The sequence below is a fragment of the Camelus bactrianus genome, chromosome 13, assembly GCF_048773025.1.
Source record: "Camelus bactrianus isolate YW-2024 breed Bactrian camel chromosome 13, ASM4877302v1, whole genome shotgun sequence".
Taxonomy (NCBI): domain Eukaryota; kingdom Metazoa; phylum Chordata; class Mammalia; order Artiodactyla; family Camelidae; genus Camelus; species Camelus bactrianus.
The window spans coordinates 44,757,639-44,879,534 of NC_133551.1; the positions used below are offsets into that span (position 1 = coordinate 44,757,639).

At 35.7% G+C, this 121,896-nt stretch overlaps 1 protein-coding gene and 1 pseudogene across 7 annotated transcripts; one reads left to right on the forward strand and one right to left on the reverse strand.

Moving 5' to 3' along the window:
* Positions 1–12,926: 12,926 nt before the first annotated feature.
* On the forward strand, positions 12,927–120,238 carry SPATA6 (spermatogenesis associated 6). Of its 7 annotated transcripts, none has more exons than XM_010951149.3 (13): positions 12,927–13,207; positions 29,104–29,241; positions 30,408–30,456; positions 40,096–40,137; positions 41,196–41,320; positions 49,033–49,113; positions 53,358–53,651; positions 58,031–58,118; positions 65,878–65,918; positions 78,556–78,740; positions 82,549–82,600; positions 99,380–99,471; positions 110,381–120,238. In XM_010951149.3, exons 1-13 carry the CDS (start codon positions 13,157–13,159, stop codon positions 110,559–110,561), a joined length of 1,419 nt encoding a protein of 472 aa, XP_010949451.2. In that variant the 5' UTR covers positions 12,927–13,156; the 3' UTR covers positions 110,562–120,238. The 7 variants fall into 7 exon arrangements, with proteins under 7 accessions (XP_010949451.2, XP_045369776.2, XP_045369780.2 ...); XM_010951141.3 differs by having other exon boundaries at positions 12,928–13,207; positions 82,549–82,648; XM_074376519.1 differs by lacking the exon at positions 12,927–13,207 and adding an exon at positions 39,639–39,667 and having other exon boundaries at positions 29,156–29,241; positions 41,180–41,320; positions 82,549–82,648.
* LOC123615710 (large ribosomal subunit protein eL33 pseudogene) lies at positions 65,320–65,629 on the reverse strand (annotated as a pseudogene).
* Positions 120,239–121,896: the final 1,658 nt, after the last annotated feature.

Here is a 121,896-nt window from a genome sequence, read left to right on the forward strand (position 1 = left end):
CTGGGCGATGCAAAGGCTTTGTCTTGTTCTCTGTATCCATGATGCTGGGGGCGGGGTTTCAATAAATATTTGGTGAGGGGAGGAGAGAGAGGGACTGAGGGTCATACTGGCACTGAGATGGCTTCGTTTTATAACAGCAGTCCTTCCTTTGTCTTCATTTCAAAGAAGTCTTCCGCTTTCCTACGTACACATTCTTTTTCCTTCCTTCGCGCTCCAAGGAACATGTGTTAATCTACCTGTTCAGAGCCAATCCCTCCACCTGTGCCCTTGACCTCAGACTCTCCTGAGTACTCCAGACATAGCTCCATAATCATCTTCCTGCTTCCCAGTCTCAGCCTTCTCTCACTCTCTACCACCTCTTTTTGCTCAGCCTATAATCACACTCAGACTTCTCCCTTCCTTAAGCACATACACACACACCCTGACCTCCACCCTCTGGACTGTATCCCCCCTGTCATTGGGTGTATGAACTCTCCATCCTTCCACACTTGCTGTTTCTACTGCCTTATTTGGCAAATAAGTTTCCATTAACTGAAACTTATCCAGTGAAGGTCACAAATAATCCATTTCCAAATCCATTCAGCACTTTCATTACTCGCCTTACCAAACTCTTAACAGCACAGGGCACTGACAGTCATCACCCTGTTAGGCAGTTAGATGGAGGTGAGCACTGGGCAGGGGGAGACGAAGGGGAAAGGAACAACCCAGAACCCAAGGAACCTGAGCTGTCAATCAACCAGAGCACAGGGAACCTGAGTTGTCAATTAATCAATCACGAAACCAGGATATAAAAACAGAAAAAACAAAGGAGCAGCGCCATTTTTCCTGTCTTGCATTGGCCCACTCCCAATTCTTGGGAGTGTACTATCTTGCACTAATTTTTTTTTACTTCACTAATAAAAATCTTGTTTATATCACACTTTTTGTCTCTCGTCAAAAATTCTTTTTTTTCCTGGTGACTAAGAATCAAGGTAATTCTTATTTCCCTTTTCCTGGTAACAACCCCATCCCTGAAACTCTTTCCTCAACTGGCTTCCATGACACTAAACTGCTGCTTGTTCTTGTGCCTGCCCAAGTCTTACCTCTTTTATGGCTGGCAGCAAGGTGATTTCTGTGAATGAGGCTTTGATTTTCCACATCCTCTTTCTCCCCTTCAAGGGCAATAAGGTCACGCCATCTCTGGGCAGACTCTCCCTATTACAATGGTCAGGACAAGATGCGGCAGCTTCAGAGGACCACTGACCACCCAACAGTGCATCCAAAGAAGAACGAGGGGGACTGATGGGGGGGAATCCATGTTACGCCATGTTAAGGCAGGGGGAGGAACCAAGGCTGAGAAGCCTGGAGGAGAAGAGATGCCATGGAGATGGGAGAGGAGGAAGCCGATGTGTTCTAAGCAGCTCCAAGCCATTAAGTGGATCATCAAGTGGAATCTTCAAGGAGGTCGATTTTGCCTTGTTGTCAAAGAGAACTTAACAATGGTCACATCGAGTAGCAGTGGGAAGGGTGGCCTCATAACACCAGGGTGCCTGTAACCTATATGGCATCTTCACATGAATTAGAAAAAGATGCATCCTTCTGTAGCAGGTTGAAGCTTGACACAATGGCACTCAGCACCTACTCACGACTTCAGGCAGGTGCCCTGGTGGAGAGCGCGACTCATACTGTCTTATATAATAACTCTGTGGAAGGCAGTGAGCCTTCCGTCACTGGAAGTATTCTGCCAATAGCTGGATGATCTGCAGATTCCATAGAGAATATTTCCTATAATCCTGTTTACAATTATCTATGAAGATGTGCTAGAGGAAGAGGTAGATGAAGGGGAGAAGCAATGGAGTGGCAGCAGGGGAGATGGAAAGAGAGGAAGATGGAGGGGGTGAGAAGTGAAAAGGGAGGGAGAGACTGATAGATCATTTTAATCTGTAGTATCCAAATATGCTCAAGTCCAGCTTCATCCTCCCTGTTTTATGAGCAAATAATTGCTAGTTGTGTCTCCCACAGGATGTTAATTCCTGTCTATTATTTGTCCTGTCTTGCCTGCTTGCTATTTGAGTCCCAATTTTGTTCCAGGTGGTACCATGAGATGAATGATAAATGGTCTATACCAGTGGTTTTTCAACCTGGCTGTAAGGTAGAATCATCTGTAGAATTAAAAATCATATATATATTTATATAAAATTATATATTTATAATTTTTATATCATTATTTATATTATATATTAATATATTGTAATATAATTTATATTATTTTATAAGTGTTAATATAGCTATATATTTATAAACATTGTATTTTATATTAAATATTTATATAAACGTCTATTTATTTTTAAGATTTATATTTATGCATAATTTAATATACTTATATATGTATTATATATAATCAGACACTTTGGGAATGAAGCCCAAGTGTGTATAGTTAAAAGAATTCCCTCAAGTGATTCCAGTCAGGAAAGAGACCCACTGGGTCTCGGTCACTAACATCCTTTTCCCACCTGCGATCCGTTCCACTCTAGCCTCCCCTATGGCTCAGGAGGCCACGTGATACTTAATGGAGGTCTGCTGGGGATGCTCCTGGAAACGCTTTTACTTTCCTACACAAAGGGACAGGCATGACATTCTGCCTCGTTGGTGCTGCCCTTTCTCCTTTTTCCTGGAGTGAATATGGACAACCTGCCTGAAGACAGCCAGCACAAAGACCAAAAAAGTTTTAAACAGCAACAACAATATTAACAAAAAGGTACTAAAGGCAGTGGAAGGGGAAGCTAGAAAGGCATGAGTTTTCGAACCAGGTGGGCTTCCACAGCATCCCTTTCCTGCCCTCCTCTGGACTTCTCGTTGTTTGAAATAATCGTCTTTATTTTGTAAGCCAACGATAATTGCGTTTTCTGTTACTTGCAAGTAAAAGTAATTTACCTGAGTATTTGGTGTTTTCTTAGGATGAAGGCTATCATGATTGAGAAAAGAGAAGTACAGCCCGTGCTGATGTTCAGAGCTCAGAAAACGAGGGCTCCTAGGGTGAAAATGTACGATGGCTTTGAGAACTTTTTTTTTTTTTTAACTGGTTGTCTTAGCTAGCTGGGTCTGTTGTAACAAAGTTCCACAGACTGAGAGGCTTAAACAGAAGTTGATTTCCCCATCTTTCTGGAGGCTAGAAGTTCAGGATCAGGGTGTTGGCAGGACTGGTTCCTTCCGAGGTTCTCTCTTCGGCTTGGAGATAACCAACTTTCTCTGTGTCTTCACACAGCCTTTCCTCTCTGTGTGTCTGGGTCCTAATCTCCTCCTCTTATCAAGATATCATTGGATCAGGGCCCACCCCAACAACCTCATTTAACCTTAATTACCTCTTTAAAGACTCTGTCTTCAAATGCAGTCACATTTTGAGGTACTGGGGGTTAAGACTTCAACAAATGAATCTTAGGGGACACAATTCAGCCCATAATACTGGTGACTAAAACTGGGCCAGGAATAAGATATTCGTGATTGGCTGTGATTCCAATCCTCACTATAATCACCTGGAGAAATTTTTAAAGCATAGATGCCTGGGCCTTGCTCCCAAAGGTGCTGATTTAATTAGTCTGGGTGGGACCAGATATATAATTTTGGGTATTATCAGCCATTATTTCTCTAAGTGGGAGTTGGTTAAACCAACTTTATTTATTTAAAAAAAAACCCCAGAACTTTGAGGGACAGGTGAGAAGCCAACCTTGATCTGATGGGTAGACACTGAGGGAGGAGCAATATACAAAGGGGTCTTCAGTGTAGGGGTCAGGCTGCATTTCAGAAAAGGGGGAGAGACCCAACTCATCTCCACTTTTCTTCCCTCTGAGAACAAGGGGAAACGAAGATGCCCAAAGGCACTGGCAACCACATCCATCTGAGAAAGAATATCCAGAACGGAACACCCAGCGGTGCACGGGGTGGGAGGGCAGTCACCTGGTGTCAAGATGGCCTCATGTCTTTTGTCCATACTCAATTAATGGGTCTGATTTACTTTCAAGGATGATATTAGAATTAGATTTTGTTGAAACTCGCAGGTGGCCTAGGAAGGACTGGAAGGGGCTGCTTATCACTTGGTGTGCTAGGAAACCATCCCCAACAGACACTGCCCAGGAGTTAGTCCTTTCCTGAGAGCATGACTTCAAAGGTCCTCTGGGGTCACTATTTGTGTCATGATTTTTAAATCTGTAATTTCTGTTGCAAAATTAATTCTAGGTTAGTTTAAGAAATTTACAGTCAGCCTGTTTAACTTTTAACCCACCTGCAATTTGACCAAATCAAGTACTGTATTATTTTCCTACTGTGGCTGTAACAAATTACCACGAGCTTAATGGCTTAATACAGATTTATTATCTTACAGTTCAGAGGTCATAAGTCTGAAATGAGTCTTTCAGGGATAAAATCAAGGTGTTGACAGGGCTGGTTCCTCTGGCGTCTCTAGAGGAGAATGCATTCCTCGCCTTTTCCAGTTTCTAAAGGCTGCCCTCATTTCTTAGCTCACAGCCCCATATCACATCACCTTTTCTCCTTCTGCTTTCATGATCACATTGCCCTCTGTCTGGCACTGGCTTCTCCTGGTTCCCTTGTGATTATGTAAGGCTGCCCTGGATAATGCAGGCTAATCTCCTCATCTCAAAGTCATTAACTTGATCACATCTACAAAGTCCTTTGCCATAGAAAGAAACATTTGCAGGTTCCACGGATTAGTATGTAGACATCTTTTAGAGGCTGTTATTCAGTTTACCACAAGTACTTAGTACTCCAGGAGCTTACAGCTTGGTAGTTGTGGACAAAAACAAACAGTGTCTACATCAGAATCTCCCTCTTCTCCCAATGACCACCTGACTCCAGCACAAGAGGACCCTTCTTCATTGAGAAATTCTTTCCTAAGGTAGATGCGGCTTACAGTCAAAGTGATGCTACTAGCCATTTGGGGACCCTTGTACACATACCCAGGTCCTCATCTTTCCTAAAGGGGAGACAGTACGGTTGAGTCTCAGGAGGCTGCCTACCAAGTTGGAAGTCATGCCCAATTCTAGCAGACCCAGTTTGTAGCTAGGGCTCAGAATTTTGCAGTGTGTTCCACTCCCATCTCTCGCTTTTCAAAAGCAAGCTGGCATGTTACACGTCCATTGTCTTTAAGGCTGTTATACGAAAAATTGGAAATGATTCCTCATTGGCATATTACTTTCTAAAACTCAGAGGAAAGGCGATCTAATTATCATTGGCTGAGCTAGCATACCTTACATAGAAAGAGAAGATAATAAAACAAAATATTTTTTTGGTAAGTATTATTACAGCTGCATAATACATTTTAAGTTCAAATGTATTTTTTCAAGGGGTACAATTCACACTGTTCTATATAAGAAAATTCTTACTACAGAGTGATCCTGCTTTATCTTTTCATTTCAAACTATATCAGAAACTTTGTCTTGTTTCTTATAAACCTTCCATACCATTCTAAGTGATAAATAAGCCCACAGTCTAGTGTTAGAGGTTTAGAAATAGTTCTACTTGAAAATATACAGGCTCAGGGGTGGAGGGCATAGCTCAGTGGTAGAGTGCATGCCTAGCATGCATGAGGTCCTGGGTTCAATCCCCAGTACCTCCATTGAATAAATAAACCTAATTACCTCCCCCAACAACAAAAAAACTTTTTTAATTAATGGAAAAAAGAAAATATACAGACTCATTCTGAGAATCAATTTAAGTGACAGAAATGCACTTTCAGAAACATAAATTTATATTGAAATGCAAGATCATAGTAACATACATAACATATTCTATTAATATAACAATTGTCATCCTGATCATCTGGTTGTATTGCATCTTAAACTAATTGGCACGTTTGCTATTGATAATAATAAACGAATAAATAATGAGAGGCCACATTTTATAGCAGAAAGAAGGCTGCCTTTGGAACAGGGCAGAGTAAGGTTCACATTACCACTGTGTCAGGCACTGTCTGTGTGAGCATGGGCCAGTTAATTCACTCTTAGAGTTTGTTTCTTCATTCATAAGATGAGGATTCAAATACTTACCTTGTAGAGATGTGTGAGGTATATAATTATGTATATAAAATACCTTGTACAATGCTGGTATATAGTGCACCATCACTGAATGGTTACTGTGGCTGTTCTTATGGTTACTTGTCTTATAACTAATGAAGACACTGATTTTATTGGAAATCAATTCCCTTATGGATACTGAACATGAATGAAAGGTAATAGAAGCCTTTAAAAATGTCTCTGACCTTCTGACACTTTGGCCAGGGAGTCTAAATTACCATCTTCACTTCATAAATGCAAAGTAGACTAAAAAGAAAAAAATGCTCTAATTTATTCCCTCCATGTATTTATCAAATGAGGTAGGATCTCTGGGAAAGATTAAGAGCTCACATTTTTTATTGGACTTATTTCCCATAAAATTTCAGAGAGGATGAAAGGAGAGGAAGTACAGAAGCAGTGCTATTTCTGTTTTATCTGCTACCTGCAGTTATAAATCTTCTTGAGATATCATTAATTATAGTGGTGCCATTCACAACGCTGCTATTCAAGCCTGTTAGAGTTTTCACCCAAAATTCTATGCCTGGGGCTTGGCAGCTGAGTTTTTATATGAGGCTGAAATTCGGAGGCCATGACAGAGGCAACACCTTCAAACTAGCCACTATAGACTAAATGTCTGTGTCCCCTCCCCAGTTCATATGCTGAAATCCTAACCTGCAACGTGATGGTATTTGTGGTTGGGGCCTCTGAGATGTAAGTAAATCATGTGAATGGAGTCTGCATTAATGTGATTAGTGATCTTATAAAAGAGACTCCAGAGGGCTCTCCCATCCTCTCTACCGTGTGAGGATATGAGAAAACAGCCACCTGTAGCCCCGAAGAAGACTTTCACCAGAACCCAGCTGTGTTGGCACCTTGATCTTGACTTATAGCCTTGAGAATGGTGGGAAATAAATTTCTGTGGTCTATAAACCATCCGGTCTATCGCGTTCTGTTCTAGCAGCCCAAACTGACTAAGACAGGAGCTGTGCAGAGAAAGCCCAAAAACCTTTGAGGGGTTTCCCCAAAACTTCAAGGCTGAGGGATGAGCTCTGTGTGCACAGGTGAGGACACATGAGGCTTCCCAATTAGCAGCTGCTACAGGGTTGGGAGCAGAAGAGAGACACTTGAGATCAAGCAGTGTCGGGGGACACTAGAGCTTTGAACCTTCCATTGTGGAGAGTTCTTTTTAACACTCTAATCCTCCAGGAATCCAGCTGATCCACCAGATAGACTGCACTGTAGCAGAAAGGATCATTCCCTATAGAAAGAACCACACTAGACTTGCCTTAACAAAGCCTACAACCAAGCTTGACAAAACCCATGAGAGACAGAGTTTGGAAGTTGACCCCTACTAAGTCAGAGGGGCTATGAAAGTATTTCGAGATGTCCACATATTTGCACTAACAAAGTATATTGCTAAGTCTACCCAAGTCTAAGGCGATCAGCCAGTAATTAAACTACCTGCTAAAACAAGAGTCAACACTCTTCAGAGAAAAGATAATAGAATCCAAGTCTTACAATGTATTATTCAGAACATCCAGTATTCAATTAAAAAATCACTAGATGTACATAGAAACAGGAAAATGTGATTCATAGTCTTGAAAACATGCAAACATGTAGTTAATAGAAACAGAACTTGACATTCTACAGCTATTGGACATACCATACTGAGACTAAGTACTGTAAATATGTACAAAGAACTAAGGGAAAATATGTTCAAAGAGTAAAGGAAAATATGGTCCTAATGAGTGAACAAAAGAGGAATCTCAGCAGACATGTGGAAACTAAAAAAGGAAAAAAGTTTAAATGGAAATTTTAACACCAAATAATACATTAACTGAAATGAAAAATTTACTGGATGGGCTTAACATCAGATTAGGGGTGGCAGAAGAAAGAGTCAGTTACCTTGAAGACAGATCAGTAGAAATCACACAATGAAGAATCTGGAAAAAAAAAAAAGATTGAAGAAAAATAAAGAAAACATCAGAGACTTGTGGACAAGAGCAAGCATACAGACTAGTATATGCTCTTAGTTTATAATCTAGATGTCAAAACCACGAAAGGACAACAAAGAAAATTTTAGGTCCAATTTTCTTATGAACATAGATGCAAAAACCTAAACAAAATATTAGCTGACATAATACAAAATAGCCAAGTATGGAAAAACAGGGTAGGTGCAACATCAGGAAGAAGTCCATCAGTGTCATTCACTTCACACGTAGGCTGAAGTTGACAGCTCATATGACTACCACTCAGTATAGGAAGAGCATTTGAAGCTGTTCAACACCTATTTACTTTGGTATGAATTAATATAGAACTAAATATATACAAAAGACATAAAAATAGTATAATAAACTCCAACATACCTGCCGTCAACAACTACATGGCTAATTTGTTTTATCCATACCCTCGTCCACTTTCCTTAACTAACAACTCCCACTTTCACTGGAGGTTTTTGAAGCAAATCCCAGACATCATATTTCACCCATAAATACTTCAGTGTGTACGACTTTATAAAAGATAAGTGCTCTTTTTTTTTTTAATAACCAGACTCCAGTACCATCATAAGTTCTAAAAAATTATCAAAAATTCTTTAAGATCATCACATGTCCAATCAGCATTCAGATTTCCTCTCTTGTCTCACACTTTATATTAGGTTGTATCTCTTTAGTCTCTTTTAATACACAGCATCCACAAGGTCTCCCTTTTTGTTTTTATTTTTGTTTTCCCTTTGCAATATATTTGTCCAAAAAATCACATTGCCATCATTTTGCTGCTTGCATCCTTGTGGTTCTGTTTAACAAGTTAGTTACTTTAAAGATTGTATTTCTAGTACATTGGTGATGTATTTGGATGCTACGTCAGATTCAAGTTTGATTTTTTGGCATGAAAGGTGGTGTTTTGTACTCATATTGCATTGCCCTGGAAGGAACATAATGTCTGATTATCTTTTTTTTGTGATGTTAAGATTGACTGGTGTGTTTGAGTGTTGTCAGACTGAACTGCCTATGATAAGAATCCTCATCAGTTTTTCATTAATGGTTTTAGTAGTCGTGAATATTCTAATTCTTCACTTCTGTTCATTTATAGCTGAGAGTTTTCTAGAAAGAAAACTTTGGTCACCCTGAGGTATAGTTCAAACAAGAAATTCAGTATGAATGCTTAATTTCTTCCTTCTCACTTATGAGATTTCTGAATGAGTTGGTTCTTAAATTACCCCAAGCTGACTCATGTATTTTTTCCCCTTTGAGTAACATTACCAACTCATGGATTTTTAACATATCTGATGTGTTTATTTTTTATTTTATTTTATTTTATTTTTCTGATGTGTTTAAAAGTAATTCAATTATCATTCCTTTTGATGCTTGTGGTAGACAGAATAATGATCAAAGATGTCCATATCCTAATCGCAGGAATCTGTGAATATGTTATTTTAAGTGGCAAAGGGAGGATTAAGGTTATATATGGAATTAGAATTGTTAATCACACGACCTTGAGAAAAGGCAGTTATCTGGGTGTGCTCATGTAATCATAAGCATCCTTAAAAAAGGAAAAAGGGAGTTAGAAGAGTAGGTCTGAGTTCTGTAATATGAGAAGGATTTGACTTTTCATTGGCTGGTTTCGAAGATGGAGGAAGGGGACCATAAGCCAAGGAATGCTGGCAGCCCTGGAAGGTGAAAAGGAAACAGATTGTCCTCTAGAGCCTCTAGAAAGGAGCCTAGCTGATGCTTTGATTTTAGCCCAGCGAGACCTGTGTCAGACCTCTGACCTACAGAACAGTAGGATAATAAATTTGGGTTGTTTTAAGTTTCCAAGTTTGTAGCAATTTGTTATGGCAGCAATAGAAACCCAATATAGTGCTCACCATCTTTGTAAGAAAAATATCAGTAATAACAATGGAACAAACAAAGAAACTATTCCAATCAGTAAGAGTTTAACAGATTTGATAGATAAACTTATAAAAATAAAATTTTCTCTACAGTTGTAATAACTAGCAAATATAATGAAAAATAAGAAACTATTCTCAATAGAATAAAGAAAAAACCATAATTAAACACCTAGGAATTAAGTAGGACATTTATGCAGAAAACTCAAACTCTACTAAAGAACATAGAAGATGAACTGATAAATGGAGAAACATTTATGTTCTTGTACAGGATGATGCAATATTACAAAAATGTCAGTTCCCCAAATTAGTCTATAAATTTAATGTAGCACAGTAAAAACTCCAGTTGGACTATTTGAGAATCCTGATAAAGTTATTCTAAAATAAAAATAAGAATAAAGGATCACAAATAGCTAAATCAATCTCATAAGAAAAAGAGAGAGAGAGACTTGCCAAACAGTCTAGTCATAAAGCAGTGTGATACTGTTGCAAGAAAGACAAATAAAACACTGGAACAGAATAGGTAGCTTTAAGACAGAACTTTAGGTAGTTAATATTTGATACAGGTGGTACCACAAATCAGTGAAAGAAAGTGTAGAATGTATGCTGAGGAGGTATTGTTGGGAAATCTAGCTTACTCTCTACAAGAAAAAACAAAACAAACCAAAACCTGGACTCTGGATTCCTATCTAATATGAACTGATATCATATACAAAAATTGAGCCTTGATGGATTAAACATCAAAATGTGAAAAGTAAAACTACGAAGTTGATAGAAGAAAATATTGGACAAATTTCTGTCACCTGGGAATGAAGGGAGACTTTTACTTAAAATGTCAGAAACACAAACACAAAATATAAAGCAAAAATGATTGATTGTTTTACACCGAAGTTAGGTATTTCTATTAACTGAAGTATACCCTTGACAAAGTCTATAAACCAATGAAAAAGGGAAAAGATATTTGCATGTCTAAAACTGACAAGAGATAAATAACTAGACAGAAGAGTTCCTCCAAGGAAGACAAAAACTCCAATAGAAAAATGGGCAAAGAATATGCAGAATGAGCAATTTATTGTAAAGAAAGGAGAAAATCTTAGAAGCATATAAAGATATGCTCAGACTCATCAAGAAATCCAATAATGAGATGGTACTTTACATCTGTTATACTGAAGGAAACAAGAAAGCTTGATAATGCCAAGGTTGGGAAGAATGTGGGGGCATAGTAACACTCAAGCACTGGTCGTGGGAGTACAGGCTGGTGTGGCATTTGGGACAGCAACTTGGAATTACTTGGTCAAACTAAGAATACTCATACTCCATTACTTAATTTATCTTCTGTTCATAACACAATATATAGAAAATAAAAAGACCAAGCGCAAACCGGCAAGATATATGCAACATATCATAGACAAAAATTAGCATCTAGAATACATGAAGAACTAATATAAATCAGGAGAGACAGAGGGACAGAGGGAGATAAAGAGAAGCTAACAGAAAAATAGGCAAGAGAACTACGAGGCGGTTCACAAAGAGAAAATGGAGAGACTTATAAAATCATGAAAAGTAACAAGAAATGCAAAATAAATTCACAATGAGATACCTAGACTACACAAACCCAAAGGTACAAAAATTAAACATTCAATACCAATACCAAATGTTGGTAAGGCTGTGGAAAAGTAAGAACACTTACACACTCCCAGCAGGAACTCTAATTGGTACAACTACTATGGAAAATGGTGTGGCATTTTCTATTAAAATCCCACGTGTGCAAAACTTCATATCCAGTCGATCCACTCCTACTCTAGCATATGTGCACTACTAGAATGCCCATAACAGCATTGCTGATGACAGTTTAAATGGAAACAATATAAATGACCATCAATAGTAGAAAGCATAAGTAAATCAATGTATAGTCATATATTATGTTGGACATATTCCACTGTCCAACAATGGAAAAAACTACCTGTTACACAGCATCAACACAGAGAATCCTACAACATAAGAATGAGAGAAGAAAGTCATAAGAGAATACATATAACATCAATAACAGGTAAAAGTTAAACAACATCTTGCTTAGAAATGCATTTATGCCTAGCAACAGTATTTAGAAAAGCAAGGGAATTATTGTAAAAGTCAGGATAGTGGTTACTTTCAGAGCAAGGAAGTCAATGCAATAGTTGGGGTATTTCTAAGGTGCTAGTAATGTTCTACTTCTTAAACTGGGTATTAGTTGCACAGATACTTGCTTTATTGTCATTGTTTAAGATGAACATGTTTTATACACTTCTGTATGTAAAATGTATTTCGCACTAAAAATGATTTTTAAAACAACTGGATTGGGCAATCCCTTAGATTCTTTTAATCTTTGGTGATCTATGGCCCAGGCCCTTTGCAACTGGATTTATTGTTGGCCCATCATTGACAGTTCAGTTTAAACAATATACACTGAGAGGCGTACACTGGTAAATTAGACAGGAAACCTTGAAGGGAGAGGAGGACGAAAGAGCAAAGAATCCCGGAATAGGAGACTAGGAAGAGGAAGGTGACTTGATTGAAGCTTGTCTTCTCAGGGAGGCAACTGGAGTTTTACTTGAGATCTCCTGAGGTCCAGTCCTGGTTCTGTGTTTGAATTGGCAAGTCTCTTCTCCAATCCTCAGTTTTCTCATGCTGACTTTGAAAACCATATGGTGAAATTCAAATAAAATGATTAATCATTATTATTTTGTACAGTCGGGGAAACTGAGGCCGCAGAGGAATGCCACTAGCTCAAGTTGCCACTGCTACGTTGGCACTCAGGGCTCTTGAGTTCAACTCCTTGACCTGCGCATTGTCCTATTAAACAGCTTATTCTTTCCTTCCTCTGGCTTTGGGCCTGTGGTTTGATGTCACAGATGAACTGCCCCGCCCCACCCCTTCGGAATCCCCGCCTCCTCGCTTCTCCCAGCCCCGCCCCCATCCGTTCGCCCTCTCTCGGAGTCTCTGGCGCTTCCCCGCCCAGCCTCTCTTCCGGCCCCGCCCCTCCTGGCTGCCATGACAACGAGTCCGCGCCCAGCGCACAGCTGCTGCTCGGGCGGGACCCAGGCTGGACCGCGGGCCCCGGCCTGGGGGCCACAGCTGCCACCGCCGCCGCCACCTCGTCTCCTCCCTGTCCCCGCCCCGCCCTGCGTCTCCTCGCCTCCCTCGGGCCCGCGGTCGGGGTCCCTCCCCGCCGCCCCACCCTGCGCGGATGCCGAAGGTGAAGGCGCTGCAATGCGCCCTGGCGCTGGAGATCCGCTCTGTGAGTACTGGTCGCGCCTCCATCGCTGTCTCCTGGGTGTCGTTAGCCCCCGGAGTTTACTTGGGATGCCGCCTCAGCTCACTTCCGAGAACTCCGGGTCACTTCGAAACCTCCTCCACCCTCCGAATCATCCCTAAGGAGCTTGACTCCGTGTCCCCTCGGTCTTCCCCCATCTGAAAATCACGGACTCCTTCCCACTACAGCCACACAGAGGCCTGACCCCACCCCCACTCTCCACTTCAGCTCCCTTCGTTTCCTCCCAACTTCCAGTTCGGGTTCCTTCAGATCCTTTACAAACCACTTGAGAAAGTCCTCCTCTCCTGCCCTTCACTTTCCAGTGAATTGGGGTGACGGGGGCTTCTTTTTAAATTCCTCTTCTCTGCTCCTCTTCTTTTAGTGAGAAATTATTACTGGCCGGTCGGGCTTCTCCCCAGTCTTCGGGAGCGAGGTGGAGTGTATTTCCTTCCAAATCACTGCTGGCGGATTCTTTCAGACAAATTTCCAAGCTTCTGAGCAGTGAAGGGGCCTTTCCTCTCAAGTCTTCAAAGTAGCACCCCCACATCCCACAACGGAAGCGTGTCATCACTGCACACAGCGCCTAGCCCTCTCCCCCCAGGGCCAACCTCTCAGAAACCATTTCAGGTCCCTCCAGTCCCCAGACTCACCCGACATTGAGCGGGATCCCTTATTCTTCCCTTCACTCCAAGAAAGGCGCCAACTTTTAGAGGGAAACTGCTCATTCTCTAAATTTGCTGGAGAGGACTTGCAAACTCCCCACCCCACCGCAGCCACCTCCCAGACACGCTGAAGAGGATCCTGTTCCCCAGCCTGCTGTGGAAATCCAGCTGAGGCTGAGAACCCCCATGTCCTTCCTCAAGTGAAAGGCCTTGGAGCTCTCCATGCTATAAGCAAACGCCATCCCTCTGAATCATCTCGGAATACCCTTCCAAGGGGTGCAGGACTCCTTCCCCCTCATTCTTTACAGAACCCTCTCATTCTCTTCGGATGAAAGCTCCAGCTTCTCTCTTCTAGAGGACCCCCCCCCCAAAGTCTTTCCATACCTCCATTTTAGACCTGCAAGAAATTTGGACACAAAATTCCTCCTTCAGACCTTTTCCTCTCTTTTCACTTCTCTAAGTCCTTTTATTTCTCAACTCTTTCATCTCCCAGCAAAACTGTGTGTGTGTGTGTGTGTACGTGTACATAAATATCCAACAGTACTCCCCTGGGTGTACAGCAGGTAGCCCTCGCCACTTTCTTCCTGCACACCCTGCAGGCGAGTCTTCGGTCTCTGGCACCCCACCACCCGCTTCCCTGGCTTAACTGGCTGTCCTTCCTCACTTTACAATGAAGCCGCTGCAGCACAGTCCACGAACCCCCCAGGGAAGTCACCAGACCAATTTAGGACTTTTGAAAGGTCTTAAAGAAAGGCAGGCTGGGTAGGGCAAAGTGTGAGGCAGGGGTGAAGAAAGTTCCTGCTACTCTCGCTGTATCTATAAGGCTGCAGAGATTTTACTCGTTGCTGTGTCAGAAACTCTATAGTTTTGGATTCAGATGTTTTTTCCTTCCCACAGCTGCCAAAGTTTGGCAGCCTTTTTGTGAAGGAGGATTCATTTAGCAAAAGAATACACGAAGCTTCCTAAACTGCTGGGCTTGGGGTGGGGTGGGGTGGGTGGCAGTGAGTAAAACTGCGGAGTTCAGCCTGCCTAGACTCTGCTGCTGGCTGCGGCTTCCTCCTCTGCTAACCAATGGGCGCAGGCGCCTGGGGAGAGCGGCCGCCTGGCGGGCGGGCTGTGGCTTCCCTGCTTCGGCCAATCCCGACCTTCTAAGAGGAAGTACTTCTTGGTAACTGACTGCTGTCTGAAGGGGTCGGAGAAAGAAGTTATTTCACTTCTCTTCCTCCCTAGTATCAGTCTTAAGGCGGAAAGGGAATGACTGGATAATGGAGCTTTGTTGTTCATCGCGGCTTAAGAAATTATGAGGGTCGAAACATTACTGTTTCCTTTTTTTTTTTCAACACACGTTTGAGTCACATTTGACAGTTCTCAGAAATCTTAGCTATCATTGAATTTACTTTCTTTTCACAGGTAAGAAAATTGAGGCTTAGCATGGCCAGTGTTTTCTAGGTTTGCACAACTATTTAGGGGCAAATCCGCAACAAGATGCTAAGCTTTCTGACCACAAAAACCCTGTTAAGTGGCTCTGATGCTCAGAAGGAACAAACAAGACTGTTAATAATCATAGAAATTAAATACTTTTCATTAATTTGGCTTTGAATAGAGGAATTAAATGAGCATAGATATTTTAACATCTTTTCAATTTCAGTTTTTTCTTTTTAACTTAATGTTTTACATCTATAGGGTATACAAGTCAAAACTATGTAAGATGATACACTTAGAGAAATCTCACTTCCCAGCCCTATTCAAACCTATTTTCCATCTATTTTTGTCTTGTTATAGGTAACCATTGTTACTGGTGTCATTTGTGCTTCAAATGTTTCCTTTTGCAATATAATCAGATAGATACCAGCATTCACTCACACACCCACACGTTGTACATTCTCCCCTTCCTATATATGTTTTTACTTTCCTTTCTTACACAATAGGTAGCATCTTATATAAACTAGTCTGCACTTTGCTTTTTATTCTTTCCTTAGTCTATCTAGAAGATCACTCTAACTCTAAAAAATTTCACATATTCTTTTCCCTCAATTTTTTATTGACATTTTTCAAACATTCAGAGTAGTTGGAAGAATAGTATAATGAATAATATATCCCATGACCTATATAGATTAACTTGATATATTTGTATACATATTTATGTTTATATATAAAATAAAATTTTTTGCTAAAAATATGAAAATAAATTGTTGCTGTGAGACTCATAAATACTTCAGCTCCTAAATCTTCTAAAAATACATTGTTCTGCATAATTACAATACTGTTATTATACCTGAGACAATTATTAATGATTTCTTAGTATCTAGTCCATACTCAGTTTTTCCTGTGTCTAATCCATATTCAAGTTTTCCTAGTTGTCACAAAAATGACTTGTATAGTTAACTTTTTCAAACCAGGATCCAATCAAAGTTTACGTGCTGCATTTTGTTGTTAGGTCTTTTTGGTCCATTTTAATATAGAGCAATTCTGTTTTTTCATTCCCACAATGTATTTTCCCCCCGTGGGTTTAGATAAATTTATACACTCGTGTAAGCGTTATTCAGATCAAGACTGAGAACACGCCCATCACTCCAGTGAATGCCTTTGATTCCCTTTCAAGCCCCATGCGGAGGGAACTCCCATTTCTGATTTCTATCACAGAAGATTAGTTTGCCAGTACTTGAACTTCATAGTAAATGGGGCTATATAGTGTATAATATTTTGTGTTGGCTTCTTTGCTCATCATATTTTGAGACTCTTCTGTGTTGCTGTGCGTATCTGTGGTTTGTTCCTTTATATTGTGGAGTAGTGTTCTATCATATGATTCCTGTTTTATTCTTTCACTCACCACAGCAGGTTTATCCATTCTGTTTAGTGTTGATTATTTGGGTTGTTACCAGGTTGTGGTTGTCAGGGATAGAGCTACTATGAACATTCATTCCCGTAAAAGTCTTTAAATGCACGTTACCTTTTGGAGACCAGGCTCAAATACAGAATGTTATATTGTCTGAATTTCTTCCCCTTGTGGTGACATTTAATTTGTTTCCCATTCTTCTAAACTGGAAATTAGATATTTTATTTCTCCCTGCCTATTGAAAGTGTGGCACTTCATTATCTCCTCTCTCCATGTTTATTTTGATGTAGTTTTGTGTTCATGATCCTCTCATGCTTAATACTGTGCATATGAGCAAAAACATAGTAAACATGAAAGGTTTTGGTGGATAACAGTATTTTCCTCAACAAAGCCATGACTTCAGAGAAAATACGTTGCTGGGAAGAAAGTGTGACTTTTCACAATGAATATCTGGAAAATTATATAATGTGCCAAGTAACTTGTTTTAAAGAGCAGCAAAAATTGTATTTCCCATCACTTACACTTTTAATATTTGAAGCATTTTATCTCTCATATGAAAAAACATAGTTACTGCTTCTTCTCTCCACTTTCTTCTTGTTCAGTAGTGCAATTTTCATGAGATTATTTAGGAATACATAAGGAAGAAATTGGAGGTGCAGGAGTAAAGCCTAAGGCCTCAGTTATGAAACCAGCCCACTTGCTTTACCTGAATAGTGTCAGTTTGGGGCTAGTTTATATTATATAATTCCCCATTTTTCTTCTCCATACTCATCTCACTAGCTACATTACTCAAATTACTGGTAGCATCGGGGCAAACAGACCCAGGTCCTTTCAGTCACTGCTCATCTGAACCTCTGTGGTCCTTATCCGGCTTTTCTTAACTCTGTTATGCTACAGTTGGTAATTTCCCTGGAATAGAGACTTTTTAAAACTTTAAAGTACTTTAAACTTACAGAAAAAAACCCTAAGTACTGTGATCTCCTCTCACTCTGATTTAACAAATGCTTATTTTACATGTTTCCTGCAGATTTTTGTTTTTAAGAAATAAAATGTTACAGATCTAGTTAAGGTCACATCACACCTCTTCCTGAGCCCAGTATCCCTCCCTCCATCCCTCCCTAGAGGTTAGGTAATCAGTTTCATGAAACTGGAGTGTGTTCCCTTCGTTCGCATTTTTGTACTTCGGCTATGTATTTGTGCATGCCTGTGTACTATGTTTACTATTGTTTTGTTCTAAAACTTTACACAAATTGTATCATATTGTCTGTGTCCTTCTTGCAAACCTGTTTTTTCTGCTTTGCTGTTTTTGAAATTTGTCAGCATTGATTCTTGCAGATTTAGTTCCTCTCCTTAATTACTGTAGAATGCTTTATATTCATATGACAGTGATTTAATTCTTATTTTCCTACTGATGGACATTTAAATACCAGTTTTCCTCTTTTTTAATATTACCAACCATGTTGCAACGAGAATATTTGTACATGTCTTCTGGTGTCCATGAGTCATTTGTTTTCAAGGGCAGGTATTGTGCTCTAGGGAGCATTCTAGAAATTTTTTGGGTTACCTTTGTTTACCATAGTGCTTGGAGGAGGGGTTCTTATTGGTGTTAATTGCCTAATATTCTGCATGATTTGAATGTCCCATTGAATGTGCAGTTGAAAACCTATTTGTAATTATTAGAGATTAAGAACCTAACTCTGTGTTAAGTATAAACCCAAAGTCTTTTAAAGTTTTTAAATGCAGTGAATTTTCAAGGAATGCAATTACTGTATAAATTGAGGAAAGAGTATGCTTTATTTTGTTTGGAACTCTGCTAAGAGTGTACTTTTTCATAAAATCATGGCATCAGTGGCAGTCCTTCTTGTGTTTGAGTGGCTAACATGTGACACCTCTCATTCTGCTTTTGAAACTGCTCATTTCATGTAGATTCTGTGAATAGGTGCAAATATTGTATCTTCTAGCTTAGTCCTGCCTGAATGTTTATGTGTAGAAATATAAAATTTATTATAAATTTTTTCAGTTAAGGCATTGGTTTATTTATTAGTTACTCGTATAGATAAATTACAAAATATTTATTGTAAAAGGAGGGTTTTGAATATTAAAGAGACCCAGTGCTCTAGGGAATAGATTTAGAAATGAAACTACTAAGTCTTTGAGAATTGTATATTTCCTAGGGATGCTGTAACAAATTACCTCAAATGTGGTATATTCAAACAGACAAATTTATCCTCTCATACTTCTGGAGGACAGAAGTTCAAAACTGAGGTATTGACAGGGCCAATCAGAAGGCTCTAGGGGAAGATCCTTCCTTGTTCTTCTAGCTTCTGGTGCCTCCGAGCATTTCTCAGACTGTGGCTGCATAACTGTGAATCTCCAGTCTTAGCAATTTCCTTTTCTGTGAACAGCCAGTTTTTTTTTTGTTAAACATATTTTGGACACCTACCTCTGTTGGTTATAGGTGATGTAAATTTCAAATGTCTTCTAGATGAAGCTTTTTTTTTTACTTTGTTTTTGCTCTTTTTAGTAATGCTTCCCCCCCCCCCCTTTTCTGTTTTGTTGTTGCTGGTAAACAAAGAATAATACTGAGTTTTTAAGTCAACTTTTTATGGAACTTAAGCATAAATTCAGAAAGTGCACAAATACAAAGTGTGTAATCACCACCCAGATGGATAATTAGAATATCATCAGCACCCCAGCTTTCTTCCTGTGCTCCATCCCTTCCAGCCACTCCACCTGCCCCGCTTCCCCTCCCAGAGGTAACCACTATCTTGACTTCTATCGCAGCATATTTTAAACTTCTGATGTCAGTCTCTCTGTCTCTTTCTCCCTCTCTTCCTCCTTCCCCTCCTTCCTTCCTTCCATGGTATGAACTTTCTTATGTATAACTTCTTTGTAAGAATTCATTCATGTTGTCATGTGAGGCAGTAATTCTTTATCCCTTTTATTGTTTTCCCCTTAGCTTTATTGAAATATATTGACACATAGCATTGTATAAGTTTAAATTGTACGATACGTTGATTTGACATGTTTATAAATTGCAAAATGATTACCACTATAGAAATAGCTACCACCTCCATCCTCATGTAGTTACCATTTCTTTTTTCATGGTAAGAACAGTTAAGGTTTACTCTCTTAGGGTCATTCAAGTATATAACACAATACTACTAGTTATAATCACCATGCTGTAGCTTAGATCGCCAGACTTGTTAATCCTATACTGGAAGTTTATACCTTTTGACCAATGTCTCTTCATTCCCACCCACCGCCCCCAACCCTTGGTAACCACCGCTCTACTCTCTGTTTCTCTGAGTTTGTGATATCCTATGTCTTTGTCTGACTTGTTTCACTTAACATAATGCCCTGAAGGTCCACCCAAGTTGTCACAAATGGCAGGTTTTCCTTTTTTCTCATGGCTGAATAATATTACTATATGTATCACATGTTCTTTATCCATTCATCCATTATCCATTGACAGACACTTAGGTTGTTTCCATACCTTGGCTACTGTGAGTAAAGCTGCAGTGAACATGGGAGTGCAGATATCTCTATGAGATCTCGATTTCAGTTCTTTGGGTATACATCCAGAAGTGGGGTTGCTGGATCATGTGGTTGTTCCATTTTAAATTTTCTGAGGAGCCTCCATCCTGTTTTCCATAGTGGCCGCACTCAATTTGCAGTCCCACCAGCAGTGCCCTAGGGCTCCTTTTTCTCCATATCATCACTAACACTTACTATCTCTTTTTAATGATAACCATTCTGACAGGTGCGAGGTGTCATCTCACTGTGGTTTTGATTTGTGTTTCCCTGACGATTAGTGATGTTGAGCACCTTTTCATGTACCTGTTGGCCATTTGCATGTCTTACTTGGAAGACTGTTCAGTTCCTCTGTATCCATCTTATTGTTGGTGCCGTTTTCATTTTTTCCAGTTTTGGGATGTGACAAAGTGTGCTCCTGTGAACATTATTGTACATGTCTTTGTTGCATATTTTATATTCAGCAACATTGCTGAAATCTCATACTAGTTATTTAGATTTTTCTATGTGGAAAATCATGTTTGCGTATAAAGACAGTTTTGATTTCTCCTGTACAGTCTTTTTTTATTTCTTTCCGTTTTCTTTCCTGAGTACTTGACTAGAATCCCAGTATAGTGTTAAATAGTGGGAATAATAGTAGATGTACTTGTCTTTTTATTTTAATTTTAAGTTACGCTTCTGAAGTTTCATCAATATTAGATTGTATCTTATAAAATTTCTGATAATGGCCCATTTTTTGACTTTTTTAAAAAATGACAATTTCATATATTTCAACCTAATATAATATTAGCTGTAGGATTTTCACTTATTGAGTTGAGAAAGTTCCCTTCTATTCCTAATTTTTAAAATATCCTGAGTTTTGAATTATATTGAATACTCTTTCCTCAATTAATGAGATTATTATGTAACATTGCTCCCATGTTCTGTAGAAAGGAAACATTTTGTGATGTTGCACCCTTTCCATTTCTATGATAGACTTTTTTTTTTGGTCAGGATGTATTATGTTTACTATATTTTTGCTGGATTTGATTGGCAATTTTTTTTTTCTTTAGGATCTTTCATTTGTGTCCATAGATGAGATTTTAGCTTTGTAAGTCAAATAGTTACTTAGTTTTATGTTGTTTATTCTTAAAACATTTATTTTGAAATATTTCATATGTACAAAAAGTTATAAAGAGCAACGTAATGAATACCCATATTACTGCCCATCAGCTTTAAGCAGTAACACGTTACAGATAAAGGTGAAGTCTCCTTATCTCTCTCTCTGATGGGATCCCTCCTCCCCTCTTCCTTTGGCTGATCATTACTCTGAATTTTGTGTTATCATTCTCCTTATTTCTCAATACTTTTCTCATTTTAATATCTGTCTTTAAGGCATTTAATTTATCTGCATGTGCTACTTATACTGTTTTAAAATTGTTGGTTTAAAACTGTTGGTTCAAAATATTTTATAATTTTTATAAAATTTATTTTATACTTTTTACTTTAGCTTATGAACTATTTAAGAGTTTCTTTCTATTTCAGGATGTATAGGATTTATATGTATGTATACACTCTCATTCCCTGCCCTTTTCCCCTCCAATACACACATACACATTCTAATTTTTATTATGGTATTTTAATTTAATTACATTGGGGGCAGAGAATGAAGTCTGTATAATACTGAATATTTTTGTTGAGATTTTCTATGTGTTATTATCCAATTATTATATATATATATATACTATATATTATGAATATTATCCAATTATTGTGAATGACTTTATTTACTTGAAAATAATATATAACTTTATTTGTTGAATGTAAGACTCTATCTACTACTATCAGATCAAATTGATTTTCTCTGAAAAATCCTCAAATCCATATGAAACTTTTTGTCTGCATGTCTGCATGTAACCTCTACCAGACTGTAATGGTGATATATTAAAATCTTCACTATGATAATGTATTTTCACTTTATCCAGATGTATTATAGTACAGTATGATGTATAGAACTATGGATTCATTTCTTTTTATTCTGTTTTGCACTGGCTATGTACTTTCCATCTGAGAAATTATGGGTTTCTACGGTTCTAGGAAATTCCTAGTCTTTAATATCTTTGAATATTGTTTTTCTGCTGTTTTCTCTTTTTTTCTGACAGTAGTATTAGACATATATTAGAACTTTTATCTCCATTCTTAACTGCTTTTTTGGTGTAATATTTATCTTTATATCTTCTTGTTCTGGGAGAATTTTTCTGTATTATATTCTTATTTACTTAATTAAGTTAATTTTTAAAATCTCCTCTACTGAGATTTTTAACTTCATTGACTGCATATTCCATGATTTCTCATTTAGCATCTCTTTTTAAACATTAGTGCTTGGGATTGCACTGAAATTATGGACCAATTTCTTGAGAATTGATTTCTTAATATTGAATCTTTCAATCCATTAACCTGTTGTATTTGTTGTCTATTTAGGTCTTCAGTTTCGTTCAGTGATGTTTGTAGTTTTCAGTATACATGCCTTACACATACTTTCTTAAACTTATACCTAAGTAGTATATGCCAACATTTTTAAAGCTATTGTAAATGGTATTAAATTTTTTTTAAATGTTGTTGCTAATATAGGGAAATAAAGTTGATTTTTTGCATAGTGAACATACTTCCTTTTATGTTTCCTGAATCTTGTTTTATGACTCATATCATCTATCATTTTAAATTTTTTATTTTTTATTGAAATGTAGTTAACAATGTTAATTTCAAGTGTACAGCAAAGTGAGTCAGTTATACATATACAAACATATTTTTTCAAGTTCTTTTTCATTATAGCTTATTACAAGAAATTGAAATAATTCCCTGTGCTATACAATAGGTCCTTGTTGTTTATCTGTTTATATATAGTAATGTGTATCTTTTAATCCCAGACTCCTAAGTTATCCCTTTCCACTTTGATAACCATAGTTTGTTTTCTATGGCCAAGAGTCTATTTCTGGTTTGTAAATAAAATTTGTATCTTTTTCCTTTTAGATTCCACATACAAGTGCTATCATATAATATTTGTCTTTCTTTGCTGACTTACTTCACTTAGTATGATAATCTCTATGTCTAACCATGTTGCTGCAAATGGCATTATTTCATACTTTTTATGGCTGAGTAATTTTCCATTTTTACCTATATATACATCTTCTTTATCCTGTTATCTGTTGATGGACATTTAGGTTGTTTCCATGTCTTGGCTATTGTAAATAGTGCTGCTATGAACATTGGGGTGCATGTGTCTTTTCGAATTATAATTTTCTCTGGATATATGCCTAGGAGTGGGATTGCTGGATCATATGGTAAGTCTATCTTTAGCTTTTTAAGGAACCTCCATACTGTCCTCCATAGTGGCTGCACCAATTGACATTCCCACCAACAGTGTAGGAGGGTTCCCTCTTCTCCACTCTCTCCAGCATTTCTTGTTTGTAGACTTTTTAATGATGACCATTCTGACTGGTGTTATGTGAAAAGTCATTGTAGTTTTGATTTTCATTTCTCTAATAATTAGTGATATTGAGCATCTTTTCATGTACCTGTGGGCCATCTGATATCTTCTTTGGAGAAATGTATATTTAGGTCTTCTGCCCATTTTGTGATTGGGTTGCTTGTTGGTTTTTTGTTTTTGTTTTTGTTGTTGATATTAACTTGTATGAATTGTTTGTATATTTTGGAAATTAGTCCTTTGTTGATCACGTCATTTGCAAATATTTTCTCCCATTCTGTAGGTTGTCTTTTCGTTTTGTTTATGGTTTCCTTTGCTGTGTAAAAGCTTTAATTATGTCCCATTTATTTATTTTTGCTTCTATCTTCGTTACTCTAGAAGCTGGTTCAAAAAATATTGCTGTGATTTATGTCAAGCAATGGTCCACCTATGTTTTGTTCTAGGAATTTTATAGTATCTGGTTTTACATTTAGGTCTTTAATCCATTTTGAGTTTATTTTTGTATATGGTGTTAGAGAATGTTCTAATTTCATTCTTTTACATGTAGCTGTCCAGTTTTCTCAGAACCACTTATTGAAGAGACTGTCTTCTCCATTGTATAGTCTTGCCTCCTTTGTTGTAGATTAATTGACCACAAGTGCATGGGTTTATTACTGGACTTTCTATCCTGTTCCATTGATCTATGTGTCTGTTTTTGCACTGGTACCATACTGTTTTGATTACTGTAGCTTTGTAGTATAGTATGAAGTCAGGGACTGTGTTCCTCCAGCTTTGTTCTTCTTTTTCAAGATTGTTTGGGCTATTTGAGATCTTTTGTGTTTCCATACAAATTAAAAATTTTTTTTGTTTCAGTTCTGTGAAAAATGTCATTGGTAATTTGATAGGGATTGCATTGATGCTGTATACTGCCTTGGGTAAAATGCCTATGGCCATTTTAAGAATATTGATTCTTCCAGTCCAAGAGCATAGTACATCTTTCCATCTGTTTGTGTCATCTTCAACTTCTTTCATCAGTGTCTTACAGTTTTCAGAGTACAGGTCCTTTACCTCCTTAGGTAGGTTTATTCCTAGGTTTTTTATTTGTTTTGATCAAATGGTAAATGGGATTGTTTCCTTAATTTCTTTTTTTGCTATTTTGTTGTTAGTGTATAAAAATGCAACTGATTTCTGTGTACTAATTTTGTATCCTGCAACATTATCAGATTCATTGATGAGCTCTAGTAGTTTTCTGGGAGCATCTTTAGGATTTTCTATGTATAGCAGTATCATGTCATCTGCAGACAGTGACAGTTTTCTTTCTTTTCCAATTTGGATTCCTTTTATTTCTTTTTTTCCCCTCTGATTGCTGTGGCTAGGACTTCCAAAACTATGTTGAATAAAAGTGGCAAGAGTGGGTATCCTTGTCTTGTTCCTGATCTTAGAGGAAATGTTTTCAGCTTTTCACCATTGAGTATGTGTTAGCTGTGGGTTTGTCATATATGACCTTTATTATGTTGAGGTATGTTCCCTCTATGCCCACTTTCTGGAGAGTTTTATTTTAATCATTAATGGGTGCTGAATTTTATCAAAAGCTTTTTCTGCATCTATTGAGATGATTATATGGTTTTTATTCTTCAGTTTGTTAATGTGTATCACACTGATTGATTTGTGGATATTGAAAAATCCTTGCATCCCTGGGATAAATTCCACTTGATCATGGTGTATGATTCTTTTACTGTATTGTTGGAGTTCATTTGCTAGTATTTTGTTGAGGATTTTTGCACCTATATTCATAAGTGATATTGGCTGTAATGTTCTTTTTTGTGATTTTTTTTTCCTGTCTTGGTATCAGGATGATGGTGGCCTCATAGAATGTGTTTGGAAGTGTTCCTTCCTCTGCAGTTTTTTGGAGTAGTTTCAGAAGAACTGGTGTTAACTCTTCTCTGAATGTGTGGTAGAATTCCCCTGTGAAGCCGTATGGTCCTGGACTCTTATTTCTTGGGATTTTTCTAATTACTGATTCAATTTCAGTGCTGGTAATTGGTTTCTCTTCATATTTTCTATGTCTTCCTGGTTCAGTCTTGGCAAATTGATTCAGTCTTGGCAAATTGTACCTTTTTAAGAAATTGTCCATTTCTTCTAGGCTGTCCATTTTGTTGGTGTATAGTTGCTCATAGTAGATGCTTATGATCCTTTGTATTTCTGTAGTGTTGGTTGTAACTTCTCCTTTTTCATTTCTGATTTTATTAATTTGGGCCCTCTTCCTTTTTGTCTTGATGAGTCTGGCTAAAGGTTTATCAATTTTGTTTATCTTTTCAAGGAACCAGCTCTTAGTTTCACTGATTTTTTAAAAAAAATTTTTAGTCTTTATTTCATTTATTTTCTGCTTTAATCTTTATGATTTCTTCCCTTCTACTAACTTTGGGTTTTGTTTGTTCTTCTTTCTCTAATTGCTTTTGATGTTAGCTTAGGTTGTTTATTTGAAATTGTTCTTGTTTCCTGAAGTGAGCTTGTATCACTGTAAACTTCCCTCCTAGAAGTGATTTTGCTGTGTCCCAGAGGTTTTGGATCTTCATATTTTCATTTTCATTTGGCTCTAAGTGTTTTTTTTTGATTTCCTCTTTGATTTCTTCAGTGATCCATTGGTTGTTTAGTAGCATATTGTTTAGCTTCCATGTGTTGTGGTTTTTGCAGTTTTTTCCTTGTAGTTGATTTCTAATCTCATAGTGTTGTAATTGGAAAAGAAGCTTGATATGTGATTTCAGTTTTCTTAAGTTTACTGAGGCTTGCTTTGTAGGCCAGCATGTGATCTGTCCTGGAGACTGTTCTGTGTGCAGTTGAGAAGAATGTATATTCTGCTTTCAGATGGCGTGCTCTATAAATAACAGTTGAGCCCATCTGGTCCACTTAAGGCCTGTATTTCCTTATTGATTTTCTGTCTGGATAATCTGTCCATTGGTGTAAGTGGGGTATTCAGTTTCCACACTATTATTGTGGTATTGTTGATTTCTCCTTTTAGGTCTGTTAACAGTTGCCTTATATATTGAGGTGCTCCTATGTTGGGTGCATATATATTTATAATTGTTACATCTTCTCTTGGATTGATCCCTTGATCATTATATAACGTCCTTCTTTGTCTCTTGTAGCAATCTTTAAAGTCTATTTTGTATAATATAATTATTGCCACCGGGTTTTAATCTTTAAAGTTGGTTTTTTTGCAGACAAGCATGCTATATCTTGCTTTTTTATCCAGTCTGATAATTTCTGCCTCTTAGTAACAACACTTAGGATATTTACATTCATGTAATTATCCGTATGGCTCGTTTAAGTCAGCACCTTGCTATTTCTGTTTGTTTTCATCTGATTTTCTTAACCCCCTCTTCTTGCCTTCTTTTTGGAAAGCTCCATGGTATTCCTTTAAAGGGTGGCAGAATTTGTAAAATTGTGGATGAGGGAAAAATACCATGTCTTCTTACAGATATTACAAGTTAGAAAGAGACTCAGTATTTTCTTGTGAGGACAGTTAGAGCTGTGCTGTCCAGTAGAAATATAATATGAGTGAAAACTTGAGCCAAGTATGTAATTTAATTTTTTTTACTAGCTGCATTAAAAAATTAAAAGTGATAAAATTTTTACCATAATTTTATTTATGTCAGTATAGTCAAAGTATTATCCTTTCAACATGCAATTAATATGAAAGTTGTTAATGAGATATTTTACACTGTTTATTTGTAATAAGTCTTCAAAATGTTTGAACAAGTCTTCAAAAATCTTCAAAATCCTCTCTTTTGCACTTACTGTCCGTCTCAGTTTGGACCAGCCACATCTATAGGCATAACACAGATTTAGAGGGGCTCTAACAGGTTTGGTTTTAATGAGACAGAGTAGAAAATGAAACTGATAGAATGCGATTTACTGAGGACCTTGATTTTAATAATCAGTAGTGAATACATTAGGTCAGAAGTAGAAAACAGAGTAAGATGTAGATGGAGTGAAAATAGCTAGCATGGAAAATAATCTTACCTTCTATGTACAAAGGGACATGAAGTCTTAGTCATTTTTCAGTGCAGTCGTCTATATTAAGATAGCGAATGATAGTGGCTTTCAGGCTAACAATAATTATAGCTAGTATTTCTTGAATGCTCTGTCAGGCAGTATTCTAAGTACTCTGAATGACTCATTTATTGTGTGACTTTAAGTAAGTAAATCATCTTCACTTTATTGGGGCTCTATTGTTTTCCTATATAAAAAATCCAAAGGTGTATTGGATTTCTAAGCTGCTCCTTAATACTGAAAGTCTGTGTTTTTGGATTCACTGATGAGAAAATTAAAATTTCTGTTTTCAGGGAATTTATAATGAAAAAGAGGTGAGATGTACCCACTTAATTAAAATTCATGGGCCTTAAGAGAACTACAAAATGCTATGAGACTCTAAAACATATTTACTTGAATATAATAAATTCACTATAAATGTTTGAATTAAATTGAATTGAATAATGGTAGCTGGTGAATCAGGAGAAGTTTTGTATATGGAATGGCAGTTAATGTAAACCTTGGGAGGTGGTAGAAGTAAATGAAGAGGGCATAGAATGGAGTAGTAATGAGTAGTAATCCAGATAATGGAAGAATGTAAAGCAAGAAAGTTATGGCTGTGTTCAGAAAACAATAAAAAGATATACTTTGTATTTTTAGGAAGTGTTGAGTAATATTGCTATGTAATAGGTTGGATTCAAATCTTAGAGAATCTTTAATGGTGTGGCTGACCATTGACAATGAAAAATAGCAGGAACTGGAGAGGCTGTGCTATGTATTTTTTAGAAACCTCATATTTTATGCCTATACTTTGTGTCAATCAAGAGAATAGTTAAGTGCAATTTTATGTTTAAAAATATTTCATTGGCTGGAAATTTACAATTCACTTGCTTTGAAACTTTGTCATATTTCCTTTGATGAGGGTGTGTATGGGCTGATATTTAGGGTGATATAGGTCAGATTTGTGCTTTTTATTTTTATTTTTTGTCCTCTAATATAGTGCTTTATTTCTGCTGAGTCTATCCTTTGTGGTTAAATGATGCTGAATAAGTTTATGTCAGCATTCTACATAAAGTGGGAGCCTAAGGCTGACTGTTTAAAACTATTAGTGTCTGTCCCAAGAGCCATTACATAGAGCTTCAAATGTGGCACAAATTACCAACTGGAAAAATCATAGATTTCTCAGAGGAATGGAAGTTATAAAGGCATTTCATTTAACTCCGTAAACACTAGAATCGCTCTCTATTTTTTACTTGTGCATATTTTTATTAGCTTAGCAGACTAGTGTTTTTATGCAATGTTTGATAAGTTATTTTGGTAGGATAGTCCAGGGAATTCATGAAGCAGTCACATCCATCTGTCTAATTTCTTTCAGGTAACTTGCCCAGGAGTGGTGCTGAAAGACAAGGAGGACATCTATCTTAGCATCTGTGTGTTTGGCCAATACAAGAAGACACAATGTGTCCCAGCCAATTTCCCACTGGTCTTCAATGCCAGAATGGTGTTTGAAAAGGTGAGTTCAAATAGCCAATCAAATGTTAATAAACAAAATCAAAGTGGCTCCAAATTTTGAATAACACATATTATTATTGTTGACCATGCACTTTGATTTAAATTCAAAAGGAGATTTGTAACTGAAATTTGGAAGCTTGAAAATAAATATACATTTTATTATATAACAAGTCATTTGCCTCTTTTTCATGATGGGTCAGTTTACTTCTAAAATTGTCTTGTGGGCTTTATATAACATGTAACATCTTGAATTCTAAGTAATCATTTTTATAAACGAGAGAGAGAGGGGAGATATTCATAGGTAAGAATAGCTCATATTTTACTTATGGGTGTCTTGTGGTACTTCTTTCTATATGTCTCTTTTCTTTTTTCCCCCCCTAAACCTGATGCTTTTGGTTAATTATTACCAATTGTATTTCTCACTTTTTTCTTTCCTCCTTTCCTTGTCTACTTCCCTCCTTCCTTCCTTTCTTCCCTTCTTCCCTTCCTCCTTCCTTCTTTCCTTTTTTTTTTTTCTTCCTTTTCTCCACAAGTAATTACTGAGTGCCTGCTCAGTTCTCTGCACTGTTCTAGGCACTGGGTAAACAAGACAAACGGTCTCCCCGCTTGGAGCTTACATTGCAATGGGAGAAACAGACAATAATCAAGTAAATGCAAGTAATTTTAGATAGTAAGTATCATGATGAAAGTAAAGGGAGAGTAAGGGGACAGAGGGGTGAGGGGGATTGTCTCTTTTAAAGGAAGGTCAGAGAAGGCAGTAACAGTGAAGCTGAGCCTGAATTATGAGACAGTATCAGTTATTTGAAGGTCTCGGGGAAAAGCATTCTAAGCAGAGGAACAGCAGATATAAAGGTGTCTTGGGAACAAGCTTGATGAACTGGAGGAACACCAAGAAGGCCAGTATAGTCATGGTGACAAAAGAGAGAAGAGTTCTAGCAGATGAAATTGGAGAGGGAGGCAGAACCAGTTTAATGTTTGTTTGTTTGTAAAATCTTCCATAGTGATCATGGGAAGCAGAGAGGAAGTGACTGTTCTCAATAATGTATAAAGTTTCTTTGGTTGGGAGAGGAATCTTTTGGGAAGGGGAAGGAAAACACAAAGACTTTCATATGTACCCTTTTGCTTCCTCTTCTCTGCCCTGCTTCCCTCTGCCTTCTCTCGCTGTAGGTGTTCCCTGAAGCAGTAGACCCTGGAGATGTGGTTGCACAGCTTGAATGTAAGTTTTTAACTTTTAATTCTTGATTCTAAGAGATTGTAGATTTATGCTCTTTAATCCTGAGTTAGATAAAAGTCAAAAAAGTTCTAATAAGAATTTCAGTAACCTCGCGGTGAGACTTTTTTTTTTATACTTTTTAGAATTTTGGAATATACCTGGAAATAAAAAATACATGTGCCACAGAGAGACAAGGAACTTTTCTTTTTTCTATGTTTGATCTGTGAACTACAAAAAGACTTATTTGAACATTTTATTGATTAAGATAATATGGACTATTAATGATGTAAGGATTGAGATTCATGTTAGATGGGACTTTGCCCTGCGAACAAAAGTGTGCCTTTAACCTCATTGTGTTACAAATCAAGACAGTAAGTAATAGAAGATTGAAGTAATAGTAGCTTAAAATATATATACTTTTGCATTTTGCATTATATTCAAATATGTTAATAAATCATTTGAAAGTGACATATTTCAAGGCTGTGGTTAACAGTAAGTTCTTCGAAATACTAGGAATCAACTACAAAAAGATCCAACTACTTGTGAGAGCAGCAGTGCAAAGGTATATACACTTGAGAGTAAGTTATTCAAGCTCTGGGTATGAAATGAAGAGCTCTGTTACTCATCCTTGTAATTAGAAAGGGGTTGGGGATTACCAGATTGGTCTAATGTATGACTGTGGCTCAGAACGCTGGTACTGGGCATCATCAGTGTCAGCTGTCCCTTCCACACCTGTCCCTGCCCTCTCACACCACTGGGACTCTAGCAGTGTAAAAACATGGAACCTGGCCGCATGCTGGAATCTAGGCATATAGGTAGAAACAGGGCTGGCTCATTGGCTTACCCTGAGGGAGCTGATAGTTTAGTGACTCATCTCCAGAGAATTCTTTATGGCCAGTATCAATATCTTCTTTGTTTTTTTTTAAATAGACCTTCTAGCACTTGGTATTCTATTTTCCACTGTGGCCATCTAGCTAGGTGCCAGTTTGGTGCTAATGGGTAAATCGCTTTTAATTTTCTTGAACATCTTGTTCAGTATCTGGGAAATTGGGTATCTTAGAAAATATGAAGATAATTATTTCTCTCATCATTTTGAAATTCTTCTGTTAAAAAAATATATTTTTTCTGTTTGATTTAAAATTTAGAGGCTCTAAGAAGAGTACTTGGTTGTAAATATTATTTGGAATCTTTCTTGCTGTGATTTCCCTGATTCAGTTTTTCTCTTAGATCTCTTCCCACCTCATTGACATTCCACTTTTTGGTATCTTTCTCAAATTCATCTTTCTCTGCCCTGTCTTTAAATATTGGTTTCCCTCTGGCTTCACTTCTCTGATTACTTTTTACTTAGCTTCTCCTCTCTCCTTATACGATACTCGTCAAAGACTTGGTTTCGTGTATTACCTATCTTCTGATGACTTACACACCAGTCTTTATCCCTGACCTCTCTTGTGAGCTTTGGGCCCTTTTTTCTTTTACTTTTTTTTCCCCCTCTCAGTTTTGTAATTTTTGTGGTCTCCTAATCTTATTAATATGAAAAATTAAAAACACACTAAAAGTGGAAAAGATGGAACGGTGAAGTCCCATATACCTATCAGCCTCAACAGTTTTTGACATTTTGCCAATTGTTCACATGTTCACCCTCCCACTTAAAACAATGTTGGAATATTTAAAAACAAATTCTGTACGTACATTATTTCGTTGCAAATATTCTGGCATGACCTCTGACTGACTTTTTAAAAAGAAGTATAACCACCACAGTGGTATCATACCTAACAAAATTAATAATAATTCCTTAATAACATCAAATACTTAGTCATTATGCAGATTTCTCCTGTTTCATCAAAATGTCTTTATACAGCTGGTTTGTTAAAATCAGGATCCCATCAAGGTGTGGCTCACACATTGCATATGGCCATTTAGCTCTTAAGTTTTTTTTTTTTTTTCTGTAATAGTGTCCCTCACTTTTTTTCCCTAGTGCTGTCAATTTGTTAAAATAATGTTTTTGAGGTTTATCCATGTTTTTCTGTGTATTAGCAGTTTATTCCTTTTTATTGATGAAAAATATTCTATGGTATGGAGCTTTTTTTCTCCCTTCCATTTACCATCTGATGGGCATTTGGATTGTTTCTAGGTTTTGGGTATTATGGACAATGTTGCTGGGACTATATGGATATATGCTGGGTTGTATGCTAAGTTTAACTTCTTAAGAAACTGTCAACTTGTTTTCTAAAGTTACTGTACCATTGTACATTCCCACCGGCAACATATGAAGACTTTCCACATCATCCCCAGGACTTGATATTGTCATTTTTGGGGGGGTATATAGCCATTTTGTTGGGTATGTGGTGGTATCTCATTGTATTTTTAATTTGCATTTTAATACTGACTAATAGTGTTGAGCATCTTTCCATGTGCAGATTAGCTATTCATATATCTTTTCTTGCAAAATGCTTATTCAAATATTTTGTTCATTTTGGAATTGGTTATTTGTCTTATTGAGTTGTAAATTTTTTTCTTTTAAAAATATTCTATATGTAAGTCCTTTATCAGAAATGCGATTCGTAAACATTTTCTCCTATTCTATGACTTGTTTTTTCATTCTTTAAATGGTGTCTTCTAAAGAACAAACGTTATGAAGTCTGAGTTATAAATTTTTTTCTTTTATGGATCATGTTTTTGGTGAAATCTTCGCTTTACCAAAGATTACAAAAGTTTTCTCTTATCTTTTCTTCTATGCATTTTATAGTTTTATCCCTTACATTTAGGCCTATGATCCATTTTAAGTTAATTTTTGTGTATGGTGAGAGGTAAAATTCTCATTCTCTCTCTATTATTTTTTTTTTTTTTTTGGTGGATGGCTGTCTAGTTGAGCATGGTCCAAATGCTCAAGGAGATCCAAGGACCCCCTTAATTGAACAGTCTAATAAAATGGTCAGATACTTGAGTAACCTCAGATAAAGTGCTTAGAACAGTCCTTGACACTCAGTAAACACTTACAATGTCCTTTGTTTATCTTTGTTAGTGGTGTGCTGTTATTATGTCTGTTATTATTCATCCCCCTTCATACCACGTCTGCACCTCTAAGGAAACTCTGGAGGCCCAGAATCACCTAACCCTCTTGGGAAATATGTATTTATGATATATAAATATAAATATAAAGTGATATTAAGTGCCACTGGCATTAAAGCCACACACATACACACACACACACACACACACACCACACACACACACACACACACACACACACAGTACAGTTGACCCTTGAACAACATAGGTTTGAGCTGGGCAGGTCCACTTACATGCGGGCTTTTTTTCCAGAACCACACGATCTGTGGTCAGTTGAATCTGTGGGTGCTGAACTGCAGATCCGGAGGAGCTGCAGGTGTGGAGAAACCACTAACATGGAGGAACTGTGGATGTGGAGGGCCGACTAGAAGCTGTATATGGCTGTTGGACTGCAGGGAGGATTTGCGCTCCTAACCCCACATTGCTCAGTGGTCAGCTACATACTGCCACAAATACACCACCTGAAAACCTCTCCCTACAGATGTTTATACTGCTTGCTTCCTCACTTCTCTCCAGTCACTGCTCAAATTTATCAAACTAAGAGATCTTTTCTCACTAAAGTATAGCACCCACTTTTGATGAATATATCAATCTCTCTCTATTCCATTATCTTTAGTTATCATTATCTTCTCTACCAGGATACTTTGAGAGTAAAAGTGTATTTTTAGTATTTCCACCAGGACGGCAGGTGTGAAAAGCGTGCTGCACTGTTAAGGGTGAATAGGGATGAATGTACCTCCTGCTTTTGTTCCTAGCACTGATATATTCCTTATTTTTTATTTTCTCTCTCATTAGAATGATGGTCTCATAAGAGCATTGACTTTTCCTTTTTTGTTCACTGCTGTATCTCTAGTGCACATTGACAATATGTGGCACATACTAGGTGTTTGATATCCAAGGAGTTAAGTAAAGTATAAATGCGTCATATAACGGCCTCTCATTGTTTGTTTTTATGAGTGTTGAAACTATCCTATTGAGAGATACCCGTTTGTAGTGTTATAATCCTTTAAGAAATTTATTTTGTATTTGAGAATTTATAATATAATAATAGCTGCTCTGGCTTCATTCCCTTTGACATTTGGATAAAGCGAAGATGTGACCTGTGTTTATATTGTCGTGGATCACTAGGTGTCCCTCCTGTTTTCTCTCACCTGTAGGTTAAAAGAGCAGTTTCATTAGAGCCGCTGCTTTTCACCTTCTGGGAGTTAGCGGTTACCTACTGTCTGGGGTATTTCAAATGCTTTCAGGTGAAGATTTGAAGGCTGAGAATAAGTCCCTCAGAGTCTGTGAATGAGAGATTCCCTGCCTCAATCCTTAGGAGAGCTTGTAGGACTCAGGATTCACATTTTAAATCCATGATGGCAAATGCATTCCAACCAATTTACCTTTGTAGTTAGGGCGAGTAAGTAGGCTTTCAGGGGAAACTGTTATAGCAGTTACTCTTGCTGGTGCAGAAGGTTAAAGGCATTCTGACTCTCTCTCTCAAGGTGCATATGGTAGCTTTTGATTTGCTCTATGTGACTAAGAATTCTGGAGTATTGTAGTGCATTTACTTTGTAACTCACACTAGAAGTACATGTGAAAATGGGAATTTTTACGAAGGAAGGAAGGAAATTGTCAGTATTTGTTACAAGGTTATGGGCAACTATAAAATGGGATTAATTATACTATGTGTTCCAGTAGATGTAATTTATTTACATGAACTTACTATTTGGTTTCCAGGAACATTAGTTCTCTAAAATTTATCCTTTAGTAATTTAAGGTCTTTCTTTCTGAAGTATTTTTGCCAAAATATTTATTTTTTAAATATGAAGGAATAGAACATAGTTTATAGAAATTAGGAAATAGTTTTTCTCTTTAGAAGTTCATCTATGTTCTTATTATTAAAATATAAACTAAACAAACCCAAGCAGTTACTTTTCAGGTCATTTCTTTACACCTGAGGGGTTTCAATAACAATTTGACCTATATTATTTATTTCCTGACTTCACTTTGTGTGGCAGTGAGTCATTGTGTCAGTGATAGATTCAGAAGGTATATAGTGTATGGATACAAATTTTAAATTTATTTTCTATTTAAACCCTTTGTTTTTAAACTTTATACTCCTCCTGAGATTATTGATACTTCTGAGACCATTGATACCTTTAGCAAACTTATTGGAATGAAAAATAATTATATTTGAAAATACAGTTTGTTGACAGCTGTCTTTATTTTTCTTTTTTCACTATAAATTGTTCACAGAAATAATACTTGGCAATACTAATAATATTTTGATGGACATTTTATTGACTATGTTCTGCTTGAGTGTTTGGCCCCTTCCAAAATGATTCTGACTAGGGTGGGGTTTTTTTGTTTCAATTGTAAAATTGCTGTTTCTTTCCTTGGCTTTATTTTTAGCCTTTTACATTTCTTTATGAAACGTTTTTGGTTTTAATTTCTTAAAACGTTTTATTTATTTATTTGTTTCTTTGGGGGAGCAGAAGAGAACTTTAACAGTGTAGTGGGCGCTCCCACAGTGATGCTGTTAGAGCACACACACAATTTCTCTAATCAAAAACAGGAAGCTTTTTAAGAGAAAATTTCATAAATATATAAAAGTGGACACTAAAAGAGAATAATGACCCCCTGCCCTCATACTCATCACTCAGTTCAATAATTATCAATTCATGGCTAATTTTTTTTAACTATATCTCCCTACTTCATCATCCTTTTCCAGATTATTTTGAAGAAAATCTCTGACGTCATATGCTTTTATCTATTAGGTATCAATATCTAAAATAAAGGAACAATACCATATCATGCCCGCAAAATGAATAGTTTCTTACTATTAAGTATATATTCAATTCACATTTCCTCAACTGTCTTATAATTTAAAAAAATAAGTCTTTTGTTTGAACTGGGATAAAGATAAGGTCATACATTATGATTGGTTGATGTCTCAAGCAAGTATATTCCTCTCTTAATTTTTCTCTTCTATGTAGCAGTCTTAAATATTTTTAATTATTATTTTTCTAGCTATTTCACACTTATAAAAAATAATTTTCTAATTTTACGTTGTATTTATTTTATATTTTAGGTGGGGAAGGGAGATACTTAGGTTAATTTATTTTTAGAGGAGGCACTGGCTATTGAACCCAGGACCTCATGAATACTAAGCAAGCACTCTTCCACTTGAGCTATACTCTCCCTCTGTATTTCACACTTTTAAACAAGATTATGTCACTTATAACTGTTGCTCATATATTAACAATATGTTATTCAGCATATTGACCTTATTTCCAGCAACCTCACTGTATGCATTAATTTAAAAAATGTCTTTAGATTCCTTTGGACTGTTTAGGTACACAATCACATTGTCTGCAAATGATGAGAATGTAGTTCCTCTTTTGTTACTGTCATACCTTTTATTTCTTTTTATTGCTTTCCTTCACTGGATTAGATTTCCAGTAAAATGTTGAAGTGAATGGTAGTAGTGGCAGCAGTGAATGAGGTGAATGCCTCATTTCTGATCTCAGACTGAAAGCGTCAACATTTCATCACTTGGTATGATGTTTGCTTTAGGTTTTTGGTAGATAGCTTTTATCAGATTGAGGAAGTTCTTTTCTATTTCTAGTTTGCTAAGATTTTAAAGAAATCATGAATGATTATTAACTTTTATGAAACTCTTTTTCTTCTTTATTCTGTTCAGGTGGTAAATTATGTTGCTTTAGTTTTGAATACTAAATCGCATTTATATATTGATGAATTTGACTATATAATATATTTCGTGTAGTATTTTTGCATTTATGTTTATGAAATAGATTGCCTGTCATTTTCCTTTCTTGTAAGGTTCTTGTCAGGTTTTGGTAACAGGGTTTTGCTGGGCTCATGAAGTAGGTTGAGAAGTGTTCTTTTTTTTACTGGTCCTCAAAAGAGTGTACATAGTCAGCATTATTTTCTTCCTTAAAAGTTTGAAAAAATTCACTAGAGAAGTCATCTGCCTTAGTGTTTTCTTTGTTCTAAGGTTTTAAATAACAGATTGTATATGTTTTTATGTGCATCCACGCATATATACGTATATATACACATACACAGAGCTATTCAGTTTTTTCTCTGTGTGAATTTTAAATTTTTTTTGGTAAGAATTTGATTTTTTTCTTATATCAGATTGTTTTGAAGTAAATCTCAGATATATATCCTTTTATTTCTTGATACGGATATGTACAATAAAAGAACACTTAAAAATTAACAATTTTTTAATATCATCAAATATCCACTCAGTTCACATTTCCCCAATTGTCCTATTTTTTGTTTGAAATGTGATTCAGATAACATTCAATACATTTGTAGCATGAAATTACTCATAAAGTCTTAGGATTTAAAAATATCTGTCTCTCCCCTTTCATTCCTGACATTAATAATTTGTGTCTTCATCTTTTCTCTTGACCAGTCTTGCCAGGCATTTATCAACTGGTGAATCAAACCTTTCATTATTCTGTTGTTTTGTTATAAATGATTACTTTCTCTTTTATGGTATACCCAAGTCAGCTTTCTTTCAGTTGTTACATATTCTATATTTGTCTATATTTTTTTTCTATTTTTCTATATTCTTATATTTTACACGTGTGTCTCATGAGTGGTATTTGGAGGAAGTTTTTTTAAATCCAATCTGTCTTTTAATGGGACCACTTAGACTATTTCTAAAGATATCTGCATGATATAATTATAGAAATGGCAAACAGATTAGTGGTTATCAGAGGTTAGGGATGGGTTGGGGAGGGAGGTAGATGTGGTTACAAAAGGGCAACATAAGAGATCATGTGGTGATGGAGCTATTCTGTATCTTGGCTGTGGTGGTGTATACACAAACCTACACGACTGATGAAAGTATATAGAACTAAATCAACTGATCTTTGAGAAAGGAGCAAAGGCAATACAATGGAGCAGAGATAGTTTCTTCAGCATATGGTGCTAGGACAGCTGGACATCCACATGCAAAAAAATACGAATCTAGATACAGACCATATTTCCTTCACAAAAATTAGCTCACAATGGATCATAAACTTAATTGGAAAATACAAATCTATAAAACTCCTAGAAGATATCATTGGAGAAAATCTAGATGACTTTGGGTATGGTGATACCTTTTTAGATACAACATCCAAGACACCATAGTGTTGTCTTTGAAAGAAACTGTGAAAGAAATAATTGATAATCTGGACTGCATTTAAATGAAAAACTACTCTGGGAAAGACAAAATCAAGAGAATTAGAAGACCAGCCACAGACTGGGGAAAAAAATTTGCAATTGATATATCCAAGATACATGAAGAACTCTTAAAATCCAACAAGAAGAAAACAAACAACACAATTAAAAAATAGGCCGAAGACTGTAACAGACACCTCACCAAAGAAGATACACAGATGGCAAATAAGTATATGAAAAGATGCTCCACATCATATGTCATTAGGTAATTGCAAATTAAAACAATGAGATACGTGTACTTAGCTAGGATTGCCAAAGTCTGAAACACTAACAAAACCAAGTGGTGGTAAGGATGGAGCAACAGGAAATCTTATTTATTACTGGTGGGAATGCAAAATGGCACAGCCACTCTGGAAGACAGTTTGGCAGTTTCTTCCAAAACTAAACATACTCTTACCATATGAGCCAGCAATAGTGCTCCTTGGTATTTACACAGAGTTGAAAATTTATGTCTACACAAAAACTCGCACATGGATGTTTATAGTAGCTTTACTCATAATTGCCAAAACTTGGAAGCAACTGAGATGTCTTTCAGTAGGTAAATGGATAAATAAAATGTGGTTATACAATGGAATATCATTCAACGCTAAAAAGAAATGAGCCGTCAAGCCATGAAAACACAGGGAGGAAACTTAAATGCATATTACTAAGTGAAAGAAGCCAACCTGAAAAGGCTGTATAATTACAAGTATGTGACATTCTGAAAAAGATAAAACTATGGAGACAATAAAAATATCAGTGTTTGTGGTAGTGGAGTTATAGGGGAGGAGAAAGATAAAATCATCAAAGAACAGAGGAATAGGGCAGTGAAAATTCTCTGTATGATATTATACTGTTGGATAATGTCATTATACTTTTGTCTAAACTTACAGAATGTTCATCACCAAGAATGACCCCTAAGGTAAACTCTGGACTTTGGACAATTATGATGTGTCACTTTAGGTTCATCCTCGATAAAAAAAAAAAAAAAAGTACCATTCCTAAGAGTGATGTTGATAATGGGGTGGGGGGCTATGCATATATGGGGTAGGGATATGGGAAATCTCTGTACCTCCCTCTCAGTTTTGTTGTAAATGTAAATAAAACTGTTCTAAAAAATTAAGGCTTTAAAAAATCAGAAAAAAACCCTAAAGAGATTAATTTCTACTATAGATTAATAAATCCATAAGATACATAGCAACCAAAAAATATAAGCAGTGTACTAAGATATGAACATATTTGTAGTCTACCCAGCAATTACTTTGGCTTTTAGATACTTTTATGGTAAGTAATTAGCTTTTGTTTATTATCAATTTGTTTATTTAAGGAAGTTTTTCTTTAAACTTTCAGATGATACAGCATTGTTTGAGTTGATTCAGCTTGTTCCACCAGGTATTGTATTGTAGTTTGATAAGGTAATTGACATGTAAACCCATTTCAATGAAAAAATCTCATCTTTTCCCCTTTTTCCCAAATTAAGAGCAATGTTGAATTTCTAGCATTGGTCTACTATGTGCAAAATGTCAGTAGACCAAAATAATATATACAGAAAGATTGACATAAATGATATTTGAACACATAGTTCTAAAATTGAATAAACACTAATAATTGCAAGTTGAAAATGACCTGATATCATCTTAGCATATTTTAAGACATTCATAAAAATTTACTTTTAAGTTTTTGTGATTTTTCTAAAACTATAAACTTTTGTTGATAGAAGTTTATCTTATATCTTTGTTTTTGTGTATTGTCTATTTTTGGGAATGGAGGGGATAAAAACCTTACCTTTTTAATAGACAGTACAAATCCCAGGGTAGGTAGAGTTAAAATCTGAAGGATAGTTTTATTTCAATTATTGATTTCTATGATTATAGAAGAAATCTATCTTAAATCCTTATTTTATGTGAGAAATGGAGAGCTATATTTTGTTGAAAGCTAGTAATCTAGAATTTTTGAATATTACATATATACCTAATTCAGGTAACCACGGACTGCAGCAAATGTCTACATTTTTTTTCAACATGTAACCTAATATAATAGCGGGTAGAAAAGAATGGATGATAGGAAAGAATTTGTGGAAATAGTAATTAAGTTTTAGATGTGTAAAGGTCTAGGTTTATGATATACTCTATCCTAGGAAATAGAAAATTTCAGCTTGCTATGTTTAAAAGGACTTTTTTTTTCCTAGGAACTCATAGTTACAAAATTTACATGAATGTCCCTTTTCTACAAAAGGAGGGGGATTAGTAGTATACACTACACTTCTGAATAAGGAAATGTGTTAATTCATTTAACATAACTTTATTTTAATTTTCCTTTCATAGAAAAAAAAAATGACCCTGAAGCAGGTATTTCAGTAAGACATCAGGCATTATGTATTTATACTTGATGATTTTGTTTCTAAATAGCATATTTTGTTATAATTTGATCATAGGATATCTTTCTTGTAGTGGGTGAAACACTGTCTACGTATGATGAGAATACACGAGATTTCATGTTCCCGGGTCCAAATCAAATTTCTGGACACCATGATTCAAACCGCCAGGTTACCATGAGGAGGATTTCTGGCCTTCGAGTAAGCGCTCACTAATTTCTGAATCAATTTGTGATGCAGGATCATTGTCAGAAACGGCCACATAGCCGTCAACACCTGAAATGTGAAGAACTAATTCAAAATTTAATTTGGTTTAAAACATACTTATTTTACGAATTTATGATGTTATTTTAAACATACTGAAATCTAAATGAAAATAATTTACCAAAATGCATGCATCTACCCTCCAAAATTAACAAATATTATTTTGCCTTATATTCTTCAGATTTTTCTCCTCTCCTCCTCTCCCTTTTCTCCCCTCCCCACTGCCCCTGCCTGTCTTTTTGTCTCTGTTCTCTTTACCTTTCTCTCAAAAGAATGACCAATAAACATTTGAAATGGTGCACAAGCCCATTAGCATTTAGGAAAATTCAAAATGAAACAGTCATGTGATTTCATTTTTATAGCCATAAGATTGGTAAAGTTTAATACATCTGACAAATATCAAAAGTGTGAAAAAGTGGAAACTTCCATATACTGTTATGCCACATAAATTGGAATAAGCACAATTCAAAATTATCCAGTAAAGGCAAAGATTCTCATAGCCTATGACTTTCTAGGTATATATATTCTATCTGGTATACTGAGAGCCTTCTTAGGAATGTTCATTTGTAGCACTGTTCATAATAATGAAAAATGAAAATTACTGAACTGTCCGTAAGTTGGAATATGGATAGATTAATTATTATATGTTTGTGTAATGGAAATATGTAATCATACACTTAAAAGTGAGAGCTGCATTAAGTGATAGCTGACTCTCATCTTTTCCTACAACTTCTTCAATTTTCATTGGAGGCTTTAATGATATTTTTATTTCTGAAAATGCCTTCCACTTAGAGAGACTGAGTAAAGCCCCAGCTGTTGCAAAGAAGAAAAAAGTTAAAGTTGTCTAGGTTGAAATTACTTGGACAAATATTTTTTTACTAACTTTGTAAAGTGTTAAAGTAGTCTGAGTAAGGAAAGTGGGGTGATATATGAGCCAATGTGGTGAATTAAGTAATTGCTCCTGTAGGTCTAGGTTTATGATATACTCTATCCTAGGAAATAGCAAATTTCAGCTTGCTGAAAGTATGAAAGTTGACTAGCAAATCTATTAAAATATACCTCCTTTGGGAATTTTCAGTGTCCATTAGCCCCATTCTATACTATAAAAGTCTTCAAAGAGTGTTTCAGAAACTTTCTAGAAACCTGCAATGAAAAAAAATTCAATTTTAAAATTAATGGTCTTTTTAAAGTAATTTAAAATGCTATATTATACCAAATTGGCAATATAAACATAAGAAAATGGACCATTAGCAGGTTATTTTTCTTTATTTAATTTGGGTTACTTTTATACATATTCAGAAGATGTTGGATTACTAAGGCAAAAAAATCTATATATATTGTTAAAAGATAAATTGAGGCATATTAAAAAATTTAAGAGTTTGAGCAAAAATCAATTTGATTAACCTAGCAGATAGAAAGAAGCTCCAAGGAGCTGTACAAAATGAAAAACTTTTATATCCAGAAGGAAGCTGGAACCGGGAAATTATAGTAGGCCAAAAAGTGTGCTGGTTACTGCAAGGTGATTTTCCTTTAGGGGACAGAAGGGGTCTATCAGGTAGGTTATCTAGTGGATGCTGATCAGGCTATTCCTGACTGACTGGTTTAAGAGTCCATTTCTGGGAGAGCCACAACTGTAATTAGTTTAAATCTGGTGACGTGGGGCTTAGCATAAGCTACTCCATTTTGAGCCTTTTGTCTTTTTTTTTTTTAAAACAATGGAAAAAGTGAGCCTTCCGGTGGTGGTGGTGTGAATAGGTTGGCAATTACTCTCTCCACACAAGTAAGTACAAAACCGGACAGAACTGTCACAAACAGCAGTTTCAGAGCTCAGAAACTGATTGGCAATTAAGACAAGACAAATTAAGACATATCTACGCTTGAATAACTGCTAAAACGTTGTGTAGAAATGACAGAAGTAGTTGATCTTTTTGCCTAGGACATCTCCCATACCCTGTGTGGCTTCACCAAGCCTGGGACAGGGTGCAAAAATCAGCAGCTTTGCTACCAGAGAGGTCAGAATCAATTTTGAGCAGTGATATTGTGATTTCTAACAAGAAACATTTGATCTCCCCCCCACCCCGTTCCTGGCACAGAGCTCAGAAAACCCTTGTAATTTCCTAAGTGAGGAGAGCATGCCTTTTGTTATGTTAAGGAAGCGACTCTTGGAAAGCTCCTTGGGAGCCTAAGGATGGGGCTGGTTGCCAGGGGAACCAACCATGTGATTAGAGGGTTGGGACTTTCTACCCGACCCCTGACCTCTGGAAAGGAGAGGGGCTGGAGATTGAGTTCAGTCACCAACAGCCAGTGATCTAATCAACCATGCTGTTTAGTGAAGTCTCTGTAAAACCCCAAAGGACGGGGTCAGAGCTTCCACATTGGTGAACACACGGAAGCACTGGGAGAACAGTTCCCCTGGTGATGACACAGAAGCTCCTCCCCCTTCCCATATATCTCGCCCTGTACACCTCTTCTCTCTGGATGTTCATCTATATCCTTTATCATATCCTTTTATATAAACTAGTAAACAGAAAATACAGTTTTTCTGAGTTTTATGAGCAGCTCTGGCAAATTAATCAAACCCAAGGAGGGGGTCGTGGGAACCACCCATTGGTAGCATGTGGGTAACAGCCCAGACTTGCGATTAGCATCTGAAGTCAGATGGGAGCAATCGCAAGGGACTGAGTCCTTAACCTGGTATCTGACACTATCTCCAGGAAGTGTCAGAACTGAGTTAAATTGCAGGACACCCAAATGGTGTTGCAGAGACTTGCTTGGTGGTGTTGGAAAACCCACATGTTGGAATTGGTGTCACGATCATAGGGGCAAATATTGCGGCTTTGCCAGCCAAATGTGGTGGATTCAGTTAGAAGCGTATGAGGAAACCCTACAGCGTTGCGAGGTCGATTGCAGTTTGCAGTTCCAAAGGGAGTGGGCAGCACACCTGCCAGAAAGTTGACAGGGGGATCCTGGAAGTAAGGGAGCAGTAAAAGAGCTGAGATAAGCTTTCTGTCCATCTCTGACTGACTTAAACTGTGCATGTTCACTGCAGACACTGGGAGTCCAACAGAAAGTGAAAGCCAAGGGAGACAAAGACCTGCTGTGTCTTTGAGTGCATTCCCCAGCCCACACACAGATAATCAATAAAGGTTCACTGACCACTAAGCTATGCATACTCAGAAGAGACCGTTAGAAAGAACAGAAGGATAAAAAGACATGCACATATATGTATATTGAACAGCAAAATAGCAGATGTAAATTCAATCATCTCAGTTATTGTATTTAAATGTGACTGGACAACACACTCCAATAAGTAATGTGTTGCCCGGGTAGGCAACAGTGCACCCTTCCTCAGTATTCTGGTGATTCTGCAAAGACATCTAAGAAATCTATCTGAGTCTTAGACTGTCTTCTTCTTCTTTTTTTTTAAACAACTTTATTGTGGTATAATTTCTGTACAGTAAGCTACATGTATTTCAGATATACAAGTTGATGAAATTTGATAGTAAACTACACATATTTCAGATGTATAATTTGATGAATTCTGATAGATATATACACCTATTAAACCATTGCTACAATCAAGATACCTAACACTTCCATCACCCCCACAAGCAGTGCAAATTTCAAACTCCTTTTTTTGGGCTATCTTCTTGAACCCATCTCTGTGGCAAGGATTCAGATCACATCTGAGGTTAAATCCTGACACTGTCACAGTCTACCTAAGTAAATCTGAGCAATCCCCTGTAACATGGAGTTAACGTGTTGTTGGGTGGATTAATGAAAGCTTGTAAAAGGTTATCGTAGTACCTGGCATGTAGAGAACACTCAGTAAGTGTTAGTGATACGATGATGGCTGTGGAGATCATGACAAGGTGCTGGTGATGTTGGCGATGGTAATATCTCTAGACTGTTAACTCTATAAAAACAGAATCAGTCAAATTGACACAACATTGTAAACTGACTATACCTCAATTAAAAAAACCCACAAAAACAATCAGTCAAAATCGTTCTTATCTTTGATTTTAACCCTTAGCACAGTTCTTTACATGGAATAGGTACTTAAATGTCTTTTGATTGAATTGAATGGATGAATTACATCTTATTGTAGACTTTATAGAGGAAACTGACATTTGAGATATGTGATGGTTAGATTTATGTGTCGACTTGGTTAGGTTATTGTGCCCAGTTGTTTGGTCAAACACAAGTCTGGATGTTACTGTGAAGGTATTTTGTAGATGTGATTAATATTTACAATCAGTTGACTTTACATGTAAGAGAGTACCCCTGACAATGTAGGTGGACCTCATCCAATTAATTGGAGACCTGCAGAGCAAAAACTGAAGTTTCCCAAAGAATGAGGAATTCCTCCTTAAGAATGTGGTATAGAAACCCTGAGTTTCCAGCCTGCTGGCTTGCTTACAGATTTCACATTCAAGACTACACTATCAACTTTGCTCAGGTTTCCAGCCTGCCAGCTTTTTCTGTGGATTTTGGACTTGCCACTCTCACATGTACCAATTCCTTAAAATAGATGTCTCTCTATATATATCCTATTCGTTCTGTTTCCCTGGAACCCCGACTGATACATACTGGTTTTGAAAGATCAGTAAAAATAATGGCTAAAACACTGAGTATTTACTATGTGAACAGCAATATATGGGGAGGGGTAAAGTGAGAAGTTGCAGTCTAGGCTGGGGTAGTTATAAAATATGTCCACAAATGCTTTGACACTCCTCTCTCCCAAAGGCAGCGCTAATCTGTTCCTCTTAAGTATGGACTCTACTTAGTGACTCCAACAGATAGAATATAGTGAAGTGACAGTATCAGAGTTGACATCAGGTCATTAAATGCACGTGGCTTCCTCCTTGTTCTCACTCTTGTATCACTAACTCTGGGGGAAGCCACCTGCCATGTGTGAGGACACTCAAGCAACTCTCCGGAGAGGGCAGAAGCTGGAACAGCTTTGCTGGAATGTTTGTGAAAGCTTGAAGAGCCTTGAAGAAACTGTCAGATGAGTGTTTGCAGGAAAGTGAGGTAAATGTCATTGGAAATTAGGAGAAAAATGGTGTAAAGTTTAATAGTAATGTGGGTAATAGAAAAATACCTGATGAAATGCATGGTCTTTGTAAGGAGACTTTCAGACAGAGTGTTAGAGGGGCTGTCTGGTTTCTTCTTGCTGCTTATAGCAAAATATGAGAGGAGAGAGAGAAGCAAAAGGGAAGGCTGCTAATTATACAAAAAGGAGTTGGAACTTACTGTTTTGGAGGATTCTCAGTCCTCTCCAATGGCTGATAATGCCGAAATTAAGGAATGCCTTATGAGGAAAAGTCATTCCAGTGTGCTTTCAGGAAATAGTGGTCTTATGGTGAAACCATGGGTGTGACTGTAAAATTCTTTATTAAAAATCTCAGAAAGATCGAAGATATTGCCTCAGAGAATAATTTAATTAAACATAGATTCTTGAAGATGCTTAAGGGCATTATCCCTCAGCAGTCTGAGCAGAACCCCTGTAGAGATGAGTGAGACCTTTGTCTAATGAAGTGAACTCCAATAAGATTCACATGAGAACCAGAAAAAAATTTAAGAGCATTATATTGGCAAAAGCACCACCAGCTTGGCCTGAAACGGAGAGCAACCTTACAAAATGAAAAGGCTTTTGGACCTCCCAGATTCTGTTGACAGGACCCAAGCTCAGAACACTGCCTACCTCTCATTGCCAAGAAATGATCATTCAAAGGATGGAAACAAGAGCCCAGAGTGTGGATGGAAATAACCATGGATAGTTATTTCTGAGCAGGACTAGGACTAAACTAAAGTCTAAGTGAGGAACCGCTAACATTTTCCTGACTGGTATCAGAACTGGTGTGGACCAGTGATCCCTGTTTGCCTCACATATTCTCCCCTTTTGAACAGGAATGTCTGTAGCAGTTGTCCTGTGCCTGCTGCACGTGTGTACCTTGAATGTGTGAGGGGCACAAAACTTGTTGCCTTAGTTCATAGGTCTCATTGTGAGGGACTGTATTCTAGGACCTACTGAAAGGACCATACTCCATACTTGAGAAGGTTGAATAATGATTTGATTTAGATGCCAGCTTCCTAGATTTCAAACTGAAGTTGTAAAAGAATGAGACTTTTCCTTTTCATTATCCGTTACCCTCTTTTTTTTTTTTTTTTTTTTTTTTTGGTAAGGCATAAGTTTAGTTTACACGTGAGAAGAATGTAAGTAATTTGTGGTTAGAGAGTGAACTGAGGTGGTGTAAAAACAAGTCCACAAAATATTTGATGCTCCTCTGCTAAAATGGTAGCCTAACTCCTTTGTCCTAGAATGTGGGCTGTCCTTACAGACTCTACTGAATAGAACGATGTGACAGAAGCACAGGGTTAGACTTCTGAGACTAAGTCATAAAAAGGATTGCATCTTCCTCTTTGCTTTGCTTTGGGAGAACTAGTTACCATGTCCTGAGGACACTCAAGCAGTCCTAGGGAGAGGTTTATGTGATGAGGAGCTGAGTCCTCTTGCTAAAAGCTAGAAAAGAACTGAGGGCTCCAGCCAAGAGCTGTGTGAATGAACCATCTCAGGAAACAGATCCTCCGCCTTCAGTCAGGTCTTCAGACAGCTGCAGCCCATGCGGCATCTTGACTGCAACCTCATGAGAGATTTCGGGACAGAACCACCTAGTTCAGCCTCTGCCAGATTCCTGACCCTTAGAAACTTTGTGGGATAGTATTTACCGAGCTTTTAAACTGCAAAGTAATGTGCTCCATAGCAATGGTTAACTAACAAATAAGCATAGTGGACATCATTAATAAAAGTGTATTTGCAGGAAAACAATCATCCAGTTAATTCATAGGAAAGGCAGATTTCCCTTTCCTGGAGTGTGTAATGTGTGCAGCTTTAAAGTTAATAGGTCAAAGGCTGGGTCTGTAGAGGATAGATGTCTGACTTCCACTATATTAGAATGAAGCTGCCCTGGGCACAGACAGTACTGTATGTTTTAATGTTTTGGTGAACATGTAATTTGTGTGCTCCCAAATATTTTCTCAGGTGCTTTGTGACTGCTCCTTTGAATTTTATTCTTTGTCTCCACTTTTCTCAAAATGGTGTTTAAGCTGATGATTGAAGTGTTGCAAGAAGTAGAAGCCACATAGATCTGAATGTAAGCTACATTATGGGAAAAAATGTTGGAGGAGTTGCTGGAGACTTACTTCTGTTTTCAAGAACTACATACTGTGATTTTTAACACATGGAGAGTATGAAGATTATTTCTTGAGTGTATGGTTAAATATGTCTTAAATTTGTAAAAATAAAAAGAGCTGAAATCCATTAAGTATTTTCATATATATAAGACTTTAATATTACATCCTAGTTTAAAAATCTTTAAAAAATTTGACAGGGAAATACATGAAAAATGAAAAAAATATTAATTTTTCCATAAAAGCAACACTTGTAAGTGAATCATCAGCAATGAAACTCTGTCTTGATAACATTTAGCATCACTATGTTGTCTTTATCCTTAATAAGAAGTTCAAACTATCAAATAAAGCAGCTGAACCTTGATAGATGCCTGTTACTGTGCCATATTTTCATCCCTAATAATTATCTTTTTAAAAAGTAAAATGTCTAATAACACCCTCTCTTTACTCCTCAGGGAATTGCTCCAAAGCTGGAATTTTCTACAACCTCAGTGATTACTGAATGTCTGATAAGTTCAAGGAAGTGCCGCACTCAGGTTAAAATCATTTATTTAAAATGTTTTAATGGTTTAATTTATTTGTTCATATTTTTGGCATTTGGCAAGCATTATTTTTTTATTTTGGCTACCGCTCTTTTCACTTTTTTTAGGTCAGTCTTGAGTTTAAGTAAAACAGTTATCAAAGACATTCAGCAGTTTGGTTGCATGTTAATAAATGTGACAGTGAAAAGCTTGTTTAACATGTGGTAGACAATACGCTTTTTCTTTTTCTTTTTCTTTTTCTTTTTTTTTTTACTTCATGGGCTTTTTTTTTTTCTTTTTTTTTAATGCAAAGAAATCAGGCTGCCAGAAAGATGTTGGAATTGAGAAATCCCATGGAAAACTAGATTGGAGGCTTCTATAAATCTTACAGAAGTTACAGATTACTGCAAAAAGTTTAAAGGATACCTTTTTAGCAAATGTGACCAGAGGGTCTCAGGCTGGGATATTGGTGTTTAGTGAGTATAGCTTCTTGTGTCAGTCTGTGTCCTTAAGGGACTATTGCCTAGTTTGGTGGCCATACTAACGCTATCAGATGAAGAGAAGCTTGGACACTTGAGCCTAAGTACCTTCTGTGTTTGTAAAAACTACCTTTAGTGAACTGAGATATCTGGATCTAATATTCCATTCTGGTCTAACTTCTTACTGAGCCACCAGGATCAGCTTGCCGTGTCCACAGTTTATCTAATAATGTCTTTGCATCCCTCATACATATGTGGCTGCATTATGACCAGGTAGCAAAGGCCAGCCTGTGATGAAGAGCCAGTAATATATAAAGCCTGGAGGGCCCAAACAGGGCCGGACTGGACCAATGGTGTGAAAAGGAGGATGTTAATTTTTGGCATTATCAGTTTTAGATTACATTTGCTCAGGGTGATAACTGTGACAAGCTAAGAAAGGTAATTATGGTTATAAAATTATCAATGGGATCATTCTTACTTTGTTTAGCGAGATATTTGATATGCCAGAGTTTGACCTAGTTATTTATCTTTTAAATGCAAGCTGAAACACACTGTTAGAGATCTAATGGCCCGTGCTTGCCAGACGCAGAGCCGTGTTACTGACTTGTTTGGGGACGTGCACTGTGCACATTTGTAAATCGTCGGAAGTGCTTCCCCGGACTCACAAAGTTTCCTCTCCACACTAGGGTATGCCCTTCTAGTGGGTGGGTAGAAAGGTCTTTTGGTCAGGAATGTAGCAGGCACACAGAGTGCACACGTTCTAAGTGTACAGCTTGGTGGAAGCTTCCATGCGAAACGTAGAACTGTTACCCGACTAGGAGTTTCACCAGACTAGCATTTTCCTCTGTAAAGTTTTGGCAAGTCTCTTTTTTCAACCTGCTATTTCAATGTTTGTCATTAGTCCTTTACTGAACAGAGATGTAAGAGTGTAGCCTTTGGTGTCACTGTTTAAGAAAATATGCTTGAGAATCAATCAGATTTGGGTTCAAGTTCTTCACAAGACTGATTTAAGGGTTAAATTAGAGAATATATGCAAACGTGCCTGGCACATAACATGTAGATCACGCATCTTGTGGCTGTTACTAAGGTTATTATTTCTTTAATTAAGATAACTGGGGGAGATACAGAAGACATAGATGAAATATAAGATAGAAAGCATTGTATGGTAGGCACAGCAGAGTATACACCTTTACATCATTAAAATTCTGAGTGATAACAGCCAGAATTTTAAGCTTATTTGATCTTACTTGAGAATTTGATAAATCTGTTTTTTTTCCCAAATGAATATTAGTTACAATTAGAATTTTAATGGCTATAAAACTGCATTTTCAGATTCAAATACAATGTAAGAATAAGACAAACCAATTTGGTTTTTAAGAGAGGAGTGAGTGAAATAAACTTCATAAAATTATTTAGGTTTATAAATATTTATAATGAACTTTATTCCTCCCAGCACATTATTTTCAAAATTTTTGTCACAGTTAATGTTTTGTCACCAATTGAATGGACTGAACAAATTAAGCATGTTATTGGGATTTTCTGGAATAAATCTAGTTTTCTGCTTATTCTTTTTTACCTACTGCAAAGTAGAATTTATTGTCAAATAGTTCAATATTACTACTAACTTTATTAATATGTTTGTTAATCTGTGTCAGGTAGCTTTTGCTGCGTAACAAGCCACACTAACTTAGTAACTTAAAACAAAGTGTTTCTCACAGTTTTGTGTATTGGCTGGGTGATTATTTTGGTCTGGACTGGCCAGGCTAGGGCTGAATGATACAGGAAGGCTTCACTCACATGTCTGGCAGTGGATGACTTTTTGGCCTGAGAGGGACTCTACCTTTCTGGTATTTGGCTTGACTTGAGCTGGAGAAGACTCGTATCATCTAGCAGACAGATTTCAGCTCATTCACATGGCAGCAGGAAGACTATTTTCAGGCATAAAAGACAAAGAGCACTTTTCAAGTCTCCTTTTGTCAAGTGTTATTGTTCTGTTGGCCAATAGAGGGAGCCATTTTGTATAAAATAGTATAGAACAGCCACTATTTTACATTTTATTGGGCATTAATAGGGTGGATTAAGGATTGATTAGGTTAGAAAGTATGTATCTGTGGTAGATACAGCACAGTTTCTTACTTCCTCTAGTATTCAGAATTCAGAAACTGTAAGGAAGAAATGACGGAGTTACTTTAGGTTTGGTATAAACAGAGGTGTTTTTGTATATGAGTTTGGTACAAACAGCTGAGAAGGAACTTTATAGCATTGCTGAAATAGATGATTATGGGCTCATCTGGGTCTGAAAGTAAGAGATATTAAAAATGTATGAATATCTGGGAGAAAGAGATTAAGGATTGAGGAGGTGAGGAGGGCAGGTAACAGATTCAGTGAAAATAAAAGAGGTAGGTTGAGGAAAAGAACGGTTTGGTCAGCAAGGCGTTTTCAGAGTTTAGCTTGGATCTGTAGAATGATGAAATCTAAGATGAAGTTGAAAAACGCAATTAAACTGAGAAATTGAAAGTCTACGTCTAAGGTCTTGGAAAGATTGATTGCTTGGACATTTTATTAAACCTCAAAGGTTTTTTTCATGTACTGACATTGCTGCTCTGTGAGTCATTGTGATGTCATAGAGATGGATGAAGTGGGATGAAAAATTCTGAGTTCCTTGTTGAAGTCATTGAACAAGGTGGGAGAAGGTCCAGGAGCATAATAAGAGCCATAGAGGAAAGAAAGATGATGAAATAATCTGATGCTGCTGGTCTGTATGAAACTCACAGATTTATTTTCTAATTAGGAAAATATGTTGTCTTGCTTTCCAATTTTCCTATTTCCTCTAACATTGGAAATCTTATAGTTCTAGGTACTGTGTGAAGAGGTCTCATTTACTTCTAATCCAACTTCTAACGCATTTATAAGGCAGAGACTATTTAAATAATAATATTATCCTAATAACACAAGAATTTTAGAGATACCACATTTGTATTAAAAATTTTAGACTGTTAGCCAGTTTTACTAGAAGATAGAGTACTAGTCATTAAAGTTTGCAATATGTCTTTTATACTTTTTTACTTTTCATTGAAGTATAGAATTAAGATGTTACAGTTATCTGTCATTGAATTGTAAACTTTTAGTTTGGAAAAGATCTTAAAATCCTAATCACTAGTATAATTCAAATAATTTATTTTATGAAAATATGCATAAAGTTTTTCTTCAGATTTTCAACATTGTACAAATGAATGTAATCATAGTTCTATGAATGAAACTTATTTTAATAATTTTCACCATAAAGATTTTATAATGAACTAATTTGATGTGTGTTTGTAATATTGCTAAACAAATCCTCTTAAATTATATATCCAATAATTATACATAATTATAAATGATAAGCCAATGTTTCCATTAGTTTTTTAGTACACTGAAAAATAATTTTTCTTAATTTTCCAAATGATTAAATATTGGGCTTTAACTTTTATAAAGTACTTGTTATACTTAAGGAGTGTGGTATAGTATACTTTATTAACTATTAGACAGAGTTATTTAGGAGAACATGGATTTAACTTCCCCCAAGATCTGCACAGATAAGAGAGACTCTCTCATTGGCTTTGATAGATTATCTGTACCTTAAATTACTTAATTACTTTTTAAAGTTTTTTTCTACCTGTAGTTATATATATATATATATATATATATATATATATATATATATATATATAATCCAAGGGACATAATATATATAAAATATATCTTCTCCTGATCAAACTAGTTTTTATTTTTTATGTTTAGGATAAATTTATTTACCATACGGCTCCAGTTGAAAAATCACACGGCAGACTGCAAAGCAGAACGTCAAGATCACAAAAGAAGAAATCCAAGTCACCTGAGAGAAATAAATACTGCATAAATGCAAAAAATTACGAACAGCCTACAATTTCTTCAAAATCACACTCTCCATCTCCCTACACAAAAAGACGAATGTGTGAGCTATCTGAAGACACGCGGCGGCGGCTGGCCCATTTAAATCTCGGACCCTATGAATTCAAAAAAGAAACGGATAAACCTCCATTTGTGATTAGACATGTATGTGTTCTTTGAAGAATTTCCATTTGAAACTGATCTAATCTGTTCTTCCACTAAAATATTATTCTCAAACTTCTTTCAACTTCTAGCTTATATTAATAATTTCCTTTCCTGAACCATCTGTTGGTCTAGCAGTCTAAAATGGAAAATTAACTTAATAAAGAACATTCTTTTGCAGCCTTTAAACCTGACAGAGATCAAGTTCCATTATGAATGTCATGTTAAATCCTCTAAGTACCCATTTCCTTCCTTCTTGTACAGTGGACAGCATAATAACTTTACAGATTGAACTGAGGTGTAATTGACATCATACTAAAATGGCAGAGTAGGGTTTTAAAAGAGGATCAAATTTTCTTTATGAAAAGGAAGACCCCCCCCCAACAGCCTTTTAAAAAATTGTAATGGAAAAGTAAGTTTCCCTTAAAATTATATCCCTTGTGTAAGCCTTATATAATGGACCTTTAAAGCAAATCATTTGATGGGGATGGGAATGTCTTTGAAAGTGAAGAGTTAAGGGTAACATAGTTCCAGTCTTTCTATACAGAAGACTGCTTTTGATATGATTTAAGCTTAGAGCTTGTGTCCATATGATAGTCAAATAGACTGGCTAATTTTAAGGGTCTATGATCAGAATATTATATGTAATATATAATCAGAATAATTAATCAAAATCTTAGTTTCTTGAATTTTTATAAAAATTTACCTTAAAAGTATTTTTAAACAAAATTTACAAATTAATAAAAAGTTCTCTATATAATAATAATAAACTTAAAGATTTAACTGCCCATAGAAGCAAAACAACTTTTTGAGATACCTGTAAAACTGTTTCTGACTTTGATGTCTCTAATGCATTTTTTTCCAAATTCTAAAATGTAAAATGTAAATACAAATGCAAAGATGTAAACATACTCCTTTAAGGTCTAATAGCTTTTTGAATGTACACCACCTAAAAGTTCTGATTTTCTTAATGATACCTTTTTTAAAAAATTTAGATGTGCCTTAAGCAATATTTCATTCCATATTCGTATTTTGACTATGGATCCTTTATTATTTTAGTCTAAAGTATTAGATTTTTTAATTGTAAAAAGAATTTAAAATATAATGGATACTTGAAAATGGTAATATTTTATTGAGATTATTGTGATTACACTTGTCTTATTTCTATAGAACTTGTTTACAGTTTCTGCTCACTTTTTTTGTTGTTTGAACAATATCCAGATACATTTAGTTGCTTGTTTAATGGCAGTTTCAGAATGCCTTTAATTTTGTTTGCCCACGATTGCAAATTAAATTGAAAAGAGAGGACATGCTAAATTCTAATCTGAAGGAATATTAGCATTTTAATTTAAAAACCTATGTACAAAGATAACAGGGAATATATTGAGGGTTAGCCACATAAAAAATTATTTAGGGAAATAACTGTTCTTAAAATGTTTGTTATATTATTATTTTCATGTCAGTATTCAAAATAGAATAATTTTAATGCTGCTTTGTATAAACCTTGACATTTGTGTTTAAATGATTTCCCTTTCAGCTTTCCAATGAGCAAAAAGCAATACATACGTCTAAGCCTGTAGTTAGAAAATGCTTACATTATTGTATAGGACTAGATTTTTCTAATTGTGTTTGTGAACATGGAGCTGCCTTTCCTCCCTTTCCCTCCATAGCCGTTCGTGATTCTAAAAGCACTTAACAGAATTGGTAACCAAACAAAATTTCAATTTGATATATGCATATGCAAAATTTAACACTTTTAGGAAAGATATTCTAGATTTACAAACACTGTATAAAAAGTAATCTTAAAGAATAAGGAGCAGTTTTAAGAAACTAACTAGTAGGCTCCTAAACAAACTGGCGCAACCACCCTGCAGGGGTTAGACTGCATTCTTCTTTTCATTTACGCAGAGTAGGATTTTTTTTTCTATTGTGGTAAAATACTCATAACATAAAATTTACCATTTCAACCATTTTAAAGTATATCATTTGGTGACATTAAGTACATTTATATTGTAAAACTGTCACTACTGTCTAGTTTCAGAACTTTTTCATCACCCTGAACAGAAACCTTGTTCTCATTAAGCATTCACTTCCCATTTCTTTCCCCAGACCCTGGCAACCACTCATCTACTTTCTGTCTTCATGGATTTTCCTATTCTGCCATTTCATATAAATGAAATCAAAGAATTTCAGGCATTTTGTGTCTCTTTTCATTTAGCACAGGGCTTTTGAGTTTCTTCCATGTTGTAGCATGTATCAGTACTTGATTCTTCTTATGATTAAATAATCCAATGGGCATTTTGTTTACCCATCAACTGTTGATAGCCATTTGGGTTTTTTCACCTTTTGGTTATGTGAGTAGTGCTTCTGTGAACATTCATACACAAATTTTTGTTTGAATACGTATTTTAATTCCTAACTGCTTTAGTACTTGGGAGTAGAATTGCTGGATCATATGATAATTTTGTGTTTGACTTATTGAGGAATTGCCAGACTGTTTTCCACAATATTTGCTCCATTTTAGGTTCCCACCAGCAATGTTTGATGGCTCCAACTTGTCCACATTCTCACTAACATTTGCTTTTTTCTGTTTTACTTTATTTTTATTATAGCCATCCTGGGGGGTGTGGAGTGGTCTCTCATGGTTTTGATTTACATTTCCCTAATGACTAAGGATGCTGAGCATCTTTTCATGTGCTTGTTAGCCATTTGTATGGCACCTTCTTTGGAGAAATGTCTATTCAAATCCTTTGCCCATTATTAGTTGTGTCATTTGCCTTCTTGTTGAAGTCAAGTGTAAATTTTCTTTATATATGTAGGATTCGAGATCCTTATCAAGTATATGATTTGCAAATATTTTTTCTTACTCCGTGGCTGTCTTTCCCCATTTTTTTAATTTAAATTTTTAAAAATCATGGTAAAATATACACAATATAAAGCTTACTATTTTAGCCATTTTAAAATGTACCTTAAGTGTACTCATTAAGTAAGTACACTCACATTGTTGTGGAATCATCACCACCATCTGTCTCCGGAAGTTTTTTCATCTTGCTAAGCTGAAACTCTGTACCCATTAAACAATAACTCCCCATTCTTTCTTTTGGCATTCCCATTCCCCCTGGCAAACAACATTGTACATGTTTGTCTCTATGAATCTGACGGTTTAGGGTACACAAAATAAACAGTATTTGTCCATTTGTGAATTGCTCATTTCACCTAGCGTAAAGTCATCAAGGTTCATCCATGTTATAGCATGTGTCAGAATTTTCTTCCTTATTACAGCTGGATAATATTCTTTTATACATATATACCATATTTTGTTTATCCACTGATCTGTTGATGAACATGAGGATTACTTCTACCTTTTGGCTATTGTGAATAATACTGTTGTGAACATGGTATAAAAAATATCAGTTCAGGTCCCTGCTTTCAATTTTCAGGAGGTATATATGCAGAAGTGGAATTGCTGGATCATATGACAGGCCTACTTTGAATTTTTTGTAGAACTCCCATGCTGTTTTCCATAGTGACTTCACCAATTTTCATTCCCAGTGAGAGTTATACAAGTGGTTCAGTCCCTCCACGTCCTTGCCGAAACTTGTTATTTTCTGTTTCTTGGTAATGCCCATCCTGATAGGGGTAAAGGAGTGTTTTGATTTTCATTTCTCTAGTGATTAGTGATGTTGAACATTTTTTCATATGCTTATTGGTCATTTGTATATCTTTTGGAGAAATGTCTTTTTAAGTTTTTTAGTTGAATTTTAGAAGTTTTTTACTATGGTCAAATATTAATACCTTTTCATATAATGATTTGCAAATATTTTCTCCTGTTCCATAGGCTGCCTTTTTATTCTCTTGACATTGTCTTTTTATGTAGTCTTTTACTTTGATAAATAGAGCTGTTACATACAGATTTATATCACTGACTTTTTTAATAAGAAAACATGAATGACTCATTATTAGGCTCAGGATGCTGGCCTCTGAACACAGCTGAGTAAAACACTGTTTAAGTTCAAAATCTGTAAGGTAAGGAGATAAGCAGTAAATGGCTAAACTTGTTTTTTAAAAGTGGTAAAGTAAGATTTCTCTCTTTTTAACTTAGTAATGGAAAGCAAACTAGGTAATAGATAATGGACATTTCAACTGTAAATCTGTTCATTTTAAAGTAGACTCAGATGTATAATTAAATTTTTCTGGAGTTTAGTCTTAGTTTTATTAATACTCGATTAAACTCTGATTTTGGAACGTGCCTGAGCCGTGTAGGCACTATCATGTTAACCTGGTGATAATGTGGTCTATGTACTTTAGTTGATTTTCTGGTGCCATGAGACTGAAAAAAAGCATTTAAGTTCTTTTTCACATTCAAATATTCCTTATTCTAGGTCGATCCCCCAAGTCCCAGGGCTGATGCTTTATTTGGATCATCTGGCAGAGACTGTGAAAGAGATGGATGGTCCAGGCTGCACAATGGTAAGCTACAAGTCATCTCTCTTCAGTGTTTTAGTTGTCTTGGCTATCATTAGGTCTTTATCTTGGCGTCAATTAACAAAACAGAATCTCTGCTGTATTATTGGGGAATGTGGCGTAATGCCACTTGTTGCAGCTTGTGATACACCTTGTGGGTGCTCTCTAAACATATGGAATTTCTGTGCTGCTGTAACCCATCTCCCTCTTTGAGATTCAAAACACATATTAGCATATTAAAGAATATGATACCTTTGATAAAAAAAAAAAACCTTGATTTTGCTTTGCTCAACAACTTCTAAATTTATATTTGACTATAAAACCCTTTTCTCACCTTAACATGTATTACCCAGTTTGTGGAACAGGCTTTGGGAAACATCATTGTAAAAAAAGTTCAAGGTTATGGGTTTTGGACATACATTTACACATATATTTGGATACTCACTCTGCCACTTATTTATAACCTGGGCATTCTTGAACATGTCGTTTTAACTTCTTTGATAATCAGTTTATTTATTGAAGAATGAAGACAACATGGCAAATATTACCATGTAAAATGCCCCAGCACACTGGACACTTAATAAATACCATCTGTCATAATGCTTATTTATGTTTCTAAAAAGATAACATCCTTTAGGCTTGGTTTATAAGATTTTTTTTTCATTTTTAGACTTGGTGCTGGTGATTAGATAAGTTGTTTCTTAAGTTCAATATGAAGATGATTTTTATGAAGAAGATTAAATAGTATCTTATCATTAGGGATATTTAAGCGTTAATATCTGAATACCAGACATTGGCTGGTCAGTTCACCAAGCATTCACCAGCAGCCTTTAAGTTAACTTACTACAAACTGAGAAAAGGCATAGAAAGATGAGAGAGTGAAAAAATGTGATCAGCATATAGTGAGCTCTGTCTCTTTCTTTTTCTAAACTCTAGTGTATAATCCCTTTTTTTTAATTGGAAATGGAACATTCTTCTCTGAGAACATGAAGGGTTTGTGCCCACTTATACTAACAGGGAGATAGATGGGGTAATCAATAAGTCTTTTATGCTCAGAATAGCAGGCTATATGAAGTTAGGAACAGATGTTATACTGCTTCCCTTCTTGGAGGAAATTTATAGATGTGGAATAAATAAGCCTTAAGAACAAGAAAATCGAAAATAACTTCAATATAGACATTTCTTTGGAAGATGTCTTTGGAATGCACTTAAATGTCTGATTTCCCTTGACAGTTATTATATATTTGCTATTAGAACTATTACAGTTTCTAGTAACTTATAATTAAAGTAGTTGGCTGCCTATGTAGAGGTACAATCAGAGAGGTCAATAATGAGGTGCTTTTACTCTTTTAACTTTTTATTTTGATAGAATTTCAGACTTACAGAAAGTATAGATAATACAAAGAATTTCCCTGTACCTTTCACTTAGAATCCACAAATATTAATATTTGCTTTTCCCTCTCCCTCGATCTCTTTCTTCTCCCTGACTCCGTGTCTGTGTGTGTGTCTGGTATAAACTTTTCTTGACAAGGACGTTGCTGTGGACTTAACGTGTCCCTTACAGTTTACATGTTGAAGCTCTAAACTCCCAGTGATGGTGTTGGAGATGGGTGTTTACCTCTGGGAGGGAATTGGCTTTAGGTGAGTCTATGGGTGGGGCCTCATGATGGGATTAGAGGAAAGGTGCCGGGCTTGGAGAGCTTTTGTGACGTGTTGGAGAGCTACAGGACACCCCTGCACAGTCTGGAATCTGGGCCTTCTAACTGCAAGTTCTGTTCTTTTCTACCACCCTTCTACTACTTTTCCTACCTGCATGCAGAGGGTATTTTTTAAAATATGTTCTAATTTTCTCTATCTGGAATTTCCACGGTATATAATTCTAATTGTAATTTGTGCATTCCTTTTGAAGAAACTCAGTACCTCTTATAATACCTCAAGAATATTTGGAGGTTTTACCCAATCACTTGTATGTTTGAAGAGGAAATCAAGGGTGTCATCCTGGCTCTTTTTTTACTTGCTTAGGATTTAGGAAAGATGTTAGGCTGTCTCCCCGTTGGAGGAAACATCTCTTGTTCTCTTGGTTTGAAGATTCTGTCATGAGTTTTAATTCTACATTAGACTGTAATCTTTTATGAGCTTCCACTAATCCCTTTGTTGGATGGTTATTGCTTTTTATGTAAAATAAATTGGAAATAACATCCCAAATCCTAATAGGCCATATCTTGAGTACATAGCAATAAATGGTAATATTTTAATCTTTTCTGAATAAAATGCATGTAGTCACCATGTATATACTTATCAGTAAAATGTCTGTTTCAGCTTTCATTTAAATGTGAGCCTTCTTGTCTTGTAGAAGACAAGCTGAACAGTTCTGTTTGGCAGCTGAACAGTTTCATTTTTAGGAACTCCTTTTTTTCAGTTTCTTTATTTTTCTATTCTTTATAAAACATTTTTAACAGCTTTATTGAGGTATAGTTTATATATCATAAAATTCCCATTTTAAGTATACAGTTAACTAATTTTTAATAAATTTGCAGTTGTAAAATCACTAATACCAATTTTTAGAAGATTTCCATCATCCCAAAGAATTTTATTATACTCATTTGCAGTAAATCTACACTCCCATCCTGATCCCTTGTACTGTTTTTGATTTTGGCTATTATCAATAGTGCTACTGTGAATGGTTTTATATCGAAGTATTTGCATACATAAATGCTTTCATTTCTCCTCAGTGGATACTTAGAATTGCCAGTTAATATTGTAAGTTTAACCTTTTAAGAAATTGCCAAATGTTTTCCAGTGTGTCTGTACCATTTTACATTCCCACCAGCAGTATACAAGACTGCAGTTTCTCCACATCCCTGTCAACACTTGTTATTGCCTTTTTAATTATAATCATTCTATGCAGTCCTATCTCATTGTGATTTCAATTTATACATGACTAATGGCATTGCATGTTTATTCATGTGATTTTTAGCCATTTTTTATATCTTTTTTAATGATTATCACTATTTCAGTCACTGGTAAGCAGGGAACTTACAGTTTACTAAATTTTAGAAAAGAAAAAAATGTGAGGGGGAAAGGCTGAGATGTTGCTACTGAGACTTTGATAGCCATGGAAATAAGATAAAAATATTAGACACTGGAGTAAACAGTTTCAGGTGACTATATCACAAGTGAGCAGGAGACAGAAAACATTTTGCTATGCGTCTTTCCTTTTTAGAAGGTTGGACCTCCTGAGAGATACTAAACTCTGTTTTTATTTTATAAAGCTGGAAATCCTAGCTTTACTTCTAGTTACAGGGATTAACATATGGCAAAAGCATTGGCTGTGTGCTCTGTGAAGGTTCACAGGAGAGCAGAGGCCAACCCTGGAATGTTACGTGGGCCCTGGGATAGCCGTGGGCTTAAGTGCTGATAAAGGTCTCCAGTGGCAGATGCCCTCTGAAAGCTGGAACAGGGCACACTCATTGAGCATCGGGAAGTTCTGTGGTGATGGTAGCACTTCACTACCAGAGTGGGATTCCTTTAAGCTTTGTAAAAGGATGATGTGTACCCTTCACTGTAGGGTTCTATGGAGGTTGCCAAGATAGGGATTGACTCAAAGGGACTATGCATTGGTTCTAATTGCCAGGATGGGGGCTCGAGTGTTACTTTGAAGAAAAAATAAGTTGATAAATAGATGATGAGATTTAGATGAAAGCTCCTTTAGTCCTTCTTACTTAGTCAGGATTGGTCCTTTTAGGGCTGATACATATGAGCCTGTTGGGTGAGGGTCAGCTATGGAAAGAGAGGAAGGATGCAGAGGCTTTAAGTTATCAGACCTCTCCCAGTGTGAATGGTGACTTACGTACAAAGTAGATCTTAATTTCTGAATTAGATGGTTGCTAAGGAAATGTTCTGATGACTGATGGTCACATTTTGTTTTTAATGTGTACTGTCACTACTCGGTATTTGATTAATTACATTGTATATATCATATCCATTTGGTTAACAAAGCCATAATCTGATGCCATTTTTGAGACAATAAAGACACTTTTATTCTCTGTGTGCTTTTGCTTTATTATAAGGACGTCTTCTACTGTCCTTATATTAGCAGAAGTAGCGCTGAACTAATCAAAAACCTCAGTTCCATGACTCGTTGAGCTGTATAGGAAGTCAGCTTCCTGAAATGTAAAGTAGAAGCAATAGTCTTATGCATTGTATCAGTCTGCTTGGGCTGCCATAGCAAAACACCATCGACTGGGGGCTTAAACAAAAGACATTTATTTTCTCACAGTTCTGGAAGCTGGGAAGTCCAGGATCAAGGTGCGGGTAAGGTGGGTTTCATTCTGGAATCTCTTCTCTTGGTTTGTAGGCAACTGCCATTTCACTGTACGGTGACATGACCTCTTCTTCCTGTGTGCGTGGAGAAGGGATTGGAGAAGAGAGAGAGAGCGCGTGAGTGAGCAATTGGGCACTCCATAGCTCACATGGGAGCTCTCCCATGTGTCTTCTTATAAGGGCGTTCTTTCCATTGTGAGGCCCCGCCCTCATGGCCTCATCCAGCCCCAGTTACCACCTAAGGGCCTCATTTCCAAACACCGTCACCTTGAGGGGTAGAGCTTTAACATGAATTTTGGGAAGACACAAATATTAAGTTCATAACACTGATTTCATGAGGTTATTGAAGAATCAAATAATAGCTAATACTTGTTGTATGTTTTCTGCTAGCTGCTATACTAAGCACTTATATTTGATTGGTTAATTACAGTAATCTCAAGAATTTAGATACTGTCATTTATCCCCATTTTATAGATGAAGAAATCTGAGGTTTAAAAAGGTAAAGTAAGTTGTTTGAGATCATGTACACACACACACACACACACACACACACAATCTAAATTAGTTCTTTCTTTTTCTTCATACTTAAGTGTGACCCATTCATTAAGGCCCAGCTCAACTTTCTCCTCCTTTAGGAAGTTTTGCCTGATTGCCTTCAACTTTGAGAGATTGATCTCTGTGTTTTTTGTTTTTTTTTAATACCTGCACCCCGCTCTGAGTTTTTAGTAACATTAATTGTGTGTACCATTCTACATACTGCCTGTACCATTCTTATTTAGCCTATTATTTTATGCTGCTGTCCTTCAACTTGGTATAACTCAACTACAGTAAATTATAAGTACTTCACAACCATGGGCCATGACTTTTATCTCCTTTATCTCTTGCATTTAGAATATAGTTAGTGCCTAATTGCCGTTAAGTGTGGGTAAATGTGAACATTAGGAAACCTCAGATCAAAGTAACAGCTTAATTCGTAAAAATGAAAGAAAATTATAAATCTGTCTGAATTAGGGTACATTTATAAATGGTTTGTAGAAAGCAGAAGACATACCAGTGTTTTAATATTACATTAGCTGCCAGAAAGAATGTAGAAATTATCATAATTTTCAAAGTTAGCATGTTTGGAGAATTAGACTCAGTATGTCCTTATCATTTTTTAATTTCTTGTGCTATTTGTGGCCATGTTGTACATTAGACTATACAGAGGAGAAGGTGGGCTGGGATTTAGTTTTATTTTGAATTTTGAAAAGCACTTGAAGTAAGTTGAATCTTACTGAAATAAATGGTGAAGTTGGCCTGTGTGGAAGACATTCATGTTTCAGCTACCATTTATAATGGTTCAGGACACTCAGAGAAGAAACAACATCTTGTACTATAAAAGAGAGCTAATTGGCTAATATAGACTATCTGGGTCTCTAATATATAGGCAGTATATTTCTGTACAAGGTAATTTGGGAAGGTAAAATATAGAATATTAGAAATTCTGTTTTTGACTGGAATGTATTAGTAAGGAAATAGAATTGCAAATTATGGTTCTGATTTTCTTGTCTGTTACTGTAACAGAGGTTAGAATGCTTCAAAGTTGACTCCTTTAAGTAATGAGTAAAACCCAAAATCTGCATCTGCAGTATAGAGGTATTTATTTTAGGGAAAGATTTAGAATAGTTTATAATCCACTGTTATACTGAACTAGGTACTTTCATAAACAGTATGATTTAATCACCACTATGACTCTCTGAGGTAAGGTAAGCATTATCTTTATACTCTTAAAATGAGGAGTGAAACACAGATTAATTATATAACTTGACCAAAATAATATGTCTGATAAGTGGTAGAAGTTGAACCTGGCCTTGCTTGACTTAGAATTCGATAGTAATGAGGTTGATGATGGTGTTAGTAATATAGTTAGCATTTATTTTATTGCCATATATGTAATATCTAATGTAATCTTTAAAGCAATATTAGGAAAGAGGTACATCAGATAGTTGAGGAATCTGAGACTTAAAAAGGTTAGGTAATGTGCCCAAGGCCAGATGGAAACTCCTGGGGCCTGAATGCAATGCAGATCTATTTGTCAACAGTCTTTTACTACAGTGTGCTCCTGCCCTCTAAAGCTGGTCCTGTTTCCACTACACTCACTTGATTCAAGCATGGCCTCCAAGAATAGGAACACATGTGGTTTGGCAATTTCTATCAAATCTATATATTCAGATTACATTTCATCATAAACTAGTTTATCAACTAAAATTATCCATTTCATGTAGACAAACTGGTTTATCAACTCAAAATTATTTTGGTCTGTATTCAGAGATCTTCTACTCTAATGAAAATAGTATTTGTGAAATCACTTAATTACTGAAGAACTGATAAAGATTTTTTTTTTAAGTTTCATTCAATTTAATGAGGGAGGCAGTTGCCCAGTACATTTAATAAACCACAGTACCAAAGCTGAAATACAGGGAAGAGTTATAGATCCATTTGCTATGGAAATCTAGGTAAGTTTCATGGTGTATATCTGTGCTGGCTTAAAATTCTGACTCCTGTCTTTTCTGGAATATGCCAGGTGTCTCCATTTGTCCAAAAACTTTTCAGAGGCTAGGTTCAAGTGCTCCAATACCATAAGCCTTCCAAGATACTCCTTTCCAGTGTCTCCAACCAAAGCTTACTAGTAACCTCCCCTGTTATATTAAGATACTTATATCCTATCCTCATCAAAACCCTATTGTCCAAAATCTCGGTGACTGCCATCTCTGGGCTTCCTTGTACTCTAAATGCCTGATAACCACCATCATTTAAGCACTTAGCAACTGAATTTAGGGCAGAGACTTGTAAGCCATTTAATAAAAATTCAAGGGAATATTTATTTATTTACTCTTCGGTAAGTTTAAATCTTTGAGTGGTACAGCATCACGTGGATTCTGTGTCCAATGACCTTAGGAAGGTTGCTTCAGAATTTGGCACAAACCATGCCACTGTGAGCGTGAGTTATCTTTCCCCAGATTACTCTGGTTTTGTCCAATTTTCCACCAGGAGTTACTGTGTTGTTCTTTGCTTTGTACACATAAGCACATCTCTTGCCTAAGTAGAATTCATCTTCATCTCGAGCATAAACACCTTCAATTTTAAGAGACCTGGTTCCAGAGACCCTTCTTATAGCCATCAAAAATGGCCTTGAACCACAGCCTTCCAGACATATTCGTCGTTTTAATTCCTGTTCCCTGCAGGCCTCCACAGGCTTCAAGGTGGCTGGCAGAGCAAACAGATGTAGATTTTGCCTTGCTCATCATCTTTGTAACATTGTTGAAGGATTTTAAGATATTTCTGAAAACTGCTGTATGAATTATAAGAAACAGAGTGATAGCAAAAATCAAAGATGAAACCAAATTTTCTTCTTTTTGATGGGAAATATTTATAGTTTAATTCTTTTGTAATCCTTTTTCAGATCATTCTCATCTTGGCTGCTACCGACCCAAGGATTATAAGGTATGTAGTATAAATTACAGAACAGTAATGATCCTAGCTTTCAGATAAGAGCACAAGTACATTTCTTATACATATGGTCAGGGATTATCATATTCATTTAGTCAAGAAAATGTACAAACAATAATTGTCATATTATGGAATGTCATTATTTTGTCTCCGTTGTCAACTGGTAGAATAGACTTTTCATTGAAAGTCTTCTTACAAGTATTCTGTGGCTTTTGATTGTTCATTTGAATTAATTACTTACTGAATGTGTTTGTGTATGTATATGTGTATGTGTGTATGAGAGAGAGATAGAAATTGGTTGTTACTTTGAGTGATATCTCACACAGTAGTATTTCTAAATTTCAGTCATTCATAGAGCATCCTCATAATTTTTGTAATAACTGCAGGTAATTTATGCTATCTAAAGAAGTTCACCTTTTAAAAATTTCACCAGTGTAAATGAAAAATCAGTATCTTATGCTTTAAATGGATGATAGCCTAAAAATACAGCAAAAACAAAGCAATGTTACTAAATTCTGACTAGATGACTGTTGTTTCCCAAAGACTCTGAGGCATGGTCTCCATTTGTTAAAATGAGATAAGCAGTGACAGACGGGTGTAGGAGACGTACCAATAGACAGCTGAGGATTTCTGATTGAAAGAAAATTGAAAAAAATACATGTTTTCCTTTGTGATTCAATGTTTCTAGTGTATGTCCATGTGCCATGTAAAATAATCTTGTATATCATCTAAATTTATTTTGGGTACCATAAAATTATCCACTATACATTTTGAGACTGCCCCAGAGTTTGTCTTTTCTGTCCCTAAGTGAAAGCGTCTTAATAAGAAGTGGGAAAACAAAACAAAACAAAAGACATAGCTTTCCTTATGATACTGTAGTTTATTTACTTGAAAACAGTGTATCCTGTGGTAGCTGACACTGAGTAGCATAGTTCTTTGCTGTGCTGTCAGTGTGGGAAAAGAAATACGGAGCAGTTAAGTGTCAAGTCAAGGCACCGTGTGACCAGATTGTCAGATCACCAGGTAGAACTTTATAAAAATTCATTCCCAGCCTACTAAATTAAAATTGTTGAGAATGGAGACTGGAATCACCTTAGTTGTAATACTTGAGGGACAAGCCTGTCTTTGTACGTTTTCTTCAAGTCTTGTTTCACAGTTTGTATTTATTTATTTTCTTCTTTATTTAAAGTCTACCCTTTTTATTAATCTGCATGTTAATGGCTACTTAGCATCTTTACTTCCTATTTTTCCTACTTCTCCATACCTATTATATCTGCTGCCTCCCTCTTTAAGATTTCTGGCTGCTTGGTCATTATCTACTCTTTTAGCCAATCTCAACTCTCTTCACCTTGGATGCACTATAATCAACTGTTCTATAAATACAAAGTTCTCTGAAAAAGAACACACCTTTCAATCTGCCTCTATATCTTTACAGTCTCTTCTTTCTCTGTCTTTTCACTGCTAGATATTCAAATAAACATTGCTTTCACTTTTTTATCCATTATTCCTAAAATATTTGGGGAAAATGAATTTTATGAGAACTTTAAAAATTAAAGAGTCCTTACACCTCTTTGAAAGAGATAGGAAACCATGTTAGTGGAATTGGGAAGTAGAACTGGCTTTAGACACAAATGTGAAATGCATGTGGAATATATGGTTGATTTCTGGTATCCTTACATCACTTTTAATATCCTCACATACCTTACATTGCCCTGTTAAACTGAGTACCTCTTTGACTTACCAGAATAAGGACTTAATGTGTCTTTCCAGATTCATGAAGCTAACTAAGTATAATGTCTTATTCATTCTGTCCTTGCTGGCTAGCCAGGTGTATGATGCCTCGTGGACACATAAATGGTTTGAATGCGTGAATGAGTATCACATCAAGTTTAGAGGTCTCTGCTCAGATTTCTGTACTGCCTGTAATTTAGCAACTTCTGTTGCTCCTGAACCTACACACTCTGTTCCCATTATATCATCAATGTCCTTCTCATCCAAGTCATGTTCATATTTCTAGCTCTATATTTCAACTCACCCAATTTATTAGGGTAATGCTTGACGTTCTTACAAACTCTGGTATTTCAGTGTCTTAACACAGTAGAAATTGTTTCTCATTAACAGTCCAATACATCTGTGAAGGCACACCTGCTTCTTAAAAGCCTGGAAGTGAACTAAATTATTTCTTATAGTCCCATGACAAGAAATGGCCACAAGGCCATATCTAGAAGCAGGGGGAGGAGGGTGACTAGCAAATAGAATCCTGGTTAAGCAGCTGTTTTCCACTACAGAGGGGTCATACATTGTAGTAGACAGCAAACCGTATCTGTCACAGTCTACCCGTCTAGCCACCAAATATATCTGCATACCTTTCTTCCCTCACACAGAATATACTTTTGTCCTCTTCAAGGAAAACTACTTGAAGTTATTTGCAGCCACTTGAATCTAGCTTGAAGTTCAGGATCTTTTGGTGATGGATAGGCCAGTCCATCAGATCCAGATGGGATTCCTTATGATCCAGTGGCCTGTGAACTAAGACAAATTATCTCTCCCCTCCTTCACCTTCCTACCCTACCTGAACCTCATTTCTAGTATGTTTTGTTAGAGCAGGGACAGGATAACTGGGGTGGGGGGGGTTCTTATTTACAAAAGGGAGAAATAGAGAATGAAGAGCAGTTCTTAGTCTATAGCAATGATGAATCCTGCTGGGCAAGCTTTGTGAACCTATCAGGCAGGTGCCCCGCTGCCCTGATGGTAGAGGAATTTCCTTTCTTAGACCTTACTCTCCATGGGCCCTGACTCTGCCCTATAGCTGGTTTTTCCTTGTCTGTTTATTATCCAATGTGGCAGTGGGTTATCCTCTCTGAAATGGGTTTGGAGGATTTTGATCTCTTGGAAATGTATAATTTTTCAGCCCACTTCTTGCTGTTAAAATCTTCGGCGCCTGAGAGCTGTTTTGACATAGACTCTTAAAGGCCAAGTTCTTGATTTCGTAGGCAATACAGTTTCCTCAAAAACAGTAGACTTCTCATTTGCTTCCAGTCAGTTTAATGTGTCAGTAAATACACCCAAAGCTTTTTCCCCCCACTTCTAAATGTAATTCCAGGATCTGATATATTTCTTTGGCTCTTCTGTCTTTTAATGGCACTTGCCTTGAGGCCATTTGAAGTCGACTCAGACTGGAAGCAACCCCTTCAATCTGAGTTTTGTCTTAGGATTTAGCTTCTCTGTTTAAAATGTCTAATGAATCTTTGTTGAAAGCTGAAAGCCTTTTTCTGTCTTAACCTTATACCTTTGGGGTCCACACGCAGTTGGCACTCACTTTTCCTGACCCTGGGAGCCCTCAGTTACTAGACTCTTCCTGTACTGTTTCGTTTCTACTCTCAAACTAGTCTTTCCTGAGCTTGTCATTCTTGAAATCCCTTGCCAAATACAAGTAAAAGCCAATACACACTCCTACTCTTGTCCTTTCCAGCTATTTTCCTAGTAGTAACAAGCTTGAAAGTTCTGTGGTCTATCTTCCAAGCTGTTGCAGGTCACAGTATAATTAAATATTTTGCTACTGCATTACGTGGATTTTAAAGTTTCAATCCTCAAACATCTGTTCCCTTGCTTCCTGCTCCCAACCTATAAGCCAATGCAAATTTAGATCTGTGTTAAGGCCAGTGAAGTAAGACATTGGTTTCTGAATTGATTGGGATAATGTTATTTGCTATAGAAATGAACCTCCAAACTTCAGAAGGTTGATATAATAGAAATTTAGTTTTTATTCACATAGTAGTTGAATTTAGGGTACTTCTGATCTGCATGCTATTTTTTCCATTTAGTAGCCCCATTTTATGCTTTTGCCTTACCCTAGAGCTTTGCTGTTCTCTTCACATGGCGGGGAAATGAAGAACCTGGAGAGGCATATCTGTTTCTTAAAAGCTTTGGCCTAAAATTGGCACATAACATTCTCATCTGCATTCTACACTGATCAGATGGCCACATCTAGATGCAAGGATTGCTTCTCAGCAATACTTCTGCTCTGGGAGGGAGAGATGAATGTGGTGGGAGGCTAGCCATTTCTTTTGTCACATCTAGAATGCCTTGTCCCTCTCCACTCCCAACTACTGTCTTTCACTTTAGGAAAGATGATGCGACTGAAACATTTATTATGCTAGAAATGAAAACTTAGCAAAACTAGAAATGATCTCTGCTTCATGGATATTTCATGATAATGAGGGAGACAGATAATAACAAAATCATAAAAATCAACATGTACCTGGAACTGTATCATGGGGGTCATGCACGCTAGCTTGGACTAGTTTGTGTACTAGGAGGATTTGATCTGGTGAAAGAGAATGGAAAAGAGCATCTTGAGGATTGGTGATTGCTCTTGAGCTCTGAAGGTGAATAGGAATTTACTGCATGAAAAGGAGGAAAGGACATGTGCAAGGGAAAAGGGGAAATAGCATTTATAAAGGTTCAGAGGTCAGGCAACTAAAAGCCCAGTGTTGCTGGAGGTGAGACATGTGTCAGTATAAACTGAGGCTGGAGTGGCAGATGGGGATCAAATCTTTTAAGCCAGGTTAGGAATTTTGAATATTATCCTAAGTACAATGGGAAACAAATGAAATTATTTTAAACAACAAGGTGACAAGGTTAGATTTGTGCTTTGAATCTATCACTTTGATTGTAGTGTGGAAAGTGGGTTGGACTGGGAATAGAGTGGATACTAGCAAACAAGTTAGTAGGCTGTTAAACAGTGTGAGAGATGGTGGTGATAACTTGGATTGGGGTGGGAGTAACGGAGGTCGATTGCAGTGGAGATATTAGACAGATATTTAGGATTAAGTTTGATAGAAAAGTAGATATGATAAATGGAAAAGATATACTATGTTCTCCTAGAGAAAGACTCATTATCATAAAGAATTTTCTTCTGTTTAGGGTAATTCGAAAATTAACAGGATCTCAATAAAGATATCTCCTGGCTTTTTTTTTTTTTTTTTTTTTTGCATTCCAGGAACTAGGCAAAAATAGGCAGAGAAACTTTGAAAGCAGAGAGCATTGAAAGGCACTTAACCATGCAATGTTAAGAATGACTCTTAGATTTCTGATTTTCACAAGTCAGTGTTAGATGACACCATTATTGAGATAAGAAACGTGTAAAGTTTAGTTTAAAGTTCACAGAATTCTAAATTCTGCTGCAAATTCCTGTTTATCTTGTTTAGACTTTGAAGAGTCTCTGACTATTCAGCTCAGAAACAGACGAGAGCTTAAAAATCAACCATATGGCACTTTGGTGTATTCTGAAGGGGATTTAACTTTAAGGAGCCATTGAGCTTTTGTTTCTGGCAGGTCAGTTGGGAATGAAAGCAGACAGGAGGAAGGAAAGGGATCTGACTGAGGCAGTGGAGGAACACAGGACAGCAGAGAAGAAACAGCAGGATAAAGGCTGCTTCTTGCAATGGAGTGTGGGGGTATCTAAATGAGACATAGTTTTAAATTTTCACATTTAAAAATTTTGCCTTAGCCAGCAAACCTTTTAAGGAAGCAATTTTTGGACTCTGAAAAATTTTTTGGAATTTTTGTTCTGCCTGTTAAGTACAGACCACTGGATGTGTGGGATTTTGCTCCTTTTTGTTCTAAGGCATCTTTCAAATGAACAGTTTTGTTCATATAAAAAATCCTCCAAAGCAGCCACTGTCATTCTAAAATGCTTGGTGAAATCATTTTGTTTGGAGCTACCAGTACACATTTAAAGTTATAGTGTAAATACATGTGTGAAGATTCAATCTTTCTTTGAGGGAGCATGGACCTAACCTGAAATACAGGCATAAGAGTCTGGCAATGTTGGTCAAAATTTGTACACCTTGTATCTTTGGCTCCAAACTAGGTTGATGTCTTAAAATTGGCAACCTGACAAATCTAGGAAGATGGAAGGTTTGGTAGCAATTTCTTCCAGAGGTTTTTTCCCCCACCATGGAAAAAAAATTAGAAACTGAGGACAGTTTTCATGATATTCTGACAAGTGACCCAGAGCAGAATTTTTACTAAGGATTCAGGTATGATAAGAACACCTGAACCTATCAGTCCTTGGGCCTGGCCCGAGGGTGGCTTCAGTAGCTTATGCCTGTTCACTTCTTTATGAACTTCCCCTTACAGACTCACAGCAAAAAGTGACAAAGACGGAGAGAGATATATTAGTATTGTCAGTAATATGACAGATTCACACTGGTTTAGCTTTTAAATCTGACCAGATAGTGAAGAGTTCTACATTCCAACAAGACAAAGTAACTCAGCATTTGGGAACTTTATGAAAAGGAAATCGAGTCCAGACTCAACACCAAGATTCACTTCACTCGCTATTGTGGTCAGAGAGACCCCCCAAGGAGGGAGGCCCAAGAAGTCCCACAGGAAAGAGTAGTTTCTAAGTTGAGAGTCTCAGTTAGCTGGGGCAGCGGTGGGGCGGGGGGGTCGGTGGTGGTGGATCTTATTGGACTTCCAGGATTGTCAATTGCCAGCTCACTGAAAGACTACCACAATTACTGAATAATCTGATGATGTCAAGCAAAGCTGAGTTTATGACAGAATGCAGTAAGGGAGAGCACCACCTTCACAGTCTTAGTAACTCGCTGAAAGGTTATGGGTAGATACTCATAGGGTTTGGGGCTCTGGGCTCCAGTGTTTTAAGGTAAGCCTTTTAATGAGGGAATCTAATTGGCAAAGCTTCTGATTTAAAATTTAGGATTAATGGACCCAAAGGTCAGGGTCTTAAAGCAAATCTTGACAAGTAAACAGGTATTGGATAAGGAATGGATTTGTCCAGCTGAGTGATTTCTTGTCCTGAGAAGGGAGCTGTTTACCCAGATTAAGAATCTGTTGTTTTAAGAAGGGAGCTAATTGATGATTGAACAGACTGTTGTTCAGGTAAATGGTTTATGGGAAGGTTCGGAAGCAAATAATGAAGATACTTACTGGTTTATAGCATTATTATCCTGGCAAGAATTTCCTGAAACTCATGGTAAAGTCATGTTGAGGTAGGTGGGCCTCAGTTCTTTGTTCTGTTAGTTAATCCATGTGAATGTGGTGGTTTCAGTTCTCACATGTCTACTAAAGTTATATACGCTTTTTCATTAATGTGTTACGCATTGTTAAGTTTCTTCCCAGAAATCTTACAGTTTTGATTCCCATTATAAAGAGTGTTTTATGTAAAAATTACATTTTTGTGTGTTTTATTGATGTATAGGTTTGAAATAGATTTTTGTATAACATTCTTGTCCTAGATATTCTTGAACTTTTTAGTAGAGGATACCGTATCATCTACAAAGAATGAGTTTTATTCTGCCTTTCAAATTATTTATCTTGACTTACTCAGATCTTCAATACATTGTCAAATAAAAGTGGATGGATAGTGGATGGGGATGTGGCAGAGATTATGTTGCTTATTATTCATGTTCTTGCCCATATTTTCAAGGCCTCTTGCAGGTTTGTGAGGCCTAGTTCCAGCCAATGGGCTGTGCATGGAAATTATGTGGCTCCTTTCCAAGGTGAAGCATAGAATTGATATGAACTCTCTCTTGTTACAGTGACAGTGAGGCCTCATGTTCTAGATGGTGCAGCTATAAGTTGTTCAGCCTGTCTCAACAGCGTGGGTCCTTGGGCAATTTTGTGAAGTGTGATCTCTTGCTAACCTATATTACCATAAAGTAGAGGGAGAAATGAACCTTTATTATTTTAAGCCATTAATTTTCAAACATAATTTGCAGCCTGATATGCTGCAGCATACACTAATACTGTGTGCATTCTTGTCTTGATCCTGTGTTTGATAAGATTGTGTTGAAGGTTTCACACCTATGAATGTTATTTGCAGGAGATTTTTGTAAAATATCCTTTAGCAAGTTAAGGAAGTTCCCTTTGAAATTCCTTGTTTACAAAAAATATATTTTTAAAATTATGGGTGGATGTTGGATATTATTGAATACTTTTTCCAGCATCTATTGAGTTGATTCAAAAGGAGTGTCCTCAGCAAAACTGAGAAACTGATCTCAGTTGCCAGTATCTGCTTCTCTGCCTTTTGAATCAGAAGCACACTTTGTTCTTACTATCCTGTAGGTAGTACCTACTGCATTTCTCTCCTATAGCCTTCATTCTCAACTACTTCCCAGGAAATTCCATTAGAATTATTTTTATTTACTTCTTAAGTTTTGTGTCCCATGACAAAGGAGAAATTTTAAAGCACAGTGTGTAGTACCAGGCACTAAAAGGACTTTCAATAAATATTTGTTGGCTAAGTGAATTTCTTGGTTCCTGTTTATACTTAGTGGTTAATTTCCTTTTCCATTAATTTGACCTTGAAGTTCCTGTAAATATAAAAATTTTATGGCCATCAATATAATTTAATTTATCAACTTATCGTATGAGCGACTTTTCAGGAATCTTATTTCATAAGTATGGTATAACCAAACCATTGTATATCACATATTTGAAAAGTATGTCATTCACATAATTACATTTATTAATTACAATGAATTTAGTGTATGAAATTTTCTTTTCGACCTGTAACAGTTTCAGATTGGTTTAAAAATATTAGATTATTTCTTGATGCATGTCAACATTTGCAATATTGGAATTGTTACATTTCTGACATCTTAGAAAAGACATTTAAAGAGCTATTTCAAATATAAAAAAACTATGCTGAAATATGAAGATTGCAGGAAACAGAGGAAATAAACTTAAGCCCTCTGCTTTGTGTTTTTGTTAATTTTTTCTTGTTTATTTTTTGTAGCAAACCTGTAAGATTACTTCCCCAGTTTACAGATAAGAAAACTAAAACTTAGAGTAAATCACTTTCTCAGGGCACATAACAAGCAGGGATTTGAACTTAGGTCTTGGACCCTAAGCCAGTGTTCTTGAGGAGTCATCCAAGAAATGTAATTCTTCTGTAATCAAAGAGATAATATTCCATTTGGTGTTTTGGAAGTGGATAAGCAACCTATGGAAAACTCGTAAGAGCCTATGAAAGCGTTTCTTAAGCTAAGATTTAGGGTTGAAAGTTTGAAGTGGATTCTTATCAAAGACTCACCCTTTATTGTACTTTCCATTCCCCCATTTGGGCATAAAACTTTCCAAAACAAGTATTTACTCTAATTCTATGGAAGGAATACATCTCAGCTATGTTCCCATTGAGCAATTACTTATTGCATATCTATTTAGTTCTAATTTCATTACTCATTGTTTTATCATTACTTGTTTTTTCATGTCTCTCATTCTGGATTGTAATTTCTTTGAGGTCTCCTGTTATATTTATCTGTGATTACTGTCTCCTACCTTGCTCAGTACTTTATACGTAGAAGATGCTTGATAAATGTCAGATAGTATTGAGTTACAGCACTCAAGTTTCTCTATAGTGTGCCCCTCTCTACCTCTATGCTATTCTCTCTGATTACTTTCCTACACAGATAGCCAAGTGATTGTAGTCATTGTTTATCTTTCCTTGTGCCTCTTCCTCCACTTGGAATGCCCTTTCTCCCCTTTTCTCTACTGATAGCCTTGATTCCAATCCCACCTCCTCCATGAGACCTCCACCATTTAGACCATTAGAAGTCTTTAAACTTCATTCTGCAGACATTGTCATTAGGGGGTGTTTGCTGCTTAGCATATCTCACTGTCAGTTTTCTCTGTGTTAATACCCGTCTCATCTGGATTGTGAGTTCACCTCTTTAGATCTGTGTGTTAGTTAACATGTTGTTCAAGACATTCTCTGTGAATATTCCTTTTTCAAAATTAATTTGTTTGTGTATTTATTTATTTTTTAATGGAGGTACTGGGGATTGAACCCAGGACCTCAGTGCATGCTAAGCATGCACTCTACCACTGAGCTATACCTTACCGTGCTCAGTGAATATTCTGATAGAGAAAAGCTCAGTTGTAGTCACCTAAAAGAGGCTTTATTTAAACCACTACTGACTAGTTTGGGGAGAAATTTTAGTAAACAAAAAATGAAGTGGTCTACCAGTCAACATGATTCAATTGGCATTGAAATTAATGAAGAGAAAATAATCTACTATAAGCCAAGTGGCTCATATTTGGGTATAATTCTAGAAACATCAAAACAACCTTTGCTGTCCATCTCAACATATACACTTATCTTTGTTGATCATGGACCTCTTTGATCGTGTTTTTGACATTCACTATGTTTTTACTTTGTCTCTGTGAACAGCAAATGGTAGAGCATTTTTCAGTTTTTTTTTTTTTTTTTATTCAATCTGTGTGACATTTCTTGGTCAGTTATTTGGGACTGTAACTGAGTCATTTGAATCACATGCTGCTTGGTTCTGGGATGAAAGCTTGATTCTCCCAGCTGACTGCTGACTCACCATATGTTGCTGTAATTCTGGAAAGCCATGAAAACTGTCGTAGTGTTGAAGCAAAAAGCTGTGTTGGAGTGGTGTTTTAATAATAAATGACTTATATTTTGTAGTGTGACTAATTCATACATCTAGACATTCTGCAAGATACTTTAAATAAATGATGGAAGGTCTATAAAATAGCTATTGCTAACCCTGTTTTACATATGAGGGAAATAAATCTGAGAAAGATTGAAGGTCAAATTGACCTTCTGAAAGGTCAAATATTTAGTGAATAGTAATTGCTAGGACAGAAGCTCATAAAGGCAGGGACTTTTTTTGCGTTCACTGTTGTAGTCTCAACAAAACATGGTGACTGGAAGTTAAGTATTTGTTATATAAATGCAATTCCTTTCCCTCATTCTTTCTTGAACTCAACTCTAGATTATCAGTCCTATCACTCCACCAAAGCTACTCTTATTGATATTAATGGTGACCTCCCTATTGGTAAAACCCAAAGGTCCATTCTAGTCCTTTCTACCTTGATCTATCAGCAATACTTGACCCAGTCACTCTCCTCGCTTGAAATACATTATTTAATTGACTTTTAGAACAACACATTCCCTCTTTCTTCCCCTCTTTGTCTGGCCATTCCTCAGCCTGTCCCCTTCTCATCTTCCCAGCCTCCAAACAGTGGGGCATTCCCAGGGCTCAGCTGTCAGATGTTTTCTAATTACACTCACTTCCTTGGTGATACCACCTAGTGCCATGTCTTTAAATACCATTTAGACCCTGGTAATCACCAATTTATATCTTTAACTTGTACTCTTCTCCTTAACTCTAATAGTTTGGATGATTGATAGATATTTGAAGGTCAACATATCCAAAACCAGACTCCTAATATCTTACTCTTCTATCATCTAGTTGGAAGGGTATAATTAATTCAGACAAACTCAGTTCTTTCAGTTGATCTGACCAAAAAACTTGGATATTATCATTGACAGTCTATCGGCAAATCCTGTTTGCTGTATCTTCCAGATGACTTCTGAATCTGATCACTTTTCACCTCCATTGTTACCACTCAGAGTCAAGCTGCCATCCTTTCCCATATTTTGTTGTAATAGTTTCCTAGCTGATTTACTTGCCTCTGCCCTTGGTCCCACTATGGGCTCTTCTGTTTTTTTTTTTTCCCTTTTGTATATACATATACATATATATATATACACACACACACACATATGTATTTATTTGTTGAAGTATAGTCAGTTTACAATGTCAGTTTCTGGTGTACAGCATAATGCTTCAATCATACGTGAACATACATATATTCATTTTCATATTCTTTTTCACCATAAGTTACTGTAAGTTATACTATATAGCACAGGGAACTATAGGCTGTTTTTAACACAGTAACCAAGGAGATCTTATTTAAAAAAACATTTTTTTTTCTTTTCTCTATTCAGAATAGAAGACTAAATCCTTAAAATCTTCCTTTTTTACTTCATTTTCTACTGGTCAGTCTAGCCCTGTTGGCTTTCCTGCTATTTCTAATATACCAAGCATGCCCCCTCTCCCACCTGCAGTATCTTTGTATTTATTTTTCTCTTTTTTCTGGAATGTGCTTCCCACAGATGTCCCCATGACTTAGGTCTTGTGGTCTTTACTAGGGTTGTCAGGCAGTTACTTCTTAGATCTTTACAAGAACAATCTTCTCTGTGAAGTCCCCACTGACTATCCTTCCCTATACACTTCTCCTACCCCACCTATGGTATTTTATTTCCTTCCCATGGCATTTGCCATCCTTTGACATACTATATATTTTACCTATTTATCTTGGTGTGTGTGTGTGTAACTCTAGCTCTCCTTATTAGAATGTAAATTTTTACTAGACTATAAGTTCTACAAGGGTAGGGGTTTATTAATTTATCTCTCTTGGTTTACTGTGAAACAATGAATGAGTACTAGGGCTAGAATTCTGTTTGGTCTCACAGCTAAACTAGGCTATCATTAGTTTATGTGTATTTGTCCTTTGTTTTATATATACTGCCCTATCTTTACTCCATTCCTACTCAAAAGCCCTTAGAATTGATAAAGTTACATAAATTTTAGACATGTAGAATGAATAATCAGATGTAATTAATATTTAATCATACAATGGTAATAATGATTGCTACATTCTGAAATTTACCTGCAAATATAGCTCTGGCATTATATTTGGGTTTTTTACTTTTACAAAAGTTGTATGTGTATGTATAAAATGTGACTATGTATATCATGTGTGTACATAAGTAATTTTTAAACAGGTTATCAGAACACCTCATGGGAGAGACTTCGATGACTCTTTGGAAAGGTGTGATGAATATTTGAGCTCAAGGTCATGTAGCAAGCCCCAGCATTCAGCCAGGACCTTACTTGTTCATTCAGCACCCTCAACGGTGCCGAAGCATTCTCCAAGCCCTGTGTTAAATCGAGCTTCTCTCAGGGAAAGGTAATGTTTAGCCTCTATTTCTGTACTAAATTTTTGAATAATCATCATTAAAAAAGACAGGCAGCAGTTATTCATATAAAGTAATTTTAAGAGGCTTAGTTTAATTTTTTTTTGGAACATATTGCATATTATGTAGTGTTAGATACTCCTTCCCCAGCCCAATTCTCTTGAAATGAGTTAATTAACTGTGTGAGTTTATTAATTAGGGTCACTTTAACCCTAATTAAATATTATAGTTCACAAAGTGAAAAATTGAGTATGCGATAATTTGTTTTTAGTAGATCCATAGGGATTTAATATTATAGTCATGGTTTTTGCATAAAAATACCATAGGTTACACTTTCCTTTTAGTGATAATAATGAAGATATATATTGTTGGTAGATGGTACCCATTTTCCTCAAGTTACTTACCCCCAACTTGCCAAGAGAATCTTAACCATGTAAAGATTCTAGCTTTCCCTCTAAAAATGCTTTGGCAACCAAAGCTAGACACTTACTATAACTTGAATGTGAAAGAAATAATTCCTCTTCATCTGCTTTTGTTGTTGTTGTTGAATCCAAATTGGAAATTCTTTGCCTTTCTCACAGTTAGTAACATAGAAAACAAGAGTTGTTGTAAATCACACACACAAAAAGGCAAAACCAAAAACCCAACTCTGGGAATTTAAGAAATTTCATAGAAATTTGAAAACCTAAGAGTTATACCATCAACACGTGGAAACAATCCATCTTTACAGATGGTATCAAAAAGCTCAAGTAGCACACTAAATTCCTATGGCATATTAGGGCCATCAGACATAAATGACAAAGTTTAAGTGAGCTGTAGAGAGTCTATCAAAAGTTCGTCTCAGAACTGATGATTCAAAACAAGAATGTGTCAGTCTGGAAACTGTACTAAAACATCCCTGTTTTGAACAGATAGATTTGTCTGTTTCCTCATTAAAGCTGTGAACACTCGAAATGGGTATATGCTGAAGACTCTCATCCTGAGATAGGGAATTTTGATTAATGTTGCTTCAAGTCTATTAGAATCATGCCTAGGGAGATCATCAAGTTCAGATAGGTAGGTAGGTAGGTAGATGGATAGATAGATAAAAAGAAGTATCTATATGTTTATATAGGGAGATATGTGTCTATGTGTATGTGTATCTGTAGGCTTTAAAAGTTCCAGAGAAGTTCTTGAAGAGGGTTTTTCTGCTGAAGTCTGGTAACTTGCATCTCAATTATCAGGGAACTGTCTCTGATTTCCATGTCTGCTCAGATGTTCAGTCAGTCAGTTGGTCTCCTTTTACTTACTTTTAGAATTAAGCACTTGTGTTTTTCTTGATTGGGTTCTTTGCCATATCTGTAGTTTTTCAAGAATTTTTTTTACCTTTATCTCCTTGTATGTACTTTTATTAATATTGTTTTATTTTTCTGCGTTTTTGCATATTTTGCAGAACTCTCCAATTGTCTACAACTATAGTAAAATGTCAGTTTTAGTCTTGTGTTATTTTATCCTTGTATATAATTTTGTCCCAGTTTTTAAAGTCTGTCCTTTGCAGGTTTTTAAATTCTTCATTGAGGCTATTTCCAAAAATTCTTCATTGAGAATAGCTGAAGTCAATTCTTCCTTTTTCATATTTCATTGCAGGGCATGGTTTAGAGTAGATAGCATTTACACATTTATTTTGATGTTGGGCAGTAGATGTGGTTAAGCTCTTTGCTAGAAGGAAATCAGTGATTCAAATATTAAACAATGTTACATATTTTCCCTGTGACTTGAGGAAGTGTGGGATACTTTTAAAATAAAAGATATAATGGCATTTTAGTTTTGAGTATAACTTAAAATTTTATTGGGGTATGTTCTAAGGTAAGTGAACTTTTCTACATTCACCTCTACTTTGAGGATATTTTCTAAAAAAAGATCTCAGTCTAGTCTCTAAAGGAGAGTAAAATATATCAATTTGTTTTTAAGACATATTACTAGGAACAAAAACATTTTGTATTTTTAGCATACTCAGTGCCACATCTTTAAATATAAGACATTCTCTGATCTATCTTTTAGGCCACTGAGAAATATACTTTCAGGGTATTTATATAATCCCTTGGAATCAATAAATAATTTAAACTGATATAAATGTAGATTGTATGTTCCAGGCAAAATTGGGAGTATGACAGAACATACAGCTCTAGTTTATCTGGGTAAATATTCATTAAAATTAAATAAGTTTACCTCTGAGATTGCTGTAAAATACTGACTCCCTAATCGTGTATATGTATAAGCAGACTTTTGAAAACTTTATCAGTGACTCTTAGCAAATGAATTTCTTTATTTATAGTGAGGGCCCTTTTTCTTTAAGCCTATTTAAAGAATGTCTCCGACAGAGTTAGTGCACAATAAGAGGGTTCAATTTTGATTATAAGTATTACATTTCGGAAGCAGTTTTCTTCTCAGAGTATAAATATTAATATTATGACTTATAATTTATATTAGCTTGTAGAGTTATTACTAAAATCAGACTACGAAATAATAGCAAATCTAATTTAAAATGAGCTGATATTCTTTTCAGTCATGCTTAGGTCTTGCTTTTTGTAAATGGAGTTCGATTATTAGGCAATCATTTCTTATACCACAGCACAGACTAGTGGATCCTCTCATAGTATCATGGAAAAGATACTCTTGGAGCTGCATATTTGGGTCTCAGATTTTCTAGATGTGTTACATATGTAGCAAATAACAAAGTCTGCCAATATATTTTCCTAGATGCTGTAACACTTCCTTTTACAAATGCAGGAGATTGAAATTTAGATGTAGATGATCATCCATTATTGATTGCATCCTTTTAAACAGATTATATAAATCATTTATCTTGCTTAATAGTTTATACTTTGTGTAAAAGTATAAAATTGTTACTTTGTGAAAACAAGCTGGAAGATAAAAAGGCAAAGTTTTAAGCAACCTATTAGTATTTTAGTACTCATTCCTTTACAAAGGAATTATCAAGAACGCTTCATATATAATCAGATGGACCTGGAAATTTTCATTATTACTTGCATAAAACAAAGTAGCCTAATTATGCTAATGCTAGTTTCCAGTGTGGTAAGGGCATGAGAAAGAGGAATGGTTGCTTTATTTCTTCTTTGACATCTTTAATTCCAAGACTAGACTCTAAGTCATATTTTTCTTTCTTATTGTTCAATGTATTTTTAAGTACACTTACCGTATAGCAGAGACTACAGAAGTGATACCATCTGTGCTGAGACGGGATCATTCAATGTTTATTTCCCCTGGTATTCTAAAGGAATAAGAGCAATATTGGATTCCAAATAATATTTTCATCAATTGTAAACATTTTGTTTCATTTCATATTAGTTTTATTTTTCTGTATGCAGAAAGGAGTTTCTTCCATATTTAAGAAAATATGATTAAATTACTGGAAAATGAGAACCAATTTTAGAGGTATTGTATGTGAAATCATTGTTCTAATATAAAAAATCTATATATTTAGAGATAAAATTCTAAAGAATTATGTATGGAAATTGTTAAAATGGTCAGATAAATAGATATGCTCTCCAAAAAGCATGTCAAACCTTATTTTTAAGGCTATTTATTTAATATATTGTTAGGACTTAATACTACAATTGAGAATCAGTACCTGATTTTATACTGCCTCTTATCTTTGGTCAAAGGAAGAAAATATATTATTCTAATCTTTATATTTTATCACATATGGATAAGGAAAAAATGACTTTCTTTCTGGCATTTGGAAAGATTTATTTTCCTCTCCCTCTGGCTACAAGTCACCTTTGTTTTTTATGCCTACAGATTCCATTCTGATTGGTGTTCACCTTCAAACTGCGATGAGATCCATGACCGGGTAAAAAATGTCTTGAAATCACATCAGGCTCATCAAAGACATTTATATGTTAGTTTCTAAATTTTTCTCTTGAAGGCTTTTTTAATTAGGCATGAAAACCACCCAAGATGCTTAAACCTCACAGTATTTAATCACTGTGAAGGAAAAGAAAAAATACAAGCTCCATTTGATGGAAGTCAGTGATTTTGCTAAAGGCAACATAGCTAACTTCCTGCTTGACCTGAGTCATTATGCAAAATGTTTGACACAGATCAGGTGAACTGTAAATGATAACTATCTCATAAAGAATCAGTAAGTAGTGACTTTATGATAATTTTTTCCACAGCCTTCAAAATATGAGAACTCTTATTTTGTGGCCCAGTATAAAGCAATTCCATTTCCTGCAAATAGATTTGCTATAAATGGTTGAATGAGACATATGTATTTTAAAGAAGTTTCCCAGCTATTTTTATGTTAATTAAATACTTAAAAGAGGAAAAGAGCAGGTCAGGTTTATCAGGTTTAATATTAGAGAACATCAACATGAGAATACTTTCTGAGAAAAGTCAAATAAACATACATAGGAATGACAGCTAGGAAATAATTACAGTCTATCATTCACTTTGTGTATGAGTCCCAGTTTTAGTCATTAGTTTAAAAACAATTATTTATCATGTATCATGTTGGGCACTAAGCTTGGTCCTGGGGATATAACTGGATTATGTGACATTGGCCTCAGTTTGTACTGTTGAAAGTTTCTGTATGCGTATTGCTTTTAAATTAAACTCGTTTTCAAAATATGGTATACTGATAGATAGTCCCAGCAGCTGCCGCTCCCAGAGTTAACATTGTCCTCACTTCTAACAGCAAGCTTAGTATTGCGTATTTTGATCTTTCCACAAATGACATCCTACCATGTCTTTTCATTTTCTTTTCATGACTTATTTCACTTTGTTTTTGCAATTCAGACATTTTTGCAATGCAGACATCTTGTCATACAGTTCTTCACTCTTGCTGCTGCATGGTGCTTCATTGTGTAAAAATACTACCATTGGTTTATTTGTTCCTCTATTGATGGACATTTGGGTTTGTTTTTGGTTTGAGCTGTTACAGTACTGCTATGAGCAGCTCATGTGTCCTTGGGGAACACTGTATATATTTGATTTGGGTTTGTCCCTCTAGTGGAACTGCTCAGTCATTGGGTGTATAAATACTCAGCTTTCCTAGATACTGCCAAAGACTTTTCCAAGTGATTTTAATAGTTTACACTCCCGCTACCAATGTGTGTGAGTTCTATTTGTTTCACATCCTTACAACTACTTGATGGGTGTGTGTGTGTGTGTATTTTCATTTTGGCATTTTGATAGGTAAGACGTAGTTTATCACACAATTGTTTTAACTTGCTGTTTCCTTATAACTATTAAGTATGTTTATTGACTATTTGGATATCCTCTTTTGTGAGTACTTGTTCAAGTTATTTGCCTATTTTTGTGCTGAGTTGTCTCTATTTTGGTTTGTTAAGCGTTCCATATAGATTCTTGAGATGAGTTCTTAGATATGTTTTGCAGTTTTCTTTTTCCACTCTGTGCCATTTCATTTTCTTAATGATATCTTTTGAGGAAATTTCTTAAGTCCAATGAATCCAATTTATCATTTTTTTCTTTTTTGATTAGCATTTTTAGAAGTTTTGTCTTGTCAATGGAAATAATCAACAATCTATAATAGGAATAGAAAAGAATTTTATTAGAGCCAGACTGAGAATGATAGCCCAGGAGATGTGAACTGTGAAAGAGAAGTGCTTGAATTGTGTTCTGCTGGACTGCAAAATGGAGGAGGCTGATAGAAGCAAAAACTGCAGAGTTACTGTTAGTTACTTGCTCTCTAGTTTACTTTCTTTTAAAATGTCCTCTAGTTTGCTAATCCTGTATTCTGCTAGGTTTATATTGCTGTTAAACTATTTGAAACTTCCTGAAAGACAACTTTCAAGAACTTCTTGAAAGACATAAGCTACCAAAGCTAACTCAAGAAGAGATAATCTCAATGGTTGTATACCTATTATATAAATTTAATTTAAAGTTAAGAATCTTCCATAAAAGAAAACCCTAAATCCAGAGGTTTTCTCTGGTGAATTCTACCAAATCTTTATGGAAAACATAATGCCGGTCTTACACATTCCTGAAAATAGAAGAAAGAATACTTCCCAGGTTGTCTTATGATATCAACATGTACTCTAATGCCAAAACCAGACCTTATAAAAAAAATACAGACCAAAATCCCTCATGAACATGTATGTAAAAATCCTTAACATTATACTAGTAAATTAAATCCAACAGTATATAAAAATGAAAATACATCATAATCAAATGGGCTCATTCCAGAACTGTAATGTAAATTCATTCTATTAACAGATTAAATATGTATTTGTTCTCAGTGCCATTTCAATAGACACAGGAAAAGTATCCAACAAAATTCAACTCTCTTCATGATAAACACACTTAGTAAAATTCAGGTAGAAGGATACTTCCTCAACCTAATAAACAACATCTTTGAAAAACTTAGAGCTGACATTATCCTTAGTGGTGAAAGCCTGAATGCTTTTCCCCCTAAGTTTAGAAACAAGGCAAGCATGCCCCCCCTCTCATCATTCATTTAGTGTCATACTGGGAGTCTTAGATAATGTAGAAATACAAAAAAAATAAGTAAAAGACATATAGGTTAGAAAGAAAGAAACAAAACTTTATTTGCAAAGAATATGGTTATCTATATAGAAAATTCCAAAGGAGCTATAGAAAAGCTTCTAGAACTAAAAGTGAGTTTAGCAATGTCACAGAATACAAAAAAAGTAATTTTTTCCTATATACCAGCAATGAACAATTGAAATTTTAAATAAGAAAATTCATACAGTTTACAATAACACCAGAAATTAAACTACTTAGGTATAACAGGATTATACCTAATGCAGGATCTGCATTATGAGAACTACAAAAACACTGCTGAAAGAAATAAAAGAAGATAGAACTAAATGAAGAGAAATACCATATTCATGGATTGGGGGACTCATTATTAAGATGTCTTTTTTCCCCAGTTTGACCTCTAAATTCAATGAAATCGTAAAACTCCCATCAAGTTTTTAGATAGATATTGACAAGCTGTTTCTAAAATGTATATGGAAAAGCAAAGGAACTTGAAAACCCATAACATTTCTGAAAACAAAGTTGGAGGACACACTACCTAATTTTAAGACCTACTGTAAAGCACAGCAGTGAAGACTATAGTATCGACTAAATTATAGACGTAGATACCAAGGAATAGAATAGATACTCCATAAAGAGACCCACACAAATACTGATTTTTGACAAAAGTGCAAAGTCAAGTAAATGGAGTCTTTCCATTTGTTGTCTTTTCAATACATGGTTGTGGAAAAACAAAAACAAACTTCTTGATACATAATTCAAAATATATTGTAGCCCTAAAACATAGTAGAAAATCCATTTAATTTATATTTAGAAATGATTTTAGATATAACACCAAACACAGTCTATAAAGGAAAAATATTGTTAAATTAAACTTCATTAAAATTAAAAACTTTTGCTCTATGAAAGACATTATTAAGGGAATAGGAAGACAATCATTCTCTGAATGAAAATATTTGCAAATCACAGATATCATCAACTACTTAACAAATATAAAAATAACTCTTCAGACTCAACAAGAAAATAAATAACCCAGTTAAAAATGGGCAAATGATCTGAACAGACATTTCATCCAATTAACATTGAGAAAATGCTGAATAGTCATTGTAGAAATGCAAATTAAAACTACAGAGATACCACTACGCACATATTAGAATTGTTAAACAAAAACAAATCTCCACCCCCACCCTACCCCCCAAAAGCAGTAGCAAAAGCTGTCAAGGATATGGAATGAGGAATTCTCATTCATTGCTGGTGGAAATGCCCAAAGATATAGCCACAGCCACTTTTGAGGACAGTTTGAAGGTAGTTTTGTATAAGTTTAAACATATACCTAGCAATCCTACTCTTAGGTATTTCCCCAAGTGAACTGAAAGCATATCTTCACATAGAAGCGTGTAGGTGAATGTTTATAGAAATTTTATTCATCATCACCAAAAACTGGAAGCAACCAAGATGCTCTTTAATTATGTATGGTGAATAAACATGGTACAACCATTCAATGGAATATAATTCAGCAATAAAAAAGAACTATTAATTTATGCTACAACATGATGAATATTAAATTGTTTGTTAAATGAAAGAAGCCAGAATCCCAAAGTCACATATTGTATGATTTTATTTATATGACATTGTTAAAATAGCACAAGTTAGGGGATGCAGAAGCTGTCAACTACAAAGAAACCAGCCTTACAGGGGAATTTTTAGGGTCCAAGAACTGATTGATACGCCAGTGTGACTGATATATGACTATGCATTTGTCAAAACTCCTAGAAAAATGTACATTAGAAAGAGTTAATTTATTGTATGGAATTTAAAAGTGTTTTATTGGGTCTTCTGAGGATTTGATGTAGATTATAATAAATCTAGCAGTATTAAAAATACAAGACATGTCTTTAAATTAGCTTAAGTAAATTACTTTGGAATATAATATTTTGGCTGAATGCTGTAAAGCTAAAGCCAAAAAAGCTATGTAATCACTATGTTCTTGTTTAGGGATCAGCAAACTTTTTGGAAAGAGCCAGATAGTAAGTATTTTGTGTGTGTGTGCCATGGGGTTCTTGTCACAACTACTCAGCTCTGCTAATGTGGCACAAAAGCAGTCACAGGAGCATGTCTGTGTTCCAGTAAAACTTTATCCCTGTGCAATAAAATGTGAATTTCATGTAATTTTTATGAAATATTCTTTGTCTCTTTCCCCTCAATCATTTAAAAATGTAAAAATTACTCCCAGCTATCAGACCATGCCAAAACAGGCAAATGGCTAAAGTTGCCCTGGGAGCTGTTTGCCAACCCCTGCTCTAGTAGATAAATGTGTTCCATGCAGGGATATGGGTTAACAATTCTGAAAATATTTTACATGTATATGAGAGTTGGAAAAAAAGTAAATAAATTGTAGTTAAAATAACCAGATTTTTCATTGTCAGACAAAGAAATTATGAAGAAACAAGATGGATAAAAGGCTGGAATGAACCCTGTGATGTTGGATTAGAATCTAAGATTAACAGTTTTAATTCATGTTTATAAATTTAAATAAATTGATAGATTGATTCAGAAATGTAGATATAAGAAAATACAAGGGTTAGCATACATACACATTTCCTAGCTTTGTCCTCCAAGAGGGTCTAGAAGGAGTGACAGCCCAGTAGCAGCAAGCACACCCAGCTCCCAGACCTAATGCCTGTTAGGTATTTCTAAATACCTATGTTCAGTAAAAGTTACCATGACTTTTTTTTTTCTTGGAACAATAGCCAATTCCGGGGATAGGGCAGGGAAAACAAAAGATGAGCGTGGAACATGTTACAGTGTACCTGATAGGTATTTTTCACGCTCTCTCAAATTCTTTTCATGTCCTCATCTCTCGTTATTTTTCATTTATTTGCCTGATTTTTACCATCTCATTTAAAGTTTTTTTTTCTGATTTCTTAAAGTGTCATATTATTTTTAAGGATGTTTAGCATTTTTCTTTTACTGACAGGGTAAGATATCAGGAAAAGATACTCTTAGACTGTACTCTTCAGGTGACTGCTGGTGGTTCTTGCCTGCTAGTATTCTCATCCCTGTGTAATTTCCTCCCACCATATGTGATGGGGCTGATCTGTGTAAACAGTAGGCTGTTGCAGAAATTACAGTGTATGACTTCTGAGGCTGAATCATAAAAGATGTTGATGTTTCTGTCTTGGTCTCCTATAAAGTCACTTACTCTTTGTAAGTCAATTTTCAGGTCACAAGGACATAGACCACTTAATACATTTTTGTTCTGTTTTGGGAGCATGTCTTTTCTGCCATGCTTTCACTGAGGGCTCCTTATTTGGTCTTTTTCTTCCCCTCTTAAAACTTTTTATAAAGTTTAACCACTTACGATGAATTTTTTGTGTATGTGAATTATTTTTTCCTAAACTTTCAGAAGGGACATATGATTTAGGTTAACTTTTTTTAATTTGTAGCTTGAGAGCTCTTTTTTTTTTTTTTTCTGCTTATGTCATTTATTCCAAAATATGGCAGCTTAGAGAGTTCCTGACTTTTTCTCTTTCCAACTTTTATATAGAATTTTTCTTCTCTTAATTTTGTTTCCCTTCTCGATTTGGATTCTTTTCCCAGATGTTTTTACTCAATGTAAAGTTTTATCTTGGAAGGTGACTTTGGCATGCAAGTTTTGAGAGTTAATGGGTCCCAGACTGCTCTAGCTTCTTCAGTACTCATCACGGTGGAAGTAAGAAAACTTCTTCCAATTTCAGTTGGCTGTTGGCTCATTGAACTTTTGAGTGAAACTCTCTTTTGTTATTTTGAAGTTATCTGGCTTATCAGATGCATTAATATTTTCCTCTGATTTCTCCTCCAGAGATAATGTTACCAACTGTCTCTTGTAACTCCTGGTGGCTTGTTCCCATCTTCTCAGAGTTTGGGGTTCATGCAAATATCTTGTCACTCCATTTTGTTGCAGATGTCTTCCATGGCTTTTTTAGTACTGTGTTCTAGGTACTTAATCTTTTTAAAATTTCAGTATAACATATACAGTATAAATTATACAGTGCAGTGAGTTTTCACAAAGTGAACCCATGTATAAACAGCATCTGAGTCAGAGACATGGCATTACCTCTGGTGCCTCATTTCAGTTACTATGTGTCCCACTATTCTAATATCTAACCACATGTAGATTAGTTTTATGTGGTTTTGAACATTTCATAAATGGAATCACACAATATTTATTCTTTTGGACCTTGTTTCTTTGGCTGATAACTACATTGGTGACATGCATGTACTTCATTTTTATTTCTGTATAGCAGCAGTCAGTGAACTATGACCCACAGGCAAATTTCAGACTTTTAAATTTCATTGGAACATGGATAGGATCATTTATTTATATATTATCTATGGCTATTCTTAAGCTACAACAGCAGAGACGAGTAATTGTGATAGAGACCACATAACCTGCAAAACATACTATCTGGTCCTTCACAAAAATAGTTTGCCAACCCCTGTTTTACATATTCTGATAAAAATACCATAATTTATCAATTTATCCTACTTTTTATTTGGATCTAATACTAACAGTGCTATTATCAACATTATTGTATATGCTCTTTGATGAACATATGTATGTATTCCTGTTAGTTAGATACTAAAATGGAATTTCTGCATCATAAGGAACACGTATATTCTGTAGAAGATACTGCCAAAGAATTTTTTGAAGAGTTCCAGTGTCAGTGATTGAGAGTTCTAATGTCTACATATCCTTGCTAACACAATGTATTTTCTGTTTTATGTTGTTGTTGTTGTTGTTACAGCTATTCCAGAGGGTATGAATTGATAACGTTTTATGGTTTTGCTTGGCATATTCTAAAACTGTGTTATTGGTTGCATACAAGTTTAGATTGATTTGTTCTGATTGACTTATTTATTGTTGTAAACTATCTCTAGGAACACTTCTTGTCTTCAAATAGAGTTATTATAGCCATACAATCTTTTGTTGTTGTTAATGTTGCTTGGTATTTTTCATCCTTTTACTTTCACTCTCTCTGTGTCCTTATCTGCATGTCTTTCATAATACATTGATAATATTGATATATAGTAATATTTATATTTGCCTCTATATTGTTTTATATAGTAATATTTATATTTGCCTACATACTCATTTTTTTGGTGCTCTTTATTTTTGGATTCTATTTTTATTTAGGATCAATCATTTCCCATTTGCCTGAAGAATTCCCTTTAGTGTTTTTTGATGCAGGCCTGCTTTTGGAAATTTTTCTTATTTTTATTAACTTATTACTTATTAATTATTTTTTTACAGATCTACTAAATCTGTGAAGGATTGTTTGATGGCAGATGTTTATCTTCCTGCACTTTAAACATGTTATTCTGTTATCTTACGGCTTTTGTCAATTCTTTGAGAAGTCAGTTTTCTGTTTTACCCTTGCTACTTTGCAGGTAATGTCTTTTATTTGGCTTCTTTTAATATTTTCTCTTGCCTTTGTTTTCAAAGATTCAGTTTTATGTATTAATCTTGCTCAGAATGCTGAGAGCTTCTTGAATCTGTAAATTCATGACTTAAATTAGTTTGGAAAATTCTAGCCTGTTTCCTCACATATGCTATATGACTGTTCCCTTATTTCTTACTTCTTGGGTGCCCAGTTACATCTGCTATACCTTTTCATTGTCTCCCATATGTGTTTTACATTTATTTTTATACTTATCATTCTATTTTTCTTTTATTGTGAATGTTTCCTATGAACCCATCCTCTAGTTCACTGATGTTATCGTCTCCTGTTTCCAATATGCTGTTCATCCATCTATTAAGTTCTTTATTTCAGCTATTTAATTTTTAGATATAAAATGGCTCTTAGATTTATTTTTATAGATGCCAACTTTTTTGATCTCCTTAACCTTTATGTCTGTTTTATCCAACTTCCCATCTATTTTCTTAAACATATTGGTCGTAATTATTCTAAAGTGCTTGTTTCCTGACTCTTGATACCTGGATTAAATTTGGGAGCTGCTTCCTTTGTCTTTTTCACTTTTGCTTACTAGTCATGTCGTTCTGCCTCTTTGTGTACCACTTATTTTAGAATTAAAATTTAGATAGTATTTTTAAAAGAACTTTAGATTTTTCCAGGTGAAGGAAGGGTTTCTCCTTTCTTCTACTAGGCAGGTAGTATCATGGGCTGATAACCTTGAATCAAAAGAGATTGAATTGGGTTGAGGCTATGCTGATCTGCTGGTAAATCTCAGTTTATCTTTAATCAAACTTTTGCTAAATCTCAATTTAGCCCTCTTTTGGGGACATAAGCCCCCAGTGTTTTCAAGTTAGATGCTTTCATGTGTTTGTCTTCTTAGTACCAAGAAATCAAAACAGTTTTTGCCCTGCTTGTCAGGGGTTTTTGGCTTAGTTCCTTACATTTCCACACCAGGGAATTTCAGACATTAATCACATATTTGAGTCCCCTCTAGTCTGTTTTTGTGACACCAGTCCTGCATAGGCACCAGGATGTCTGCTGGCTCCTCTGTCCAGCAGCTCGAGCTCTGTGAGCAGTTCCAGTTGCTCTCAGAAGTCAGGTGCCTTCAGGGGAGATGTCCTTGCAAATGGTCAACTGTCAGTTCACTACTTCTCAGGGCTTTTTACTCTCACCTACTGTGTTTTCAAAGTCTTTCTTTCTGATGGATGTTTGTCTTTTAAGTACCATCTGATTGTGTGGCATAGTTCTTTTGTTTTTCAGTCATTTTTGGATTAGCTTGTTGCCCCCTAATCTGGCACAACTTCAAAATTTAGCAGATATCTTCATAAGGACCTTTTATATATTTGAGGCTCTTCCAGTCTTCAGTTTTACCTCTCTAGCCTAGTGTGATTCACAAAAAAAAATTCTGCTGTGTGTTCTGTCCCCAGAAATAGCCTTTGAGCCAAGACCAGGTGCATCAGCTTAGGTAGTTCAGATTGTTAAGGGTCTTCAGTTTAAAAATAGTTACAATTCCTTAAGTGTCAATATTATCTCTAGGGTTTTTGCTGCTTGTGTTTTCAAGTCCTCTTGCCCTGGTAGATCTTTATTTCTTAAACACCATGAGACAATACTAGTATCTGCTCTAGTTTTCAGATATTTTGGGGTTAGTTACCCAGTAGTCCCATGCAGCTTCATTAAGTCAATAAATGTCATGACCGAGAAACTGGCTGTATATCTAAGTCCTCATAAAACTCCAGTTTCATCACCTCATTCTCATACAATCATCAAAAGCTTTGTTGGTTTCTCTGTGTCACAGTAATAACCCTTGTCCTGATAGAAGCCCTGGTTCTCAGCCTCTGGCCCATGCTCAGAATGTGCACATGCTTTGGAAAAATGAAGGTATAGATAATTAGCCCACCTTTGAAAGCGTCTCTCCTCTGAAATTTTAGTACCTCTAGTCGTCATTGTTTCTCTACCTTCCTAATAGCTGAAAATATAGAAATTTTAATTTTTTTCTGGCTTTTAGCAAGAGTGCTGGTCTGCCATGAATTATTCCATCTAACCTAAAAACAATTACTGTATGTTTTATGAGGGGATTTGTACCTCTGTGTATTTGTTTTTTATTGCTGCATAACAAATTACCATAAACTTGGTGGCTCAAAACCTTGCATTTCTGTAGACCTGAAGTATGACATGTGTCTCAAAGGGCTAAAATCAAGGTTTCAGCAGGACTTTTTTCTTCTAGAGTTTCCAGGGGAGGATCTGTTCCCTTACCTTTTCCAGCTTCTGGCAATCGTCGACATTCCTTGGCTCTTGGCCACTTTCCTCCATGTGCAAAGCCAGCAACATTGCATCTCGCTGACACTTATTGTTAGTCATATCTTCCTCTGTCTAACCACAGCCACAAAGTGTTTCACTGCTTTTAAGAACTCATTTGATTTAGTTTGGACCCACCCAGATAATCCAGGGTAATCTCACTTTATCAAGATCCTTAACCTTAATCAAATCTGTAAAATTACCTACTGCCACGTAAGGTAACAGATTTACTGGTTCTGGGAACTGAGGCGTAGACCTCATGGGAACCATTATTCTGCCACCACAGTTCCACCAATATCTTCCTGGAATTCTCTTCTCTGATAATCTTTTTAAAGTTTTTTTTTTTGTCATTTACTTTAGCAGTTAAATATTATACATTTAAGTATGGTTTGCTTTGTATTTATTCAGTTTGGCATTTATAGTACCTCTCAAAAAGCACACATTAGACTTGTTTTCTGTGTGCCATATGTTTCTTAAGGTCTTTTATTTTCATTCCTGGACATTTTCTGATGGCAATGTTTTATATTATGAGTATATTCCAATCTGTGACTTGCATGTTCATTTTCTTAATGAGAGTCCTTTTGTGAATTAAACATAGCCCAGTTTTTCTCTTCTTTTGGTTAGTGCTTTCTTTACCCCATGTAAACAAACTTCAGCTCATCATGGTTCTGAAGATAGTCTCATATTTTAAAAATCTTTCATCATGTTGCCTTTCAAATTAGACCAACAGTGCATTTGCAGGGGAGGGTGTAGCTCAAGAGGTAGAGCGCATGCTTAGCATACACAAGGTCCTAGGTTCAATCCCCAGTACCTCCTCTAAAAATAAATAAATAAGTAAACCTAATTACCTCCACTCTTTAAAAAAATAAATAAGAAAAAAAATAAGAAACAAAAAAATTTAAAAAAAATCACAAAAAACAAAAAAACAACCCAGCAATGCATGTGGATTTGATTTGTATGTATAATGTGAGATTTGGATCAAGGTTAATTTTATCCCCATTATGATCCAGCGTCTTTCTCCAGACGGCCATTCTTTTCCTCACTGTATTACACTGGAGAGAATCCTGGATTCTGTTCCATTCCACTGGGAATTTAGATACATGAGTCTGTTTCCGGATATTCTGTTTCGTTGGTTTAATGATCTGATTTTTGTATTAGTACCATACTTTCTCATTTGCTGTAGGTTTATAATTACTCTTGACATCCCACAGCATAAGTTCTTCAGCTTTGTTCTTGCTTGCAGATTGCCGTGATTATTCTTGGTTTTTTTGAGTTTTGATCTGCATTCCAGAATCAACTTGTCAGTTTTTAAAAACCTGCTAGGATTCTGATTGAGATTACATTAAATCTATGCCATGATTAGAGGAGAACTGATATCTTATCAGTATTGAGTCTTTCAATCCATGAAAATGGTGACTTTTATAATTAATTTAGACCTTTAATTTCTTTCAGTTATGTTATAGTTTTCATTTTAGAAGGCTTTTGTGTATTTCAGTAGATTTATCCCTAGATGTTTGATATTGTTGTGCCATGATAAATTGTATCTTTTAAAATTCTGTCATCTACTTATTCTTGAATGATGACTAGAATAGATTTTTGTATGGTGACCTATATCCAGTGACCTCCTTACATTCACATATTAATGTTAATAAATGGTAGTTTTTGGATATTTACATATATAATCATGAAATCTGTAAATAATGACATTTTTATTTCTTCCTCTTTAATCTTTGACTTTTGTTTATTTTTTGCCTTATTACACTATCTAGGGTTTCCAATGTCAAATAGAAGTGGTGATATGGAGGGCATCCTGACTTGTTTGCCATCCAGAGAAGAAAGCTTTTTGTAATTCAGCATTAAGTATGATGCTTCCTGTACATTTTTTGTGGTCATTCTTTGTCAGATTGCAGAAATTCCTTGTATTCCTTATTTTCTAGGAATTTTTTAATTTATATATGTATGAATTTTATCACACTGCATCTATTGAGATGATGATATGTTTTTTTCTCCTTTTTTAAATGTAGTAAATTACTTACCCGATTTTCAAGTGTTAAACCATACTTGCATACTTGGAATAAAACTCCTGGTCATGATTTTTTAAAAATAGATATCACTGGTTTCAATTTACTAATATTTTACCTAGGATTTTTATGTCCAAGTTAATGACAGTGATTGGCCTGTAAGTTTCCTTTCCTGTAATGTGCTCTTCATATGTTGACTGGCCTCATGAAAAGGAGTTGGAAAATATTCCCACTCATTCTCTGGAAGAGTTTGTATAAGATTATTTATTTCTTAAATGTTTAAACAGTTTTCATTAATGGATTTAATTTGCTAATTTCATTTTATTGTGGCCAGAAAACATATTTTGTATGATTTTAGACCTTTTAAATTTACTGAGCCTCATTTTATGGCCTAACATAATATGGTCTTTCCTGGAGAATTTTTCATGTGTACCTGAGAAGAATGTATATTCTGCTGTTGTCTGGTAGACTGTTCAATAGCTGCCTGTTAGGTCTAAGTAGTTTATGGTGTTGTTCAAGCCTTCTGTTTGCTTGCTGATCTTCTGTCTGATTGTTCTAGCCATTGTTGGAAGTGAGGCACTAAAGCCTCCAACTATAATGTGGCTGGAGTTTCTCATTCCTCCAGAGAAGCAAAAGAAACAGGATGTGTATGTATAACACACACACACACACAGAGAGAAAGAGAAAGAAATATTAAAGAATTGGCTCATATGATTGCGGAGGCTTGGCAAGTCCAAAATCTGATGGGATAGGCTGGCAGTCTGGATACTCAGTGAAAAGTTGTAGTTTGAATCCAAAGGCAGTCTGCTGGCAGAATTCCTTCTTCCTCAGGGAGGTCAGTCTTTGTTCTGGTAAGGCCTTCATCTGACTAGATGAGGCCCACCCACATCATGGAAAGCAGTCTGCTTTATTTGGAATCTAGTGATTTAAATGTTAATTTCATCTATAAAAGCGCCACAGAAATATCCAGAATAATGTTTAACCAAATACCTGGGTGCTGTGGCTGAGCCAAGTTGACACACAAAATTAACCCTTAAAAATGCCTTTTCACACTCTGCCTCCAGGAAAGTGTCAAAATTATCATTTAACTATTCTTTAAGTGATCTTTCCTTTTGACTTTATTATCCTCTGTTACACTTATAAACCAGGTGATATAATTAGAAAAACCTGGTTTGAGGCCAGCTCTGCAACTTATTATCCTTGTGACTTTGAGCAACTCTGAATTTTCTCTATCTTATGAATTAGGAAATCAAAGCCATTAATTGTCCACAGTGATAATGCAAATTAGAACTAGTAATTAAATTCTATTTGAATTCTTGTCCTTGTATACAATTCATTGTAGATGATGTTTTGAATTTGATAGCAATAAAACACATTTTATAGGTATTTTAGCTATATATGAGAATTTTATTTGAGAATGGCAGGTGCATGTTTAATTTAAATACTGTGTAATTAGTGAGATGCCTGCCTTTTAGTTCTGGCTTTATCTTAGACTATTGAACCATTTTTGTCCTAAATTTTTCAGTTTGCAAGCTTGAGTGGGTGCCTTTTATTTCTTTGTCCCAGGGATGTTCTGAGCATGTCAGTTCCATGTGAGATAGTGATCGCTGGGGACAGGAATCTTGAGAGAACATTTAACTTACTGCCAGTTTCAGGAAAGGAAAACACACAACTTCTATTAATAACGTGTCATTTTATTAATGACTTTTGCTTAAAGAAAAACGTTTCTTCATGGAAATCCTGAAAAAGTTTCTTCTGGGCTATATTATTTCGGGATAACCCTCATTAAAAAACTAACTGAATAGATACTAGCTGAAAGAGTTTGAGCCTAATTCTCATACAGGAGAATAATCTGATGGTTTAGAACAGAGACTTTGACTTTGTAGTGCAGCTTATTTGCATTCTAGGAGGCAGTATAATGTAAATCAGGTTAGATCTGGGTTTAAATCCCAGCTCTGCCACTTAATAACTTGTATCTTTGGGCAAGTTATTAATTTTTCTGAGTTGCAATACCTTTTTCATTGAAGTTATTGAAGGCTTACAAGAGACTCAGATAAGAAGTACCTAACTCAGTCCTAGATACCTTGAAAGAACTCAACAAATATTTGTGTCATCCATCTTTTTCTGTATTTACCTGTGGGCAGATGGGAATGCTGGTGAGGAATAAGAGGGGAGGCGCTTCTCTGTGCCCCAGAAATGTATTTTCAGGCACTGAGTGACACATCTCTTCAAATACTTATTTTACTTATACTTAATAGCTTATGATAAGGGATGATATTTGTTGCCTCTTTGCTTTTATATAACTTGACCTTTTTTAAAAAAAAAGCCTACATAAGCAGACTCTTATAATAAGAGATATGTATGTGTTTTGAATATATATAAAATGTCACAAAATATAGTTTTAAAATGTAAAGAGAATATCCATGAAGGCCTTCTAGTCCTTTTTGTTTCTCAGGCTAGAATTCCCCTCCATGAAATCTTTGATTCCAGATCAGTATCAGTGCTCTGAATGAATAGCTGTAGTGATTGTGATCTTACTCCCTCTTAAGATAGCCATTCTGTTTTTAGAATGCTCTACTAATTAGAAAGTTCTTCCTCATTTTGTTCTTTACAATGTCTCCTAGTAATTCTACCCTTTGATCCATTCTACTCATGGAGCTTCATAGAATGGACAAACCTTATTCCACATGTGTGCAGGAACCATGTCTTAGTCATCTTTCTATCCTCAGAGTCTAGGATAATAAGTACCCAGCTCAAAACAGGGGTATATTTAATGAATAATTGAGGTTCATATTTATAAAGGTATTTTTATTTTTTTACATGTAAATGTTTATTCACATTTTCTATTATTCCTGGTCAAAAATTATTTTTTCAACTGTATTGACAGAATTAAATAAAGAATATTGATTAATGTTTATCTCTAATACCACTTATTATATAATCTAGAAATTAATAACTTTTCCAAGGATGGAATTTTAAAATTCAACATTATTTACATCTCTTTCGTTCAGTTCTTCTTGTAACACAATCTGTTTCTGAAGGTTGAAAACATTACATTGTTTCTTTTATGTCTTACACTTTCTTTTGTATTGTCCTTTGCACTCATTGCAGGCGTCACATTTTCTGTGATGTTAATACAAGTGCTCTACTTCATTGACTTACCAGACTGGACAAAAATAAGCAATATCCATCTATATGCTATATAAGAAAAAGATAGAAACCAAATATTAAGGAAAAGTTGAAAATAAAAAGACAAATATATGCCATCCAAGCACTAACTTAAGGAAAGCTATTGTAGCTATATTAATAGTAAACCAAAACTGTTAGGGGAAAAAAGCATTAATAGGAATAAATGGAGTTACTTCAGAATGGTAAAAGGATTCATTTTACCTAGAAGTTATAATAGTTCTAAAGATATATTCACATTTTCTGTGATTTTTTAACTTGCTATAATATTTATTGCTTACATCTTTAACTGAATGCTCTCGTCTCAATTTCATGCCATCAGCAAAATTTTTAAACCATTTTTCTTCATAATCTTTGTTCAGCTGATTTTTTACATAAAATGAAGGACTACCTTATTAACACTACTCCTTGAGACAATCTCTTTGTACTTACTAGTTTCTTTTACCGTCAGTTCTCTTCGTTTCTGTTCCTGTTTGACTACAGAATGAGGGTATTGGCTGGTAGTTGACAAAGATATTTGATACTAGATTATATAAAATTACCATACATAAGAACATCATTACTATGAATGACATCCTTTACAAAGCTCTCTCTTTATAATCCAATCTCTCACGCCCTTGAGTGTGTCTGTCAGAAGGAAAGAACAAGCTGCCCGTAGAAGGAAGAGGAACCATGTAATTCCAACTACCTTGCCTTTTATTTTTGCCTCTTGGGGTTTGTTATTGCATTCTGAGTAAAATTCTAAGTCATTTCCTTTGTAAGTCATAGGTATGTGTTAAAATGCTTACATCTACATAGTTTTCCTAGATACTTATTTTGCAGAGAGCAGGTGCAGTCTTTTAGGAGTCCACGTAACAATGTGTAAGCTGTTACTATGCATATTATTACATATCGACACAATATCCACTCCTATTCATTCATTGATGCAAGAAACATCTACTGTGTGTCTAGTCTTTGATAAGCAGTATTAGCAAAACTATAGTGAAATTATATTAGTTTTGTTTGAACTATTGAACAGAGTAATAAAATCTCACTTACTCTTTTGTTTCCTTACTAAGAAATCCAGGATTTAATTCAGTTTTTTACATTGAATGAGAGGGTGTCATTTTAATTATAAAATAAATTAATGGAAATCTTTACATTTTTCAGGATGAGAGAGACCCAGAGAAAGAAGATGAACTGGAACTGAAAAGAGGGCTTTTATATAGAGACTCGGCCTATGAGAGTGACCCGGAGTATAGGTATGAGCTTGATTAACACAGCGTATAGAGATCTGCACATAGTTGGTATTAAAATAACCTGGTTTTCAATCTGCAGGATTTGTGGCAAATTTAGACTCTTACTTATTTATTTATAAAATTTTAACTATATAAACTCCTATTAAAATAGTTAATGTTTGCATTACTGAAACTTTAAATGCAAACAAATATAGTCAGTTTATGGTGATGCCTTTCGTCCTAGTTAAGATTTATAGTGTATTTGGCTACCTTGCAAATATGCGTATTCAGGACTTATTTCAGGATGTACTTATTCTCAACCAGACAACAGATTCTGTATATTTTAGACCTTGAGTAAGTCTCTTTTTAATAACATAAGAGAAATTCAGTTCTTCTAGCCTAAAATTTTAGAAATGTTAGTCATAAAATTTTTGCAATATTATACTAGCAAATCTCATGAAGACTTTTGAAAGCTGTGTTAATTGCCATAAAATGTGGTATTAAAAACTGAATGTAAATTGTGAGTTTATGTAACTAAAGGTTTTCTGAATCCTCTGATGCCATATCACTGATTACTGTATGGCTTCCATCTTCCTTAGTTTCCTGAAAAACAAGTTTAAGAAAAAGGCTCCAGATAATGGAATATGTTTTATTGCTAACTGGTGTTTTGGACTGAAATCTCTGATGGTTACCCTGGTAAGCCAGGCTAGGCATTCCATGAACGTGGGAGGACTTCTTTTGTCCCTTACACAGAATGTTAAGTGTGAGCTCCTGTCCCAAAGTTACTGCTTCCCATCCAGAATGCAGTCTGGGCCTCTCATGAAGGAAGGTAGTGTGTTATAAATGAGCTTGAAGAAGCAGCAATCCAAACAGGAAAAGGAAAGTCCAAAAAAGTGTATACCTTGAGGAAGAATTTTTACACTTTATTGTTGTTACTTAAACTTCTAGTCCCTAGATTGCTGTTATATGGATCCCAATTTTGGGTTCTGTATCCATGTAATTAATTCTAATTTGCATTAGAAGTGAGTAGGATTGATTTAAAAAAGGGTCTGATTTTCAAACTTTTGTATGCATAATATATTTCTTAAAAATAAAGATTTCTACTTTCTATTGCTATAGATTCTGGTTCCTTATATATAGGGGTGATACTTAGAAATGTGCATTTAAAAAAATATCATGGATGATTCTGGTGCAGGTAGTATAAGGACCACGTTTTGAAAAGTGCTGGTTTCTATTGAAGTTTGCTATAAACCTTAGTATTGATTCTTTTTTCAGTTCACCACGCAGTGTTAATGGCTGAGCTTTTGATCACTTGAGACTGTTTTAGTACCTCTCAAGTGAGAGAGTTAAGCAGAGCATCAGGAAAGTTCTGCTTACACATTTTTGAGATTATATTCCTTGCCACTTCTCTTATACACATAGTTGGATCAATAGGACAGAGTGGTTAGTCCTACAAGACATTTTTTAAGAGTATCTTTGATATTAGCTGCAGAAGCTACTGAACTGATGAGGATATTATTTTAGTTTTCTCCCCAAATCATACTATATGGTAGGCCAAGAGGTCACACCCACTCTACTTTCCATCTGAAAGTTGAGGGAGCCCATACTCAAAGGAATCCCTCACTTGCCTGCCTTAAGGCTTCTATCAGCAGAAATCAAGAGGGAACTTGGGACCTTGGCTAAAAATTACCCGTCTGCAGATGCCCACTGACACAGGGGTCAAGAGAAAGTCTGCATGGACTTCTGAAATGGCTGAGTGAGGAGCTCAGCACATCCTCTCCACCAAAAGCAGCAACAAAACTGAACAGAATTGTCTGAAACAACCATTTAAGGATTCTGGAAATTGACCAGAGGCATATAACAAATTGAGAAATGTTTATCAAGAAAATCTACTGAAGCTCAGTAAGAGCAGTAGGAGTCTGTGGCATTTTGCCTAGAGTTCCAATCTCTGTCCCCCACCCCCCATCTTCTTGGCACAAAAGTTCTGCTGGGCTAGTCATGCCAAAAGACTGGCAGTTCTGCTGCCCAAGGTGACTGACTTGATGTGGAGCATAGCCTAGAAAATGTCATATGTCGGAGGATTAATGGAAACAATGATGATCCCACTGGCAAACAGTAAGGAAAGGCCTGAGGTCTTACTGCTTGTTAGGGCAGACAACAGAGATCAGGGACAATACGTCCAGAGTTATTCTTGATAAAGTTTTGCTTATCCTTGGCAGCCTGGAACATTATATGTGTGCATAAGCCTATAAATATGTTTAGGAGAGACTGGAGAAGGTATTAGGGAGCCACTAGCCCATGGCTGAATGTGAGGCCTTATGAAAGCAGAAAGCAAAATGTGGGGCAGATTTGTAAACTGGGTAAACTTTGAATGTATTCCCCAAGCCACACACAGATCCATTGGCAAAATATGGAAACCATATAGGACTATTGACTCTGACCAACCATTTGTTGGTCACCAAGCTATGCTGACTCAGGGACGACACCTAGAAGGCCAGGCTTACAAACAGAAATAATAATTTTTTAAAAAAGAAAGAAAACAAGAGACACCAGCAACTACATAGTGCAAGGGAAATGGACTTCACAGCATAGGTCCAGGCAAATCACTGAATAAATCATCAAAAACAACAACTCTGGTAAGTAAGGAGTCAGAACCCAGAGTTGCTGCAATTTTTATCTGAATTGTTTTCAATAAAAAATTATGAGTCATGCAAAGTTACAGGAAAGTGTGAACTGTACACTTGAAAAATGGAGTTACTAGAAACTGCCTGAGGAGGCCATGTTTAAAGAACTAAAGTGAAGCATAATGACAATGACTCACCATCAAATAGCGAACATTCACAAAGAGAAATTTCTTTCTTCCATGTTTTTCTCAGCAAAAGTTATGCCCAGGACTCAATTCTTTGTCTTATGATCTAGATATACGTTGTGGTTGTCAGCCAGGAATATAGCAGACACTCAGTGTTTCCTGTAGCAAGAGAAGAGTGGGATATGAGAGTGCTTGTTCCTTCATCTTCCAGGCATCAGCGTATGCATGCTTGCTGTCCTGGGTCTTCCATCATCTTTGAGTATGAAGTTCATTTGAAGGAAGTGTCTTATCAAGGAGTTATTAAGGGACTCTGTACTTTCACTATTTGGGGATTGGGAGCTAGACTGGGGAAAGAGTCCACTGTCCATGCAGATGAGCTTCTCACTCACATAGTGCCAGTCTTTCAGGAAATTATAGACACTTGCTATGGTAGCCTTGCCAATTCCCAGTGCCCTGGAATGCTCTTTCCTCCTTTTAGTACCTTTTATGTGTATTTCAGATTTCTTCAGTTTTCAGGATGTTGAAAATTCTCTACATTGTGTACTTCTGACATCCAATTTGAGCATTAGTCTTAATTAAAGCCCAGCACAAGGTGATGCTTCATGAAGATGGGAGTTGGCCACAAAAAGAGAGAAGAGAGGATAAAAATAATTTTAAGTTCATGTTTAGAACATGACTTGGCCTTTGATGACTATTGCCCAAAATTTTTAGCCATGTTGTTCTCTTATGGAACTAGCTATTGAAGTAAACTGGTTTCGATTTGCTTGTGCAAGTTTTGCAGGTTACTGATGGTAGGAATATGCTCAACATAAATGCTCTAATTATGAAATTATAACAGAATCTCATACTGAATAAACTTTGACTATATCTTTTTAAATAGCACAGATTGACTGTAGTTTTCATCTCTTACCTACTGCTCATTATCTGATTAACTTGATGAATTTACCTAGATGTAATACATAGCCAAAAAGCTATCTGTAGTATTAATAAATGAAAGAAAAAATTTAAATAATATATAGACTTAAAATCTTTTGAATAACTAAGAATAAGCTTTCAGTTTTAAGTGAGAAAATGCTGCTTAATTCTAATTTGAATTCTTTGGATCTTGTGTTACTAACTTGAATATCATAGCATCCTTTTTCTTTAAATATTTCAGGTTTTTGTTTGTTTTTTGTTTTTTTTTTAATTTTTGTCTGGAAGGTAAATTGATATTCAGAAATATTTGTGTTGCTACATATTGATACGATTTTTCAAAGTGTAGGAATTTTAGCTTAGGGGTTTAGAAAAGTTTATGATGATTAGTAAATGGAAATGAAAGGAAATGATTTATCTTTAGAAACAAAAATATGACCTTGGCAGTTAAACTGGCCTACTTAATATAGATGCTTGGTATCTGAAAAGTACCAGAGCGTGTCCAATGTCCACCTTGTAATTCCCTTAAAGAACATTAGAAGGCAACCAGAATGGCTTTATAACTAGCAATTCTTGCCAGGCTAACTTAATTTTTAAATAGATCATGAGAAGTAATATACTAAATATAACTTTCAGTAAGGATTATAATTTTATGACATTTTCATAAACAAACAGGCAGTTATGGTCTTAACCAGATATTATTAGATAGGGGGACTTCTAACTAAATGACAACGCGGAGAAGATTATTAGCAGCCATCCCGTTAGCTGTGGGAGCCACAATAAGCAATATTTATGGTGTTATACTCAAACTGTAGTTGTTTAAGCTGCAGTGATAACTGTCTTTAGGAATAAAAATATGCTCACTATTTTATTTAACTAGGGTAAGAAATGAAAATACTCTGAAGTATTCTGGCTGTAGTCCACATTTGGATCAGTTTTATGTCTAGTTCTTTTTACTGGAAGTATCAGAAGGGATTCACAAAAGAGTAAGGAAAGCAAATGGGATATTCTCTATGGGCATGATAATGAGTTTAACATGCATTAGTGAAAGCAGAGGGGTGACTTAAAATATCAGCTTAAAATACTATTTTTTGTGTGTTTAAATTAAGACCACTTGTCCTCTTTACCCAAATATACACTAAAACTAATATTCGAGGTTAAGGAGACTTTCAAGTAATCATATTTCAATCTCCCATGCGTAGTAGAAACCCCTTCTGAGTCCTCCCGTTGTAGGCACCTTATTCCCTCCAGGATAAAATTACCTGTTGGACTCTTAACAATTAAATCTTACTTCCTTCTTTCTCTGCAGGTATACTGGTATTTTATGATATTTCAGACTGATTTTTGCTTTGGTCCCAGTATAATATGGTGCCTGGATTAACTCGTGTTTTCTTGTTTGTCTAGTGAATGCCTACTCATTCTTTAGGACTAAGCTCAGGTTGTTCCCTCTTCTGAGATACCTTTTATGACTTCAGCCAACCATTAGTCATTTTCTCCTTTACCCTGACGCTTCCTCTCACATATATAATTTCAATTAGCAATATTTATCTCACAATGACTATTTCATTATGTGTCTGTCTTACCCCCTCTACTAAGCGTGAGCTCCCTGAAAGCACAGACGTTTTACTTATCTTTGTTTTTGATGCCCATCAAGGTCTCTGACATGTACTAGGAGCTCAGTTTAAAAGTTCAAATATTAACATTGGGTCCTTTATTAATAATGATCAATAGCATTACTGAAACTCTAAGGCATTAGTTAAGTAAACTCATTTTATGGTTGTGATATTTAATAACATCTCTAGATAAGGAATCAACAGTGGAATTAATAACAATGAAAGCTATTAGACCTTATTTGTTGTCAGTAGCTCATTTCTGCACATCCTCAGGAAAGGGAAATAAGTCATCTGTAAGTAACCAGTCTTCAGTAAATTCATTTGAATAGACTTCTTTTAATGTTTACTGTGTAGTTCCTGTGAATAATAAAAAAAGATAAGTGATAACATGCAATTTTTTCCCTAAGCTTTTTAATTTTTGTTTATTTTGTTGCAGTATGGTTGATATACAGTAACATTATGTAAGTTAAATGTATATAGTATAGTGAATCACAATTTTTTAAGGTTATACTCCATTTATAGTTATTATGAAATAATAATAATAGTTGTAAAATAACTAAGCTTTTTTTTTTTAAATTCTGTAGAAAAGCCACTAATTCAATGCTTTCAGAGTGTAGTTCCTAGACCAGCAGCATCAGCATTGCCCTGGTACTTGTTAGAAATCCAAATTTTTGGACCCCACCTTAGACATACTCAGTTACTCTGGGGATGAGGCTGAATAATCTGCATTGTAATAAGCCCTCCAGATGACTTTGGCATGTATTAAAGTTTGAGAACTACTGCTATCATTTATCAATAAATGTTTGTCTTCCATGACATTTTATCTTTCTGTGTTATCTTTACCTTTAAAGCGACAAAATGCTTTCAGGTTTAATTAGATCATAATATAATCTCTCTTTATTGTACATTCTAAATGGGGTAGGTTTTGAATACTTCCCTTTCTACTATCCTTCCATCCAGCTATCCATATCTATGGAGCACACATCACATCCTCAATACTGTTCTACATGTTTTGTCAATCAAAGTTTTGCTTGATAGGAACCTTTATTGACTATTATGGGAGGAATTAATCTCTTGTATTATAAAATGTCTTTGATTATATTGAACCTTAGATCACAAGTTTAAAGTATAGAATATGCATCATTATCTTTTAAAGTCACTTTCAACTCTGTTTCTTTAAGCACAAATGACAAATGGCCAATTTTCTTTTTTTTATTCTCATGACCTCCCAGTTATTTCTGAGAATTAATATTCTTTGTGTGGCATATCCATCTTATCCTCTGACCTTATTCATGTATATCACCTTACAGATACTTTATCTGAAGACTTTGTGTAAAGTGGTATGCACTTGGCCTTCATTTTATGTTGACATAGCAAACACTGTCAGGGGTTCAAGTGAGTTCACTCTTGTTCAAGCAAAAAACTAGTCATACCCTTTGTCTCCTAGTCCATGCTAAGCTGCCTAAGATCTTTATTCTCTTTGCATATATATGCTAGGCTTTAAAAAATCAATTTATAACGTATACCTTAGCAACACTTAGGGCATGAAAATGCCCAGTTCTCAGGTATTATCCTGCTCTCTGTTCTTTTTTTCTTAATAGCGTTGTCATAATTAAATAGAGGGCTCCCTATTCAAGTAGCAAGAGTAAGTTGCCAAAAAATGCACTGCATTTAATAAAATAGCAATATCATCCCTATTTTGAAGATAACCATTTTCTGTTATATAGCACTGATGCAGCGTTTTGTATAGTAGGAACTTACTAAATGCTTTGAATGGATGAATGCTGGAGATACTCATGGTAAAAATAGGGAAGTGTAGTCTTTAAAAACCTATTACTATAGTAAGACTTTTTAGTGTCACTTACACATTTTAAACTTATTAATATTCCCAGTAATAGGAAATCAGAATTGACTCAGTATGTTCACAGTTCATTAGAGAGTCAGTGCTTCCAATGCCTAGAAGTAAATATTGCTTTTAACATTCCGTTACTCTGTTTGCACCTATCCATGGACCATAATAGGACCTGTTTGGTGTTCTGCAAACATCTGTTTTGCAATTCAGACTTCCAGGATGAAACAATTCCCAAATAATCTCCAGAGAACCACCATACTATTTACTAAATTGAAAATTTTTGCACTTTTAAATAGAAAGAAATTGCCTGTCAAAATTGGCAAATTCTTAAAGGCATTAGAATATCTATTTTGGCCATTTAGCTTTTTTTTTACAGAACCTTAACCTTTTTTTTACAGAACCGGTTCGCAGTTGATTCTAAAAATCTTTCTAAATTTTATTTATTCATTGCAAGCTCAGAGGTGGTATTTTAAGGCAGCTTTGTAACATGAAAAAAAAATGATACCAAAGCAGGAGCAAATATATGCCTGATGACATTAAATATAGTCATTTATGACAGGGATCAGGAGTTTGGTCTCTAATCTCTTAAAAACCAGCCCAGTGATTTTTAAAGTTAGCAGCCCAGCTATTGCTCACCTTACCGAAAGCTGAGTAATGGCTTGATAGAAATTCAGATTTCTGTTGAGTAGGTTTATTGTGGCAAAATTTAGAGTTCAGAGAAGGACATTACTGTCTGATCGTCAGTATACAGTAAAGTTGATGATTGTGGACAAAAGGGAGAGAAGGGAAAAATTTGTGTTTTGTGAAATATTAATTAGTGCATGACTTGATATAAAACAAAACAAAACAACAAATAAACCAAAAACAAGCAAACAAGAACCATAACATGTCAGACCCCTAAAGCCATATGAGGGAACTGAGGCAAATGTGAGGACTTAGGCTGGTAGATATGTTTGCAGATGTATGAAGTAAATGTTCTATTAATGTATTTGTGGGTGATTTCCCTATCACTTGACTCAAATTGTCAAATAACTGTTTTTTTGGGGGGAGGAGGTAATTAGGTTTTTATTTATTTATTTATTTGCTTTTTTATTTTTTTGGAGGTCCTGGGGATTGAACCCAGCACCTTGTGCATGCTAAACACACGCTCTACCACTGAGCTATACCCTCCCCCCTTCAAACAACTGTTTTAAGTGACTGTTTGAAGCAAGTGTTGCGCTTGGTGAGAAATTTTATGAAAGAAATTGTACTCAGTTGGCTAGACTACTTCTTAAACAAAGCTAATGAAAGAAATATGGAAACTACATGAAAGCAATAGCATTGAGACTTGGCAAAGGCCTTCTGAAAAAATTTAAATATTATACTAATATTATTAGAAATTTTGTTAATTACCTCTCTGAAACTGAATGGACAAAATAAAAGTATGGATAATCATGTTTGTTATCCCAGAGACTATATTATTTTCAGAAGCTTCCAGTGTGAAAGAGATGGTACCAAGTGTAAAGAAAGTTTGAAAGAATCTAGTAAATATCATTGGGAAATACAAGGTAGAATCCCATTTTAGCAAAGCCGTCAGGGAGTACAGAGACCTACTGTCATGGTTCACAGAGGTGAATTTTTAAAACATTGTGAAATATGTCAACTGTAACAGAGGAATATAATTAAGATTTGTGTCCATAATAATAATGATGATAATAATAATAATAATAGTAATAATAATACAATAATAAAATGAATACCCATTTACTCATTATCCAGCTTAAGAAATAGAACATAATCTATACCAGTAAAGCCATCTGATGCCCCTAACCAATTGCATCTCTTTCCATAGATATAACTGCTATTGTGACATTTCTGACAACCCTTCTCCTTTTTTTCTTTAAAGTTATATCACACACGTATCTGTCCTTAAGCTACAAGTTATTTAATTTTCCTTGTTTTAAACTTTATATAAATGTAATATAACTGTGTACTGTTTGAAGTTTGCTTTTTTCCACTCAGTTGATTTTTCAGTTTCATCTATGTCGATGCATGCAGCTGTATAAATCATTCCTTTTCCCTGCTGCACACTCTACCGTTGCATGCTTCCACCACAGCTTGACTTATCTGTTCTAATGTAGGTTGATATTTAGGTTGCTTGCAGTTCTTAGCTCTGTTATGAAGAGTGTTGTTATGAACATATTTGTACGTGTCTCCTGGTACACATATGCAAGAATTTTGCTGGGGTACCTAGGAGTGGAGTTGTTGAATCAAAGTTGTGTATTTAACCTTATTGAGTCATGCCAGACTGTTTTACAAGGTGAGTGTATAACTGTTCTCATCACTTTACAGCCTCATCAACACCGTGTCAAGCTCTAAGAATGATAACAGAGCCACTTGATGCCTTTTCTCATGACCACTTTTATTGTGTTCAGGTGGTAGATAGACTTCAGGGAGAATAGCAAATTCTTTTTACAGATATAAAGCTCCAAGAGTTCCTATTTCACAGTTGACAATAGAAGTAACATCATGGGACTGATAAGGCAGGGAAGAAATTGTGTGGAGTAAGATTCCAAATATATGAAGAAAGTATTTGTAGTATTTAATAGCAAGGACATACAGGGTTTTTTTTAATTTCTTCAAGTTTTTTTTTCAATTGAAGTATAGTTGATTTACAATGTTGTGTTAGTTTCAGATAGACAGCAAGGACATACAATTTTGTATAGCACAAACTTCATAATCTCTGCATGCCTGAGAGGTGTTATCTGCAACAAGTGCTTAATTTATTGAAGTAGGGTGATTATTTATTTAAAAAATAAATTAAACTCAGTCTTTGAAAAAACCAGTATTTTATTTCTAGCAAATAAAAGAAAAATACTATCAAGTCTTCACCAAGAGTTGCCTTTTATTCTCTATTCCCGTTACAGCTAGCCTAGTCCTGGTCTGTTTTACAGCTTCCTCTCTGTTCTCTCTTCTTTTTCTTCAAAGCCCTCAAAATTACAGTGGATCCCTATCATTTCAAATACAGGCTCTTCTGCTTTGTTTTCCATTTCCCAAAAGTGGTTCATATTCAGTCCAATTTTCTATTCTTCCTTGAGGACAATAACATGCCACGGTAGAAAGATTGCATTCTGCCACTTACTAGCTGAATAGTAATGGGCAAGTCACTTGACTTCACTGAGTCTCAATTTCCACAGTTACCAACTTCAGAGGGTTTTAAGATTTTTTGATAAATATGTATAAATATATATAAAGTATCTAGTAGTTCAGTACCTTGTATTTAATGACTTGTGTGTGCAAGCTAAGCATTGTACTATGCACTTCACATAGATTCTCTTCAGTTTCTAAAACAATACTGCAGAAATACAGTAAAGGAAGCTGAGACTCTGGACGACTGAGCAAATTGGCCAAGGTCCCACAGCTTATAAAGATTGAGCTGGAATTCAGTTCCAGGTCTGCCCGACTTTAGAAGCCAGGCACTCCTGTGAACCAGCCATACCATGCCATCGCTGCTTTGCTGTTACTATGTTGTACGTCTCTCTTCTCTGAATTCCTTTTTAACTCTCACACCATTTTCATTTTATTGTTTCATACTTGTTTCATGCATTAGTGTCACTCTTCAAAGGCACAGGCTTAATCGTGTTGACTTCTCATAGCCCAGAGTATCACACACCCATCAAGTGCTTAGTAGGTACTCAATTTATATAGGATTACCTCTCATTTTGTTTCATCATTGTTTTCATCTTTCATATCCTTTTTTTTCTCTAGCTCTTTTCAGCGGCCACGTGGCACTCTCCATTTGGATGATGGCGAATACTGGTCCAACAGGGCAGCCTCTTATAAAGGAAAGTCCCACCGACCCATCTTTGAGAACAGCATGGACAAGATGTACAGGAACTTATACAAAAAGGCCTGTAGTTCTGTTTCTCATACACAGGAAAGCTGCTGAGACCAGCCTCGATAAACTGTATGAGTGTCCTTGTCAACTTCTCAATGAAAACATTTGATGTGATCAATATCTGTATTCCTTTTTTTTAAACAGATGGTTCTAATTTGAGTACAGTAGTTAGACTTGGATAAGTTTATTACGTCAAATGGTAAATTATCACGGGCAAACCTTTTTTTTCCCAATCATGGAAAAGAGTGCTGTATTCTAAAAGTCAGAGCTCTGCGACACAGTCACGACCGCCAATCTGACAATGAGAAGGCTATTCCGGCACATCTGTCTCATGTCACCAGCTGCAAATCTAAGAACAGATTCTCACTAGAAATGTTCTTCTGCCTTAATCACCTTGTAATTTGCTTTTCATCTACTTGACTCATTATCTTGTCTGACTAAGATGCAATTATTATTTATTAACTCCCTTTTCTTGGTGAAGAGCAAAAAGATATACTGTACAAAGATGAATTTCCCAAGAGTTAAACCCTGTTTTAACTAGTGTTTTCTGCATTTTGCTCCCTCAGAAAAGACTAGACTATTGATACTTCTTAGCTCGTAAGGTATAACCTTTTTATAGTTTATATAATCATTCACTCCTTCTTCTCTAAAAGAACTACCTAAGTTACCTAAAAAATCAGTTAGCTAGAAATAGCAGTGGCTATGTGTGACCCGAAATGTGAATAACTGATTTTTAAAGATTGAATTCTTTGTATGATTATCTTCTAGAGCCATATCTTTTGGTGCAACCAGAAGCAGAAAATAGCCTTTGTTAATAAGCATGTAGAAACTCAGAAAGAGTAAAGGACTAATGTTGTAATTTAACCTCTTTAGAGGTTTCATAGGTATCAAATAGCCCAAAAAAAGTAGCTTCCTTACTTTAAAGGACACTTGGAACCATAAAGGGGAGTAGAATATTAGGGTATAACTCTTTGTACTGGAAAGTTTGTTGGTTGGTAAAATTAGCTCCTCCTCCACCCCCCCAAACACACACCTGTGAGGCAAGTGATGCTTTGAAGATACGAAGAAATCAGTTACCTTATATAGTTACCAGAGAGTGAGTGGAGCAAGTGCAGAGAGTAGGAGATAGTGAATTTAAACTTGAAAATTTGACTACAAGGTAATGTTTTCTCATTGACTCCGTCTTTGGTTAACTTTACAGTTGTAATTTTAAAAGAAAAAAATTTGAGTTGAGGGCTATTTAAATTGGAATTAACATGTAAGATTGGGTGATTTATTTTTACAGTAGGAGAAGATATATAATACTTGTTATTTAATAATAAGACTTTAAAACTTCATGTTAAGAGTGTTTTGTCTGCGGCTATCTGCAATATATTGGAAAGCACATCAGAGATAGGAGCCCAGCGTCCTGGGCTTTAGTTCTCTGGTCCTGAGTCACCTCCGCTGTCATGAAGAGAATGGAGTGGATCAGCACTTCCTGAGCCGTGTCTGCAGACCGCTGTCCCAGGAGATGGCTTTAGGATGTAGATACAAGTATTTCATTGGTCATACAAGCTTAGGAACATCTGTGCACTATATTCATGCCCCCCAAACTTAGAAGGTCATGAGTGCGATGATAGGAGTGAAAGAGGGTGCTACTGATGCTGAAACAACAGTTGTAAACTGGAGCTGCCCAGGCAAACTGGGAAATACGGTCGTCTTAGTCATAGTAAACACTGCACGTTAGAGGCTCTGAGAAATCCTGGCATAAACCTGTTTTGCTCTAGCATCTGGGAGCGAGTCTGACACATAGCTGGTGCTCATTAAATGTTTATTAAATTAACCCAGATTTTCCAAACTAAATTGAGCACGAAACAATATTTATTGTTATGGTTATCTTTCCCTTCCCTTTCTGCCACCCCAGACCCCTGTACTGACTCTCAAATGCCGTCTGCAGGTACACACGGACACAGTTGGGGAAATACTAGACCACACCATCACTGAGTTACCCTCCAGCTATAAGTCATATGATAATGTTTTGTCTAAGCTTTTGAAGGTCAACACTGAATACTATTTTATTTTTAATCATATGTTCAATGAAGCTTAGTATGTTTTTTTCCCCTTTTGGTGGAAACAAATGAAAACTTCCTCCATTTAAAAGTTGCTTCTTGGTGGAAAGAACAAATATGAACTTTAAAGAAAATGTTTGCTACCACAGAAAATCTCCTGAGTGAGTAAGGAGCACAAAAATTACTTATTGCTCCTGTGTCTGTCATCGGTGTGACAAAGGCCATAAAACATGGGACTCAAATGGGAAATTTAGAAAATGATACTCTGGAATACAGTTTCCTACAGATTAAATTTGACATCTCTCTGAAGGACCAGATACAAATTTCCACACATGTAGCCTCTTTGCTAAGTGTCTATTTCCATTCCCTAGGGAAAGGAGTGGTTTTTGTTGCTATTCCTAACCATGACCATGAATTTTTATGTTGTATTATCTTACAAGAGTAAAACCTTTAAATACTAATCGTTGCCTTTTCTCACTGAAAGAAGCAGAAATTTTAATATTCCGTACAATCAGGTAGCATTTATTAGACTTTAGTAGACTTAATATGAAAGATAAATAGGTCTTTCTTCTTTTTAATGTAATTTTCCTTTAAATTAAAAAAAAAAAGCACCCTAGGAATTTTAGGAAGGAAAATGTTAACTCAACTAAGAAAAAAGAGGAATCAATGGACTGAGAGTGAGTCTTCCCTGGTTTTACTACTAGTTACATAACTTGTATGATGTAAGAATGCAAGAATGGGGATAGGACATTCTAGCTTGATGCAACAGAACTCGCAAAAGCATGAAAATGGGAGAGAGATTGTTCAGGGAACTCCAAGTGCTTTAGCTGGAGATGGTGTGCAAGGTTGCAAATGCTTTGATGGGGTATGATGAGTTCAGTAAAAGGACCACAAAGAGAGCAGCAGGCCTGGAGCAGCGTTAGAAGAGGTAACCTTTGAGCTGGACACTGAAAGAGGGGAAGGACTTTTGAGAACAGGAAACCAAGATGCAATAAACTAAATATTGATTAGCTTTTACAAGGGTGGAGGTGTGATCGAGGAAAATGTCCAGTAATCAGTTAAAAATAAAGATCTAGAACTTGGCACAGCTCAAGAATAGAAATGAATTTTAAAGTCAAATAAAAATAATGAAGTCAGATCAAAATAAATGAAAGCTCTATGTTGTTCTTGTCCTAGTTTATATGTGACCATAATAAGCACCTTGAAAAGTAGTGAACCCCAAGCATTTGCGCTTTTTACTTATTATTAAGGCCCTGCGGATAGCAAGTTAGTTTGAGGGCCAGCTTTTTAGAAATTGAGGAAGATATTCTCACAATCCCAGATTTTCTAACTAGCTAGAAATTTATGTACAAAATGAAGAGGTAAGAGGAAAAACCCAACTTGGAGTTATTGATTTGTGAGAGTATCTCTGATTGATAAACTTCGAGTTTAATTGCATGAAGTTCCTTAGACAACCAGAACCTGTGACTATTCCTTCATTTAACAAATATTGTTGAAGGTCTACTCTGTTCCAGACAAACTGCAAGGCACTGACTGACATCAGAGATAAACAAAAACCCAGTTCCTGACCCGAGTTTGCTGGGGGAGACTGACATTTACTTATTCCAGTGAAAGTGTGCTATAATAGATGATAGAAATGCTATAAGGACAAAAAGTCCTAATTAATTATTCTTAGAGACGTCATACGCTTCACAGAGGGATGATAATTGAAATTGATGTCCTATCTAGCTGACCTAGATAGCATAAGCCTTAGAAAATGACTTACCAGGATTTGTGAAGTAGGAGGGAAATCACCCAACAGACAGATAGGAGTTTAGATACTGTCACACCTACCTTTTTCTCTAAAGGTTAATAAAGTTAATTAAGAATCCTTTATTCTCAAAAAAAAAAAAAAAAAAAAAGAATCCTTTATTCTCTTTACCAAAAGTGAGGAGGAAGGATATATTTTAAGGTATTTTAAGATATTCAAGAAAGTGCATTTTGCTATATTTCTATAGATCACCTCCACAAAAGTACTGATCATGAGTTAGTGAGATAAATCAGGGTTCCTGAACGTGAGGAACTTAACAATTGATGGAGGGTCAGACAAGAAAACAGAGTATAATGTCTGTGGGTTTCCTCATTTTTACTGTATTATGCTCTGTGTAGGCTCTTCTAGTGCCTGTGCTCTTCGCCTTTGTATCCCCAGCGCCACAATCTGGGTGTATCTTTATTATAGCACCTAACAAGCTGAATTATCAATGGCTTCTTATGTGTCTTTTTCTACTGTCACATACCGTGAGCCTGCATGGGCCCCTCTTGCTCCAACCCTGCTCTCCTCTGGGACAAGGTGCTGGTGCTGGGAGTAGGGAGAGCTCACACTTAAAGGGAATAGAGCCAGCTTGGACCTGACCCTCAGGGATTTTACTCTAGCACCTTGGGATCTGCCCCTGCCCCCAGTAGGGTGGTGATGGCCACTGAACAGAGGGGAAGCCCTGGCTTACACCACCCCAGCTCCTCCTCCTCCAGCCCCACCTCCTACCAAGGTGATAGCTCCTAGCCCACCTTGGGGAAAGATGTGACTTGTATTCATGACAAATCCAGCTCTTGCACCAGAACCACTGGGCATACCACATAGCTGGAGGTATCCTGCGTTCTGATTTCAAACTATATGACAAAACTACAGTAATCAAAGTAGCATGGTGCTGGCCCAAAAGCAGACACATAGATCAATAGAACAGAGCAGAGAGACCAGAAATAAACCCACACACATATAGTCAATTAATCTATGACAAAGGAGGCAAGAATATACAATGGAGAAAAGACAGTCTGTCCAATAAGTGGTGCTGGGAAAACAGGACAGCTGCATGTCAAAGAATGAGATTAAAACATTTCCTCATACCATATACAAAAACAAACTCAAAATGGATTAAAGACCTAAATATAAGACCTGAAATCATAAAACTACTGGAAGAGAACATAGGCAGAACACTTTTTGACATAAATCATAGCAATATTTTTTTGGATCTGTCTCCTAAAGCAAAAGAAATAAAAGCAAAAATAAATAAACAGGATGTAATTAAACTTAAGATGTTTTTCGCAGCAAAGGAAGCCATAAACAAAACGAAAAGACAATCTACTGAATGGGAGAAAATATTTGCAAGTGATATGACTGATAAGGGGATGATATCCAAAATATATATAAACAACTCATACAGCTCAATATAAAGAAGAAGACATACAGATAGCTAACAGCATATGAAAAGACACTCAACATGGCTAATCATTTCAGAAATGCAAATCAAAACCATGATAAGACATCACCTTGCCCCAGTCAGATGACTATTATCAAAAAGTATATCAATAACAACTATTGGCAAGGATGTGGAGAAAAGGGAATCTTTGTACACTGTTAATGGGAATGTAAATTGGTGCAACCATTATAGAAGTTTTCTGTTACTGTTGTATGGAGATACCTCAAAAAACTAAAAATAGAGCTATCATATGATTCAGCAATTTCATTCCTGGGTGTATATCTGAAGAAAATCAAAACACTAATTTGAAAAGATACATGCAACTCAATATTCCTAGCAGCATTCTTTACAACTGCCAAGATACGAAAGCAACCTAAGTGTCCATCAACAGATAAATGGATAAAGATGATGTGATGCATATATATACATACATACATACACACAATGGAATATTACTCAGCCATAAAAAGAATTAAATTCTGCCATTTGCAACAGTATGGTTGGACCTGGAGGGTATTATGCTTAGTGAAATAGACAGAGAAAGACAAATATATTATCATTTATATGTGGAATCGAAAATAAAATGAATGTATATAGCAAAACATATAGAGAACAAACTAGTGGTTACTGGGGTTGGGGGGGATGCAAAACAGGGGTAGAGGATTAAGAGACACAAACTACTATGTATAAAATAGATAAGCAATAAGGGTATATTGTACAGCACAGGGAAATATAGCTATTATTTTGTAATAACTTTAAACGGAGTATAATCTATAAAAATACTGAATCACTATGTTGTACACCTGAAACTAATAGAATATTAAAAATCAATTATACTTAAATAAATAGACGAAAGTTCACTGCTGTTTAAAAAAATAGTACTCATGTTAAGAAATATATATCGTTATATATGACGATCTGCCTTTTGTCTGTTACTTGGTTAATCAGCTAAAACATTTAGTGTTCAGGTGACTAGGGCCAGCAATAAAACTGCTACTGCAAGGGGTGATAAGTGTAGGGTTAGGCAATGGTCCAAGGAAGCAATTGCCCGCAGTTGTTTTGCCACCTTATATTCCTATGGAGTTGAAATCCCTTCTATGAAATGCAAATTCCTTGATTCTCATGACAAGCCTTAAATACCTTCTTTCTTTTGTCATTCACAAAGCAGTGCATTTTTCACTGAAGTATTGGATAATTCTCCAGCTTCTTGCCTTTGAATGTAACCAATCTACTCTAACTAGAAACTATGGGTCTCTTGATTAATTAAAAATTAGTAGAATGAGTAAGGTATTTATGTGAATATTTAAGCAAAACTGTCTCGATATGCAGTCTTTTTATCTATTTTACTAATATATTATATCCCAGTATGTTGCATTCAAGCTATGCTCATTCAAGTAATGAGTCTGATGGAAGAGAATGCATTCTGCTCTAATTTGTATAGTATACGTATATTTGCAGGTACTCTTGGGGAGTTGTGGGTGGCTTCTGTTTTTCACTCCCCATTCCCACCTTGGTGACATCATTAAAGACAAGGGAATTTAAGTAATATTTATTAAGGACCACATTCTGTATTGCTGATTTATATACATTGTCTTATTTGACCTTCACAACTCTGTCAACTATGGTAGGTACAAGTAATTTCAGTTTTACAGACTAAGTAACTAAGAATCAAAATGTTTTGATTGGCTGGTGATAAACACAGCCAGTAAATGTTAAATCTTGGATTTGACCCAACTCTGCCTCTCAACTAGGTACGTTATTAAAAAACTCAGCTTGTTACAGTTCATAAGTGTTTAAATGGTGGAGCCAGTATCTCTTTAGAGAGAACCTCAGTGGATTACAATGCAAATTGAACTCAGATTAATGCAGTAAAACCTAGGGCAAATTTCCTGTATCCAAACACTAAAAATAAATGAAGAGGTCATCTCATGAGCTAAAATAGAAGTTGGTGAAAGTGTATAAAAGTAGTACCACTGAAAATCTATTTGTACGGACTTTCTGTGGAGCACTACTCATCCTCTGATTGAGCAACTGCACATTCAAGCTACATTTCTTTTTTTTTTTAAACAGCTTCATTGAAGTATAATTGATATACAAAGGGCTGCACGTATGTAATATGTACAGTTGATGAGTTTCACCATATGCACACAGCCATGATACCATCACCACAATCAAGGAAATGGATGTATCCAACACCTTCCAGAGTTCCCTTAGGACCCCTTTTTTTGATTTGTTAGTTATAGGCACCATGCTGTACAGTAGTTCTCTAGGGCTTACTCATCATGTATCACTGAAATTTTGTTGTTTGTTGTTATTAACAAAAAGGCTACTAACTCCTTACCAGATTTGTAAATACTTTCTCCCATTCCATTGGTTGTCTTTTCTTTCTGCTGATTGTTTCCTTGACTGTGCAGAAACTTTTCTACTTGGTGTGGTTCCACTATGAATTATTCACTGCCCAGGAAAGTAGCCTAGTGGCTAAATACACAGCCTCTGGAATCACACTGCTAAATTCCAATCCCTCTTCAACCACTTAGTAACTGTGTGATCTTAGACAAATTACCTGATTTCTTTGAGTCTCAGTTTTCTCATCTGTAAAATGAAGATGATATTACCAATCCCATGGGGTCACTGTGAAGATTAAATGAGTTAACGAAAAGCGCTTAAAACAGTGCCTAGCACATGGTAAGGACACTATAAATGGTATTACTATTGTCGTCTTGCTGAATGTTACCTATAGGACTTAACTGAAATATGTATGTTTTCTGAAACAACTATTTAGTATAGAGCCATTTCCCCCTGTTTAGAATACTAATCTGTTGCTAAATAAAACATTATATTTAAAAGAAATCTACCACCCAACAAGGACATGTTAAAAATGTTTCTCATTTTCCTGAAGGATAGGAAAGGCATGCTATCCTGACTCTCCTTTGTGGCCCAGCAATTATTTACTTATGATACATTCCCACAGCTATGCTGCATAAAGAATGTGTTTTGGCACAGGAACTGCATAATTTGGAAAGGTTTTTATGATGATCTTAAACAAAAACAGTTAAACTAATTTCAGTTCCACTGGAAACCTGGAGTGGGGGGGATTTTTTTTGCCAAATGAGAGAAAAGATGCCAGCTTTTGAATTAAAAAGTATTTTCAAATGTTTATGTTGGGGAAATGGAAGAAAAAGGACATTTTACTTCAGTGAATTTTTATCTACCAAACATTAAAAGCCTTGGAAAAACCATTTCCACTAAACTTTTATGATAAATAATAGCTTCTATTTTATATAGTCCATTACCGTTTTCAAGCATTTTTATATAAGTTATTTTATTGGATGTCTCCATAACACATTTATGAATTATGTAGGGCAGGGGTTATAATCTACATTTTCACAAATGAGAAAACTCAGATTTGGGTTAAGTGTCTCTTGCAGGTTACAGTGTGGGTAGAAGTGGCTGAACGAGGGCTTAAACCCAGATACTAGTATTTTCTCACAAATACCCTGTAGAATGTTTGCCTGTTATTGCTTGGCTTTCCTTAAGTATTGGATTTTAAGAGATGATACTTGATTCTCAGTGACCGATCACTTCTATATTTGGAGGAGTGGAAATAAGGGTTAATGAGGTGTGTTTGGAGACAGCAAGCTGATCACTTGGCTGGAGCTAGAGTTTCCTGTAGGGAAAGAGCATTGACCATAAATAAATACGGCTTCAAAATGAAACCTTCAGAAAGCCTTGTAAGAAAGGCTGTTTCCAAATTTACTTTCGATCTGTCTTAAAGATCTCACATAAAACCCAAACCTCAACTGAACTTTAAAAAATAAATATTTTGTAATAGAAGAGTATTTCCTATGCATTAAGATACTTTCAAACGCTGGAGTCATTGCCAGAGATTTTCCAGCTTAAACTCATGCTGTTTAAATGCATTGGAAAGAGCATTCGCTAGCCTTTTATGTTTAGTTTAGGCCTTTTTTTTTTCCAAGGAAAAAATAAGAAAGGTTAGCCATTGGCCCCATGTACACAAAGAGCATAACTGTCACATCTTCACCTGCTAGTTACCTGTGTTTCAGTCATTGTCTGCCCATAGCCAGTGAACCTTAGGGACAATTCCTTCTTGTCTTGGACCAAGAATGAAACTATATAGATAAGGTCCACAACTCAGGCAACAAAGATGAATGTAAAAACATTTTCTGATAAACTTAGAATCATCATCATTATTTTGAATCAGGTTTTCTAGGTATATATGTCAGCTTTAATTGGACTTTTCAAATGTTAATTATTTTCTGCTTATAAAAAACAATACTGCATAAAAGTTGGAAGATTTATAAAGTATTCATATGAAAGTAAAACCTTGAGATAACTTGTAATATTTTTGTATATTTTATGGCGATATTCTATGCATTTCTACAAAGTTAGTTTTTCTTTTAATAAATTTTGTATCTTACTACTTTAATGGAAATGTGTATGCATTTCTTCATTTTTCTAAAATGATGTATAAGTGTATTTTAATGGTTACCTAATATTGCATTGATGTATTGTGAAGTGATTTAATCGTTCCTCTGTGGTTGGACATTCAGGTTGTTTCCTAGCTGTGTGTGTCTATTCTATATTTAAGCTGAGGAGAAACGTGTTTGCACCAGAGGGAGGTTATATGATCTGCTTATGCACTGGGCAAGCAGAGAATAGATGGCAGAAGGATTGCTCTTCCTTCCTTCCTTGTTTGTTTGTACTAGGATTCTCTATTGTTTACATACATTTTAGCCTCTGTCTCATTTTCAGAAGCTTTATTTTTCTCACTTACTTTTTGGTTTGGGTAAGGCTTAAATATAAAATCCATCTGTGAAGCATATTGTCTGTTCACATTGAAGGCTAAAAACTGATTTTTAATTAAAACTTTATTCAGCACTTGTGGTTCACTTTGTCCTGCTTTTATTATGAAACACTTCAGCCTTCTTCCTAAAACACATATGTCTTGTACATTTCAAGATGTTCCTTGTTGCTCGTGCAGAACCCGTTTCTTTATGCTGTCAGCTCACGCCATATGTTCTGGCTGTTCATTTTGCTTCCCTTTCTGGCATTTGTGTGGGCAGCATCTTGTACATAATGCAAGTTAATTTTATTCCTGTCTCTTTCCTAAAACTTGTCAGAAGGTAAACTAGTGAGTGAAACACTCACTAGTTGGAAACACTGAGTGATTCTCTAGCATGTTAGTTTACAAGTGATAATAAAGGATCTACCTTTCTTAAGTTCCTAATGTTTATAAGATATGAAAAGAAAATAATCGGTGAGGTCTGAAGTCTTGCCAGATGCGTATAATTGCAATTAAGACATTACTGGTGCTACTTGGCAATAGCACACATTATATAAATTGTAATTCTTTAGTATTGATTATTAAACCAAATGTGATGATTGGGTGAGGGGGAAGGGGAGGAAGCATAAAAATCAGATTATTTTTCAGCCACACTCCATCATGCTCTCATTTGAAAATCTCTTTGCAGGATTGTCCACACCATACAAGTGGTTTCTGAGATAACTGGTATTACACTTCAAGTTAGGTGTAGTCAGAGATGAACTAATTTAAAAAGCAGTGATATTTAAAGGTGAATCTGAATTGGAAGAGATTAGCACTGATAGCATTAGGTTTGCTTTGCCTTTAAAGAAAGCTATTACAGGACAGGCTTTGTAGTCTCCACTTTTGGGACCTAGAACCCCAGTGAGTGGGTTCTGAACATCTGAATATTCTAGACCATCCTCTTATACTTTAATTAAAATATTCTTCTATTGACTGGAACATCTTCTAAATTTTTCAATATTTCCTAACCTCCTTAAAACAAAGGATACTGGATATGCTTTAATGCGTTCGTGATGATTTTGGTTCGCCAGTCTGAACATCAGTTATTTATCAGCCAATATAAACTCAGGGCTGTGGAGGTAGAGGAGGGCCATCTGTACCGGCATTGACCGCCTCCACGCTAGCCTGGCTCTGTTTTGTCTCACTTGTGGCATTTATGCTGCTTTGGTGTTAGTCCTTCCCTTGTTGACAATTCAATCTCATTATTTCAGAACTTCCTTTTCAAGTTTTCTGTTTATGATGTCGAGCCGGCTTAGGGA

Bases quoted from the DNA above. Each gene is read 5' to 3' on its own strand.
- SPATA6 (XM_010951141.3), top strand. From the start codon at position 13,157: ATGCCGAAGGTGAAGGCGCTGCAATGCGCCCTGGCGCTGGAGATCCGC. The intron at 65,919-78,555 runs GTATGTAGTATA...ATTTTTAAACAG, and splicing joins ACCGACCCAAGGATTATAAG to GTTATCAGAACACCTCATGG. The intron at 99,472-110,380 runs GTATGAGCTTGA...TTTTTTCTCTAG, and splicing joins GAGAGTGACCCGGAGTATAG to CTCTTTTCAGCGGCCACGTG.